Source organism: Pseudophryne corroboree, chromosome 5 (assembly GCF_028390025.1).
Source record: "Pseudophryne corroboree isolate aPseCor3 chromosome 5, aPseCor3.hap2, whole genome shotgun sequence".
NCBI lineage: Eukaryota > Metazoa > Chordata > Amphibia > Anura > Myobatrachidae > Pseudophryne > Pseudophryne corroboree.
This window is the reverse complement of record NC_086448.1, coordinates 582,722,280-582,866,458: the sequence shown is the minus strand read 5'-3', so window position 1 is coordinate 582,866,458 and position 144,179 is coordinate 582,722,280. Positions and strand designations below refer to the sequence as shown.

At 46.9% G+C, this 144,179-nt stretch overlaps 1 protein-coding gene and 1 long non-coding RNA gene across 8 annotated transcripts in view; one reads left to right on the top strand and one right to left on the bottom strand.

The window, feature by feature from the left end:
• Window positions 1-15,952, top strand: part of C5H18orf63 (chromosome 5 C18orf63 homolog) — a 506,655-nt gene extending 490,703 nt beyond the window's left edge. For all 7 annotated transcript variants that reach the window (XM_063923371.1, XM_063923370.1, XM_063923375.1 and 4 more), the window contains one exon: window positions 14,954-15,952. In XM_063923371.1, the coding sequence (XP_063779441.1) occupies window positions 14,954-15,076 (123 nt within the window). In that variant the 3' untranslated portion in view covers window positions 15,077-15,952. The remainder of the gene's footprint in view (window positions 1-14,953) is intronic.
• Window positions 15,953-60,123: 44,171 nt separating this feature from the next.
• LOC134929235 (uncharacterized) lies at window positions 60,124-123,260 on the bottom strand. Its single transcript, XR_010178403.1, has 3 exons — window positions 123,133-123,260; window positions 86,825-86,978; window positions 60,124-60,705 (listed from the first exon to the last, which is right to left on the bottom strand). It is a non-coding gene; the product is annotated as an uncharacterized LOC134929235 (long non-coding RNA).
• Window positions 123,261-144,179: the final 20,919 nt, after the last annotated feature.

Genomic DNA, 144,179 nt, shown 5'->3' with positions numbered 1-144,179 from the left:
TGTGCTGTTTGGGGAGTATTTTTTTGAAGGGCCATCCTGCGTGACACTGCAGTGCCACTCCTAGATGGGCCAGATGTTTGTGTCGGCCACTTGGGTCGCTTATCTTAGTCACACAGCTACCTCATTGCGCCTCTTTTTTTCTTTGCGTCATGTGCTGTTTGGGGACAATTTTTTGGAAGGGCCATCCTGTCTGACACTGCAGTGCCACTCCTAGATGGGCCAGGTGTTTGTGTCGGCTACTAGGGTTGCTTAGCTTAGTCACACAGCTACCTCATTGCGCCTCTTTTTTTCTTTGCGGCATGTGCTGTTTGGGGAGTATTTTTTTGAAGGGCCATCCTGCGTGACACTGCAGTGACACTCCTAGATGGGCCAGGTGTTTGTATCGGCCACTAGGGTCGCTTAGCTTAGTCACACAGCTACCTCATTGCGCCTCTTTTTTTCTTTGCGTCATGTGCTGTTTGGGGAGTATTTTTTTGAAGGGCCATCCTGCATGACACTGCAGTGCCACTCCTAGATGGGCCAGATGTTTGTGTCGGCCACTTGGGTCGCTTATCTTAGTCACACAGCTACCTCATTGCGCCTCTTTTTTTCTTTGCGTCATGTGCTGTTTGGGGAGTATTTTTTTGAAGGGCCATCCTGCGTGACACTGCAGTGCCACTCCTAGATGGGCCAGATGTTTGTGTCGGCCACTAGGGTCGCTTATCTTAGTCACACAGCTACCTCATTGCGCCTCTTTTTTTCTTTGCGTCATGTGCTGTTTGGGGAGTATTTTTTTGAAGGGCCATCCTGCATGACACTGCAGTGCCACTCCTAGATGGGCCAGGTGTTTGTGTCGGCCACTAGGGTCGCTTAGGTTAGTCACACAGCTACCTCATTGCTCCTCTTTTTTTCTTTGCGTCATGTGCTGTTTGGGGAGTATTTTTTTGAAGGGCCATCCTGCGTGACACTGCAGTGCCACTCCTAGATGGGCCAGATGTTTGTGTCGGCCACTAGGGTCGCTTATCTTAGTCACACAGCTACCTCATTGCGCCTCTTTTTTTCTTTGCGTCATGTGCTGTTTGGGGACAATTTTTTGTAAGGGCCATCCTGTCTGACACTGCAGTGCCACTCCTAGATGGGCCAGGTGTTTGTGTCGGCTACTAGGGTCGCTTAGCTTAGTCACACAGCTACCTCATTGCGCCTCTTTTTTTCTTTGCGTCATGTGCTGTTTGGGGAGTATTTTTTTGAAGGGCCATCCTGCGTGACACTGCAGTGCCACTCCTAGATGGGCCAGGTGTTTGTTTCGGCCACTAGGGTCGCTTAGCTTAGTCACACAGCTACCTCATTGCGCCTCTTTTTTTCTTTGCGTCATGTGCTGTTTGGGGAGTATTTTTTTGAAGGGCCATCCTGCGTGACACTGCAGTGCCACTCCTAGATGGGCCAGATGTTTGTGTCGGCCACTTGGGTCGCTTATCTTAGTCACACAGCTACCTCATTGCGCCTCTTTTTTTCTTTGCGTCATGTGCTGTTTGGGGAGTATTTTTTTGAAGGGCCATCCTGCGTGACACTGCAGTGCCACTCCTAGATGGGCCAGGTGTTTGTGTCGGCCACTAGGGTCGCTTAGGTTAGTCACACAGCTACCTCATTGCTCCTCTTTTTTTCTTTGCGTCATGTGCTGTTTGGGGAGTATTTTTTTGAAGGGCCATCCTGCGTGACACTGCAGTGCCACTCCTAGATGGGCCAGATGTTTGTGTCGGCCACTAGGGTCGCTTATCTTAGTCACACAGCTACCTCATTGCGCCTCTTTTTTTCTTTGCGTCATGTGCTGTTTGGGGACAATTTTTTTGAAGGACCATCCTGTCTGACACTGCAGTGCCACTCCTAGATGGGCCAGGTGTTTGTGTCGGCCACTAGGGTCGCTTAGCTTAGTCACACAGCTACCTCATTGCGCCTCTTTTTTTCTTTGCGTCATGTGCTGTTTGGGGAGTTTTTTTTTGAAGGGCCATCCTGCATGACACTGCAGTGCCACTCCTAGATGGGCCAGGTGTTTGTGTCGGCCACTAGGGTCGCTTAGCTTAGTCACACAGCTACCTCTTTGCGCCTCTTTTTTTCTTTGCGTCATGTGCTGTTTTGGGAGTATTTTTTTGAAGGGCCATCCTGCGTGACACTGCAGTGCCACTCCTAGATGGGCCAGGTGTTTGTGTCGGCCACTAGGGTCGCTTAGCTTAGTCACACAGCTACCTCATTGCGCCTCTTTTTTTCTTTGCGTCATGTGCTGTTTGGGGAGTATTTTTTTGAAGGGCCATCCTGCGTGACACTGCAGTGCCACTCCTAGATGGGCCAGATGTTTGTGTCGGCCACTTGGGTCGCTTATCTTAGTCACACAGCTACCTCATTGCGCCTCTTTTTTCTTTGCGTCATGTGCTGTTTGGGGAGTATTTTTTTGAAGGGCCATCCTGCGTGACACTGCAGTGCCACTCCTAGATGGGCCAGGTGTTTGTGTCTGCCACTAGGGTCGCTTAGCTTAGTCACACAGCTACCTCATTGCGCCTCTTTTTTTCTTTGCATCATGTGCTGTTTGGGGAGTATTTTTTTGAAGGGCCATCCTGCGTGACACTGCAGTGCCACTCCTAGATGGGCCAGATGTTTGTGTCGGCCACTTGGGTCGCTTATCTTAGTCACACAGCTACCTCATTGCGCCTCTTTTTTTCTTTGCGTCATGTGCTGTTTGGGGACAATTTTTTTGAAGGGCCATCCTGTCTGACACTGCAGTGCCACTCCTAGATGGGCCAGGTGTTTGTGTCGGCCACTAGGGTCGCTTAGCTTAGTCACACAGCTACCTCATTGCGCCTCTTTTTTTCTTTGCGGCATGTGCTGTTTGGGGAGTATTTTTTTGAAGGGCCATCCTGCGTGACACTGCAGTGCCACTCCTAGATGGGCCAGGTGTTTGTGTCGGCCACTAGGGTCGCTTAGCTTAGTCACACAGCTACCTCATTGCGCCTCTTTTTTTCTTTGCATCATGTGCTGTTTGGGGAGTATTTTTTTGAAGGGCCATCCTGCGTGACACTGCAGTGCCACTCCTAGATGGGCCAGATGTTTGTGTCGGCCACTAGGGTCGCTTATCTTAGTCACACAGCTACCTCATTGCGCCTCTTTTTTTCTTTGCGTCATGTGCTGTTTGGGGACAATTTTTTGTAAGGGCCATCCTGTCTGACACTGCAGTGCCACTCCTAGATGGGCCAGGTGTTTGTGTCGGCTACTAGGGTCGCTTAGCTTAGTCACACAGCTACCTCATTGCGCCTCTTTTTTTCTTTGCGTCATGTGCTGTTTGGGGAGTATTTTTTTGAAGGGCCATCCTGCGTGACACTGCAGTGCCACTCCTAGATGGGCCAGGTGTTTGTTTCGGCCACTAGGGTCGCTTAGCTTAGTCACACAGCTACCTCATTGCGCCTCTTTTTTTCTTTGCGTCATGTGCTGTTTGGGGAGTATTTTTTTGAAGGGCCATCCTGCGTGACACTGCAGTGCCACTCCTAGATGGGCCAGATGTTTGTGTCGGCCACTTGGGTCGCTTATCTTAGTCACACAGCTACCTCATTGCGCCTCTTTTTTTCTTTGCGTCATGTGCTGTTTGGGGAGTATTTTTTTGAAGGGCCATCCTGCGTGACACTGCAGTGCCACTCCTAGATGGGCCAGGTGTTTGTGTCGGCCACTAGGGTCGCTTAGGTTAGTCACACAGCTACCTCATTGCTCCTCTTTTTTTCTTTGCGTCATGTGCTGTTTGGGGAGTATTTTTTTGAAGGGCCATCCTGCGTGACACTGCAGTGCCACTCCTAGATGGGCCAGATGTTTGTGTCGGCCACTTGGGTCGCTTATCTTAGTCACACAGCTACCTCATTGCGCCTCTTTTTTTCTTTGCGTCATGTGCTGTTTGGGGACAATTTTTTTGAAGGACCATCCTGTCTGACACTGCAGTGCCACTCCTAGATGGGCCAGGTGTTTGTGTCGGCCACTAGGGTCGCTTAGCTTAGTCACACAGCTACCTCATTGCGCCTCTTTTTTTCTTTGCGTCATGTGCTGTTTGGGGAGTATTTTTTTGAAGGGCCATCCTGCGTGACACTTCAGTGCCACTCCTAGATGGGCCAGGTGTTTGTATCGGCCACTAGGGTCGCTTAGCTTAGTCACACAGCTACCTCATTGCGCCTCTTTTTTTCTTTGCGTCATGTGCTGTTTGGGGAGTATTTTTTTGAAGGGCCATCCTGCGTGACACTGCAGTGCCACTCCTAGATGGGCCAGATGTTTGTGTCGGCCACTAGGGTCGCTTAGCTTAGTCACACAGCTACCTCATTGCGCCTCTTTTTTTCTTTGCATCATGTGCTGTTTGGGGAGTATTTTTTTGAAGGGCCATCCTGCGTGACACTGCAGTGCCACTCCTAGATGGGCCAGATGTTTGTGTCGGCCACTTGGGTCGCTTATCTTAGTCACACAGCTACCTCATTGCGCCTCTTTTTTTCTTTGCGTCATGTGCTGTTTGGGGACAATTTTTTGGAAGGGCCATCCTGTCTGACACTGCAGTGCCACTCCTAGATGGGCCAGGTGTTTGTGTCGGCTACTAGGGTTGCTTAGCTTAGTCACACAGCTACCTCATTGCGCCTCTTTTTTTCTTTGCGGCATGTGCTGTTTGGGGAGTATTTTTTTGAAGGGCCATCCTGCGTGACACTGCAGTGACACTCCTAGATGGGCCAGGTGTTTGTATCGGCCACTAGGGTCGCTTAGCTTAGTCACACAGCTACCTCATTGCGCCTCTTTTTTTCTTTGCGTCATGTGCTGTTTGGGGAGTATTTTTTTGAAGGGCCATCCTGCATGACACTGCAGTGCCACTCCTAGATGGGCCAGATGTTTGTGTCGGCCACTTGGGTCGCTTATCTTAGTCACACAGCTACCTCATTGCGCCTCTTTTTTTCTTTGCGTCATGTCCTGTTTGGGGAGTATTTTTTTGAAGGGCCATCCTGCATGACACTGCAGTGCCACTCCTAGATGGGCCAGATGTTTGTGTCGGCCACTTGGGTCGCTTATCTTAGTCACACAGCTACCTCATTGCGCCTCTTTTTTTCTTTGCGTCATGTGCTGTTTGGGGACAATTTTTTTGAAGGGCCATCCTGTCTGACACTGCAGTGCCACTCCTAGATGGGCCAGGTGTTTGTGTCGGCCACTAGAGTCGCTTAGCTTAGTCACACAGCTACCTCATTGCGCCTCTTTTTTTCTTTGCGTCATGTGCTGTTTGGGGAGTATTTTTTTGAAGGGCCATCCTGCGTGACACTGCAGTGCCACTCCTAGATGGGCCAGGTGTTTGTATCGGCCACTAGGGTCGCTTAGCTTAGTCACACAGCTACCTCATTGCGCCTCTTTTTTTCTTTGCGTCATGTGCTGTTTGGGGAGTATTTTTTTGAAGGGCCATCCTGTCTGACACTGCAGTGCCACTCCTAGATGGGCCAGGTGTTTGTGTCGGCCACTAGGGTCGCTTAGCTTAGTCACACAGCTACCTCATTGCGCCTCTTTTTTTCTTTGCGGCATGTGCTGTTTGGGGAGTATTTTTTTGAAGGGCCATCCTGCGTGACACTGCAGTGCCACTCCTAGATGGGCCAGGTGTTTGTATCGGCCACTAGGGTCGCTTAGCTTAGTCACACAGCTACCTCATTGCGCCTCTTTTTTTCTTTGCGTCATGTGCTGTTTGGGGAGTATTTTTTTGAAGGGCCATCCTGCGTGACACTGCAGTGCCACTCCTAGATGGGCCAGATGTTTGTGTCGGCCACTTGGGTCGCTTATCTTAGTCACACAGCTACCTCATTGCGCCTCTTTTTTTCTTTGCGTCATGTGCTGTTTGGGGACAATTTTTTTGAAGGGCCATCCTGTCTGACACTGCAGTGCCACTCCTAGATGGGCCAGGTGTTTGTGTCGGCCACTAGGGTCGCTTAGCTTAGTCACACTGCTACCTCATTGCACCTCTTTTTTTCTTTGCGTCATGTGATGTTTGGGGAGTATTTTTTTGAAGGGCCATCCTGCGTGACACTGCAGTGCCACTCCTAGATGGGCCAGGTGTTTGTGTCGGCCACTAGGGTCGCTTAGCTTAGTCACACAGCTACCTCATTGCGCCTCTTTTTTCTTTGCGTCATGTGCTGTTTGGGGAGTATTTTTTTGAAGGGCCATCCTGCGTGACACTGCAGTGCCACTCCTAGATGGGCCAGGTGTTTGTATCGGCCACTTGGGTCGCTTAGCTTAGTCACACAGCTACCTCATTGCGTCTCTTTTTTTCTTTGCGTCATGTGCTGTTTGGGGAGTATTTTTTTGAAGGGCCATCCTGCGTGACACTGCAGTGCCACTCCTAGATGGGCCAGATGTTTGTGTCGTCCACTTGGGTCGCTTATCTTAGTCACACAGCTACCTCATTGCGCCTCTTTTTTTCTTTGCGTCATGTGCTGTTTGGGGACAATTTTTTTGAAGGGCCATCCTGTCTGACACTGCAGTGCCACTCCTAGATGGGCCAGGTGTTTGTGTCGGCCACTTGGGTCGCTTAGCTTAGCCATCCAGCGACCTCTGTGCAAATTTTAGGACTAAAAATAATATTTTGAGATGTGAGGTGTTCAGAATAGACTGAAAATGAGTGGAAATTATGGTAATTGAGGTTAATAATACTATGGGATCAAAATGACCCCCAAATTCTATGATTTAAGCTGTTTTTTAGGTTTTTTTGAAAAAAACACCCGAATCCAAAACACACCCGAATCCGACAAAAAAATTTCGGTGAGGTTTTGCCAAAACGCGTCCAAACCCAAAACACGGCCGCGGAACCGAACCCAAAACCAAAACACAAAACCCGAAAAATTTCCGGTGCACATCACTAGAGTTTTTCTGAGGGTATACTCCAAACGCTGTGACTCTCCCCTTTTGGTGGGCGCTGGCAACTTGTCTCTAATATGCCCAGAACCAAAGATATCAGCCTTCAAGCAGCTGGTCCCTGCTCCATCTCCACACGCCTGGTATGCAGTTTTATATTTTTGCCGGTGGATCGCTCTGGCCCCTGAACTCTGATCCCCAGGTCCCCAGTACCTCCTGTATGGTTAGAATCTCTATTTCTCTAACGTCCTAGTGGATGCTGGGGACTCCGTAAGGACCATGGGGAATAGACGGGCTCCACAGGAGACTGGGCACTCTAAGAAAGATTTAGTACTACTGGTGTGCACTGGCTCCTCCCTCTATGCCCCTCCTCCAGACCTCAGTTAGAATCTGTGCCCGGACAGAGCTGGGTGCATTTTAGTGAGCTCTCCTGAGCTTGCTAATAATAAAGTATTTTAGTTAAGTTTTTTATTTTCAGAGAGCTTCTGCTGGCAACAGACTCTCTGCTACGTGGGACTGAGGGGAGAGAAGCAAACCTACTAACTGCGGCTAGGTTGCGCTTCTTAGGCTACTGGACACCATTAGCTCCAGAGGGATCGAACACAGGAACCTAACCTTGGTCATCCGTTCCCGGAGCCGCGCCGCCGTCCCCCTCGCAGAGCCAGAAGACAGAAGCAGGCGGGTTGAAGCAAGAAGACGTCAAAATCGGCGGCAGAAGACTCTTGTCTTCATATGAGGTAGCGCACAGCACTAACCCACACACTCCGGTCACTGTAGGGTGCAGGGCGCAGGGGGGGGCGCCCTGGGCAGCAATTAATTACCTCCTGGCAAAAAAAGCAGCACATATACAGCTGGGCACTGTATTATGCATGAGCCCCCGCCATTAATTTTACACAAAATCGCGGGACAGAAGCCCGCCGCTGAGGGGGCGGGGCCTTCTTCCTCAGCACTCACCAGCGCCATTTTCTCTCCACAGCTCCGCTGAGAGGAAGCTCCCCAGGCTCTCCCCTGCAGACTCACGGTAGAAAGAGGGTAAAAAGGGAGGGGGGGCACATAAATTTAGCACATTAATCATATATACAGCAGCTACTGGGTAAACACTAAGTTACTGTGTGATTCCTGGGTCATATAGCGCTGGGGTGTGTGCTGGCATACTCTCTCTCTGTCTCTCCAAAAGGCCTTGTGGGGGTCCTGTCCTCATATAGAGCATCCCCTGTGTGTGTGGTGTGTCGGTACGCGTGTGTCGACATGTTTGACGAGGAGGGCTATGTGGAGGCAGAGCAGGTGCAGATGAATGACGTGTCTCCGCCGACGGCGCCGACACCTGATTGGATGGATATGTGGAAGGTGTTAAATGATAATGTAAACTCCTTGCATAAAAGGTTGGATAAAGCTGATGCCTTGGGACATGCCTGATCCTACAGCGCAGAGGCCGTCAGGGTCTCAGAAGCGCCCACTATCCAAAATTGTTGACACAGATATCGACACGGATTCTGACTCCAGTGTCGATGACGATGATGCAAAATTGCAGCCTAAAATGGCTAAAGCCATCCGCTACATGATTATAGTAATGAAGGATGTATTGCACATATCAGAGGTAAACCCTGTCCCTGACAAGAGGGTTTATATGTATGGGGAGAAAAAGCAAGAGGTGACTTTTCCCCTTCACATGAATTAAATGAGTTATGTGAAAAAGGGAAAGTGCTGATTTCCAAAAGGTTACTTATGGCGTACCCTTTCCCGCCAACGGACAGGATGCGCTGGGAATCCTCCCCTAGTGTAGATAAAGCTCTGACACGCTTATCTAAGAATGTGGTCCTGCCGTCACAGGATACGGCCTCCCTAAAGGATCCTGCCGATAGGAAGCAGGAAAGTATCCTGAAGTCTGTTTATACACATTCTACTGAGGCCGGCAATTGCGTCGGCCTGGATGTGTAGTGCTGTAGCAGCATGGACAGATAATCTGTCTGAGGAACTGGATACCTTAGACAAGGATACCATTTTACTGACCCTGGGGCATATAAAAGACGCTGTCCTATATATGAGGGATGCCCAGAGGGACATTTGCCTACTGGGCTCTAGAATAAATGCAATGTCAATTTCTGCCAGAAGGGTTCTGTGGACTCGGCAATGGACAGGTGATGCCGACTCCAAAAAGCACATGGAGGTTTTGCCTTACAAGGGTGAGGAATTGTTTGGGGACGGTCTCTCGGACCTAGTTTCCACAGCTACGGCTGGGAAGTCAAATTTTTTGCCATATATTCCCTCACAGCCTAAGAAAGCACCGTATTACCAAATGCAGTCCTTTCGATCACAAAGTAGCAAGAAAGTCAGAGGTGCATCCTTTCTTCCCAGACGCAGGGGTAGAGGAAATAAGCTGCACCATACAGCTAGTTCCCAGGAACAGAAGTCCTCCCCGGCTTCCACTAAATCCACCGCATGACGCTGGGGCTCCACAGGTGGAGCCAGGAGTGGTGGGGGCGCGTCTCCGAAATTTCAGCCACCAGTGGGTTTGCTCACAGGTGGATCCCTGGGCTATACAGATTGTGTCTCAGGGATACAAGCTGGAATTCGAAGTGATGCCCCCTCACCGTTACCTCAAATCGGCCCTGCCAGCTTCCCCCATGGAAAGGGAGGTAGTGTTAGCGGCAATTCACAAGTTATATCTCCAGCAGGTGGTGGTAAAGGTTCCCCTCCTTCAACAGGGAAGGGGATACTATTCCACAATGTTTGTGGTACCGAAACCGGACGGTTCGGTCAGACCCATATTGAATTTAAAGTCCCTGAACATTTATCTGAAAAGATTCAAGTTCAAAATGGAATCGCTCAGAGCGGTCACTGCAAGCCTGGAAGAGGGGGATTTTATGGTGTCTCTGGACATCAAGGATGCTTACTTGCATGTCCCCATTTATCCACCTCATCAGGAGTACCTCAGATTTGTGGTACAGGACTGTCATTACCAATTCCAGACGTTGCCGTTTGGGCTCTCCACTGCACCGAGAATATTTACCAAGGTAATGGCAGAAATGATGGTGATCCTGAGAAAGCAAGGAGTCACAGTTATCCCATACTTGGACGATCTCCTCATAAAGGCGAGGTCCAGAGAGCAGTTGCTGATCAGCGTAGCACACTCTCAGGAAGTGTTGCAGCAGCATGGCTGGATTCTGAATATCCCAAAGTCGCAGCTGATTCCTACGACACGTCTGCCCTTTCTGGGCATGATTCTGGACACAGACCAGAAGAAGGTGTTTCTCCCGGCGGAGAAGGCTCAGGAGCTCGTGACTCTAGTCAGAGACCTCTTAAAACCGAAACAGGTGTCGGTGCATCACTGCACGCGAGTCCTGGGAAAGATGGTGGCATCGTACGAAGCCATTCCCTTCGGCAGGTTCCATGCGAGGATCTTTCAGTGGGATCTGTTGGACAAGTGATCCGGATCGCATCTTCAGATGCATCGGCTGATCACCCTGTCCCCGAGGGCCAGGGTTTCTCTTCTGTGGTGGCTGCAGAGTGCTCACCTTCTCGAGGGCCGCAAGTTCGTCATACAGGACTGGGTCCTGGTGACCACGGATGCGAGCCTCCGAGGATGGGGGGCAGTCACTCAGAGAAGAAACTTCCAATGGTTGTGGTCAAGTCAGGAGGCTTGTCTGCACATAAATATCCTGGAACTAAGGGCCATATACAACGCCCTGAGTCAAGCGGAGCCTCTGCTTCGCAACCAACCGGTGCTGATTCAGTCAGACAACATCACCGCAGTGGCTCATGTAAACCGCCAGGACGGCACAAGAAGCAGAGTGGCGATGGCGGAAGCCACCAGAATTCTTCGTTGGGCGGAGAATCACGTGCAAGCACTGTCAGCAGTGTTCATTCCAGGAGTGGACAACTGGGAAGCAGACTTCCTCAGCAGGAACGACCTCCACCCGGAAGAGTGGGGACTTCATCACGAAGTCTTCACTCAGATTACAAATCGATGGGAACTGCCACAGGTGGACATGATGGCATCCCGTCTCAACAAAAAGCTACAAAGGTATTGCGCCAGGTCAAGAGACCCTCAGGCGATAGCTGTGGACGCACTAGTAACACCGTGGGTGTTCCAGTCGGTCTATGTGTTTCCTCCTCTTCCTCTCATACCCAAGGTGCTGAGAATCGTAAGAAAAAGAGGAGTGAGAACAATACTCATTGTTCCGGATTGGCCAAGAAGGACTTGGTACCCGGAACTGCAAGAAATGCTCACAGAGGACCCATGGCCTCTGCCTCTCAGACAGGACCTGTTGCAACAGGGGCCCTGTCTGTTCCAAGACTTACCGCGGCTGACGGTATGGCGGTTGAACGCAGGATCCTAGCGGAAAAAGGCATTCCGGATGAAGTTATTCCTACGCTGATAAAGGCTAGGAAGGACGTGACAGCAAAACACTATCCCCGTATATGGCGAAAATATGTTGCCTGGTGTGAGGCCAGGAAGGCCCCTACAGAGGAATTCCAGCTGGGCCGGTTCCTGCACTTCCTACTGTCTGGAGTGACTATGGGCTTGAAGTTGGGGTCCATAAAGGTCCAGATTTCGGCCCTATCCATTTTCTTTCAAAAGGAACTGGCTTCTCTTCCTGAAGTTCAGACGTTTGTTAAGGGAGTGCTGCATATTCAGCCCCCTTTTGTGCCACCAGTGGCACCTTGGGATCTCAACGTGGTGTTGGGTTTCCAGAAATACCACTGGTTTGAGCCACTTAAGACCGTGGAGCTAAAGTATCTCACGTGGAAGGTGGTCATGCTATTGGCCTTAGCTTCGGCTAGGCGTGTGTCAGAATTGGCGGCTTTGTCATGTAAAAGCCCCTATCTGGTTTACCATATGGACAGGGCAGAATTACGGACTCGCCCGCAATTTCTGCCGAAGGTGGTGTCATCTTTTCATTTGAACCAACCTATTGTGGTGCCTGCGGCTACTCGTGACTTGGAGGATTCCAAGTTGCTTGATGTAGTCAGGGCTTTGAAGATCTATGTAGCCAGGACGGCTGGAGTCAGGAAAACTGACTCGCTGTTTATCCTGTATGCATCCAACAAGCTGGGTGCTCCTGCTTCAAAGCAAACCATTGCTCGCTGGATCTGTAACACGATTCAGCAGGCTCATTCTGCGGCTGGATTGCCGCATCCAAAATCAGTGAAAGCCCATTCCACAAGGAAAGTGGGCTCTTCTTGGGCGGCTGCCCGAGGGGTCTCGGCATTACAGCTTTGCCGAGCAGCTACTTGGTCGGGTTCAAACACATTTGCTAAGTTCTACAAGTTTGATACTCTGGCTGAGGAGGACCTTGTGTTTGCCCATTCGGTGCTGCAGAGTCATCCGCACTCTCCCGCCCGTTTGGGAGCTTTGGTATAATCCCCATGGTCCTTACGGAGTCCCCAGCATCCACTAGGACGTTAGAGAAAATAAGATTTTACTCACCGGTAAATCTATTTCTCGTAGTCCGTAGTGGATGCTGGGCGCCCGTCCCAAGTGCGGACTTTCTGCAATATGTGTATATAGTTATTGCTTAAATAAAGGGTTATGTTATGTTGGCATCCATTGTTTGATGCTCTGTTGTTGTTCATACTGTTGACTGGGTAAGTTTATCACAAGTTATACGGTGTGATTGGTGTGGCTGGTATAAGTCTTACCCTGGATTCCAAAATCCTTTCCTTGTAATGTCAGCTCTTCCGGGCACAGTTTCCTTAACTGAGGTCTGGAGGAGGGGCATAGAGGGAGGAGCCAGTGCACACCAATAGTACTAAATCTTTCTTAGAGTGCCCAGTCTCCTGCGGAGCCCGTCTATTCCCCATGGTCCTTACGGAGTCCCCAGCATCCACTACGGACTACGAGAAATAGATATACCGGTGAGTAAAATCTTATTATTATTTTTTTTATCCGATTCAAAGCTAAGAAATATATTTCCAGGAACTTGAGATATCTGCAGTCTAGCAAGCTGCCCTCCCACCACAAAATTATGATTATTAAGCCCACTCCACTACCCACCCCTCCTCTATGTATTAAACGCCCACTACCACCCTGGAGGTCATGTACCATGGTCCCCTTCATTCAGCACAATGCCCACTTCTAAAGTTTAGTTTTCTCCCTCCCACCCCTTCTATAATTTGTGCAGTAAAGTAGTAATTAGCAGAAATTACTGCTCCAGGTACTACATGCTGAGCGGAAGATAGAACACCCCCTACCACCCGCAGGACATCAAAGCTGCCACTGATAGCACCCCCCATCCCTACCGCTGAAGGATGTATAGGGGCGCCAGTGCATTGCTGTGCCCAGGGGCCTACACGGTTGTTAAGAGAGCTTTGTATCTGTAGCCATACTAGGATTCTTAATGGGTGAGAATATTAATCCTCATTTGAATAGACTGTTTCGTGGTTAGGGCTTTTTTGTAAATTCATACCGGTTTGGATGGGATTTTTGAACCAGTGATATGATCTTTTTAAAGAATGGACCTATGCTTTTCAAAGTATTTTCTAAATATATATTGTGAATTTAAAACCTGTAACAATAGTCCATTCAAAGACTAAAGTATGGTAGCATGATTTGTTTTATACGCATCTTTAATTTGATTTATAGATCAGATTTTCTATTTTTAGACTCTCGCAAACTTTATTCTATGTTGACTTCTGATTACTGTGCATCAGTTTCATAGATACAATGTACTGGCATATTTCACAAATTTATGGCAACACAATAACATGCTACTATGGTAACACTCTGGAGACAACACAAGATAAGTTCAGTGGGACTATCAATGTGGGAATGGGTCAGATGAACAAAGTTCCTTTTGTAGACTTTTGAATTGACAATATGGACCTTGATTGTTGTAATTACTCTGTGATTATGTGTGTTCTATTTGATTATTAATATATAATTTATTGTAAAGGTTAGACATGAGCTTCTTTAACTGATCTGTACCAGTATAAAAACTGGGCTGTTTTAACACTCCCTCATATCTTGACAAATATTTTTTAGTGATCAAAACACGATTGTGGGAGGAGTGATTGCACAGATGAGGACCTACTTTGAGATTGGGATTAACAGCTAAGTGCTGTGACCAGGTTTACCATAATTTTTTCATCTTGGATTCCATGTGTGTTTCCCATCTACATCTGATAGGAGTCTGTTTTGGACATTTTAGGATTTTTTAGATGATGATTTATAATTTCCTTATGTTTGTAGGCTCATAATGTTGAAGACTTTACCAAGCTGTTTCACACTATTGCAGTTTCTCATCATTTAGTTTGATGTTGAAACAAGACCTATAATAGACATTATAAAAAATACACCACATTGGAGAATGCTTCCATCACATCTAAGGGATAAATTGTGTGTCCTACAAATGTTAGCACCTGTTTAGGAATTTCCCTATGCGTTTTTTGTATGCATTGGGTGATACTTCGGTTTTTCCTGCCTAGGCTGCTTTCAGTTTGCAATTAAAGATACTCTACCATTTCTCACTTCTGCTTTCAACATGTTGAGCTTTACAGTATGTGGCATAAAGATATCCATATGGAAATAGCACAGAGGCAGTTGATTGGTTCAATAATAGAGACAAAAAGGTCAGGGGAAAATATGTAGAAATGGGTGTCATCAGCATAAAGATTAGACTGGAGGGCAAATGAGTGAATTAGTTCACAAAGTGGTGTACCTTCGCCAAGAGCTGTACCTTCACCAAGAGATGTACCTTGAGAAAAGCAGAGAACCAAGAAAAAAGTTTTTTGGGATCCCAATAGATAGTGAAAGTTAAAGGTAGAATTTGTTAGAGGCATTGTAAGAGCAGTTGGATAAATAAGAAGTGAACCCTGAAAGTACGGTGTCACAAAAGCTAATTGAGTAAATGATTATGATTTCATTTTTGAAGCACTGTAGATTGCAATGTCATGAAATGGGAGTGATAAAGTAGGAGACAGTGGAAGTGGGCATAGAAATGAGTAGAATACTGTAAAGAGGTATCAGGGGTTTGAACACAAGTAAATATTAGTAAAGTACAGTAGGTTTGTTCAGCAAGTAAAAGGGCAGAGTGAATGATGAAAGATAATAGTACATTATTGTGGAATTTTGTATTTGCAGTTATTTACACTGAGAAATGCTACTCTACAGGACTGGCTCAAGCAGCATGGAATCTCTACCAAGACCAGAGACAAAAAAGAACAACTGGTGACAAAAATCATGCAATTTATACAGGAATCATAAGCAATTTTGCCAATTGTGTTTTTTTGGGGGGGTTTTGTTTGCAGGTTGGTAACTTGTGACATCATTTTAGAATATTTGATGATATTGAAAAATATTTGCCTAATTATACTGTACTGTTAAGAAAACGTTCTGATAGTTACACATTACGTTTATTGTTATACAGTATTTTTTTCTTTGTTTTTACAAAAGTAATATACAATTACATGCTTTTGAAAAAAAACATAACTTCTATTCTCCTATAAAATGTTCCAAAACATTTCTTTATGACATAACAATACAGCTATTATTAAGCATTATATACATGTTTCAAAAGGCAAAATGTGTGTGCAATAAAGAAAGAAAATTAAAAACAGAATTAACAGTTACTGTAGGTATAAACTCAAGAATCCCAGGCTAATGAGATTAGATAACAATATTTTAACAGTGACCCTGCAGCTGGAATACAACATTGAATGCCCCCCATAAGTAAACTGTATATCTCTTCATCAGTAACTAGTTTTCCACTCAACCAAGAAAAAAACGCATGACAGGCACATGCAAAAGAAGTACAGTAATATTCCCATCACTACGTAATTATTTTTATATTATATTTACGTGTGTGTGTTCTTTTATCTGTAACATTATTCATACATTTCATGGTTGTTAGACCCAGAATTGTTAGAAATTCTGGATTTGTTGCTATAGTACTATAGATAATGGTGTCACGAAAGAATACATTTATTTGGGGGTTATGTTTTTTTGTTTGCAGATGTCCATGTGTTTGTCTAGAATATTGCATTGTCAAATTTCCTGTTATTAGAATAAAAATGCATGGTGCATAACATCAGCTTTCATTTTTCCCCATTTTACTTAATGCTAATAAATATTTTAATCCAATGAATTGCACATGATTGAGTGAAAATCAATGGAGGTCTAAAAAGAAGATTATACATGGATTCAAAGGAAATAGAAAATGTGCATAGTTACAGAAACAAAAAAGTGACATATATTGGCTGCAGTTTGTTTATTTTTTTCAACAGATATTCACAGTTAGTAAATAAGAGCTGAATGTAGGGTTAAAGCACCCTTACACATGAGGTTAGGGACGGGTATATGAAAACAATAATATTCCCACCATAGCCATAACTAGACATTTTGGTACCCTATGCAAGAAAGAGCACTGGTCCCCCACCCTCAATACTTTGAATAGGGACAACGTGCACCTTTAGGGTATGCCCAAAAAGGGGCATGGTCTGACTGGGAAGTGGCATGGCCACATAATAGTACCCCTCAATTCAACTTACGCCACACATTAGTGCCCCTTGTACAGTATATATATTATGCCACACAGTAGAGCTCCTTATTCACATTACACCACACAGTAGAGCCTCTAATTGACATTTTACCACACAGTACTACCCTTTTTTATCAAATTATGCCACACAGTAGTACAACTTATTTACATTATGCCACATAGTAGTGTCCCGTATATGCATTATGCCACACAGAAGCACCCCTTATTCACATTAAGCCACACAGTAGTATCCCTTATACACATTATGCCACACAGTAGTACCAGTTATTCACATTATGCCACACTTTAGTACTCCTTATTCACATTATGCCACACAGTTGTGTTCCTTAAAAACATTATGCACAGAGTAGTACCAGTTATTCACATTTTGCCACATAGTAGTACCCCTTATTCACAAAATGTCACACAGTAGTGTCCCTTATACACATTATGTCACACAGTAGTACCAATAATTCACATTATGCCACACAGTAGTATCCCTTATTTACATTATGCCACACAGTAGTGTCCCCTATACACATTATGCCACACAGTAGTACCAGTTATTACATTATGCCACACAGTAGTACCCCTTATTCACATTATGCCACATAGTAGTGTCCCTTATACACATTATGCTACACAGTAGTACCCTTATTCATGTAATACCACAGAGTATCCACCCTCCCTCCACACTGGGAAAAATGTCATGTCCTTTCCCTGGAAAGCAGAGCTCTGGAGTGAGCTCTTGAATTGTGCTTGCTAGGTAAGACAGAGCCAGGCACACCACTAATAAAAGCATTACAGCTGGAAGCCAGTTCTGCTGCCAGGGCAACCTGCACTCTGTATGGCGACACTGGGTGCACAGCCTTAGTTATGGCTTAAGGGGGGTACACACGGAGCGATAATCTAAGCAATCTGACTAGATTGCTTAGATTTTCAGCAAGATCGCTCCGTGTGTAGCCCTACCAGCGATAGCGATGCGCAGCCCCGCGCATCGCTATCGCTGGTGCTAGATTGGCCTGCATGCAGGCCAATCTAGCGGGTCGCTCACTTCACCCGCTGGGTGAAGTTAGCGCCTTCCCCCGTCTCCACCCGCACGCTCAGCACAGATCGCGCTGTGCTGAGCGGCGGGAGAAATGTGTGCTGAGCAGTTCGCTCAGCACACATCTCTCCTGCATCGGCCCGTCTATATGGGCCTTTAGAATACACATACTATACAGGTTCTAACTGTAAAGCAATAAATTAACTTCAGAGCAGATAATATAGCTTTGTGACTATGAGATGACTCTGTCAACTATGAATTTATTGCACCTATATCTCTATCGTCCTAGTGGATGCTGGGGTTCCTGAAAGGACCATGGGGAATAGCGGCTCCGCAGGAGACAGGGCACAAAAAGTAAAGCTTTAGGATCAGGTGGTGTGCACTGGCTCCTCCCCCTATGACCCTCCTCCAAGCCTCAGTTAGATTTTTGTGCCCGGCCGAGAAGGGTGCACTCTAGGTGGCTCTCCTAAAGAGCTGCTTAGAAAAGTTTAGCTTAGGTTTTTTATTTTACAGTGAGTCCTGCTGGCAACAGGATCACTGCAACGAGGGACTTAGGGGAGAAGAAGTGAACTCACCTGCGTGCAGGATGGATTGGCTTCTTTGGCTACTGGACATTAGCTCCAGAGGGACGATCACAGGTACAGCCTGGATGGTCACCGGAGCCTCGCCGCCGGCCCCCTTGCAGATGCTGAAAAGAGAAGAAGGTCCAGAATCGGCGGCAGAAGACTCCTCAGTCTTCTTAAGGTAGCGCACAGCACTGCAGCTGTGCGCCATTGCTCTCAGCACACTTCACACGGCAGTCACTGAGGGTGCAGGGCGCTGGGAGGGGGGCGCCCTGGGAGGCAATGTAAACCTATTTTTTGGCAAAAAATACCTCACATATAGCCTCCGGGGGCTATATGGAGATATTTAACCCCTGCCAGAATCCGTTGAAGAGCGGGAGACGAGCCCGCCGAAAAAGGGGCGGGGCCTATCTCCTCAGCACACAGCGCCATTTTCCCTCACAGAAAGGCTGGAGGGAAGGCTCCCAGGCTCTCCCCTGCACTGCACTACAGAAACAGGGTTAAAAACAGAGAGGGGGGGCACTAATTTGGCGTTAGAAATATATAAAAAGATGCTATAAGGGAAAACACTTATATAAGGTTGTCCCTATATAATTATAGCGTTTTTTGGTGTGTGCTGGCAAACTCTCCCTCTGTCTCTCCAAAGGGCTAGTGGGTCCTGTCCTCTATCAGAGCATTCCCTGTGTGTGTGCTGTGTGTCGGTACGTGTGTGTCGACATGTATGAGGACGATGTTGGTGAGGAGGCGGAGCAATTGCCTGTAATGGTGATGTCACTCTCTAGGGAGTCGACACCGGAATGGATGGCTTATTTAGGGAATTACGTGATAATGTCAACACGCTGCAAGGTCGGTTGACGACATGAGACGGCCGACAAACAATTAGTACCGGTCCAGACATCTCAAAAACACCGTCAGGGGTTTTAAAACGCCCGTTTACCTTAGTCGGTCGACACAGACACAGACACGGACACTGAATCCAGTGTCGACGGTGAATAAACAAACGTATTCCTTATTAGGGCCACACGTTAAGGGCAATGAAGGAGGTGTTACATATTTCTGATACTACAAGTACCACAAAAGTGGGTATTATGTGGGATGTGAAAAAACTACCTGTAGTTTTTCCTGAATCAGATAAATTAAATGAAGTGTGTGATGATGCGTGGGTTCCCCCCGATAGAAAATTATTGGCGGTATACCCTTTCCCGCCAGAAGTTAGGGCGCGTTGGGAAACACCCCTTAGGGTGGATAAGACGCTCACACGCTTATCAAAACAAGTGGCGGTACCGTCTATAGATAGGGCCGTCCTCAAGGAGCCAGCTGACAGGAGGCTGGAAAATATCATATAAAAGTATATACACACATACTGGTGTTATACTGCGACCAGCGATCGCCTCAGCCTGGATGTGCAGAGCTGGGGTGGCTTGGTCGGATTCCCTGACTAAAAATATTGATACCCTTGACAGGGACAGTATTTTATTGACTATAGAGCATTTAAAGGATGCATTTCTATATATGCGAGATGCACAGAGGGATATTTGCACTCTGGCATCAAGAGTAAGTGCGATGTCCATATCTGCCAGAAGATGTTTATGGACACGACAGTGGTCAGGTGATGCAGATTCCAAACGGCACAAAGGTGTATTGCCGTATAAAGGAAGAGGAGTTATTTGGGGTCGGTCCATCGGACCTGGTGGCCACGGCAACTGCTGGAAAATCCACCGTTTTTACCCTAAGTCACATCTCTGCAGAAAAAGACACCGTCTTTTCAGCCTCAGTCCTTTCGTCCCTATAAGAGTCATATTTGCCCAGGGATAGAGGAAAGGGAAGAAGACTGCAGCAGGCAGCCCATTCCCAGGAACAGAAGCCTTCCACCACTTCTGCCAAGCTCTCAGCATGACGCTGGGACCGTACAGGACCCCTGGATCCTACAAGTAGTATCCCAGGGGTACAGATTGGAATGTCGAAACGTTTTCCCCTCGCAGGCTCCTGAAGTCTGCTTTACCAAGGTATCCCTCCGACAAGGAGGCAGTATGGGAAAAAATTCACAAGCTGTATTCCCAGCAGGTGATAATCAAATTACCCCTTCTACAACAAGGAAAGGGGTATTATTCCACACTATATTGTGGTACTGAAGCCAGAAGGCTAGGTGAGACCTATTCTAAATCTAAAAAAAAAAAAATTTTTGAACACTTACAAAGGTTCAAATCAAGATGGAGTCACTCAGAGCAGTGATAACGAACCAGGAAGAAGGGGACTATATAGTGTCCCGGGACATCAGGGATGCTTACCTCCATGTCCCAAATTTGCCCTTCTCACTAAGGGTACCTCAGGTTCGTGGTATAGAACTGTCACTGTCAGTTTCAGACGCTGCCGTTTGGATTGTCCACGGCACCCCGGGTCTTTACCAAGGTAATGGCCGAAATGATGATTCTTCTTCGAAGAAAAGGCGTCTTAATTACCCCTTACTTGGACGATCTCCTGATAAGGGCAAAGTCCAGGGAACAGTTGGAGGTCGGAGTAGCACTATCTCGGATACTGCTACAACAGCACGGATGGATTCTAAATATTCCAAAATCGCAGCTGATCCTGACGACACGTCTGCTGTGCCTAGGGATGATTCTGGACACAGTCCAGAAAAAGGGGTTTCTCCCGGAAGAGAAAGCCAGGGAGTTATCCGAGCTAGTCAAGAACCTCCTAAAACCAGGAAAAGTGTCAGTGCATCATTGCACAAGGGTCCTGGTAAAAATGGTGGCTTCCTACGAAGCAATTCCATTCGGCAGATTTCACGCAAGAATTTTTCAGTGGGATCTGCTGGACAAATGGTCCGGATCGCATCTTCAGATGCATCAGCGGATAACCCTATATCCAAGGACAAGGGTGTCTCTCCTGTGGTGGTTACAGAGTGCTCATCTTCTAGAGGGCCGCAGATTCGGCATTCAGGATTGGATGCTGGTGACCACGGAGGCCAGCTCGAGAGGCTGGGGAGCAGTCACACAAGGAAAAAATTTCCAGGGAGTGTGATCAAGTCTGGAGACTTTTCTCCACATAAATATACTGGAGCTAAGGGTAAATTTATAATGCTCTAAGCTTAGCAAGACCTCTGCTTCAAGATCAGCCGGTATTGATCCAGTGGGAAAAACATCACGGCAGTCGCCCACGTAAAATGACAGGGCGGCACAAGAAGCAGGAGGGCAATGGCAAAAACTGCAAGGACTTTTCGCTGGGCGGAAAATCATGTGATAGCACTGTCAGCAGTGTTTCATTCCGGGAGTGGAAACTGGGAAGCAGACTTCCTCAGCAGGCACGACCTCCACCCGGGAGAGTGGAAACTTCATCGGGAAGTTTTTCCACATGATTGTGAACCGTTGGGAAATACCAAAGGTGGACATGATGGCGTCCCGTATGAACAAAAAACGGGACAGGTATTGCGCCAGGTCAAGAGACCCTCAGGCAATAGCTGTGGACGTTCTGGTAACACCGTGGGTGTACCAGTCGGTGTATGTGTTCCCTCCTCTGCTTCTCATACCTAAGGTAGTGAGAATTATAAGACGTAGAGGAGTAAGAACTATACTCATGGCTCCGGATTGGCCAAGAAGGACTTGGTACCCGGAACTTCAAGAGATGCTCACAGAGGACTTATGGCCTCTGCCGCTAAGAAGGGACTTGCTTCAGCAAGTACCATGTCTGTTCCAAGACTTACCGCAGCTGCGTTTGACGGCATGGCGGTGGAACGCCGGATCCTAAGGGAAAAAGGCATTCCGGAAGAGGTCATTCCTACCCTGGTCAAAGCCAGGAAGGAGGTGACCGCACAACATTATCACCACATGTGGCGAAAATATGTTGCGTGGTGTGAGGCCAGGAAGGCCCCACGAAGAAATTTCAACTCGGTCGATTCCTGCATTTCCTGCAAACAGGAGTGTCTATGGGCCTCAAATTGGGGCCCATTAAGGTTCAAATTTTGGCCCTGTCGATTTTCTTCCAGAAAGAATTGGCTTCAGTTCCTGAAGTCCAGAAGTTTGTCAAGGGAGTATTGCATATACAACCCCCTTTTGTGCCTCCAGTGGCACTGTGGGATCTCAACGTAGTTCTGGGATTCCTCAAATCACATTGGTTTAAAACCAGTCAAATCTGTGGATTTGAAGCATCTCACATGAAAAGTGACGATGCTCTTGGCCCTGGCCTGGGCCAGGCGAGTGTCAAATTGGTGGGTTTTTTTCTCAAAAAAAGCCCATATCTGTTTGTCCATTCGGACAGGGCAGAGCTGCGGACTCGTCCCCAGTTCTCTCCCTAAGGTGGTGTCAGTGTTTCACCTGAACCAGCTTATTGTGGTGCCTTGCGCCTACTAGGGACTTGGAGGACTCCAAGTTGCTGGATGTTGTCAGGGCCCTGAAAGTATAGGTTCCAGGACGGCTGGAGTCAGGAAAACTGACTTGCTGTTATCCTGTATGCACCCAACAAACTGGGTGCTCTTGCTTCTAAGCAGACTATTGCTAGTTGGATGTGTAATACAATTCAGCTTGCACATTCTGTGGCAGGCCTGCCACAGCCAAAATATGTAAATGCCCATTCCACAAGGAAGGTGGGCTCATCTTGGGCGGCTGCCCGAGGGGTCTCGGCTTTACAACTTTGCCGAGCGGCTATTTAGTCAGGGGCAAACACGTTTGTAAAATCCTACAAATTTGATACCCTGGCTAAGGAGGACCTGGAGTTCTCTCATTCGGTGCTGCAGAGTCATCCGCACTCTCCCGCCCGTTTGGGAGCTTTGGTATAATCCCCATGGTCCTTTCAGGAACCCCAGCATCCACTAGGACGATAGAGAAAATAAGAATTTACTTACCGATAATTCTATTTCTCGGAGTCCGTAGTGGATGCTGGGCGCCCATCCCAAGTGCGGATTATCTGCATTACTTGTACATAGTTACAAAAATCGGGTTATTATTGTTGTGAGCCATCTTTTCAGAGGCTCCGCTGTTATCATACTGTTAACTGGGTTCAGATCACAGGTTGTACAGTGTGATTGGTGTGGCTGGTATGAGTCTTACCCGGGATTCAAAATCCTTCCTTATTGTGTACGCTCGTCCGGGCACAGTATCCTAACTGAGGCTTGGAGGAGGGTCATAGGGGGAGGAGCCAGTGCACACCACCTGATCCTAAAGCTTTACTTTTTGTGCCCTGTCTCCTGCGGAGCCGCTATTCCCCATGGTCCTTTCAGGAACCCCAGCATCCACTACGGACTCCGAGAAATAGAATTATCGGTAAGTAAATTCTTATTATTTCTATTGAGAAAAAATGTACTGTACCTTTACTTAGAATATCTAATATTTTTTGAAACCTGCAAATATGTAGTCACATGCACAAATACTTGTTTACTATTTATTTATTTATTTATTTATTTATATGTATGAATATAGTGCTCACATATGGGTGTTTCTGTGTACGAGAACACTCTCCGATGTCTCCTTATATCTGCTTGGTCCCCTTAGTAATGAAGGCTTGCAAATGTCACTTGCATGACCTCCAACCCAATGCACTACTGCCTTCTTCTCCATCCTCCAGACTGTAAGGAATTGTCCCTGAATGTTTCCTGTAAGAGACAATGCCATATATATGTACAGCAGCACACTATACACCAGTGTGTCATTGCCACTAGCTGCACTATATATTTCACTGCCACCAATGCATGTCTCTGCAGGTGCAAGACACAGTACGTCACCTGCATTAACCCACTGCTGGATGGATCTATTCATACTGTAGTATCCTGCATAGTGCTGTCCTAACTCTTACATTCTGCATTCTACCAGATTAATAAACCAATCACATGTTAAGATGTTCATCATGTGGACTGACCTCCATCACACATCGCTGATACATATCAACATTGGTTCTTCCAATCGACGTGTCCAAATGTATGAAAATGGACGTATCTTCCAATTGCGAGCCAACTGTGAATGCATCTCTATAGCAAAAAATGGTGTGCGCATGTTCTGTATGATGTGTCCAAAATCGCAAGAGGTGCATAGGTGTCACATCACAAGGGAATGGAGTGAAGTAGGCATTTTTGTGCAGTGAGTATCAAGATGAATGGAGTGGCTGCTTCTGGCATAAAGCCAAAGTATACTGTGCTGTCAGAGAGGAAGGAGCCCACACACAGGCCCTCTCCTCTTTTAAAATGGCTCTGCTGTAAACACAGGGAGAATATATCAAGAGTACTAGTAAAACTGGTGTTATGCTAATAGAAAATTTAGATTGGCTTGTAGTCCTGCCATTGTTCAAATTTTTCAAAACCCTGATTTCTCTTTTACGCCCTAGAGGATGCTGGGGTCCACATTAGTACCATGGGGTATAGTCAGGTCCCTTGGGAGCCATGGGCACTTTAAGAGTTTAATAGTGTGGGCTGGCTCCTCCCTCTATGCCCCTCCTACCAGACTCAGTTTAGAAAATGTGCCCGGTGAAACCGGTCATAGCTAGAGGAGCTCCTAGGAGTTTTTCTAGTTTTATTGTTTTTTAAGAGTGTTAGGTACAGGCAGGCTGCTGACAACAGCCTCCCTGCTTCGTGGGACTTAGGTGGGGAGTAGGAACCAACTCTAGAAGTTAATGGTTCTCTATCTCCGCTGACAGGACACTGAGCTCCTGAGGGTGCTGATTGCAAGCCCGCGAGGCGACCGCTCACTCCTGCAGCATGGCCGCCATCCCCTAACAGAGCCAGAAGAAAGAAGAGTGGTGAGGATGACCGGGATGCCGGCGAGAATGGTGGCACAAGGGTGGGAGCGCAGCTCTGACCGGCTGCGCTCTGGAGGGCACAGCAGTAATTGTTGTGCGGCGCTGTTAGGGGCGCCCTGGGCCAGCGCAAATAAACTACACTAGTCACATATGCTAACAGGGGCTAATCCCACTGTTAGCAGCCAAATCACCTCAGGCCAGTATAATCAGTGAAAGCGGGAAGACTTGCCATTACAGGGGGCAGAGTTTCTAATTAGCGGGGATCCAACACTCACCAGCACCATTTTCTCCCTGCAGATCACACAGAAGAGACGCTGACAGAGAGCGCTGCCCTCCACATAACTCCAGCATACCTCTGCGGTACCAGGGTGTTATAGACAGGGGGAGGGTGTAATTATCACTGTTTAATTTAATATGTTAAGGTTATTCAGTCAGTGCCGGAAGTTTAGTGTATTAACTGCTTACTGGGGCGCTGTGTTGCTGGCTCCATATACTCTGTGTCTCTCTGAAGGTACTCTGGGGGAAACTGTATCTGCATTTTCCTGTGTGTGTGTGTGTGTGTGTGTGTGTATAGCTCACATAACCATGTCTAGGAACTCTGTATCTTGTGCTGCAGAGTGTGTATCTTCTCCTGAAGAGTCTATTCCATGTACTCAGGACTGTAATGTATTGTCTCAGCCTTCTGAATCCGATCCCCCATGGGTGGATTCTATTAGGGAAATGATATCCCAGATTTCCTCTCGATAACTAAAAATGAGACTGAAACACAGGTTTTAAAAAAGTCTGTTGAGGTTTTGTCGTATTCAGCTCCCAATACCTCATCAAAGACCCCACTGGTATACCCTAAAAAGCGTGCTCTTGCCCAGATAATGCAAGTTGAGACGGATACCGACTCTGATACAGGGACGGTGATGGGGATATACAGGGGGCTGATGCATCCTTTGCTAAGGGGGTGCAACTCATGATTGAGGCTGTTATGGACATTTTACACATTACTGATAAGGTACCTGAGCAAGTAGAGGAGGCTTACTTTACTGACACTAAGAAATCCTCCTTTACGTTCTCTGCGTCTAAGGAACTAAACGCATTGTTTGAAAATTCCTGGGAAGACCCAGAGAAAAAATTCCAGATCCCAAAAAGGGTTCTCATTGCTTTTCCTTTCCCTGAGGAGGACAGGAAAAAGTGGGAAATCCCGCCGGTAGTAGACGCTTCTGTATCTAGGTTGTCAAAAAAGGTGGTTTTACCTGTCCCTGGGTCCACTGCTTTAAAAGAGCCGGCTGACTGTAAGATTGAGACTACACTCAAATCATTATACACAGCTACTGGTGTAGCGTTAAGACCCACTATTGCTTGTGCGTGGATTTCCAAAGCCATAGTAAAGTGGTCAGGCACATTACTAAAGGAATTGGATTCTATGGATAGAAGTGACATTGAATTGTTTTTACGTCACATACAGGATTCTGCAGGTTTCATGGTGGAGGCCATGAAGGACCTTGGCCATCTTAATGCGAGGGCTTCTTCCATGGCTGTCTCGGCATGCAGGGGACTCTGGCTGCGCCAATGGTCTGCGGATGCGGAATCCAAGAAAAGTGTGGAGAACCTGCCCTTCACAGGTCAGGCTCCATTTGGGGAAGCATTAGATGCGTGGATCTCAACGGCAAATGTGGGTAAGTCAACCTTCCTTCCCTCAGCAACACCGCCGACTAGGAAATCTTATCCTACGTCTACTATGCAGTCCTTTCGGACCGCGAAAGTTAAAAAGTCCAAACCCCCTTCCACTTTCTTTAGAGGAGGTCAAGCGAAATCCAGAAAACCTGCTCCAACAGGTTCCCAGGAACAGAAACCTGGTTCTGCTTTCTCAAAATCCTCGGCATGAAGGTGGACCTCCCAGCCTGGATATCGGGCAGGTGGGAGCAAGACTCAGAAATTTCAGTCATGATTGGGCGTCATCATGCCGAGACCCCTGGGTACAAGATATTGTTACCCAGGGGTACAGACTGGAGTTTCAAGAACTCCCACCTCACAGATTCTTCAAATCAGGCTTACCAGTTTTGCTGACAGAAAGTGCTATCCTACAGGAAGCCATTCAAAAATTGCTAAGGTCAAATGTTTTTATTCCAGTTCCACCTCACCTAACTACACCTGTTTGTAGTACCAAAACCAGATGGTTCGTTCAGGCCAATATTGAACCTAAAGTAATTGAACCCTTATTTGAGGGAATTCAAATTCAAGATGGAGTCTCTGAGAGCGGTGATCTCAGGTCTGGAGGAGGGGGAATTTTTGGTATCCCTAAATATCAAAGATGCATACCGTCACATTCCAATCTGGCCGCCTCACCAGGCTTATCTAAGATTTGCACTGCTGGACTGTCACTATCAGTTCCAAGCACTACCGTTTTGCCTCTCCACAGCACAGAGGGTGTTCACCAAGATCATGGCGGAGATGATGCTACTCCTCCGCAAGTCGGTGTGAACATAATTCCTTATCTGGATGATCTGCTGATAAAAGTGTCTTCAAGGGAGAAGCTGTTACAGAGCATTGCTCTCTCAACTCAACTACTCCTGGATCATGGATGTATTCTGAATCTTCCAAAGTCGCATTTGGAGCCGACAAGGAGAGTGTCCTTCCTGGGGATGATCATCGACACGGAAGTACAGAGGGTGTTTCTGCCATTGGAGAAAGCATTGGTGATACAAACAATGGTCCGGGATGTCCTGAAGCCAGCCCGATATCAGTTCATTAGTGCATTCGCCTTCTGGGAAAGATGGTTGCCTCCTACGAGGCTGTTCAGTATGGAAGATTTCATGCACAGTCTTTCCAACTGGATCTCCTGGACAAATGGTCGGGATCTCATCTTCACATGCACCAGAGGTTACGTCTGTCACCGAAAGCCAGAATCTCGCTCCTCTGGTGGCTGCAAACTTCTCACCTACTAGAGGGCCGCAGTTTCGGGATTCAGAATTGGATCCTTCTAACCACGGATTCAAGTCTCAGAGGTTGGGGTTCAGTCACCCAAGGGGAAAACTTCCAAGGAAGGTGGTCAAGTCTGGAATCCATCCTTTCGAAAAACATTCTGGAACTAAGGGCCGTGTACAATGGTCTTCTACAAGCGGCACATCTTCTGAAAGATCAGGCCATTCAAGTTCAGTCGGACAATGTAACAACAGTGGCCTACACAAACCAACAAGGCGGAACGAAGAGCAGAGCTGCAATGTCAGAGGTAACAAGAATCATCCTCTGGGCGGAAAAACACGCGGTGGCACTGTCAGCAATCTTTATTCCGGAAGTGGACAACTCGGAAGCGGACATCCTCAGCAGACACGATCTCCATCCAGGAGAGTGGGGCCTCCACCCAGAGGTATTCGCGGAGGTGACAAGTCTTTGGGGCGTACCTCAAATAGACATGGTGGCCTCCCGCCTCAACAAGAAGCTTCAGAGGTACTGTTCCAGGTCAAGAGACCCACAGGCAGTGGCGGTGGATGCCCTGGTAACTTCGTGGGTGTTCAAGTGAGTGTATGTGTTCCCTCCACTTCCTCTCATCCCAAGGATTCTCATGCTGATAAAAAGAACAAGACTTCAGGTGATCCTCATTGCTCTGGACTGGCCAAGAAGGCTTTGGTATGTGGATCTTCTGGAGTTACTGCTGGAATATCCAAGGCCTCTTCCTCTTCGCGAGGACCTTCTGCAACAGGGGCCGTTTGCTTATCAAGACTTACCGCGGCTACGTTTGATGGCATGGAAGTTGAATGACAGATCTTAGCTCGGAAGGGCATTCTGAACAAGGTTATTCCTACCCTGATACAGGCTAGGAAAGGAGTAATGTCTAAACATTACCATCGAATTTGGAAAAAGTACGTGTCTTGATGTGAATCCAAGAAGTTTTCTACGGTGGAGTTTCAACTAGGGCGGTTTCTCCTCTTTCTGCAAGCAGGTGTGGATGTGGGCCTGCGTTTGGGCTCCATAGAAGTCCATATTTCGGCCTTGTCCATTTTCTTCCAGGAACAACTGACTGTCCTCCCTGAGGTTCAGACTTTCTTGAAAGGGGTTCTGCACATGCAGCCTCCCTTTGTGCCTCCTACGGCACCTTGGGATCTTAATGTGGTGCTGCAGTTCCTGCAGACGGGTTGGTTCGAACCTTTACAGGAGGTTGAAGTCAAATTTCTCACTTGGAAGGCGGTCACACTTTTGGCATTGGCATCTGCTAGACGTGTGTCGGAATTGGGGGCATTGTCCTGCAAGAGCCCCTACTTGATTTTTCACGAAGATAGAGCTGAGCTCAGAACGCGTCAGCAATTTCTCCAAAGCTTGTGTCGGCTTTTCATATCAACCAACCTAATGTAGTGCCAGTGGCTACTGACTCCTCAATTACTTCAAAATCCTTGGATGTTGTAAGGGCTTTGAAGATTTATGTGAAGAGAACTTCTCGTCACAGAAAGTCGGATGCTCTGTTTGTCCTTTATGATCCCAACAAGATTGGGTGTCCTGCTTCTAAGCAGACGATTTCTCGCTGGATCAGGTTTACTATCCAGCATGCTTATTCTACGGCAGGCTTCCTGTGTCCAAAATCTGTTAAGGCCCACTCTACTCGTAAAGTGGGTTCTTCCTGGGCGGCTGCCCGGGGTGTCTCGGCTTTACAACTTTGCCGAGCGGCTACTTGGTCATGGTCGAACACGTTTGCTAAGTTCTACAAGTTCGATACTTTGGCCTCTGAGGACCTAAAGTTTGGTCAACCGGTTCTGCTGGAGCCTCCGCGCTCTCCCTCCCGTACTGGGAGCTTTGGTACATCCCCATGGTACTAATGTGAACCCCAGCATCCTCTAGGATGTAAGAGAAAATAGGATTTTAATTACCTACCGGTAAATCCTTTTCTCATAGTCCGTAGAGGATGCTGGGCGCCCGCCCATCGCTTTGTTTTCCTGCAATTGTTACTTAGTTAAGTACTGCATTGTTACTTCGTTAAGTACTGCATTGTTACTTCGTTAAGTACTGTTGTTCAGCCATTGCTGACTTGTTTCAAGCTAGTTAGCTTGGTTTTCTGTTGTTATGTGTGATCTGGTGTGAATCTCACCACTATCTGTGTATTTCCTTCTCTCGAAGTATGTCCGTCTCCTTGGGCACAGTTTCTGCCTACCAGCCCTGCCTGAAAATAACAAACATAGAAAATAAACGCAGAAAACTCTTCAGTAGCTTCATTCAGCGTGACCATCTACTCCGGGCACATTTTCTAAACTGAGTTTGGTAGGAGGGGCATAGAGGGAGGAGCCAGCCCACACTATTAAACTCTTAAAGTGCCCATGGCTCCCAAGGAACCCATCTATACCCCATGGTACTAATGTGGACCCCAGCATCCTCTACGGACTAAGAGAAAAGAATTTACCGGTAGGTAATTAAAATACTATTTTTCCTCTTGGTGAAGACAGAATATCATTTTTGCCTTAGAAAGAGAGAGATATTCTGTATTTAAATGATATTACTATGGACACAAGTTTTTCTCAGTTCTCCCAGATTCAAGCTGATACTGCTCTTCGATCTGGAACTGTTACCAATTTTTACAACTTAGACATTTTCATTCTACAGCGAAACACCTACTAACTAATCAGGGCTGTATTATGCATTGGGGGCCCCCAGGGTACTTAAGACAGGTGGGCCTTCCCCCTATTAACAGCAACTACCCTATTGCTGTGCCCACTGCGAGGCTAGGTACAGGTTCAGGGGCGTGGCCTAATCGCGGGAGCAGAGTCGGCCCTAGGCATAGGCAAACTAGGCAATTGCCTAGGGCATTTAGCATGTCTAAGGGCACATGCAGCTTCTGCTGATTAAAGTGATATGCAGCATGCCTATATTCTGTGTGTAGCATTTCGAATGCAGATACAGCCACAGTCGCACACAGTATATAGGCATGCAGCATATCATTTTAATCAGCAGAAGCTGCTCGTGTATCCTAGCCAATTGCAATGCAAATAAGATGCATTTTCATAAAAAAATAGGCACCTGCCATTAGCAGAGTTGCCAGTTGACTCACCCCAGGCATCTCCTGCTGCATGGCGCACTAGGGCAAGATTTATGAGACACATCTGTATCGAAGCAGAGGCAGAGGTTACAGTGTTAGTGGCCATGTGAGTGCTGTGTTTGTGTGAGTGGGTTGGTTGTGTAATAGTGTTCAGCATATGTGTAAGGAGCTATAAGTGTGTCATGTATAAATGCATTAATAATTAGAGATGTGCACCAGAAATTTTTCGGGTTTTGTGTTTTGGTTTTGGATTCGGTTCCGCAGCCGTGTTTTGGATTCGGACGCGTTTTGGCAAAACCTCCCTGAAAATTTTTTGTTGGATTCGGGTGTGTTTTGGATTCGGGTGTTTTTTTACAAAAAACCCTCAAAAACAGCTTAAATCATAGAATTTGGGGGTCATTTTGATCCCATAGTATTATTAACCTCAATAACCATAATTTCCACTCATTTTCAGTCTATTCTGAACACCTCACACCTCACAATATTATTTTTAGTCCTAAAATTTGCACCGAGGTCGCTGGATGGCTAAGCTAAGCGACACATGTGGCCGACACAAACACCTGGCCCATCTAGGAGTGGCACTGCAGTGTCAGGCAGGATGGCACTTCAAAAAAATTGTCCCCAAACAGCACATGATGCAAAGAAAAAAAGAGGCGCACCAAGGTCGCTGTGTGACTAAGCTAAGCGACACAAGTGGCCGATACAAACACCTGGCCCATCTAGGAGTGGCACTGCAGTGTCAGGCAGGATGGCACTTCAAAAAAATTGTCCCCAAACAGCACATGATGCAAAGAAAAAAAGAGGCGCACCAAGGTCGCTGTGTGACTAAGCTAAGCGACACAAGTGGCCGATACAAACACCTGGCCCATCTAGGAGTGGCACTGCAGTGTCAGACAGGATGGCACTTCAAAAAAATTGTCCCCAAACAGCACATGATGCAAAGAAAAAAAGAGGTGCACCAAGGTCGCTGTGTGACTAAGCTAAGCGACACAAGTGGCCGACACAAACACCTGGCCCATCTAGGAGTGGCACTGCAGTGTCAGGCCGGATGGCACTTCAAAAAATTGTCCCCAAACAGCACATGATGCAAAGAAAAAAGAGGTGCACCAAGGTCGCTGTGTGACTAAGCTAAGTGACACAAGTGGCCGACACAAACACCTGGCCCATCTAGGAGTGGCACTGCAGTGTCAGGCAGGATGGCACTTCAAAAATAATTGTCCCCAAACAGCACATGATGCAAAGAAAAAAAGAGGCGCACCAAGGTCGCTGTGTGACTAAGCTAAGCGACACAAGTGGCCGTCACAAACACCTGGCCCATCTAGGAGTGGCACTGCAGTGTCAGGCAGGATGGCCCTTCAAAAAAATTGTCCCCAAACAGCACATGATGCAAAGAAAAAAAGAGGTGCACCAAGGTCGCTGTGTGACTAAGCTAAGCGACACAAGTGGCCGACACAAACACCTGGCCCATCTAGGAGTGGCACTGCAGTGTCAGGCAGGATGGCACTTCAAAAAAATTGTCCCCAAACAGCACATGATGCAAAAAAAAATGAAAGAAAAAAGAGGTGCAAGATGGAATTGTTCTTGGGCCCTCCCACCCACCCTTATATTGTATAAACAGGACATGCACACTTTAACGAACCCATAATTTCAGTGACAGGGTCTGCCACATGACTGTGACTGAAATGACTGGTTGGTTTGGGCCCCCACCAAAAAAGAAGCAATCAATCTCTCCTTGCACAAACTGGCTCTACAGAGGCAAGTTGTCCACCTCATCATCATCCTCCGATTCCTCCCCCCTTTCCATGTGTACATCCCCCTCCTCACAGATTATTAATTCGTCCCCACTGGAATCCACCATCTCAGGTCCCTGTGCACTTGTTGGAGGCAATTGCTGGTGAATGTCTCCACGGAGGAATTGATTATAATTCATTTTGATGAACATCATCTTCTCCACATTTTCTGGAAGTAACCTCATACGCCGATTGCTGACAAGGTGAGCGGCTGCACTAAACACTCTTTCGGAGTACACACTGGAGGGTGGGCAACTTAGGTAAAATACATCCAGTTTGTGCAAGGGCCTCCAAATTGCCTCTTTTTCCTGCCAGTATACGTACGGACTGTCTGACGTGCCTACTTGGATGCTGTCACTCATATAATCCTCCACCATTCTTTCAATGGTGACAGAATCATATGCAGTGACAGTAGACGACATGTCAGTAATCGTTGCCAGGTCCTTCAGTCCGGACCAGATGTCAGCACTCGCTCCAGACTGCCCTGCATCACCGCCAGCGGGTGGGCTCGGAATTCTTAGCCTTTTCCTCGCACCCCCAGTTGCGGGAGAATGTGAAGGAGGAGCTGTTGACGGGTCACGTTCCGCTTGACTTGACAATTTTCTCACCAGCAGGTCTTTGAACCTCTGCAGACTTGTGTCTGCCGGAAAGAGAGATACAACGTAGGTTTTAAATCTAGGATCGAGCACGGTGGCCAAAATGTAGTGCTCTGATTTCAACAGATTGACCACCCGTGAATCCTGGTTAAGCGAATTAAGGGCTCCAACCACAATTCCCACATGCCTAGCGGAATCGCTCTGTTTTAGCTCCTCCTTCAATGTCTCCAGCTTCTTCTGCAAAGGCCTGATGAGGGGAATGACCTGACTCAGGCTGGCAGTGTCTGAACTGACTTCACGTGTGGCAAGTTCAAAGGGTTGCAGAACCTTGCACAACGTTGAAATCATTCTCCACTGCGCTTGAGTCAGGTGCATTCCCCCTCCTTTGCCTATATCGTGGGCAGATGTATAGGCTTGAATAGCCTTTTGCTGCTCCTCCATCCTCTGAAGCATATAGAGGGTTGAATTCCACCTCGTTACCACCTCTTGCTTCAGATGATGGCAGGGCAGGTTCAGGAGTGTGTGCTGGTGCTCCAGTCTTCGGCACGCGGTGGCTGAATGCCGAAAGTGGCCCGCAATTCTTCGGGCCACCGACAGCATCTCTTGCACGCCCCTGTCGTTTTTTAAATAATTCTGCACCACCAAATTCAATGTATGTGCAAAACATGGGACGTGCTGGAATTTGCCCAGATGTAATGCACGCACAATATTGGTGGCGTTGTCCGATGTCACAAATCCCCAGGAGAGTCCAATTGGGGTAAGCCATTCTGCGATGATGTTCCTCAGTTTCCATAAGAGGTTGTCAGCTGTGTGCCTCTTATGGAAAGCGGTGATACAAAGCGTAGCCTGCCTAGGAACGAGTTGGCGTTTGCGAGATGCTGCTACTGGTGCCGCCGCTGCTGTTCTTGCGGCGGGAGTCCATACATCTACCCAGTGGGCTGTCACAGTCATATAGTCCTGACCCTGCCCTGCTCCACTTGTCCACATGTCCGTGGTTAAGTGGACATTGGGTACAACTGCATTTTTTAGGACACTGGTGACTCTTTTTCTGAGGTCTGTGTACATTTTCGGTATCGCCTGCCTAGGGAAATGGAACCTAGATGGTATTTGGTACCGGGGACACAGTACCTCAATCAAGTCTCTAGTTGCCTCTGAATTAACGGTGGATATCGGAACCATGTTTCTCACCACCCAGGCTGACAAGACCTGAGTTATCCGCTTTGCAGCAGGATGACTGCTGTGATATTTCATCTTCCTCACAAAGGACTGTTGGACAGTCAATTGCTTACTGGAAGTAGTACAAGTGGTCTTCCGACTTCCCCTCTGGGATGCCGATTGACTCCCAGCAGCAACAACAGCAGCGCCAGCAGCAGTAGGCGTTACACTCAAGGATGCATCGGAGGAATCCCAGGCAGGAGAGGACTCGTCAGACTTGCCAGTGACATGGCCTGCAGGACTATTGGCTTTCCTGGGTAAGGAGGAAATTGACACTGAGGGAGTTGGTGGTGTGGTTTGCAGGAGCTTGGTTACAAGAGGAAGGGATTTAGTGGTCAGTGGACTGCTTCCGCTGTCATCCAAAGTTTTTGAACTTGTCACTGACTTCTGATGAATGCGGACCAGGTGACGTATAAGGGAGGATGTTCCTAGGTGGTTAACGTCCTTACCCCTACTTATTACAGCTTGACAAAGGCAACACACGGCTTGACACCTGTTGTCCGCATTTGTGTTGAAATAATTCCACACCGAAGAGGTGATTTTTTTTGTATTTTGACCAGGCATGTCAATGGCCATATTCGTCCCACGGACAACAGGGTTCTCCCCGGGTGCCTGACTTAAACAAACCACCTCACCATCAGAATCCTCCTGGTCAATTTCCTCCCCAGCGCCAGCAACACCCATATCCTCATCCTGGTGTACTTCAACAGTGACATCTTCAATTTAACTATCAGGAACTGGACTGCGGGTGCTCCTTCCAGCACTTGCAGGGGGCGTGCAAATGGTGGAAGGCGCAAGCTCTTCCCGTCCAGTGTTGGGAAGGTCAGGCATCGCAACCGACACAATTGGACTCTCCTTGGGGATTTGTGATTTAGAAGAACGCACAGTTCTTTGCTGTGCTTTTGCCAGCTTAAGTCTTTTCATTTTTCTAGCGAGAGGATGAGTGCTTCCATCCTCATGTGAATCTGAACCACTAGCCATGAACATAGGCCAGGGCCTCAGCCGTTCCTTGCCACTCCGTGTCGTAAATGGCATATTGGCAAGTTTACGCTTCTCATCAGACGCTTTCAATTTTGATTTTTGGGTCATTTTACTGAACTTTTGTTTTTTGGATTTTACATGCTCTCTACGATGACATTGGGCATCGGCCTTGGCAGACGACGTTGATGGCATTTCATCGTCTCGGCCATGACTAGTGGCAGCAGCTTCAGCACAAGGTGGAAGTGGATCTTGATCTTTCCCTATTTTAACCTCCACATTTTTGTTCTCCATTTTTTGATGTGAGGAATTATATGCCAGTATCAATAGCAATGGCCTACTACTATATATACTGCGCACAACTGAAATGCACCACAGGTATGGATGGATAGTATACTTGACGACACAGAGGTATGTAGAGCAGTGGCCTTCCGTACCGTACTGCTATATATACTGGTGGTCACTGTCAGCAAAACTCTGCAATGTACTCCTCCTATATAATATACTACCGGTCCCCAGTGTCCACAATAAAGCAGTGTGAGCACAGATATATGCAGCACACTGAGCACAAATATGGAGTGTTTTTCAGGCAGACAACGTATACTGGAGGTCACTGTTAGCAAAACTCTGCACTGTACTCCTCCTATATAATACAGCTGCTCCCCAGCCCCACAATTAAGCAGTGTGAGCACAGATATATGCAGCACACTGAGCACAGATATGGAGTGTTTTTCAGGCAGACAACGTATACTGGTGGTCACTGGTCAGCAAAACTCTGCACTGTACTCCTCCTATATAATATACTGGTGGTCCCCAGTGCCCACAATAAAGCAGTGTGAGCACAGATATATGCAGCACACTGAGCACAAATATGGAGTGTTTTTCAGGCAGACAACGTATACTGGAGGTCACTGTTAGCAAAACTCTGCACTGTACTCCTCCTATATAATACAGCTGCTCCCCAGTCCCAACAATTAAGCAGTGTGAGCACAGATATATGCAGCACACTGAGCACAGATATGGAGTGTTTTTCTGGCAGACAACGTATACTGGTGGTCACTGGTCAGCAAAACTCTGCACTGTACTCCTCCTATATAATATACTGGTGGTCCCCAGTGCCCACAATAAAGCAGTGTGAGCACAGATATATGCAGCACACTGAGCACAGATATGGAATGTTTTTCAGGCAGACAACGTATACTGGTGGTCACTGTCAGCAAAACTCTGCACTGTACTCCTCCTATATAATACAGCTGCTCCCCAGTCCCCACAATTAAGCAGTGTGAGCACAGATATATGCAGCACACTGAGCACAGATATGGAGTGTTTATCAGGCAGACAACGTATACTGGTGGTCACTGGTGAGCAAAACTCTGCACTGTACTCCTCCTATATAATATACTGGTGGTCCCCAGTGCCACAATAAAGCAGTGTGAGCACAGATATATGCAGCACACTGAGCACAGATATGGAGTGTTTTTCAGGCAGACAACGTATACTGGTGGTCACTGTCAGCAAAACTCTGCACTGTACTCCTCCTATATAATACAGCTGCTCCCCAGTCCCCACAATTAAGCAGTGTGAGCACAGATATATGCAGCACACTGAGCACAGATATGGAGTGTTTTTCAGGCAGACAACGTATACTGGTGGTCACTGTCAGCAAAACTCTGCACTGTACTCCTCCTATATAATACAGCTGCTCCCCAGTCCCCACAATTAAGCAATAAGCACAAATATTATTAATAAACGGAGAGGACGCCAGCCACGTCCTCTCCCTAACATTTCCAATGCACGAGTGAAAATGGCGGCGACGCGCGGCTGCTTATATAGAATCCGAATCTCGCGAGAATCCGACAGCGGGATGATGACGTTCGGGCGCGCTCGGGTTAACCGAGCCATACGGGAGAATCCGAGTATGCCTCGGACCCGTGTAAAATGGGTGAAGTTCGGGGGGGTTCGGTTTCCGAGGAACCGAACCCGCTCATCACTATTAATAATGTGTGCTATATGTGTAAGGGTCTTTATGTTTATAAGGGCATTAATAATGTTAGGCATATGTGTAAGAGACATTATGTGTATAAGGGCATGAATAAAGTTTGGCATAATGTGTAAGGTGCATTATGTTTATAAGGACATTAATAATGTGTGTCATGTATATACTGTGTGGTATTTTGTGTATAAATGTATTGCTAATGTGTGGCATTATGTGTATAAGGTGCTCTACTGTGTGGCATAACGTATAGAAAGGGCACTACTTTGTGGTCTAATGTGAATAAAGAGCAATATGTGTAGTGTAATGTGAATAAGGAGCAATTCAGTGTGATGTAATGTGAATAAGGGGCACAACTGTGAGGAGTAACGTATATAAGGTAAAGTGGTACTACGGTGTGATATAACGTAAATAAGGTACACTATCACATGGTAAATTGTGTGAATAAAGTTGTACTACTGTGTGGCATAATTTGAATTAGGGGCACTTTTGTGTGCCCATGCCCCTTGCCAGCAAAAACACGCCCCTTTTTGGGCTGTGCGCCGAATGTGCGTACTTTTCCTGTTTAAAATATAGGGGGTGGGAACACCAAAATAAGGACTGCTATGGGTGAGGGGTGATGGTGCTGGGAAAGGGTTGCAGGGTCAGAGGTGGAACTAGCGATGGTGCTAGGGGGCACCAGCCAAAATCTTGCCTAGGGCATCATTTTGATTAGGGCCGGCTCTGTGCGGGAGGCATGGCCACATCCCTTATGCAATTGCCAGTTTTTTTCCTCTCTTACGCCCTAGAGGATACTGGGGTCCATTTAGTACCATGGTGTATAGACAAGTCCACTAGGAGCCATGGGCACTTTAAGAATTTTACCTCATGAAGGGTTAATGGTCCCATTCGCCGCTGACAGGACACTGAGCTTCTGAGGGAACTATTCGCAAGCCCCACCACAGCGAGCGTACATTCCCACAGCACGCCACCACCCCTAACAGAGCCAGAAGAATGAAGAGTGTTGAGTACTGAGTCGGCGTCCTGGCTAGCGTGACACTGGCCATTATGGCGGCATGAGGGTATGGAGATGCACGGCTTCTACATGGGGCAGAATGCATCTCCAGACACAGTACACAACTGTGTCCCCGTACACTGTACACAGTACCCATACTGGCACAACAGCCTTAAAACGGTTCTCTCCATTTTAAGCACCAGATTCCGCAGCCAGTATAAAAAAAGCGGGACGACTGCACGCCATTGAAGGGGCGAAACTTCACCAGCACCATTTTTTCTCTGCAGTTGACACAGACGCTGACAGGACAGGGACGCGCAGCTCCTCCAGTGTGACTCCAGATCAATGGCGTCACTAGGGTTGGTGTCACCCGGTGTGGTAACTCATGGTGTCACCCCCTATGGACCTCCTCCTGCTTCACACCACACGTAATACTTAGTAGAGATTTTTCGGGTTTTGTTTGTTCCTACAGTATTTTTAACCTCAATAACATTTATTTCCACTAATTTCCAGTCTATCTTGAACACCTCACAGCTCACAATATTATTTTCTCTGATGTTCTAGTGGATGCTGGGGACTCCGTAAGGACCATGGGGAATAGACGGGCTCCGCAGGAGACTGGGCACTCTATAGAAAGATTTAGGACTATCTGGTGTGCACTGGCTCCTCCCCCTATGACCCTCCTCCAAGCCTCAGTTAGATTTCTGTGCCCGGCTGAGCTGGATGCACACTAGGGGCTCTCCTGAGCTCCTAGAAGAAAGTATAGTTTAGGTTTTTTATTTTCAGTGAGACCTGCTGGCAACAGGCTCACTGCAACGAGAGACTAAGGGGAGAAGAAGCTAACCTACCTAAGTGGTGGTAGCTTGGGCTTCTTAGGCTACTGGACACCATTAGCTCCAGAGGGATCGAACACAGGACCCGACCTCGTCGTCCGTTCCCGGAGCCGCGCCGCCGTCCCCCTTACAGAGCCAGAAACAAGAAGGTGGTCCGGAAAATCGGCGGCTGAAGACTTCTGTCTTCTCCAAGGTAGCGCACAGCACTGCAGCTGTGCGCCATTGCTACTCATGCACACCACACACTGCGGTCGCTGATGGGTGCAGGGCGCTGGGGGGGGGGGCGCCCTGAGCAGCAATAGTAACACCTTGGCTGGCAAAACTAACACCATATATAGCCCCAGAGGCTATATAGGTGTATATTAACCCCTGCCAGAAACGATAAAATAGCGGGAGAAAGCCCGCCGAAAAAGGGGTGGAGCCAACTCCCTCAGCACACTGGCGCCATTATTCCCTCACAGCTCCGCTGGAAGGAAGCTCCCTGACTCTCCCCTGCAGTCCTGCACTACAGAAAGGGTAAAAAAGAGAGGGGGGGGGGGCACAATTTAGGCGCAGTATATATATATTATAGGCAGCTATAGGGGAAAACACTCTGTATAGTGATATCCCTGTGTTATATAGCGCCCTGGTGTGTGCTGGCATACTCTCCCTCTGTCTCCCCAAAGGGCTTTGTGGGGTCCTGTCCTCTGTAAGAGCATTCCCTGTGTGTCTGCTGTGTGTCGGTACTGCTGTGTCGACATGTATGATGAGGATAATGATGTGGAGGCGGAGCAAATGCCTGTGAATGTGATGTCACCCCCTGCGGGGTCGACACCAGTGTGGATGGACTTATGGAAGGAATTACGTGACAGTGTCAGCTCCTTACATAAAAGGTTTGACGACATAGGACAGCCGGCTACTCAGCTTGTGCCTGTCCAAGCGTCTCAAATGTCATCAGGGGTTATAAAACGCCCGCTACCTCAGATGACAGATACAGATGTCGACACGGATACCGACTCCAGTGTCGACGATGATGAGACGAGTGTACCCTCCAATAGATCCACCCGTTATATGATTGAGGCTATGAAAAATGTATTACACATTTCTGATGATACCCCAGGTACCACAAAAAAGGGTATTATGTTTGGTGAGAAAAAACTACCAGTAGTTTTTCCTGCATCTGACGAACTAAATGAGGTGTGTGAGGAAGCGTGGACTTCCCCAGATAAGAAATTGATCATTTCTAAACGGTTAATGGCTGCGTACCCTTTCCCGCCAGAGGATAGGTCACGCTGGGAAACACCCCCTAGGGTAGATAAAGCGCTGACACGCTTATCAAAGAAGGTGGCACTACCGTCTCCGGATACGGCCGCCCTAAAAGAACCTGCTGATAGAAAGCAGGAAAGTACCCTAAAAGCTATATACACACACACTGGCATTATATTGAGACCCGCTATTGCATCAGCTTGGATGTGCAGTGCTGCTGCTGCGTGGTCAGACTCCCTGTCGGAAAACATTGATACCATGGATAGGGACAATATTTTGCTAACGATTGACCATATAAAAGACGCGGTCTTATACATGCGTGATGCACAGAGGGATATTTGCCGGCTGGCATCAAAAATAAGCGCTATGTCCATTGCCGCCAGACGGGGGTTATGGACTAGGCAATGGTCAGGTGATGCCGACTCCAAGCGGCACATGGAAGTTTTACCCTAGAAAGGGGTGGAACTTTTTGGGGAAGGTCTTTCAGACCTCGTTTCCACAGCTACTGCTGGGAAATCGACTTTTTTGCCACAGGCTACCCCACAGCAAAAGAAAGCACCGTATTTATCAGGTACAGTCCTTTCGGCCCCAGAAAAATAAGCGGGCTAGAGGCTCATCCTTTCTGCCGAGGGGCAGAGGAAGGGGGAAAAAGCTGCAGCACACAGCTAGTTCCCAGGAGCAGAAGTCCTCCCCTGCGTCCGGTAAGTCCACAGCATGACGCTGGGGCTGCTCAGGCGGAATCGGGAACGGTGGGGGCACGTCTCAGGTTTTTCAGCACACAGTGGGCTCTCTCACAAGTGAATCCCTGGGTCCTGCAAGTAGTATCTCAGGGGTACAGGCTGGAATTCGAGACGTCTCCCCCCCGCCGTTTCCTAAAATCTGACTTGCCGGCAACTCCCTCTGCCAGGGAGGCAGTGTTGGTGGCTATTCAAAAACTGTATTCACAGAAAGTGATTGTCAAGGTACCCCTCCTTCAGCAAGGAAAGGGTTACTACTCCACAATGTTTGTGGTACCGAAACCGGACGGTTCGGTGAGACCCATCTTAAATTTAAAAGCCTTGAACACTTATATCAAAAGGTTCAAGTTCAAGATGGAATCGCTCAGGGCGGTTATTGCGAGCCTGGAGGAGGGGGATTACATGGTATCCCTGGACATCAAGGATGCGTACCTGCATGTTCCCATTTACCCTCTGCACCAGGAGTACCTCAGATTTGTGGTACAGGACTGTCACTATCAGTTCCAGACGCTGCCATTTGGGTTATCCACGGCACCGAGGGTCTTTACCAAGGTAATGGCCGAAATGATGATACTCCTTCGCAAGAAGGGAGTTTTAATTATCCCGTACTTGGACGATCTCCTGATAAAGGCGAGGTCCAAAGAACAGTTGATAGTGGGGGTGGCACTTTCTCAGGAAGTGCTACAACAGCACGGCTGGATTCTAAACATTCCAAAGTCACAGCTGGTCCCGACGACACGTCTTCTGTTCCTGGAAATGATTCTGGACACAGACCAGAAAAGAGTGTTTCTTCCACTGGAAAAAGCCGAGGAATTGTCATCTCTGGTCAGAGACATCCTAAAACCAAGAAAAGTGTCGGTACATCAATGCACACGAGTCCTGGGAAAAATGGTAGCTTCGTACGAAGCAATTCCATTCGGAAGGTTCCACGCAAGGACGTTCCAGTGGGACCTGTTGGACAAATGGTCCGGGTCCCATCTCCAGATGCAACAGCGGATAACCCTATCGGCCAGAACCAGGGTGTTGCTGCTGTGGTGGCTGCAGAGGGCTCATCTACTAGAGGGCCGCAGATTCGGAATACAGGACTGGGTCCTGGTGACCACGGATGCCAGCCTTCGGGGCTGGGGGGCAGTCACAAAGGGAAGAAATTTCCAAGGACTGTGATCAAATCAGGAGATTTCTCTTCACATAAATATCCTGGAGCTAAGGGCCATTTACAATGCCCTAAGCCAGGCAAGACCCCTGCTTCAAAACCAGCCGGTACTGATCCAGTCAGACAACATCACGGCGGTCGCCCATGTAAACAGACAGGGCGGCACGAGAAGCAGGATGGCGATGGCAGAAGCCACAAGGATTCTCAGATGGGCAGAGAATCATGTGTTAGCACTGACGGCAGTGTTCATTCCGGGAGTGGACAACTGGGAAGCAGACTTCCTCAGCAGGCACGACCTCCACCCGGGAGAATGGGGACTTCATCCAGAAGTCTTCCAAATGCTGGTCAACCGGTGGGAAAAACCACAGGTAGACATGATGGCGTCCCGCCTAAACAAGAAGTTGAAAAGATATTGCGCCCGGTCAAGAGACCCTCAGGCGATAGCGGTGGACGCTCTAGTGACACCATGGGTGTACCAGTCGGATTATGTGTTTCCTCCTCTACCTCTCATACCCAAGGTACTGAGAATAATAAGAAGGCGAGGAGTGAAAACCATACTCGTGGTTCCGGATTGGCCAAGAAGAGCTTGGTACCCGGAACTTCAAGAGATGCTTACAGAGGACCCTTGGCCTCTGCCGCTCAGACAAGACCTGCTGCAGCAGGGACCCTGTCTGTTCCAAGACTTACCGCGGCTGCGTTTGACGGCATGGCGGTTGAACACCGGATCCTGAAGGAAAAGGGTATTCCGGAGGAAGTCATCCCTACCCTGATCAAAGCCAGGAAGGATGTCACCGCAAGACATTATCACCGCATTTGGCGAAAATATGTTGCTTGGTGTGAGGCCATGAAGGCCCCGACGGAGGAATTTCAACTGGGTCGATTCCTGCACTTCCTGCAAGCAGGGGTGACGTTGGGCCTCAAATTGGGGTCCATAAAGGTCCAGATTTCGGCTCTGTCGATTTTCTTCCAGAAAGAACTGGCTTCACTGCCTGAAGTTCAGACTTTTGTCAAAGGAGTACTGCATATTCAGCCTCTTTTTGTGCCCCCAGTGGCACCTTGGGATCTAAATGTGGTTTTGGCATTCCTGAAATCACATTGGTTCGAACCACTTAAGACTGTGGATTTAAAATATCTCACGTGGAAAGTGGTCATGCTGTTGGCCTTGGAGTCGGCCAGGCGGGTTTCAGAATTGGCGGCTTTGTCTTGTAAAAACCCTTATCTGATTTTCCATATGGATAGGGCAGAATTGAGGACTCGTCCTCAGTTTCTCCCAAAAGTGGTCTCAGCTTTTCACTTGAACCAACCTATTGTGGTGCCTGCGGCTACTAGGGACTTGGAGGATTCCAAGTTGCTGGACGTAGTCAGGGCCCTAAAAATTTATATTTCCAGGACGGCTGGAGTCAGAAAGACTGACTCGCTGTTTATCCTGTATGCACCCACCAAGCTGGGTGCTCCTGCTTCTAAGCAGTCTATTGCGCACTGGATTTGTAGCACTATTCAGCTGGCGCATTCTGCGGTAGGCTTACCGCAGCCTAAATCTGTAAAAGCCCATTCCACACGGAAGGTGGGCTCATCTTGGGCCGCTGCCCGAGGGGTCTCGGCTTTACAACTTTGCCGAGCAGCTACTTGGTCGGGGGCAAACACGTTTGCAAAATTCTACAAATTTGATACCCTGGCTGAGGAGGACCTGGAATTCTCTCATTCGATGCTGCAGAGTCATCCGCACTCTCCCGCCCGTTTGGGAGCTTTGGTATAATCCCCATGGTCCTTACGGAGTCCCCAGCATCCACTAGGACGTCAGAGAAAATAAGAATTTACTCACCGGTAATTCTATTTCTCGTAGTCCGTAGTGGATGCTGGGCGCCCATCCCAAGTGCGGATTGTCTGCAATACCTGTACATAGTTATTGTTACAAATATCGGGTTTTGTTGTGAGCCATCTCTTCAGAGGCTCCATTTGTTATCATACTGTTAACCGGGGTTCCTATCACGTGTTACATGGTGTGATTGGTGTGGCTGGTATGAGTCTTACCCGGGATTCAAAAATCTTTCCTTATTGTGTCAGCTCTTCCGGGCACAGTTCCTAACTGAGGCTTGGAGGAGGGTCATAGGGGGAGGAGCCAGTGCACACCAGATAGTCCTAAATCTTTCTATAGAGTGCCCAGTCTCCTGCGGAGCCCGTCTATTCCCCATGGTCCTTACGGAGTCCCCAGCATCCACTACGGACTACGAGAAATAGAATTACCGGTGAGTAAATTCTTATTTTAATCTAGTTTAGGCCAAAAGGTTGCACTGGGGTAGCTGGATGACTAAGCATAGCGACAGAAGTGGATGGCACAAACACCTGGCACATCTAGGAGTGGCACTGCAGTGTCAGACAGGATGGCAGTTTTGGAAACTATGCCCAAAAAATGCCCCAAAGAGCACATAACGCAAAGAAATAAGGTGCAAGATGGAACTGTCCTCCCACCCACCCTCCCTTATGTTGTATATATTAAACAGGACATGCACAGTTTAACAAACCAATCATTTCAGTGACAGGAACAGTCACCCGTGGCTAAAATGATTGGTTTGTTTTGGGCCCCACAAAACAATTTTTTTAGAAGGAGTTCCTCTGTGAAGAATTACTCTGAGGATGTTGATGATGAGGGGTTAATTGCATTATAATCTTGTTCAATAAATTTCATGTCTTCGCCACAGATGGCGTAACATGGTGGAAGTGCCTAGATGGCTAATGTTCCTACTGCTACTAAATTTGGCTTCACAAATGGAGAAGATGCTTTCATAAACATTGTCAAGATTGGAGTAAAAATAATCCCACACCCAAGAGGTGGCTTTTTTGGTGTTATGCCCGGGCATCGTAATGGCTTTCTTTTTTATCACGGTCAACAACTGCAGCTACTGGTGGTTGACTTACACAAACAACATCATCATCAACATCCTCACTGTCATATAGAACACACATATCCCCCTCATCCTGTCGCACTTCTACACACGAATCCTCAATTTGTATTATGTCCTCATCAGATTCATCACCATCTTTACTTGTACTGCTCCCCACATGTTCAGATGGTTCAGAAATAGTGGAAGGAGGAGAAGGAGGCTTCTCTATGTGGACAGTCTGAGAAATGTCAGCTGACGTGGACATCCATAAATGTTCTTCAAGAATGTCTGATGATTCTGATACGGAATGTGCAGTTTGTCTCCTGCCCTGCAGCTAACTTTCCTTTTGATTTTTTTTCTTTACCATTCTAAAATTAAATGATTTTACATACCCTGGCCTAAGCCCTCTATGCCCCTGGGCATCTGCCTTAGTAGATGATGTTGACAGACTTGCATTGTCAATGTAATGACTAGTAGCATCAGTTTCAACACTAGTAGTAACCTCCATTTCTATCAACATAAAGTGGGGTTGACCTTCACTGAAAGCGTCGCACAAATTAGTCAGAAATAAATATAATGAATAATTACACACTGCAGTTAACTTCACCGACAGAGTCACACAAATGAGTCAGAAATGTATATAATAATAATTACACACTAGAATAGAACCAATTCACATTGCAAGGCACAGTAGTGTCCGTTATTCACATTACACCACACAGTATTACCCCTTACACACATAACACCACAGTAAAGGTCCTCATACACATTACACCACAGTACAGCTCTGTCACAGGGAATGGAGGCTCTTATAGAGATGTTCTGCATATTGTTTGGCGCGGCGGTCTTCGGCCGTGCCCTGACTGAGCAGCGGTCACGGCCGGCGCGCCTCTCTCCTTCCCTGTCCCCCGCACGGCGCCTAGCAATGCTAGGACGCCATGCGCATGATAGCCGCCGGGTCCCTGGCAACGCAGGACGCCGTGCGTGCAGGGCCGCCGGGTGCATAGCAATGGGGACGCCACAGGTGGACTGCGTTCCCCGTTGCTAAGAATAGTTAATTAGGTTGCTCATGCAGCAGGGCAGCTGCACGGCAACTAGTAATTAGGGTCTGGGGGCTGGTCCTGCTGGCCCTCCTGTTATTGGCCAGCAGGGCCTTTTTATGTGAGCCAGCACACTGCAGCCCCGCCGGTGATAGCTTCTTGTATGCTGTTCCTGCCTTGCAGAACTCTGTTCCTGTCAGCCGTGTTTGGTGGATCTTGCTCCCTGCCCTTTGGTACTTTGGAGGTCCGAAGCCGGTCCTGGGAATCCTTCTAGTCCTTGCAAACCTGTTTGTCATCTGGGGTTCTCGCCCGGTTTCGTGAGTAGCGGCTGATGCCGCGTGTTGCGGCCTATGCCGCTTAGTATTTACTTTACTGTGAATTGGTGCATTTGCGGAGGTTTCCGCTTTCACTGTCCTCCCCGGAACTCGGCGGTGCCGTGTAGGGGAGTGGACAGTGGTTTCTTTGTAGTTCTTTTCCTTTGGCGGCGTGCCGCACATAAGTTTAGTTTTTAGGTAGTTTATAGCCCCTAGCATGGTTGTTTCAGTTAGAGGTCCCCTTGTTATTACCCTGTCTCAGTACACGCCTTGTCTCTCTTAAGACCAGAGGGGGCATCGGAGTTGGGCAGACCTAATCCGCCCTTCAAATGCGGCTGCCATGGGCCCAAGAAACCATAGTCGTTCAGGCGTGAATTGATAACACGGGTAAGACAGCAGAGGTAGGGTGCTAGGGGCTATTTCCTTCCCATTTCCCAATCCCAGCATTCCGTCTTGGTGCTCAGGACTCACTACATAAGATCTCCCCTGTCCTGAGCATCAGGATCGTAACATTATCACCGGCCACAAAAAAAAAAAAGGGGGTTTAATTTTTTCTGTTGTATTGGTGGGCCTAGAAATTCGGCCTCATGAATCCGGCAGGTTTAGGGCCAAACCCCAGTCAGCTTTTGGTTAACCAAATACAGGAATTAACTCAGATGGTTAAGGACCTTACTCTTCGGGTGAGATCGCAGGAAGATCTTTTGCGAGCCTCCCCGAGTATGGTTCCAGAACCAAAGATGCATTTGCCTGACCGTTTTTCGGGTAACCGAAAGGATTTTTTTAATTTTAAGGAAGCTTGTAAGCTTTATTTTCGTTTAAGGCCCCGTTCCTCTGGTACTGAGTTTCAGCGGGTCGGGATTGTGATGTCTCTACTTCAGGGTGATCCACAGACCTGGGCGTTTGGGCTAAGAGCGGATGATGCTGCTTTGTTATCAGTAGATGCCTTTTTTAAATCCTTAGGCCTCTTATATGACGACCCAGATAGAGAAGCATCAGCTGAGAGTCACCTGCGTACTCTTAAGCAAGACAAAAATCCAGCAGAGGTGTATTGTACCGAATTTCGCCGTTGGTCGAACGACTGTGGCTGGAATGACCCGGCCCTGCGCAGTCAGTTTCGCCTCGGTCTGTCGGAAGTGATTAAAGACAGTCTCCTTCAGTACCCCGCTCCTGAGACTCTAGACAAACTCATGGAGCTCACTATTAAAATTGATCGTCGTCTCCGAGATCGGAGGGCTGAAAGAGGAACAACTTTTAGGCCTAATCCATGTGTATATACTTTTCCTGAGGACGTCGAGGAGCCCATGCAAATGGGTCTCTCCCGCCTGTCCCCAGAGGAAAGAACCAGAAGGTTAAGTTCTGGTCTTTGTTTGTATTGTGGTGGTAAGGGACATATCGCACGTAACTGCCCGAACAAGTCGGGAAACGCTCTGACCAAGTGAATTGTGAGGGGGTTCACTTGGGTCTGCAGTTAATCTCCTCTAATAATTCTCTATTAGTTTTGGTAAAGATTTCCTTTGGCAGCCTCAGTTCGTTGGTGTCGGCCTTCGTCGACAGTGGAGCTGCAGGACATTTTATGGATTTAGCTTGGGCTAAGGCTTTAGGCGTTCCACTGATACCCTTAGATAGACGTATCACCATGCACGGCTTGGATGGGGGTCCGCTTTCCAATGGGTTATTACTCACCACACACCTCCAGTATTGCTGACAGTGGGGGCCCTACATTCAGAAGAAATAGAATTTTACCTTACACATTGTCCGGCAGTTCCAGTAGTTTTGGGTCACCCCTGGCTTGCCTTTCATAATCCCACCATAGATTGGCGGTCTGGGGAGATTTCCCAATGGGGTCCTTTTTGTGTTAAGGAGTGTATTTCCCGTCCTGTCCGGGTTGCGGCAGTTACCCCAGAACTTATTCCTCTGGAATATCAGGATTTTGCTGATGTGTTCTCCAAGGGTAATGCGGACGTTCTGCCTCCCCATCGGTCCTATGACTGCGTTATAGATTTAGTTCCCGGGGCCACTTTACCTAAGGGGAGATTATATGCCCTCTCCGGGCCAGAAACCACGGCTATGGATAATTATATCCAGGAAAGCCTGAAAAAAGGCTTCATTAGGCCTTCGAAATCTCCTTTGAGTGCAGGATTCTTTTTTGTTGAGAAAAAAGATGGGTCGCTCAGACCATGTATTGATTTTCGGGCTCTGAATAAAATTTCTGTTAAAAACACCTACCCTTTGCCTTTGATTTCAGTACTTTTTGATCAGTTATGCTCTGCCGTTATCTTCTCAAAAATCGATCTTAGAGGAGCTTACAATCTCATCCGAATAAGATCTGGGGATGAGTGGAAGACAGTTTTCAGCACACAGTCGGGTCATTATGAATACCTGGTGATGCCCTTTGGGCTGTCAAATGCTCCTGCGATATTTCAAGACCTCATCAATGATGTTCTTCGTGACTTTCTTGGAAAGTTCGTTGTCGTTTATTTAGACGACATTTTGATTTATTCTGAGTCTATGGAACAACATATTACCCATGTGCGTCTGGTTCTTCAAAAACTACGGGAGAATCATTTATACGCAAAACTAGAGAAATGTGATTTTCACATCACGGAAGTGTCCTTCTTGGGGTATATTATTTCTCCCCAGGGATTTTTCATGGAACCGAAAAACTCCAGGCCATCCTTAATTGGGCGCAACCCACAAATTTAAAAGCAATTCAGCGCTTTTTAGGGTTTGCTAACTATTATAGGCGGTTCATTCATACCTTTTCTGATTTGGTCGCTCCTATAGTAGCATTGACTAAAAAAGGAGCGGACCCTTCCAATTGGTCGCCTGCAGCCGAGTCTGCCTTTCGGGCCTTAAAGCAGGCCTTTGTCTCGGCTCCTGTTCTCAGGCACCCTAACCCGGAGCTCCCCTTTATAGTCGAGGTAGATGCCTCAGAGGTTGGAGCGGGGGCTATCCTATCTCAGGAAGATCCGGAGTCTCAGGAATTACACCCTTGTGCCTTCATGTCCAGGAAATTCTCCTCCGCAGAATCCAACTATGACGTTGGTAATCGAGAATTGCTGGCAGTTAAATGGGCTTTCGAGGAGCGGAGGCATTGGCTGGAGGGAGCTAGGCATACTATTACAGTGTTTACTGACCATAAGAACCTGCAGTATATTGAGTCAGCTAAACGGCTTAATGCTCGGCAGGCACGTTGGGCTTTGTTTTTTACTCGTTTCAGGTTTATTATCACCTTCAGGCCCGGTTCCAAAAATACTAAAGCTGATGCCCTGTCACGTTGTTTTCTTCCGGTTCACAATAACCATCCTGCTACTACCCCCATAGTTCCATCATCTGTCATCCGGGCAGGCCTCACACAGGATTTATTTACTCAGTTAGTCCAGCTTCAACAGCAGGCTCCTAAACCGACTGCTGCTGATCGTCTCTTTTCATGACAACAAAGTCTCTGGTCATCCAGGTATCACTAAGACCTTGGAGTTAGTCTCTCGCTCGGTGTGGTGGCCTAGTCTTTCTAAAGATGTAAGGGAATTTGTCCATTCCTGTCAGGTTTGTGCACGGCATAAGGTTCCTCGTTTATTGCCGATCCGGCAACTCGTACCTTTAGCCGTTCCTCTCAGGCCATGGTCACATTTATCCATGGATTTCGTGGTGGACCTTCCTCTTTCAGCCGGATTTCGAGTCATTTGGGTGGTAGTAGATCGTTTTAGTAAGATGGCTCATTTCATTGCTCTTCCTCGATTACCCTCTGCTCAAGGGTTGGCAGTCTTGTTTCTCCGTCATGTGTTCAGGCTCCATGGGTTGCCCAGGGATATTGTCTCTGATCGGGGTCCGCAATTCATTGCTCGTTTCTGGAAACGTTTTTCTGCCTTTATTAAATATGAAACTCTCTTTAACATCTGGGTACCATCCACAATCTAACGGACAAACCGAACGAGTTAACCAGTCATTAAAACAGTATTTACGGTTGTATTCGGCCAAACTCCAGAATGATTGGTCTGAATTTCTTCCGTTAGCCGAATTTGCTTATAATAACTCTTGTCATTCTTCCACCAAGGAGTCCCCATTCTTTTCAGTCTTTGGCTTTCATCCTAGAGCCAACTCTTTTTTTCCTCATTCTCCAGTCTCCTCGTTGACCTTAACCTCCCATCTCAGAACAATTTGGAGAAAGGGGCACCTTGCCTTGAGAAAAGCTGCCTTCCGAGAAAAGAAATTTTCTGATAGGCTCCGACGTCCTTGCACTTTTAAGGTGGGAGATAAGGTATGGTTGTCAACTCGCAACATCAAGCTCCGACAACCTTCGGCTAGATTGGGACCCAAATTTATTGGACCATTCCTTATCATTAAGAGGGTCAACCCAGTTGCTTTTCGGCTACGCTTGCCGAGATCTCTCAAAATTGGCAATACTTTTCACTGTTCTCTTTTGAAACAGTATTTTTCTTCCAGGAGATTTCCTCAGAGGACTTCCCAGGGTAGATCTCCGGTGGATGTTCAGGGGCAACAAGAGTTCTTGGTGGAGAAAGTTTTAGATTCCAAGCTTTCTCGGGGTCGGCTCTATTTTTTGGTCCACTGGAAAGGTTATGGCCCTGAAGAAAGATCTTGGGTGTTGGATAAAGATTTACATGCTCCCAAGCTGAAGAGGATTTTCTTTCAGGAGTTTCCTCAGAAACCTGGCTCTAGGGGTTCTTTAACCCCTCCTCAAGGGGGGGGGGGTACTGTTAGGCGCGGCGGTCTCCGGCCGTGCCCTGACTGAGCAGCGGTCACGGCCGCCGCGCCTCTCTCCTTCCCTGTCCCCCGCACGGCGCCTAGCAACGCCAGGACGCCGTGCGCACGATAGCCGCCGGGTCCCTGGCAACGCCGGACTCCGTGCGTGCAGGGCCGCCGGGTGCATAGCAACGGGGACGCCACAGGTGGACTGCGTTCCCCGTTGCTAAGAATAGTTAATTAGGTTGCTCGTGCAGCAGGGCAGCCGCACGGCAACTAGTAATTAGGGTCTGGGGGCTGGTCCTGCTGGCCCTCCTGTTATTGGGCAGCAGGGCCTTTTTATGTGAGCCAGTTTACTGCAGCACCGCTGGTGATAGCTTCTTGTATGCTGTTCCTGCCTTGCAGAACTCTGTTCCTGTCAACCGTGTTTGGTGGATCTTGCTCCCTGCCCTTTGGTACTTTGGAGGTCCGAAGCCTGTCCTGGGAATCCTTCTAGTCCTTGCGAACCTGTTTGTCATCTAGGGTTCTCGCCCGGTTTCGTGAGTAGCGGCTGCTGCCGCGTGTTGCGGCCTATGCCGCTTAGTATTTACTTTACTGTGAATTGGTGCATTTGCGGAGGTTTCCGCTTTCACTGTCCTCCCCGGAACTCGGCGGTGCCGTGTAGGGGAGTGGACAGTGGTTTCTTTGTAGTTCTTTTCCTTTGGCGGCGTGCCGCACATATGTTTAGTTTTTAGGTAGTTTATAGCCCCTAGCGTGGTTGTTTCAGTTAGAGGTCCCCTTGTTATTACCCTGTCTTAGTTCACGCCTTGTCTCTCTTTAAGACCTGAGGGGGCATCGGAGTTGGGCAGACCTAATCCGCTCTTCAAACGCGGCTGCCATGGGCCCAAGAAACCATCGTCGTTCAGGCATGAATTGATAACACGGGTAAGACAACGGAGGTAGGGTGCTAGGGGCTATTTCCTTCCCATTTCCCAATCCCAGCATTCCGTCTTGGTGCTCAGGACTCACTACATAAGATCTCCCCTGTCCTGAGCATCAGGATCGTAACACCTATTTAATTTTCCATGAGGACAGAGCTGAACTCAGAACTCGTCAGCAATTTCTTCCTAAAGTGGTGTCTGCAATTGACTTCAACCAACCTATTGTGGTTCCAGTTGTCACCGACACCTCTGCTACTTCAAAGTCTTTGGATGTTGTGAGGGCTTTGAAGGTGTATGTGAACAGAACAGCTCGTCACAGAAAGACGGACTCGCTGTTTGTTCTTTATGATACCAACAAGATTGGGTGTCCTGCTTCAAAGCAGACAATTGCACGCTGAATCAGACTTACCATCCTGCATGCTTATTCCACGGCAAGTTTGCTGTGTTCAAAATTTGTACAGGCCCACTCTACTAGGTCGGTGGGTTCTTCCTGGGCTACTGCCCGCGGTGTCTCAACCTTACAGCTCTGCCAAGCAGCTACTTGGTCAGGTTCGAACACGTTTGCTAAGTTCTACAAGTTCAATACTTTGGCCTCTGAGGACCTTCAGTTTGGTCAATCAGTTCTGCAGGAACCTCAGCACTTCCCCACCAGGTTTGGGAGCTTTGATACATCCCGATGGTACTAAATGGACCCCAGCATCCTGTAGGACGTAAGAGAAAATAGGATTTTAATTACCTACCGTTAAATCCTTTTCTCATAGTCCGTAGAGGATACTGGGCGCCCACCCAGTGCTTCATTCTTCCTGCACTGTTACTTGGTTAAGTAATGTTGGTTTAGCAATAGCTGTTCCTGTTTCAAGTTTGGTTTGCTTGGCTTTCCTCTTGCTGTGTGTGCTGGTTCGGAATCTCACCACTATCCGTATCTATCCTTCTTTCGAAGTATGTCCGTCTCCTCGGGCACAGTTTCCTATACTGAGTCTGGTAGGAGGGGCATATAGGGAGGAGCCAGCCCACACTATCAAAGTGCCCATGGCTCCTAGTGGACCCGTCTATACCCCATGGTACCAAGTGGACCCCAGTATCCTCTACGGACTACAAGAAAAGGATTTACCGGTAGGTAATTAAAATCTAATTTTTCAGATTCAGAGGGTGCTATTGTGACCCTGCTCTGGAGCACAAACACTTGCCTTGAACTTGGAATAAACTCAGTCCTGATTCAGCCCTCCGTTCCAGTCTTAGCTGGTACAACATGGTGCAGCTGACTGCACCTTTCTTAATCACTGGCTAGCTTGTGACACAGGTAATGGAGGCTGAACAGTACACTTGTCTGTGGCTGGCTGTCAGTTTCACTCAGACCCAGGGAACAGAATTTCAAGCAGGCTGTGCTGGCTGCATTGGCTCCTCACTTTCCCCTCCAAAATGGCCACAGCGTCCATGCCTATTACCAGGCCTGGCGGTGTCTGGATCTCTGGCCGCGGCATCTCAACATCCGCTCTCCGGTAACACCCGCTGCTCTCTCTAACAGCGCTGCTCTCATCGCTCAGCGTCCTGCGGCTCACTCAATCATACAGCTCCCGCTCTGCTCCGCGTTCCTCCGTCTGTCTGCACACACCATGCTCTCCACCTCCTTCTTCATCCCAGCACTCTTCGCTTCTCCCAGCAACCATCTAGCCAATCAGCTCCCTCTCCTCAGGCCACATGACCAGACCAAGGGCTGCAGTTTATTCCTCCTGCACCAGCAGTTTTTCTGCTGCTTCAGAGCTTCAGTCTCTTAAAGGGGCACACATACATAGTTCTCGGGTGCCACATATACAGTATCTAAGAAATGCATGGGTTTAACACATAACTACATAACTAGGGATATGTGAGAATATTACGGTTAAAAACATACCCTGAGTAACTGTACTCAGTGAGCAAATATGTGCACCAGTGGCATTGGCAAGTTAATCCCTCCTTTTCTCACAACATTGTTATGTTAATGATGCACATTTTAATGGGGATGTTTAAATATACATTCTTCTTTTGTTATCATTTGTTTTTGTTATAAGCACAACATGTGCTTATAATTATTATTATGATTACTTTTATATTTTTGTAAACTTCGACTCTGGTCATGCCAGCACGACTAGTGCAGCTCATGCGTCTGAGTATGGCCTCCAGTGTGAGCGATTCAGCACCTCTGTATGCATCCACGTTCAGCAACATGTCCATGCCACTCTATTGTCACTCCAATATCACAGCCATACTATGTTACATCTGTGTCTGATTAACCAACCCCCTGTAACCGCCAAGGAGCACCCAACACATTTCTAATACACTTCTGAAGGTAACCACCATATCCATATACACTAGCAGTGCACAATGGAAAGAGGGGACAACAAAGACTCTGTGTTGTCATCATGTACATACAATAGATCCATCCTGGATACACCCAACATTCACTTTCCATTGTGACGTCAATGGACTCATGAGGCCACAGCCATTCTCAGGGAGAATGAAGAGAGCAGACACTGTGACCTGGCAGTGACCCCACAACTCTAATACACTGCCTGATACATCTCATCTATGGACCCAGCCTGTCTGCAGGGGATTCAGTCGAAACAGAAAGCCCCCGCGCCCCTCCAAGGCAGAGCAGGGAGAGCCCCGGATTTCCATCTCTCCCTGTGGGACAATGGTGTGGGTTCACCCACCTCCCCCTTACACACACATACAGTACAGAAAGGGATGAGCAGGAAATCAGTGGCCCACCTATGAGCCTGTGGATGACAGAGCAAACATAATCTATAGCACATCATACTTTACCAATCTGTTTAGCACTTTTCTTATTACAAAAAGAGATAAAACAGTATCCTCCTTTGTAACGTTATAGCAGGTTTTTGCTTTTACAAGTTGGAAAGACTGGTTCTTTTAAAAAATATGCTTTTGCTGATTAGAATTTATCCAAACCTAAAAGTACGTTTATAATAAGATATAAGATTATTTATTTATAAGATTATTTATTATAAGATGCTGTCATATAAGCTTGCAATGCTTACTTGTAAAACATAGTAATATCAGCAGCATTAAAGTAGGCTTATGAATATAGTTTGCCAGTTTTCTACTTCCTCTTCAAAGCAGCAGAAGGCCAGAAAAGATGGTGAATAAAGTCTATTTTTAGAGGGGAAAAAACCCCCATAGTGAATGTGTTTCAGTTTTCTAGTTTCTGTTCCATTAGACTGACTGGTAAACTGCATGTTTAAATTTCAAAGTTAATTACAACTGGAGCCTTTTAATCTAGTTGTAGTTCATTCACGTATGTTTTGAATTACAGGTGACTGAAGGCCAAATGCTAGAGTCATCTCTCATTACCCCTTAAAACAAGCTTGGAAGTTAAATCACATGCATTTCAATGATCTTGTTCAGAAATAAAAAAAATGAGAAGTAACTTTTGTATACAACTGATAAGTTATCTGAAACAAAACACATTTTTTTACTAAAAACAGAACAGTGCATTGCCGTGTCCAATACTAAGGGCTGGAGTAAGGGCCCAACGATGCTGCTTTGGCTTCCCAGGCCTACTGCTATGGTCTCAAAAAGCAGACCAGAGACTTTATCTGTGCATGTACAGTCCAGCAGTATGGGGGCCTCTCCTGAACATGTGTGGTCCATCAGAGTGCAGGCCCTCTCACATACCTCCCAACCATCCTGACTTATTCTGCATAATTCCAATTATATCTTTCCGAAAAATACAGATCGCAGGCATGACCATGTCCACTATAAAACTGCCATGGCTCTGTCTCAATTCTGAATTCCCTGATGCTTGTGGGTATGTGAGCAGTCCAGTAGGGGACTCTCCCAAGCATGCATGGGCAGATTAAGAGATGAGAGGGTCCGCGTGAAGGCTCCGCGATGGGCCCCCTCCTCTATGACAGTGGCCGTAGTGCTGTAAGCACTTGCGCCTTGTTCCTGGGAACATCTCTATTGTGAATGCGCATACCACCAGGAAAATATCACTCCTGCTTACTGCTACTACATGCGATAGAAAGATATATTACAATATAATGGGCGGGATGTAATGCCACCAGAGTTTGGCCGACTTGCGGTATTCTGGCCGAACATGGATTTTTTTTAAAGGGGCAGTCACTTACAAGGCATGGATTTGCCTTGTAAGTGATTGCCCCTTTAAAAAAAAAATCTGAATTTTGTTCGGAATCCTACACGTCGTACAAACTTGGGTGGCATTACATCCTTCCCCTTATATACAACTATCTGAAAGGATAGAATAAGTATTGTGATATGTGATCTAAGAAAACACCACATTGATTGGTAATATTATAACATTATATAACTGATGCATATGTCCATTCATTAATATTGACAACTAATGGTAATAATAAGATGACCTTGATAACTAAATTCATACTTGTTATTCCTTCATCAGTGTCCTCAAAAGTGAAATGATTCATGATACATTTGATGCTATTTTATAACCTTGGCTGCTGTGTTAATTTTGTTGACAAAAATTTTGTCTAAAAGTATTCTACTACAGTTTATTTTAGAACTAAAATTAGAGTAAAATTAAAACTGAGATCCACTGACTAAGGGAGGTATCCAATTTGCACCAATCTGTTTTTGTTTTTGTCCTATCATGATTAATGACTGATGGTCACTGTCACAGTATCCTATTACCAGGGGTTAAAGTGAGCTGGCACGGAGCGGAAGTGCGTTCCGTCAGTTCTACTTGGAGACGAAACGCAGTTCCACCTCCTCCGGCTCACCTAAACCGATGTGTGGCCGGCGCTGCAGGGAGATGCCGGGCACCCGCTGAGATTGCGTTACCAGCGGGTGCCCGACGACAGCCGGAGGCAGGAGCTAAGTACTGAGCTCCGGCTTCCGGCGCTGTCAATGTGCGCTATGGGAGAGACGGCATGACGTCTCTTTCATAGTGCAGAGGAGCGGGCGCCCAGAGGACTGCAGCGGCCGGATATGGAGCGGGGCTTGGTGAGTATGGTGTATTATTATTTTTTTCTGTTGTATAGCGGCATCTACTGGGGGCAAACTACTGGGGGCCATTACTACAGAGGGGCACCTACTGGGGGCAAACTACTGGGGGGCATTACTATAGAGGGGCACCTACTGGGGGCAAACTACTGGGGGGCATTGCTACAGAGGGGCACCTACTGGGGGCAAACTACTGGGGGGCATTGCTACAGAGGGACATCTACTGGGGCCAAACTACTGGAAGGCATCTACTGGGAACAAACTACTGGGGGGCATTACTACAGAGGGGCACCTACTGGGGGCAAACTACTGGGGGACATTACTACAAAGGGGCACCTAATGGGGGCAAACTACTGGGAGGCATCTACTGGGGGACATTACTACTGGGGGGCATCTACTGGGGGCAAACTGTTGGGGGACATTAATACTGGTTGGCATCTACTTGGGGCAAACTACTGGAAGACATTACTACTGGGGTGCATCTACTGGGGCAAACTACTGGGGGGAATTATTACTGGGGGCAAGCTACAAGGGGGAAAGCTACAAGGGGCAAACTACAAGGGGGCAAGCTACTGTGGACAAACTACAAGGGGGCAAACAATAGGAGGGCATTACTACTGGGGCATAACTACAGGGGCATTACTACTGGGGGTGTAACTACAGGGGAAATACTACTTGAGGGCATTACTACTTGGAGGCATTACTACTGGGGGCATTACTACTTGGAGGCATTACTACTGGGGGCTAAACTACAAGGGGGCATAACTACAGGGGCTAAACTACTGGGGGCATAACTACAGGGGCTAAACTACTGGGGGCATAACTACAAGGGCTAAACTACAAGGGGGCAAAGTACAGGGGGGCATTACTACTGGTGGCTAAACTACAAGGGGCAAACTACTGGGGCTAAACTACTGGAGGCATTACCACTGGGAGGCTAAACTAAAGGGGGGGTAAATTACTGGGGTCATAACTGTAGGGGCATTACCACTGGGGGCATAACTACTGGGGCTAAATGACAGGGGGCATTACTACGGGCAACATTACTACTGGGGGCAATACTACACAGGGGCATTACTAATGGGGGCACTACTAATGAAGGCATTGTGAAGGGGGCACTTCTTAAGGGGCATCACTCCTGGAGACATAAGGGGCACTAGTACTGGGGGCATTGCATAAGGGGCACCACTACTAAGGGCTCTATATAAGGGGCACTACCACTGTGGGCACTATCTGGTAGAGGGTCTCTGTTTTCTGTCAGTGGTCACAGTGATCCTCTCTTCAACATCGTTCTTCAAGTCATCTCCTCATTCAGTGTTCTTTAGCATTGTTCACAAATCACGTTATCTCTTCATTCAGTGTATTTAAGCATCGTTTACAAATCACAAGTCACTTATCCATTCCGTATTCTTCGGCACTGTCTACAAGTCATGAACATTTTGTTCTTCAGAACTCACTCGGACTAAGCTGCTCCCTCAGTCAATTGTCAGTCGTCAGATCCTCAACTCAAGCTGAGCGTGACAGAGGAATGCTATTTTTATTAATACAGCAGTTGACATCAGTTTTGTGTGTTAATTACAAAGTGCCAATAAGGGATTTTTATTAATTCTTCTGCTCAAACCTCAGAGGCCCTTATTCCACACGTCTCCTCCTATGGACATGACACCTACAGACAACAATGGGAAAGAGAGCAAGATGAGGAAGAGTAAAAATAGGCAGCTCTTTCCTTTATATTTACCTTTATTAAACAGTCCCCTTAATTCCCAAACAGGTACATATATGATAACTAACACCTCTTGATGTTATTGTATTGTTCCTTAGTGTCTATGAGTTGCTTTTCTATGTATGCCAATTAAATAATTCACACAAATGCTGATTTTATACTTTTTGCAGGAATGCATTGTCCTTGGCAGTCAGCATTTAAATGAAGTTATTTATTTATTGCTTCACTTACTGATGACTACTTAATAAAGAATGATGGACTGCCAAGAACTTTTAGCTCAAAGGGAAATACTGTATGCTACTGCATATATAATGCTTGCTCCTGAAATGTCTGCGCCTTGTTACTACTCTATGTCCCATATTTATTGCTAGAGAGAGTTGTACTAATATACAGTAGTTCTTTCAGTATGTGAAATTGTATTTTATGGCTCAGTGCAAACAAAACAGATAATGTGGATTATATAAGAAGCACTCCTTTCCATCTCAGGGAAATGTATATCTCCTCCATCATATATTGTATTTTATCCTGTTCTCTACAGGCAAATGCTCAAAGCAACTCATTACTCTACCATCTTCTTGTGTTAAAACATATACACCCCTGGAGATGTGATTCATCAATATACACATTTAAACCACTAATTATATCTTTACTAAGAATCAAATCAAATGTCATGAGTTATGTAAATTTGATGGGGAAGGCCATAACTATCAGTTAATTGCACAGAAAATTAAATTTTACATTAATTTTAGATCCACTGTTACATAATGTTGATAAGGAAGACCTGTCAAATCCATAATGCTAGAAATATGGGCTAATGCACTATAATATTGTGGTTTCAAATTAAAATCTTATTACCGCAGTAATAAAATAATAAATTATTATTGCTTCAAAGTAAAATAATAATTTGATATTTGGTTGCTTAATAATTAAATTAAAAAACTTCCCTCATTGGCCCTGATTCAGAGATGTACACTAATGCATTCGCAGTTGTGATCTCATACGCATCAAATGTGTGAAAATATGCTAATGCTGTAGCCGCCTTGGAATGTACTGAGCCCACCGGTCCCAGCACTTGCCTACACACACACAGTGGTGGTCGAAGATCCATCCATATCCACCATCTGAGTTACATTATGGTCTTGTAGTATGGACATGGGACCTGAGACGCTTGCGCCCTGTTTTCTGCATATAGTATCACAGTTGTAGGCTGAAAAACACCCTGAAAACCATTGCAAAGAATTATGTATTGTCACAAACCAATGGACTGCAGCTCCTGTTTACTCAGATAATGTGGATTGTATAAGAAGTCAGTTACTGGTTTCTGACTTACTGTATTACTGAATTATTGGATTCTGGTCAGTTAATAGACTCTTTTCCTCTCTGCTAGAGTCCAGAAGAAGCAGAGTTCAGCAGCTCCTACTGAAGTTACTGTAGTTCTAGTGTCTTCAATCAGTCTCCTGGCAACCTGTCAGATGTGCAGACCAGAAATCATCATGCTTGTTTGTTGCAGTTCAGTTCAGAGCTTTGCTTGTTTCTGGACTTGTGTTCATTGGCTGTTCAGCCTTTTTATGGATTTTCCTCTTACACTCCTTTGTGGATTGTAATCAGTATGATTTTGCCAGTCTTGTTTACTTGGATACCTGGTCTGTTCTGCTCAGTGGAACTAATTTATCTGTGCTATTTGAGAGATCTGCCAGTATGTGTCCACAATGTTATCAATCTGGACGATTCAGAAGACCTGCCCTTTGTCTGTATACAGTTCAATTACCTGTGCTATTGCCTTGCCAGTATGTCTCCACAGTGAAACTAATCTGCAGGGGCAAATGCAGGATTTCTAGAGGGGGTTTTCCAAATGCAATCCACAATCTCTTACTCTGCAGAACAATGGATCAAATGCGGAAGCCTGGTGGAGCAGTAGAAGAACCTATTAAAGACAATGAACATAGTAGATGGAATACAGTATTAATAATTAATACTATAGATGGTCTAAAGCAGCAGTTATAAAACTGTGGTTCCTGACTCCAAAGTGGGCCATGACTATCTATGCATGGGGTCTCAACTTCATGTTGCTGACCATCAGGCTGATGACTTCTCTGTTCTCTAAACCAGTTATCCAATGAGTCTTAAAAATCTGAATTGTCTGGTACTTCATACTCCTTGCATCACTGGCTTAGAGATCCAGTGATCTCTTAGAGCTCCGCATCCACCCCAATGCTCTGTATCTCCTGCCCCACCCAACAGCCGCTGCTGCCATCACCAGCAGGCTGCACTCCTGGATCTCTCATCAACATGCAGATATCCATAGGGGGCATGAGTTTTTCATTGTTTTTTGGTGTGTATGTCGACATAGGTTGACATGGACACCATATAAGTGCACCACGTCCCCTCGCATGGCTTGCTCCGCTCACAATGCTTCGGTTACAGTGTCTCACTGCGTTTGGCACAATATTATATTCACCTCCAGGTCCAGTGGGATGATAAAGTATGAACAAGTCGGTTTCAATAAAAAAAATCATGAAAAACTCCTGTCAACTTTTTGACCTGTCGACATTTTACATGTCAGTATTTTGACCTTGTCACTATTTTAAATGTTGGTATTTTGACCATGTCAGTATTTTGACCTTGTTGGAATTTTGACCATTGGTCAATGGTTGTCTGGATTTTGACCATCAGGATTTTTATTGTAGGTAAATTGACCACATCCCCCCGTAATCCTCTGCCTCTCTCTAGTCATCCCCTGCCAACCCCTTTTTAACCTCTGCAATCCCTTATTACCCTCTACCTTTCCCCTATCCCCCACTGCCATCCTCGTCACCCACTGCCTCTCCCTGTCATCCTCTGCATCTCCCCGCAGCCACTGCCTCAACCTCTTTCCCACTGCTACCCTCTGCATCTACCTGCCACCCACTGCCATCCCCCTATCACCCTCTGCCAGCCTCATCACCCACTGCTTCACAATGCCAACTTTTGCATCTCCATCATCCTATGCCTCCCTCTCCCTAGTCACCCACTGCCTCTCCTAAGTCACCTTCTGCCTCCCTCTGCCATCACCCTGTCACACTCTACCACCCCTTGTCACTATCTGCCTCTATTTAGTCACCCTCTGCCACCCTGTCTCTCTACCATCTCCCTGTCACCTTCTGCCACTCCGTCACAGTTAGCCTTCCCAGTCATTGTCTGCCACCGACTGTCAATGCATCTCCCAGGTCACCCTGTTTCTCCCTGCCACCCTCTGCATCTCCCTGCCACCCATTGCCTCATCCTCTATTACACTACCACTCTCTGCCTCACCATTACCCTCTGCTACCCACTGCCTCTACATGTCACCAACTGCCTCCTCCCTGTAACCCGCTAACTCCCCTGTTACCGATTTCCTCCCGCTTTGACCCACTGTTTCCCTGTCATACCCAAAATCATCAAAGCAGGTATGAACTTAATATTTGTGTGAATATATTTTCTCTTACGTCCTAGAGGACACTGCGATCCATTTAGTACCATGGGGTATAGACGGGACCACTAGGAGCCATGGGCACTTTAAGAATTTGATAGTGTGGGCTGGCTCCTCCCTCTATGCCCCTCCTACCAGACTCAGTTTAGAAAATGTGCCCAGAGGAGCCGGTCACGCTGAAGGAAGCTCCTGAAGAGTTTTCTGCATTTATTTTATATGTTTGTTATTTTCAGGCAGGGCTGGATGGCACCAGCCTGCCTTCTTCGTGGGACTAGGGGGGGGTGGGGGGGGCAACGTCTTGAAGGGTTAATGGTCCTGTTCCCTGCTGACAGGACACTGAGCTCCTGAGGGACCTATTCGCAAGCCCATCATGGCGAGCGTACAGTCCCGCAGCATGCCGCCACCCTAATAGAGCCAGAAGAATGAAGAGCGGTGAGTACTGAGCCGGCGTCCCGGCTAGTGGAGCACCGGCCATTATAGTGGCATGATGGTATGGAGGTGCGTGGCTTCTAAACTGGGTGGAATGCGTCTCCGGACACAGTACACAACTGCGTCCCAGTACACTGTACACAGTACCCATACTGGCACAACAGCCTTAAAACAGTTCTGTCCATTTTAAGCTCATCAGTTCCATTTTCCCTCTGCAGCGGACACAGATGCTGACAGGACAGGGACACGCATCTCCTCCAGTGTAACTCCAGATTACCTCAGCTGTACCAGGGGGTCATAGCAGGGGGGGAGAGATTATTAGTGTACTAAGTCCCCTACCAGGGTACTTGGTCTGCGACCTGGCTAAGCATGGCATTAGCGATAAGGGCGCGGTGGGGGCTGGCTCCAAACATCTCTGTGTCTCCCTGAAGGGCTCTTTGTGGGTTAATTGTGCTTAACCTTTCCTCTGTGTGTGCTATCACATTACATTATGTCAGGCAAAGAGTGTGTGTCTTGTACCGTAGAGTGTTCCTCTTCACCAGGGTACACACTACTCGGTACTCAGGGTTCACAGGCTGAACCGGAATGGGTTAATTCTCTTAAGGGAATGATCTCAACTCTTTCTTCAAAATTGTCCCGCAATGAGAAAGATATGCAATACTTAAAACAGTCTGTGGATGAGTTTATGAACAGAGACTCAATCCCCAAGACAGCGTCTCAATCCCCCCCTGTTTGTCCGCAAAAGCGATCTTTGGCCCATATCCTGCAGGTCAGACTTGGAGGAGTGAGAGGTGGAGGAGGGGAGGGGGGGAGGGGATTCAGCTCTGTCACAGGGAATAGAGGCTCTTATGGAGGCTATCTGAGTTGTTCTACATATTCCTGATAAGGTGTCAGAGGAGTGTGAGGAATCTTATTTTAATGTAAAAAAAGAAGTCCTCAGTCACTTTTCCTGTGTCAAAGGAATTGAATACCCTGTTTGAAGAAAAATAGGTTAATCCTGATAAAGATTTCAGATCCCTAAAACGTTGCTCTCATCTTTTCCTTTTCCTTTTCCTCTGGAGGATAGGAAAAAATGGGAAATTCCACCGATAGTGGACGCATCAGTCTCTAGGCTGTCACGTAAAATTGTATGGCCAGTTTCTGGTGCAACCTCCCTGAAAGATACGGCTGATCGTAAAATTGAGACTACACTCAAATCATTATACACAGCTGCTGGTGCTGGTGCATGTGCGTGGATCACTAAAGCCATTGCAAAATGGTCAGGTGACCTAATTGAGGGGTTAGATTCCTTATCTATGGGGGATGTTGTCTTACTCCTGCAGCATATACAGGACTCTGCGAACTTTATGGTGGAAGCCATAAAGGAAATAGGCGTGCTTAACGCATGCACCACCGCTATGGCAGTGTCGCCACGCAGAGGCTTGTGGCTACACCAGTGGACTACTGACGCAGATTCCAGGAAAGTCGTGGAAGGCCTACCATTCACAGGAGAGGCCTTGTTCGGAGATGATTTAGACAAATGGATCTACACAGCTACTGTGGGTAAGTCTATGTATCTTCCTTCCGCAGTCCCCCTCCCAACCAAAAAGACTTATTCAGCTTCTAAGTTACAATCCTTTCAGACGGCCAAGTTCAATGGCAAATCAAGAGGTTCTTCTACGTCCTTCAGCAGCGCAAGATGTAAACCACACAAACCAGCAACAGCAGGTGCTCAAGAACAGAGCTCAGGCTCTGCTTCCTCAAAGACTTCAGCATGATGGTGGACCGCAATGCCTGGAAGGCTGTCAGGTGGGAGCTCGCCTACAATTCTTCAGTCAAATCTGGTCAGATTCGTGCCAGGATCCCTGGGTCATAAATTTTATTTCCCAGGGCTACAGACTGGAGTTCCAAGAGCTCCCACCTCACAGATTCTTCAAATCAGGCTTGCCAGTTTCAAAAGAGGCAAGTATAACTTTACAACATGCCATCCAGAAACTGGTACAGACTCACATCATTGTTCCAGTTCCACCTCATCAGCTAAACAAAGGGTACTATTCCAACTTGCTTGTAGTACCAAAACCGGACGTTTCAGTAAGACCAATTTTGTACCTCAAGTCGTTGAACCCGTACTTACGAGTGTTCAAATTCAAGATGGAGTCTCTGCGAGCGGTGATCTCAGGTCTGGAGGAGGGGGAATTCTTAGTGTCTTTGGATATCAAGGATGCGTACCTTCACAATCCGATCTGGCCGCCTCATCAGGCTTACCTACGGTTTGCACTGCAGGACTGTCACTACCAGTTCCAGGCCCTGCCATTTGGTCTCTCCATGGCACCAAGGGTGTTCACCAAGGTGATGGCAGAGATGATGTTTCTACTCCGCAAACAGGGAGTGAACATAATTCCATACCTGGACAATCTTCTGATAAAAGCACCGTCCAGGGAAAGGTTGCTGGACAGCATTGCTCTCTCAACCAAACTTCTGCAGGATCATGGGTGGATTCTGAACCTTCTGAAATCTCACCTAGAGCCAACACGGAGGCTCCCATTCCCAGAAATGAAACTGTATACGGAGTCGCAGAAGGTGTTCCTTCCATTGGAAAAGGCATTAGTGATCCAGTCGATAGTTCGGGATGTCCTGAAGCCAACCCAGATATCGGTGCATCTATACATTTGCCTTCTGGGGAAAATGGCACTTCAATACGGAAGGTTTCATGCAAGACCCTTTCAGCTCGATCTGTTGGACAAATTGTCCGGATCGCATCTTCACATGCACCAAAGGCTCCGTCTGTCGCCAAAAGCCAGAATCTCCCTTCTGTGGTGGCTACAGACTTCTCACCTCATCGAGAGTCGGAGGTTCAAAATTCTGAATTGGATTCTGTTAACCAAGCAAATGAAAAGAAGATTACTCTGTGCTTTAAACATTTAGTATAATTGAATGTGTGATCTGTCACAAAGAAACTAATTGACTCAGTGGGACTTAATATAAAAATAAAATATTTTATCAAAAATTTTAAACACCACATACATGGCATACGAAAAAGAAACAATTATCATTTGTTAGGTAGTTTTCAAGCATAGAATATTAGTATGCAAATGATTAAAAAACATGCAATAAACCTGAATATTTTAGAACTCTCTCAGATGGTTCATATAACTGTGGCACTGGCGTCCCAGTGTATGGTTAAATTTGTTGTCCCGCAAGATACATAATGGTGATCCGTCATCACTAACTGTTATGAGTATAGAACAGTATACCAGTACCAAGAGAGGAGGGGACAGATTCCGAAAACTATGTTCTAGAAGAATCCTCATGGATCTTTAGGCTGGACACTCTCTACCCAAAAGGCTTAAATTAAGCTTTGGACTAATAGGCTTGGGGTGTATCCCCATACCTAATATTATTAGATTTAGTTCTATATACATAAGCTTTGTTCTAACTGTTGATAAAGTGTTTGTGTTCATAGAGGCTGTCCTATGTTTTAATACTTAGAATATTATGGGTGTAGTCTTTTTTTTTCTGTCCATACTTGTTCAACTTTAAAACCATCAGTATCTTTTATGTCCTTCTGTAATAAAGAGATCAAAGATAAGTGGAGAAGAATTTTAGCATATAACATACTATTTATATTTCTTTATCTTTTTATTCTTATTTTTGACAGCATTTAAAGATATTCTTTGCCCTCATTACATAGAAGATTACTGTGGAGGCTAACATAAGTGGCGTTTCCTATTGCCATATTGCACTATTTTTAATAAGATTAAAACAAAGTTACCTTTATATATCTCAGTTTGTATACAATTGACTCAGTGTGCCTTAAGATTAATAACATAGTTTGCTTTTAACATTAGTATGATTTTATATGTATTTTTTTAAATGGTTCATCTAATGATACAAAGTTTCTAACTGAATATTGGATAAACCTGACCTGATTTAACTCATTACTTGGGTATAAATTTCAGAGTCAGTAGAGGGTAGAGATTCGTCTTGAGGAAGTTTCCGGTTGCTAGAAGATGAAACGCGTTGATGCCCACTTCTTCTCACCCGTACTCTCCATTTGGTTACTACCGCTCAATTGCTCACAGTTACCTATAGCTCCTGCCTAACGCTGGAAGAACTCTACGCTGCCTGCCGGCTGAACCCTGCCTAACCTCCGCTGTGAGGTCTCAATCACATGCTGCAGAGTGATCGCTGGTAGATCCGCTGAGTGCAAGCGGTCAGCGTCTACCATCAATCACGGAGACGTGCAGTGTCTCCTGGCGGGGCTGACAGTATATGGAGTGACACAGGCTGCAGCATTACAGCGCAGAATTTACACAGGCTACAGTATTACAACGCAGAATTTACACTACGTGTGATCTATTAATAAAGGGACCCTGACTGCAATTTAACTCAGGAACCAGCACGTGAGTAATCTTAATAAACTGCATGCCTTCATTAACACACTAACGTTACTGTGAACTTTTCCTTGCGGAACAACAAATTTAACCATACACTGGGACACCAGTGCCACAGTTATATGAACCATCTGAGAGAGTTCTAAAATATTCAGGTTTATTGCATGTTTTTTAATCATTTGCATACTAATATTCAATGCTTGAAAACTACCTAACAAATGATAATTGTTTCTTTTTTGTATGCCATGTATGTGATGTTTAAAAATTTTTATAAAATATTTTATTTTTATATTAAGTCCTACTGAGTCAATTAGTTTCTTTGTAACAGATCGCACATTCAATTATACTAAGTGTTTAGAGCGCAGAGTAATCTTCTTTTCATTTGTTCTCTACCATTATTGCAGCCCAGCAGCCATTAACACAGTTTGATACTAAGAACTTTTAAAGTGTCGGTTCCCAACAGTCTGAGACGCAGGTCTCAAACTGTTTATTATTACCCACAGACGCAAGCCTCAGAGGATGGGGAGCAGTCCCTAACGGGGTGCAGTTTCAAGGAAGATGGTCCAGTCAGGAAGTCATCCTTCCAATCAACATTCTGGAACTCAGGGCCATATACAACGCCCTTCTGCAGGCCTCACATCTTCTTAAAGATCAGGCCATTCAGGTCCAGTCAGACAATATGACAGCAGTAACGTACATAAACCGACAGGGTGGAACGAAAAGCAGAGCAGCAATGTCAGAGGTGTCAAGAATGCTCCTCTGGGCAGAGAGAAATGCTGTGTCAGTCAGCGGTCTTCATTCCGGGAGTAGACAACTGAAAAGCAGACTTCCTCAGCAGACACGAACGCACCCGCGGGAGTGGAGCCTTTACCCAGAAGTGTTCAGCTGTGTGACAAGTTGATGGGGATAGCCACAGATCGACATGATGGCCTCTCATCTCAACAGGAAGCTCAGGCAGTTTTGTTCCAGGTCGAGAGACCCACAGGTAGTGGCGGTAGACGCCCTGACGACTCCATAGTTCTATCAGATGGTGTACATGTTTCCTCCACTTCCTATGATCCCAAGAATTCTAAAGAGAATAAAAAGGGAAAAGGTTTAAGCAATTCTGATTGCTCCAGACTGGCCAAGAAGGGCCTGGTACACAGACTTTCTGGAGATGCTCCTCGAAGATCTGTGGCCTCTTCCTCTGCACAAGGATCTTCTGCAACAGGGCCCGTTCGTCTATCAGGACTTACCGTGGCTACGTTTGATGGCATGGTAGTTGAACGGCTGATTCTAGCCAGGGGAGGGATCCCTAACAAGGTTATCCCGACTATGATCCAAGCTTGGAAGGGGGTAACGTCTAAGCATTACCATCGTATTTGGAAGAAATACATCTCTTGGTGTGAAAGCAGACATTTTTCTGCTGTGGAATTCCATCTAGGACATTTCCTGGTTTTCTACAAGAAGGAGTGGATGTGGGCCTACGTCTGGGCTCCATAAAAGTCCAGATTTCGGCCTTGTCCATTTTCTTTTAGAAACAATTGGCTTCTCTCCCTGAGGTCCAGACGTTCTTGAAAGGTGTTCTGCACATCCAACCTCCCTTTGTACCTCCCACGGCACCTTAGGATCTCAATGTGGTGCTGCATTTCCTCCAATCGGACTGGTTCGAGCCGTTACAGGAGGTGGATGTAAAATATATTACGTGGAAGACCGTCACACTGTTGGCCATGGCTTCAGCAAGACATGTTTCAGAGCTTGGGGCTTTGTCTCACAAAACTCCCTATTTAATATTCCATGAGGACAGAGCTGAACTCAGAACTCGTCAGCAATTTCTTCCTAAGGTGGTTCCGGTTGTCACTGACACCTCTGCTACTTCAAAGTCTTTGGATGTCATGAGGGATTTGAAAGTGTATGTGAAAAGAACAGCTTGTTACAGAAAGACTGACTCACTGTTTGTTCTTTATGATCCAAATAAGATTGGGTGTCCAGCTTCAAAGCAGACAATTGCACGCTGAATCAGACTTACTATCCAGCATGCTTATTCCACGGTAAGTTTGCCATGTCCAAAATCTGTACAGGCCCACTCTACTAGGTCAGTGGGTTCTTCCTGGGTGGCTGCCCAGGGTGTCTCGGCTTTACAGCTCTGCCGAGCAGCTACTCAGTCAGGTTCGAACACGTTTACAAAGTTCTACAAGTTCGATACCTTCAGTTTGGTCAATCAGTTCTGTAGGAATCTCAGCACTCTCCAACCCGGTTTGGGAGCTTTGGTAGATCCCCATTGTTCTAAATGGACCCCAGTATCCTCTAGGACGTAAGAGAAAATAGGATTTTAATTACCTACTGGTAAATTCTTTTCTCGTAGTCCAGGCATGTCCAAACTGCGGCCCTCCTGCTGTTGTGAAACTACATATCCCAGCATGCCCTGACACAGTTTTGCTGTCAGAGAATGCTAAAGCTGTGTCAGGGCATGCTGGGATGTGTAGTTTCTCAACACCTGGCGGGCCACAGTTTGGACATGCCTGTCATAGTCCGTAGAGGATACTGGGCGCCCGTCCAGTGCTTCGTTCTTCCTGCACTGTTACTTGGTTAAGTAATGTTGGTTCAGCCGTTACTGTTCCTGTTTCAAGTTTGGTTAGCTTGGCTTTCTTCCTGTGTGTGCTGGTTCGGAATCTCACCACTATTCTTATCTATCCTCTCAAAGTATGACCGTCTCCTCGGGCATGGTTTCCTAGACTGAGTCTGGTAGGAGGGGCATAGAGGGAGGAGCCAGCCCGCACTATCAAATTCTTAAAGTGCCCATGGCTCCTAATGGAACCATCTATACCCCATGGTACTAAGTGGACCCCAGTATCCTCTACTGACTACGAAAAAAGGATTTACCGGTAGGTAATTAAAATCTTATTTTTAAAATCACGTGCAGGGCAGGGACTCTGATAGGAGCTCATCCCTGCGATTGTGTAAGAGATGAACTGACATTAGCAGTCACTTCACTTTTGTTTTGTGCTTTCGCAATGTTATTGTACATGTGCTGTCTGCTGACCGCTCATTGGTGGTCATTCCGAGTTGTTCGCTCGCTAGCTGCTTTTAGCAGCATTGCAAACGCTAGGCCGCCGCCCTCTGGGAGTGTATCTTAGCTTAGCAGAATAGCGAACGAAAGATTAGCAGAACTGCTACTAAATATTTTCTTGCAGTTTCTGAGTAGCTCCAGACCTACTCCTAGATTGCGATCAGCTCAGTCCATTTAGTTCCTGGTTTGACGTCACGCCTGCGTTTTTTAGCACACTCCCGGAAAACGCTCAGTTACCACCCAGAAACGCCCCTTTCCTGTTAATCACTCACCGATCAGCAGTGCGACTGAAAAGCGCCGCACGAACAACAGCAAAACTGCTAAGTTTTTAGTTAAATAGCAACAGTTAAATAGCAACAAATCGCAGCATAGCGAAAACCGGCAACGAGCGAACAACTCGGAATGACCACCATTGTGTGGTGGCCATTTTGCAGGAACTTGCTGGGGTCCTGTAATAATTTTTATTGTCTGATGGGGTCCCAGAGCAAAACAGTTGGAGAACCCCTGTTCTATAGTATAGGCTGTATCAAAGGGTTGGGTATGTGTGACTGATCACAATACCGACGCTGGGATCCTGCCTGCGAGATGGCTGGCGGTGGGGGGGGGGGGTGAGCGCAATGAAGCTCCTTGCAGGCTCGCAGCGGGCTCAGTGGATTACTTTGTCACAGGTTCTATTCCCACTATATGGGTGTCGTGACATTCCGACCGGCGGTATTTTGAGCAGGCAGGATGTAGTGGTCAGTTGCCGGTCACATAACTGCATTCCGTATCAAAATTATTTAACTGATATGAATAACATTAGTGGTCAGGAAAAGGTTAAAATCAGGTAAAATCCAGCACACCTCAGCTCAGTGAGCCAGATGCAGTCTGTGAGACCCTACTGGCTACATTGTGACTGGCAGTAACTTCCTATTAGAAGTCCTTCCTGACAGTCACCTACAGGACAGGCAGTCCCATTGGGATGTGTTTCCACCATCCAGGACTGCCAGAGTGGACTGTGATTAGCAGAGAGCTGGCTTCCTGTAGGAAGCTATTCCCTGCCTCGTCAGCCCTAACTGGGTTCTATGGGCTGCAGCCGATGCAGTCCATAGAAGCCATGGTTTTGCAAATGCGCAGTAGGTCACCACTACTGCGAATGCACTGGTCCCAGCACATTGTATGGGTGCCGGAACCCAGCCAGCGGCAGGTGCAGACAACGGGGACAAAGCAGCAGGGACCTGGCAACATGGCCAGTGGCAGCCCCCCTCCACCATTGGAGGGCACAGCAACAGGGGGCAAAACTACAGGGGCACATCTACTTAGGGCACAGCAACAGGGGCACAACTACTGAGGGCACATCAACAGAGGGCAAAACTTCAGGGATACAACTACTGAGGGGCACAGCAACAGGGGGCAAAACTACAGGGGCACAATTACTGAGGGCACAGCAACAGGGGCACAACTACTGAGGGCATAGCAACAGGGGGCAAAACTACAGAGGGCAAAACTACTGAGGGCACAGCAACAGAGGGCAAAACTACAGGGGCACAATTACTGAGGGCACAGCAACAGGGGGCAAAACTACAGGGGCACAATTACTGAGGGTACATAACTGTGACCATGCCCCTTCCCTATGAAGCCTACGGCACGCACGAACGAACCCTTTTTTGCCTGTTTGGAGGGGGAAAGGGGCACCAAAGGAAACTTTCACCCTGGGTGCCACAAAGTCTAGAACTGGCCCTGTTGGGTATAATATCTCGGCCCCCCGGAAGCCGGTGATCAGAATACCGATGCCGGCATCCTGATGTTGAAGATCCCGACAGGGGTGAGATATGCTTTCTAACTCACCCCACTACCCTAAGCTACTCTTACTGCAGCCTAACCCTAACCACCCGCATTGGTGCCTAACCCTAACCTCCCTGGTTAGTGCCTAAACCTAACCCCACCACACCCCGCAACCTAACCCTCGCCCCTAGTGCCTAAACCTAACACCCTCCATTTGGCTGCAGCCTGACCCTAACCTCCCTACCCCCACAGCCTAACTCTAATACTACCCTGGTGGTGGCTAAAGCTAAACCCACCCCCGCAGCCTAACCCTAACCTCTCAGATATACAGTACTTACCTCCAGGATTCCGACATTGAGATCTCGTTGTTTTCTCGATGGCAGTGTCAGTGTTCTAATGGGTGTCGGAATTCTGGCGTCAGTATTTTGGCAGCCGGAATACTGACAGCCGGATAATGAACATAACCCATGTGTGCTGCTGCTGCTGCTGCTGCATACAGTATATTACATTCCTGTGCTGGTAGCTACAGTATTTTTCTGCATGTGATCAGTGAGTGCACAGTCAGCTAGGGAATGGGTGCAGTCAGCAGTACACAACAGTGCCCCTTGCAACCCCTCCCCATTGGCCTGCTGATTCCCAGTCCCAGGCTCCTACTAATAGCCAGGCTGGGTGAGGGGGCAGCATTGGGAAAGTTATAAAGTACAGCCCTCCAGTCCTGTTCTGACTACTGTGGCTCCACTCCCATCCCAGCAGATGTAGACGTGGCCAATTCACTGACAGATCCGGAGATGAGGAATCATATCAGCACCTACCCTTCATCCTTGTCAATGACCGGAATGTCTCCACCAACATGGTCTACTGCTTCACCCGGCTCCCAGTGTGCGGAAGGTGGGGGGGGGGGATTTGCTGCTACTGTTGCCCCAGCTATGTGGTCTCCTTGCCTGCTGTGCAGTGGCGAGTGGAAGCTTACTGCTTGCAGGCTCTACTGAGCAGTGATGCTGCTGTTGTGTTACCGGACAACAAGCTCTGCCCCCGACACTGTGTGCGCATTACAGATTTCACATGGGGCTGGGGGATTTTTGGAGATTGGATGGGCTTTCCGCCGGAGCCTGTGGGATGGAAGCCTGGAGTGTCTGCAATAGGCAGCAGCGGCAGGTGCGCTACCACTCACTGCAGAAGAGGCCAGCTCCTATGTGCCCCCCCTCCAATGGCTAATGCACAGTGGACAATGGGGGTAATTCAGACCTGATAGCTTCAGTGCGTTTTCACGCAGTGGGCGGTCAGGTCTGTAATGAGCATATATTGGTGCATAGCGACGGGATGGTGCGAAAAAACCGATCGCACGGGTGATCGCAAGGTGATTGACAGGAAGAGACCGTTTGTGGGTGGCAACTGACCGTTTTGTAGGATTGTCCGGGAAAATGCAGGAGGGACCAGGTGTTTGGAGGGAGGGTGTCTGATGTCAGCTCTGGCCCTGATCATTGCAGCAGCAGAGTAAGGGGGTCATTCCAAGTTGATCGCTCACTGCCAATTTCTGCAGCAGGTGAAAAAGCGGCACGTATGCGCATGCGTATGAGCCGCAATGCGCATGCGCGTCGTATGGGTACAAAGCCCGTTGTGGTTGTGCACAGCTTGTAGCGAAGTTTTCAGTCGCACTGAGGCCGCAATAAGATTGACAGGAAGGGGGCGTTTCTGGGTGTCAACTGACCGTTTTCAGGGAGTGTTTGCAAAAACGCAGGTTTGTCTGAAAAACGCAGGCTTGGCTGGGCGGGTGTATGACATCAAATCCGGACACGAATAGGCTGAAGTGATCGCAAGCGCTGAGTAGGTGCAAGAGCTACTCAGAAACTGCACAAACTGTTTTTGTAGAGCTTGGCTGCACATGCGTTCGCACTTCTGCTAAGCTAAAATACACTCCCCAGTGGGCAGCGGCATAGCATTTGCACGGCTGCTAAAACTAGCTAGTGATCTATCAACTCGGAATGACCCCCCAAGTCCTGGGCTGAGCAGACACTGCACAAACTCATATTTGTGCAGTTCTCTAACAAATGCGATCGCATACCTGCACACAGCAAATACCCTCCCCCTGGAGGCGGCGACTACCTGATCGCAGGGATGCAAAAAATGCACCCTAGCTATCAGGTCTGAATTACCCCCAATATCTCCATTGCCTCCGGGAATTATGCCACTGTAGCTGTTTCCATTCTATAATTTAAATAAAATTTGTAGTAATTGGAAAGTAGACAAGATTAACATATAAAACATAAGTTTAACCTTAGCAGAATGTGACAGCAGCAGGATTATTTTGTAAAGTATCTTAAGAAAAAACAAATAGTTGAGCTGCAGTCTTGTGGTGTCACCCATCCACCTGCCCCTCAACACCCCCCACCCTTCCCCCTCGCTTACATACCCATCACTAGTGCGCCTACCCAGGAACAAACTGTGGCATCAAACCTATGAAAGGACTTGCTGTGGAGCCCCCAGAAACTTTATCTGGCCCCTGACCTGAGGTAGCATCATTAGGGAAAATGTCTTACAGCTGAATACAGTACATAATATAAATTAAATAGTTTAGTAACATGGTAAGGCTGGAGTTAAAAAAAAACATTTATGCATTAATGGAAGCCAGTCTGCAAGTGTTGTAAACAAGTAATAAAAGTAGAAAATACAATTGGCATGCAGCGTTAGCTAGTAAATGGGTGAAAGTTTGGCATAACTGTCCGTTCGGAATGTTTAATGAGTGTTGTCTGAGCTTTAATGAGTAAAGGGTCCATCCAACTCATTAGTATGCAAAACCTGCAACCTCTATGCTGGTGCCATTGTCAGCAACTTGGCAACAGCTGTAGAAAAATAAATAAATAAACTGAATCATGCTCTGGTATCTTTTAAAGTTTAAAGTGTACAGTAATCTATAAATAAATGTATCTATATGGTAATTGAATGCCCAATGCTTTAATTATACTCAAACTAAGAAAAAATCATTTTGGACCTTAATGCTGACAAAGGATATTCACGTTGCTTCTCTGTTTTTTGTTTAAGAAGAAAAGCAATTTAGTAACAGGAGGATATAATACAATATCTGTCTCATACTCTTAAGGGGCATACACACGTAGAGATGTGTGCTTAAATTCTAAGCAATCTGACTAGGGCCCTCATTCTGAGTTGATCGCACCAAGCAACTTTTTGCTGCTGGTGCGATCAACTAATCTCCACCTATGGGGGAGTGTATTTTAGCATAGCAAGGCTGCGATCGCTTGTGCAGCCCTGCTTAGCTAAAAAAGTTTCACTCAAAACTAGAGTAGCCCTAGACCTACTTACCCTGTGCGATGGATCCAGCGATGATGGACCCGACTTTGACGTCTCTCCTCCGTTCTCTGTTTGACTGGACACGCCTGCGTTTTGCTTACCACTCCCCAAAAACGGCAGCAAACGGTAGGTTGACGCCCGGAACGCCCTCTTGCTGTCCATCTTCTTTGAGGTCGCCGCTGCGACCGCTTTCTTCTCTGTAAGCGTTGTATGCGCATTCCAGACCCGTTCGCACCGCAGCGAAGAACCGCTGCATACGAATGGGGTGGAATGACCCCCTAGATTGCTTAGAAAAGAAGCATACATCGCTCAGTGTGTATGCCCCATAGCGATAGCGATGAACGGTGCTGCGCTATTGCTGACTCTAGATTGGCCTGCATGCAGGCACAATCTAGTCAAATCGCTCACTTCACCGCTGGGTGAAGTGTGCGTCCCAGCCTCACTCCCCCTCGCTCCGCACACATCGCGATGTGTGCTGAATGGGGGGAGAGATGTGTGCTGAGCGGTCTGTTATAGATCACTCAGCACACATCTCCCCGTGTGTACCCCCCTTTAAGCTAGGTACACACTGTTGTTGTTTTTTATTGGGACAATAATCAAGGAAATTATTCGCCTAGAGGAAGGCCCCAATATATGTGCAACACACTTTATTTTTTTGACCAAGGGGAAAAATACCGTTTACCCACACACTACCTGATCTTTGCATGTAATAAAAACAAATAAGAAAGGAGTAGCACTAATCAGTGTCAATATAAAATGCACAGTCCGAATGATTTAAGTGTCAAATTGACTACAAAAGCATGCTCTGTTAATGCAGCTGTTTAATATATCAGGTACAGTAGCAGCCTAATATAGGCCCTCATTCCGAGTTGTTCGCTCGCTAGCCGCTTTTCGCAGCAGTACACACGCTAAGCCGCCGCCCTCTGGGAGTGTATCTTAGCTTAGCAGAATTGCGAACGAAGTATTCGCAATATTGCGAAAAGATTTTTCTGTGCAGTTTCTGAGTAGCTCGAGACTTACTCTTCCAGTGCGATCAGTTCAGTGCTTGTCGTTCATGGTTTGACGTCACAAACACACCCAGCGTTCGCCCAGACACTCCCCCGTTTCTTCAGCCACTCCCGCTTTCTCCCCAGAAACGGCAGCGTTTTTTCACACACTCCCATAAAGCGGTCAGTTTCCGCCCAGAAACACCCACTTCCTGTCAATCACACTCCGAACACCAGAACGAAGAAAAAACCTCGTAATGCTGTGAGTAAAATACCAAACTTCTTAGCAAATTTACTTGGCGCAGTCGCAGTGCGAACATTGCGCATGCGCAATTAGCGGAAAATCGCTGCGATGTGAAGAAAATTACAGAGCGAACAACTCGGAATGAGGGCCATAGATACCACAGATGCAGAAATTCAAGAACTATGTGTTGCAAATATAAGTTAAATGTAGAAATACAATTTCATGAGAACAGTGTGAGATTCTATTCCATTTTATTAGTTGCATAAAAATGTTGACACTTGTAACTACTAGTAAAATCACATTTATATATAGTATAGTACATAAACATATATAACCTGAGCTGAGAAGTTCACGATCTAAGTGAGTCCATACAGTATGGATATCATGAGATAAGCGTTCAGTTTATTATTTCTATGTTTGGGGGTGTGACCAGTCTTCAGAGGGTGCATGGCCTGCTGCCACAAAGGTTTGGCTGATCATTAGATAGTAAATAATATAGTAAAGTATAGTAAATACTGCTAGTGCATGGATGATAATATACCAGATTAATAATGGCAATGCACTGTAGAAAATACACCATAGTCCTGTGCATTATGAGGTGTAAATGCCAAATTGTATCCTTACAAATATTTAAAATGCCCGCTCTAATATATATTGTAGACGCCTGCACATCTTATTACCATTTGCCATGAATGTGCGCTGTACATCGCAAAACACTGCATCCCATAAGAGAAAACAATACACCCACACATTATCTGCGTTCCAAAGCTCATTGATGTATATATTTGTTATTAAAAGGATATGGATTCAATACTGTATATTACAATGTACAGTATACCTATAGTTACATGGTTACAACTCACACAGTAAGCAGTTAAAACATACAGTTACAGTTACAGGCCAGTTACGGTTACAGTTACAGGCCAGCATACAATACCATTATCCTTAAGTTATATAAATTTGTCTCTCCATATCACTCTCTCTTTCTCTGTAAAATCATGCAGGCACTCCATCATCGTCTGGGACCCATCAGCAACTGACTCCTGTGTAATCAGCAATGTGTTATCTAGTTTTGGGGGAGGGGACTTTCTCATTCATGATGAGTCACTAGTCCATTCGTGTGCTGAACAGGTTCAGCCTTGGGGATGTCCAAAGGGGCTGGCCTGAGTTTCCTGTCCATTGTCCTAATAAGAGTGATTTTTAGCTTTCATACATTTAATCATAACTATTTGTTGCAATGTCCTACAACTTAATAACAACTATCAAATGAATCTACACATTAATCTGCTTGCTTTAATACCAAATATGACAGGTGTATCTGGTTTTGTTCAAATAATACACATACATGACATTACTTCATTATATAATTTTAAATCATCATGATGTCTGGCGCTTGATATTATTATAATTATGTACTGCATGAAATAAGTGTCGAATCCATCTCTGTGGCATGTCCGTGTAAATGCGTATGTTACCATATATTGCTGTGCTCGCTGCGCGTATTTGCAAGTATAGCGACTTATATGTGTGTAGTTTGTATGTTCTTTTTATGTAATATTTTTGACTTTGACAGTCCACCCTTTGGCAGTAAACAATAACTGCCATCAATTATTAACATAAGAAAAAAAATATTTCATACAATAATTGATGACCTAGACACGAGTATGTATTCATTTCGCAAATCAGACACTTGACAATATTTGGGGAAGACAGGGAGGAGGACGAGACATCCTCTATATGCCCTCGGCGGTCACGGGAACACTGGTTGGGTGTGGGACAACATTAAACCTATAGAGTATGCTGGGACAGTGCTTTGGCCTATAATGTCTGATTTGCGACGAACATTTCACACATACATGTACCTACGTCTTTGTACACTGATGTTTGGATTCAATTGAGGTTCTGCTGGGTAGATGAAGAAGACACAAACAAATCGTGAAATTGACATAAAATTTTCATGATCTACATATTCCTATCATTTTCTGAACATTGTTTCCATGTCTGGAACGTATGCTAGGTCTGTTTAATCATTGAACAAGGGTTATAAGTAGTGTCCTTCCTAAATAACATAAACCTTCAGAGTTTGGGGAGAGCCACTCATTAACCTTTCTTCCACATATATTAATGAGCTCTTTATCTGCAATGTGTGAATAGCCATTGTCTGATTGTTCCTGATTACCTCTGAACTCCATAACTACTAGACCTTTGATTTTTCTCTGATTTTAACAAACTGATCGGCTAATCCTGGGATCCTATAAGGAAATCACTCCTTCCTCCAGAACCAGTTCCAGTCCCACACTCGAATGTTTGTCAGCGGCAAAGAGAGAAAAGAGAAATAGAACAAAACAACTCTTGTTCATAACAAATCAATTACAATGACTGGTCTTTCTGCAATCCTTTAGTACACTCAGGTAGTGTTCAACAGTGCCGCCTCTCAGTCTTCACGGAACAGAGTCTCTGGTGATACTTTTGCGATCTCACTCCATTTACGAGCTCCTTCCGGACTACCGACTTTCCTGCAATGGGAATCATGGACCCAAATCTCTCTCTCGGCTACTTTCACTGGGATAGTGCTGTCAACAAAACTTGGTATGGTCCTTCCCACCTGTCTATTAGGCAACCTGAGCGTAAGAAAAATCACACAGTCTCTTGGTTCACAATCAAGACAGTTAGTATTTGGCATACCAGCAATCAACAGTTTCAAGTTCTTTTGTCAAGTTCTCAAATGCTGGCTCATCTCAATAAGGTACTGTACTGTCACCTCATTGGTGTATTTCTGATCATTGTGCGGATCAATCATGACATGAGGTTGTCTTCCAAAAACAACCAAAAAGACACAAATACCAGAACAAAAACAAATTTTGAAGAGGGTGATTCGTTGAGTGAAGATCTGGGATTAGTTCCGATGCTACATAATACTAGTGGCAGTATCTATGATCACAATAGTACAATTTCAAGCTTTGCTCCTATTTCTAGGGGCACCATTATCTACACACAAATTTCTGCGCAATTTTTCTTTGCGGTAAATACAGCAGCATCCGTGGCGGCAGGAAATGCCTCTACCCAGTTTGAGAAAAAATCAGTGCACACCAATACATAACAATAATTCCTAAAGGGTGTCAACTGTACGAAGTCGATTTGTATTTCCTGAAAAGATCCGTCTGCAGGAGGGATATGGGATGACTCTGTTGGTATTGCTTTACCAATATTCTTCCTCAAGCAAGCAAGACAGGTCATTGCTCTCTTACCTGCATGAGAATAGAATCCTGGCGCACACCAGTAGGCTCTCATCAGCCTGCACATACCCTCTTTGCCTAGATGAGTCAGACCGAGTGCCACCTCAGCTAGACTTGGAAGGTATGCTCTGGGGGCTACTGGCTTACCGTGTCCACCTGTCCACAGTCCTGAGGACACCTGGCCATACCCCTTTGTCCTCCAGACTGCCACTTCCTGTAGGGAACACAAATGTTTAATTTACTATCGTGTGTTTGCAATGTAGAGTACCATGAGCATAACTAAAAAAAAAAACATCTCTAGAGGAGAGAAAGAAGAAGATGAAAAAGAAAAATGTCAGGTTTGCCATTCACCAACAGGCATATCAGTGTCTATACAAAATTTCCCTTCACCAGTATTCCCATTCTCCCCCCTTTGTGCATGACAAGGCACACTGCAGTAATACTGGTGTTATCGTGCTGTTGAGATATACTGGGTTTGAGCAGAACTCTGAAAGACCTAGGCATGTGGAGTTTGAACTGTAATTGGGTCCATGTATTGTACCACCCTGTGTGAACGCAAAAGATGAAGAGGAAACTGTAGAGAAACAGAATAGAGGTTGGTGACAGATGAGTTTGTAGAGGTGAAGATTTTATAAAAATTTGACAACTGGATTGGACACTACGGGGAAGTAATTCTCTACTTGGTCTACTCCCCTTAAAAAATTCTGTGTTTATCGTATCACTATTGGGACTATCCCAGCCATCAATCCAGTGTCCTGTCCATCCTAAGTTCATAGGGAACCCGATATCTGTGAGATAATTTCCTCTACCTGTGATGGACAGTAAAATGCGACATTAGCCTTCATGGGTGTCTAACATACTTTGTACTTCCTGAGCGGGAGCACAGTATATGTATATAATATCTAACAAAATTAAGTTAATCAGGGGCCATTTCTGCTAGGAAAAAGAAGCAAACATTTAGAGGCCCCATCTTAACCCCATCAAGTTTTGTCAAAGGGTAATGTTGCATTTATTTTGTTCTTCCCATTAGCCGAATCTGTGTTTTCTATATGGCTTGTGATTCATTACTATATGTCCCTTGGTCCCATCTATGTGTTTAATAATGTGGCTTGTGTTTTCTGTCTAGGGGATCTATATTGACTATGTGTCCTACTACTCCTACAATCTCTGGCAAAATGCCCTTCCTTCCTACAAGTGTAACATATTATTGACCATTAGGGATCTGGGGTTTGGACTGATGGGTCTTTCCTGTATGTGCCTGTATACTTACTGTCCTCAACCTCTCCACCTGTTGTTCTCTGCGCCTAGCAATATTCTTGGGATGTTCAATAGCACACTTTCTAAGATTAGCTACTGTGACCCCTTTACAATTTCGCAAAGAAGTCTGCACCCTGACACTCAATGCCTTATTGAGCCCGTCCATTGGCACAGAGACAGCCACCTCCCATTTGCCGAATTAGTGTTTACCAGTGATCTTATCCAGATGGAGAGTTTTCTATTACTGCAAGAGACAAAAAAAAAAAAGTTTAACAAGCTTCTAGGTCATGCGAAGTATTCATTCAATCCTTCTCATCCCGTATTAAGGGTCTGTACATGGTCCAACAAACATTTCCGAGCTCATCTTGACTAGGGGTATTACTAGGAATGAATACTTCTTATATGGTAACTGAAAGAAATACCCGAATGTTACCTTGTCTCTGTCCGCTTTCCTACTGGCAAATACTAATGTGCGGACAGGTTTTTCTCCATTTCTGATGTTACTTTCTTGATTTTTTTTTTGTTTTATTTTTGGGTTTTACTATATATGTACACAAATGATACCATACTTACCTGTTCCACTGGTCTCAGCCACTTCCCCCGCAGGCTACTGCTCTTCTTTTACCGGTTGGATACTCCTCTGGGTGCATGAGAAATAGCTGAAAACAATCAAGTCACCTTCTCCTCCTAAATAAAACGTCAACATTCTTTAGTACATATATAGGTTACAGTCATATTTTTCATATTTTTATTATTTGCTATAGTTTGTATGCTGGCCGTAACTGCTTCCACATCTACATAAGGCGGTGTACTTGCATTCTCTTTTTTTCTTCCTACTTGTTTATTGTTGCTACAAGTTCAGACAGTTCTTATATTTCCATTCTTGTCTTATATGACTTTGGTTAGACATACCACCTGCAATACCTTAGGATCAAACTCACCAACCCCTCTTGCTGCCACAGGTTTAAACACTTTGTATGTCTGACCCTTTGTTTTCTGGATTTTATCAGACATATTTTACTGCTTACATTCTGCAGTACCTCTGGTTCAAAGCTGCCCACCTTAGGGAATGGTACCCTATCTTTGTCAGTCATACGTACCCATTCGTCACAATAAACTTCAGCGTGTGGACCATATTTCCCACACATAATAAACCTCGCTGACCCTTTGGGCCGCGGCTCTACAGCCTGAACCCTGGCTAACCGTCCCTTAGTTGAACAACTGGCTCCCATAATTGTGGGCCTTTTCCCACAAACACCAAAATACTCAATATAAGGTGACGGTGAAAGTTCTCCGAGCGCTTTCACCCACTCTCGCCCACGTTGGCAAGTACTACCATACATTGTCGATAACGAAGGCGATGTACCCAACCTAGGGCCCCTAATTGACCTATATTTACTGGAAGTTTTTAGGAATAACTTACCCTTTCCAGTAAAGTATCTGTCGTTGGAGATTTTCCTGAGAGAGACCAGCAAAAACTCCCTATGCACTTTTTATACACAAATCACGCTTGCGTATGCTGTATACAGTGCTAATGATACCGCAATTTTACGCAAAAGCTCGTAAAAGGGGTATCAAGTTGCGCTATATATCGCACCCACAAACGCGCGGTCCAATCGCACAGCATATAGGTACTTGTTACCTATCCACCGTACGACCACTGGAATCGAATCACAAGCTGCGAAACCTCAGCCGGAGCGTATCAAAAAGCTATATGGGTCACAATTCACAATTCCCTACCATGCTCCTGTGTAAGTCTCCTCATGATTTATGTATTTCAAATCCTATACTAACGTGAGTCAGCCGCCTCACGCCACCAAGCCTCCACTCACTTATTGTACCGAACGACGGGATCCCGAATTCTGGGGTTCGAATCCACTCACTCCTACGTTCGCTCACTCAAATACATTTTTTTTTCTGTACAGAAAATTTTAATTCATTCAGATTGGCAGCTTTACCCCCAGAGGCAATACAGTTTAAACAAAAGTTTTATACTAATCTGCTTTAGAAACCAGGTAGTTTTGTGCTATTGTAGCCTGGCTACTGTCCCACCTTTGAACTAAATGACACTATTGTGTAATTTGTACTTAGCGCCCGCACTCTTATGCACTTTGTGTAAACACACGCGAGCGTGCGTGTCTCTTACGCTGTGTGCGCAGTCCTGTACTTTGTCTGAGACACGTGTACAAAACCCTGCGTTCGCAATAAAACAAATCACACAGCTCTATAAATGTGAACAATACTAATTACTATTGCCCACTAGACACAACTTGTTCTGTATAAACTTTTATGCAGACCTGCGTTTGTGTCTTTACACTTACTTCCTTAAAATACTGTTATTTCAAATTTACCTATATAGCAACAAATGTATCCGATTTCACACAGATCTATAATGAATGCAATAATCTATAATTTAAATGATATGATTCAGATTGGATAGCTATCTTGCAGAACATACAAAGATATAAATAAACACATAATTATAATAATATTATATATATGTACCATTCACTGGTCTCCTATGAGACACCTAACCTCTTATTTACATATCAAAGCTATAGCTCTTGCCTGCCTGTAAAAGTGGTTGAACCAGTTAATTAGCATTTCAATGCCTATCTTATAGCAAACAGAGAGTTAACTAAATCCTGGGAAAGAAGAAGAAAGAAAAATATTTTTTTTCTTTTCTTTTTTTGTGTGCAATTTCTTACACCAAGCCAATCATTTATCTCACCATTTACTCTCACTAGGCCCAATTGAAACTATTTGTAATTGACTATGGCATGGGTTTAATAAATGCATTGGTAACTCATAAATGGTGCTTGATGTGACCAAGGAAACTGATTGTTCTGAGCACACTGAAAATCAGCTATTTAGAAAATGACCTTCCTAAAATGGCCACTGCTCCTCCCCCTTCCACATCCATGAGGTTTACACAAAATGGTGGACAGGCCATGTGGTTAGTCCAAAATGGAGGACAGACCATGCGGCTTCCTTTGTCATAAAGAAATCACACATTACACAAGCACCAGAAGTTATTTTAGGCCTACGTTAAAAAAAAATATATATATCAAGGCTATGCAGCAACTTTTAAATGTACTTTTAAATCTACTTAACAGATAAACAATCCAATCTGAATCAAACACAATATGACTTATTTGAACTTTGTTTTGCAACAATAAAAATACATTTTAGCATTTTAAATATTATGAGAAACGCTTTGTCCCTTGAAATTTCATATCATTGGCTTACTGATATCACAACAATACACATGGATATGATTTTCTCAGCTTTACAATGCGTCCACTATAAGCTGATCGACCATAGCATCGCATTTATAATGTACAGTGCATCATTAAGACCATGATATCCCGTAAGAGCCCTCATCTGTAAATGCCAAATTGTTTCCTTACAAATATTTAAAATGTCCGCTCTAATATATATTGTAGACGCCTGCACATCTTATTACCATTTGCCATGAATGTGCGCTGTACATCGCAAAACACTGCATCCCATAAGAGAAAACAATACACCCACACATTATCTGAGTTCCAAATCTCATTGATGTATATATTTGTTATTAAAAGGATATGGATTCAATATATTACAATGTACAGTATACCTATAGTTACATGGTTACAACTCACACAGTAAGCAGTTAAAACATACAGTTACAGTTACAGGCCAGTTACAGTTACAGGCCAGCATACAATACCATTATCCTTAAGTTATATAAATTTGTCTCTCCATATCACTCTCTCTCTGTAAAATCATGCAGGCACTCCATCATTATCTGGTACCGATCAGCAACTGACTCCTGTGTGATCAGCAATGTGTTATCTAGTTTTTGGGGAGGGGACTTTCTCATTCATGATGAGTCACTAGTCTATTCGTGTGCTGAACAGGTTCAGCCTTGGGGACATCCAAAGGGGCTGGCCTGAGTTTCCTGTCCATTGTCCTAATAAGAGTGATTTTTAGCTTTCATACATTTAATCATAACTATTTGTTGCAATGTCCTACAACTTAATAACAACTATCAAATGAATCTACACATTAATCTGCTTGCTTTAATACCAAATATGACAGGTGTATCTGGTTTCGTTCAAATAATACACATACATGACATTACTTCATTATATAATTTTAAATCATCATGATGTCTGGCGCTTGATATTATTATAATTATGTACTGCATGAAATGTGTCGAATCCATCTCTGTGGCATGTCCGTGTAAATGCGTGTGTTACCATCTATTGCTGTGCTCGCTGCGCGTATTTGCAAGTATAGTGACTTATGTGTGTAGTTTGTATGTTCTTTTTATGTAATATTTTTGACTTTGACAGAGGTAACATACGTATGATGTATAATACAAGTGCACAGTATGGAAACTTATCCCTAGAAGAGGAGTTGGGGCCCCAGGCAACGGGGCCTACTGGGGGGTTTCCCCTGTACCCCTGTGGGCCAGTCAAACCCTGGATAAAGGTGACTGTCTGTACTTACCTATATAGGGCTCTGAGATAGTAGGGGTGTTGACTTTTGATATTGCAGGGGCTTTCCATTCATATTATTCCAGGCTTTATATATATACCTTCTCAAGCATTGACTTCCCTACCATATGAAGCAATGACTTCCCTACCTTATCAAGCATTGACTTTACTACCTTATGAAGCATTGATTTCACTGCCTTATCAAGCATTGACTTCCATACCTTATCAAGCATCAACTTCCCTACCTTATCAAGCAATGACTTCCCTACCTTATCAAGCATTGACTTACCTACCTTATCAAGCATTGACTTCCCTACCTTATCAAGCATTGACTTCCCTACCTTATCAAACATTGACTTTTATACCTTCCCTACCTTGCACTTGTCCTGGACAGGCCTTTTTCTCTGGTTGAACTGGAGGAGGTGATTACGACCTCCCTGTGTTAGAGGAGTCCTGGTCCAGATGAGTTTTTATGAATTCCTACTTCCAAACATTTCATGAGTCTTTTATGACTCTGATTATCTGAACTTTTAATGTAAACTCGGACAAGGATCACTTCTCTGCTCCAACTTTGGAAGCCCATATCACCATTATCCCTAAAGAGGGGAAGCATCCTTTACCCTAGCTATAGGCCTATTTCCCTGCTCAATATGGACTTGAAACTCTATGCAAAACTTATTGCAACAGATTAAAGCTGCTTCTACCAACTTTTGTCCATACAGACCAAGTGGGTTTTGTACTGTTTCGTGAGGCCCAGGACAACACTACCAAATCTGATCATCTAGTGGCCCATAAAAATTTACAAAATGAGGACATAGCGTGAATTGCTATAAAAACTACATGGATGTTTCGTTTGCACCCCCCTTCCCCCGACAAAGTCTATCGTGATGAAACCGGTCGGGCTGTTGGAGCAGAGCATTGGATGTACGGATCTGGTTCCTGTTGTTCGAGTGCGGCACAGGTGGGTGATGATTACCGATGTTCCCCTCTCAGGACACTGCTATGTGTGCTCTGGAGGCACTTTTACGGGTGTTTGAGATTGGAGCCGGTGAAAATGTACCTTGATGTATGTAAGCGTATATCTTTTTATTAGTGAAGATTTTATATGATACTCACGGATGCGCCCTCCTTTTCTTCTTTCTTTTCACATGTTCTGAGCCGGGGATGGTTCTAAGGAATTGGCGGCATATTACATCTATCAAAGACTCTATATTTATTTTATTGAACTGAGTGAGAGTACACTTGACTGCACAGTTTGTTTATATATATACATATACTGGTATGCCCGGCTCTCCCAATACAAAAGTTAATGCACCGGGTGCCCCCACAATCATATACATACAGAGTTAGGTGGTGCAGCACTCCTGGTGGCCTGGAGAAGAAATCTCAACTTGCAGCACAGGTTAACAATGTTTCAATTACTTTAATCCGTCATTTTCATCATGTATAACAAAACAAGTATCTTACCTTAAATACATTGACACAGTGATCAAACGCCTCCAGAGCGCGGATCACCCGTCCGTTTACGGTAATCGCATTTCCGGTGATGTCACCATTAGTCCGTCAACCCGGAAGTGTCCCCCAACCATCACCAAAACAAGACTTCATGCATTAAAGGCCGCTGAAAACACAATACAATAACAGATATTAGTTACATAAACATCACTAAAAACTAGTGGCGGGCAACAATACTACACCTCATTTTCTAATATTTATATAGGAAGGGGTAGCAACTGTCGAAGTCGGAAAATATTGCAATGCACACACCACATGCAAACACCACAAAGATGGCATCCATGCATGTACTCAGTCTGCCATGCGTGCGCATACTCGCAAATTGCGTACAATCGCCTCCCACGGGAGTGCGCGTACGGGCGCGGTATGAGCAATTACAGAAAGATTCTTACTTGCAATGGAAATGATCTACAGACACATGCCACAGTGCCCAGCCTGTGTCGAGTCACTATTCACACACACACTAATCTAACCAAACATGCACATCCTTCCAACACAATGTCTTGTTCACTCCAATGTTTGAACAGACCCCCTGGTCTGTGAAGAAAGACAAACACAAACCGAACAAGTCATCGTTTGGTAGGGGCCAGAACAATGGGAGACAAATATTCCAATAGATACACATAAGCCTGCGTTTTCAAATTATTAACTACAGGCAGCCTGCAGTCTAGAAAACCTTTGAAAGATAGATATGATAGCAGGGAAACACATATATATATATATATATATATATATATATATTTGTGTGTATCTTAAGAATGGTTGCTCATTTCATGTGTAGGATCATGTTGCCTGGAGATAACATAACAAAGTAACCTAATGAACATGGAAATATCTGTCACGCATTACATATTTCCCAAACTTAGTACACACATTACACATAGTCTCCCCTTTCCCCTCATGCAACTTTTACTTACTGTATTTACAAGGCACAACAAGGGAATTATACAACTTTACAGTATGCGAGGGGACAGTAACTGATCAGAGCATCATGCATGGTATCTACGTGTTCGGATATTTATGAGTAATAATCCGGTGTTGGTTTGGAGAAGATCGCATGTCGTTGCGAATAGTTATTCGCAAAGGCATATTAAAGGTATATTTGTGTTTATTATGTACTTGGTATGCGGTGGGAATCCAGAGCTGACCAGCTGTACACACCCCTGGATCAAGGCATCGCCCATCTCTTCAAACCGACCAATGACCTCTCCTGTACTGTAAACGACCATCCCTCCAACCAATCAGTGGAGAGCATACAACCCCATTGTATTGTATTTTGGACAAGGGCATATAAACCTTGCACCTGGGCTGGTCACTCTCTCTCTTGCTCTAAGGTCATCTTGCCAGATTGACTAGAGGACCGGATCCGGGTTGCGCAGGCGAACAAACGTACGTATCATTGGGTGTGACTCTCTCTCTGTGATTGAATTGTATTGTGTTGTACCATTTATATTTTAACTTATTGTAATCCCCTTTTACAAATATATTATTACTTGTTGCTGCTTTGGACCACAACATACAATCAAATACTGGTGTCACATTCAGTTTCTGTTGAGCGTTTGTATAGTGTAATTGCCACACCTAGAGCTGCCTCGTGCTCTCAGCGTGTCGGTCTGTGTGTATGCACTGAGTGTAAGCTGCACGGCTATTCCGGCGTGTGTACGCAAAGTGCGTGCACAGTACGGGACTGTGTACGCTAACTGGGGACAGAGTACGTAGGTAAAGGATTTATTACAGCGGCCGCAGCGGCTTCAGTTACAGTGTACAATAGGGGTTAGTGGCTGCTTTCCAAGAAGTCTATCGAACTTCTCAGTTGAGGGCATCGTCCGGCTCGTCTCATACCCGGCTTTTGCACAACATTGCAGGCGCTTGCCAGCAGCAAAGGGTGGATTAGCATTATTATATTGTGTTGAGCTATCTTGTGCTGCTGAACCGCGCCTGTACTGCATTGGTTAGGGATGCTGGCATGAACCGCAAGGACAAAGGAAAAAAAAGTCATTTAAAAGTTTTTTCTTTTTTTCTTTTGCACATGTAACCTTGCGTAAAGGCGCACACAGCGTACCCATACTTTGCATCCATCCTACATATTGTTGCCATAGGTTATAACGGTCATTTATAAGTTTGTGTGAAACCAGATACATCTGTGTTGCTATATACATTTGAAGTAAATGTGTTAATGATATAGTTGTAAGAACACAAAACGCAGCTCTGGCCTAGTCTTTTAGGTTAAACAGAGCAATTGTGGGGTGTGTTCGTGAGCGACAATAGTTTATATCGCTCACATTTATACTGTGTGATTTGTTTTAGTGCGGGCGCACTTTTGTACACGTGGCCCGGACAAAGTACGTGAGCGCGCACAAGCGTGAAAAGGCACGTGCGGTTGCGTAATTACGCAAGTTGCGTAAGATCGCTAACGCCAAGGACAAACCACACAATAGTTCAATTTAAAGCGGAGTAGTAGATGTTTATCTACAAATAGCACATAACTATCCGGTTTCAAACGCAGATTAGAATAACATTGATAAAGTGTGTTACCTCTGGGGAAAGCTATCAGTTAACAGGAAAGGATATTTTTCTGATCAGAAAACTATAGAGTGTTAGTGTGGGCTGAAAAAGGTGTGAATGTATTGAACCCCGCTTGGTGAACTTGGTGAACTCGGTGAAACTCGGTGAACTTGGTGAGCACGGTCTAGGTGAACACGTGCAACGGAGTGTGATAAAGCTTTGTGAAGTTGTTGATTTAAAGGTTTTTTTTCTTGGTATTACACTCCGGCTGTTTTGGAGCACAGTGTGAAGATTCCAGTGATCCTACAACTTATAGATAGCAAGTGTCTATAAGCGGTACGATTGGACCGCACGGTTGTGTGAGCGATACGTGGCACAACGTGATACGAAGTTTTGCATATTTGTGCGTAAATCTCGTCATCGTACGCGTTGTGTAAAGCACATGCAAGCGTGATTTGTGTAAAAATTGTCTTTTAGGCAGATATTCACTGGGTACGGTAAGTTACTCCTAAAGGCCTAGGGGATATAGGCCGAAGTAGGGCCTGCATTGGCTACGCGTGTCTGCTAAATAGGGCGGATCCGTGGTACTCGGAGCAGAAGAAGTTAGTGGAAGAACTTTTTTTTTTTTAAATTCTTTATTTATACGTGGTTAAGCATAGTAAGAAAACATTATATGAAGACATGGGACAGTTGTCCATCAGAACCAGCGTCCAGCATAAAGCACAAATTTTCAAATAGAGAACAAAGTTAGTCAATGAAGAAAGAACAATAACCTTCAAATGTAGAATTCCGGGGGGTCGAGGGGAGGAGGGAAAGGGGGGACAGGGGGGGGGGGAGAGAACCACTGTATAATCTGTGCACAGTATATATCCTGGAAATAGTAAGATCAGAAGAAAGAGGAAGAGGGGGGTCAAGGAGGAGACGAGAGCAGACAAGGAAAAGGGAAGGAAGAGGAGAAAGAGAGAGAGAAGAAAAGAGAAGGAGAAAGGCCGGAAGGAGGAATAGTAGGCAGTGCCCATGGGTCTGCGGAGGAAGCTAGGAGCAAGAGGAGGGGGATGGCAATCTACGTTCAGCAGCGAGCCAGGGGGCCCAGACCTGCTCAAAAATGTGACCCCGGTCGTGGAGATAGTATGTAATCTTTTCCATTGAGGCAATGTGCCAAATTTTAGTTTTAAGGGACGGGAGGGAGGGTGGGGAGGGGCTCTTCCAATTAAGAGCTATCAGCGACTTTGCCGCCGTTAGGATATGTGTAGCCAGCTTTTGGGAAAATTTATTGAGCAACGGGGGAGGGTAACATAGCAAAAAGATCCAAGGATCTTTCAGCACAGGAGATTCCAAAAGCGAATTGAGGAGGGAGTGGACTAGGTTCCAGAAGGAAGCAATGGCCGGGCAGGTCCACCATATGTGGAGCATAGTGCCTCTAGCCCCGCAGTTCCTCCAGCAAGTAGGGGAGGAAGACGGAAAGAATTTGTTAAGTCGGTCGGGGGTGTAGTACCAACGGTAGTAAACTTTGTAGGCCGTTTCCTTAAAAGCAGTGGCAATAGAGCATTTAGCAATCCCCAGTCTCATGTCTTCCCAATCATCACTTTCTGGTGGGGGCCCAAGATCACGTTCCCATGCGAGCTCATGGGGCCGGGAGGGGGGAAGGGAGGAATCTAGTAAAAGAGAGTAGAGTTGGGAGATTAGGCCTTTGGAGAGATGGGAGCTGATGCATAAGCTTTCAAAGGGGGTGAGGGCACGAAGTAAGGCGGTGGAGGGGAGAGAGCCTAGGAAGTGGCGTATTTGTAGGAATTGGAAGGGATTAAGTGGGTGTGAGGGGGTCTTTTGTTGGAGGTCAGGCAGGGACAGCCATTGGCCCCGATTGGCAAAGTTGGTCGGGAATTTGAAGCCCAGCGTTATCCATAAACGGAACCTCACAGTTGAGAGTCCAGGAGGAAACATAGGGTTCTGCCAGATAGGGGTCAAGGGCGAGGGGGTAGTGGTGAGACCCTTCTTCAGGGAGAGGGAGTCCCAAGTTTTAAGGTTAAATTTAATAGTGGGGAGAAGTTTAGAGGTTGGCGGTCGGGAGTTGGAGGGCAGACCCCACAAGGGGTCAGGTCCGGGAGACCAATGAAGGCTGCCTCAATATCCAGCCAAGATACAGATCCCGGAGGAGCATAAGAGGTGACAATATGGGATAGGTGAGAGGCGAGGTAGTAAAGTTTGACGTCAGGAAGGCCTCTACCTCCCGCGGAGGTTGGCCTTTTCAGGGTATTGGCGGCGATGCGGGGGGGTCTGTGATTCCAAATAAAACGCACAAGGGCTCGTTGGATAGTGCGAAGAAAGGAGGCCGGGACCGCTACTGGGAGGGTCTGGAAAAGATAAAGCCATTTGGGGACTATGGTCATTTTAACCGCTATGATCCTGCCCAGCCACGAAATAAAAAGACTGTTCCAGGAGGTCAGGTCAGCGAGTGAGTTGGTGAGGAGGGGTGGAAAGTTTTCCTGGAAGAGGGAATCATAACGGGAAGTCAGGTATATCCCCAGATATTTAATCTTTGTGGGCTGCCATTTAAAATTAAAGTTAGCGCGAAGGGACTCAGCCTCTCGATGAGGGATATGAAGCAGCATAGCCTCGGATTTGGAGTAGTTCATCTTATACCCTGATATAAGGCTATAAGAATGCAGGACTGAGAATAAGTTTGGGAGTGAGATAAGGGGTTGGGTCAGAGAAAGTAGGATGTCGTCAGCGAAGAGGGAGATTTTAGGGTCGGTGCGGCCTATTTGTATTCCGTGTATATCTGGATGTGCTCTAATTTGAGAAGCAAGGGGCTCAATAATTAGGGCAAATATTAGCGGCGAGAGGGGGCAACCCTGACGTGTACCATTTGAGATGCTAAGTGGGGCGGATGGGACACCATTGATTAAGACTGTGGCAGAGGGGGAGGAGTATAGTGCCAGGACGCCAGTGAGAAAGCCACCGGACAAGCCATAGGCCTCCAGGGCGGCTCTCAGAAAACTCCAGGAGATCCGGTCAAATGCTTTTTCAGCATCCAAGGAGAGCATGATAGTGGGGGATCTCCTGGAGTTCGAGATATGTATAAGATCAATAGCACGCCTGGTGTTATCTCTCGCCTGACGGCCCGGGATAAACCCCACCTGGTCGTAATGAACAAGGGAAGGGAGGTATGGGTTAAGACGGTTGGCCAGGATCTTAGCAAAGACTTTCAAGTCCAAGTTCAAGAGAGATATAGGGCAGTAGCTAGCGCAGTTAAGGGTGTCCTTGCCTTCTTTGGGGATCACCACAATTCAACATCTCAGGGGGAAAAGGGTCGCCATGGACAATCCTATTGAACAGGGACTGAAGGTGGGGGGAGAGAAGAGCAGAAATTTTTTTGTAGTAAAGAGCTGTGAACCCATCCGGGCCCGGGGATTTGCCAACTTTTTGCATGAGTATAGTCTGAGCAATTTCTTCCACTGAGATCTCACTGTTAAGATGGTCCATGGCGTCCTGGGGTAATCTAGGCAAGTTAGAAGCAGAAAGAAAGTAGGAGACTAGATCGGAGTGGGGCAGAGGGGAGGAACCAGGTAGGGGGGTGGGAGGTTGTACAGGTCAGCGTAGTAGGATTGGAAGGCCGCTCTAACGGTAGTGGGGTCTTGGACAAGTTGATTGAGAGAGTTTCTGATAGAGACAATACTAGTTTTGGCTCTCGCGAACGGAGTCGTGCCACTAGGATCTTGTCCGCCTTGTCTCCCTTCTCATAAAAGGATTGGCGAAGCCACTTAAGACGTTTGGCCACCCGTGCAGTGAGAAGCAGATCAAGTTCCGCCTTAACAGTACGAAGTTCGGACAAGACAGCCTGGTCGGAGGACACCTTATGCTGGGTCTCAAGTGAGTGGAGTTTAATAGAGAGTTTGTTAAACTGAGAGAGGGATTGTTTTTTAGCTTTTGAAGCTAGGCTGATAACGTGTCCACGAAGAACTGCCTTGTGTGCCAACCAGAGAGTGGACCTAGAGATATCAGGGGTATCATTCAAGGTAAAATAGTCGGAGATCGTGTCCCAAAGATGGGAACGTATCTCAAGGTTGTGGAGGAGGGAGTCGTTAAGGCGCCATGTCATGGGGCAAGGACGTGAAACCAGACCTGAGAGATCGCAGGTGATAGGGGCATGATCGGACCAGATCAGCGGATGAATATGGGCATCGTGGAGATTTAAGGCGAGATCGTGGCTGAGCAGGACCATATCAATGCGGGAGTAGGAATTATGAGGGGCAAAGTAAAAGGTATAGTCACGGGCATAGGAGTCTTTTATCCTCCAGGAGTCGTAGAGAAGTTGGGAACGCATGAGACGGAGGAGGGATCTGGAGCGGAGGGAGTCCGACGAGGAAGCAGTAAGGGGAGAGGGAGAGCGGTCTATCTGTGGTTTCAAAACGGAGTTAAAGTCCCCAGCAAGTATGAGGTCGCCTTGCCGGACTCGAGTAAGGAGGTTATCTAGCTTTGTAAAGAATCGTTCCTGTCGTTGGTTAGGGGCATAAACGTTGGCTAGGGTACAGAGGTTGTTATTAAGTTTCCCCACCAGGACAAGAAACCGGCCATCTTTGTCGGGATATGAGTCTAGAAGCTCAAAGGTGGGGTGGCGGGCAAATAAAATCGCAACCCCCCGTTTTATGGAGTTTAAGGGAGGCAAAGAGCTTACCTCTCTTTTGGGGGCTATTCAAGCCCTTCACATTAATAGATAGTACCCGGAGACCCATGGGCAAGCAACGATGAGGTAGGCAGATTAGAAAGAGCGGAGAGCACTGAAAGTAGAGGGAGGAGAGAGAAAGATAGAGAAGAAGGATATAAAGTGAGAGAGAGTGTGGTCAGAAGGGAGGGGGGAAGGAAAGTAAACCGGGAGGGGAGGGAGGGTGGTTGGTCATCCAGCAGTAGAGGTACCTGAGGGAGAAAGCTGGAGAGAAGACAGGAACAGAAGACAGATGGAGCGCCAGCTCCGGAAGGGAAGGGAGAGGGGGGGAGGTAGATGGAAAACTAAAAGTCAGGTTTCAGCATGTTAACATATCAGCAGCGTAACATTTGAACAGGGGGTAACAACAGAACAGTCGTGAGGTAACTAAGGGGCCGGGAGATCAGGATACGGGGAGCCTAAAGTGGAACAGCTCCCCGGGTAGGGGAGTGCGACCAGGAAAGGTCAACCCAATTAAGTAGAGAAGACATTGAACTAGAGAGCTGAAAGTCCATCAGGGAACCGGAGGTGGAGCCTGGGAGGCCGAAGAGGCCGGGACCGTAAACCACTCAGATCGAGGGGGCTGAAGCGGGTCCCGCTGTGTCCGTGGCGGCAGGCGTTGAGTATGGATATCTTGTTCGGCGGTGGGGATGCCCAGCTTGGAGAGCAGCGTTTGAGCCTCGGATAGATCCCTGGCCATGAGGAGCTTCCCTTGGTGCCAAACCAGGATACGAAAAGGGAAACCCCAGCGGTATTTAACATTATGATGGGAGAGCAGGGAAGTAACGGGTTTGAAGTCTCTGCGTTTGGCCAGAGTGAGCGGAGATAAGTCTTGGAAAATCTGAAGAGGGGTATTCTGGAAAGTCACAGACCCCAGCCGTCGGGCCTCCCTCATGACAGCCTCCTTCGCACTGAAGTAGTGCAGTCGGAGAATGACATCCCTGGGCTGGGAGGAGTCCTGGGAGCGAGGTCGCAGGGCTCGATGCGCTCGATCCAGGAGGAGATGTTCCTCAGGGGTGTCAGGCGACAGGTGTGCAAAGAGGCGCTTGAGGTAGAGGTCAAGATGGGCCGCCTCGACCTCCTCAGGGACACCCCGGATCCTCAGGTTGTTTCTCCTCACCCTATTGTCCTGGTCCTCATGCTCCTCCCGCAAGTGGGCAACATTTTGGCGGAGTTGATGGAAGTCGGTCCCGACCGTTTGTTGGAATGACACCACCTCTTCCACTCGTCGTTCAAGTTGATCGGTTCTGGAGCCGATATCGGCAATATCGGATTTCAGGGAGTGTAGAGCCTGGACTGAGGTCTTAATATCCCGCATCTCCTTAAGGAGGGAGAGAAAGTCCTTGCGGGGGAGGGGTGTGAGATCGTCGTCCTCGGCCTCCGAGTCGGAGGGACCCTGGGGGGGTCCGGGAGCATCAGGCCTGTTCTTGGCCGAGGTGTTTTTTTTGGTAAGGAATGGTGTGAGGTCGTGAACATATGAAGAAGGGGGTGGACAGCAGGGTGGGAAGTAGAGGTGGCGCTCCAGCAGTGAGGCTCAGGACCAGGGAAGGTAAGGTGAGGGCCTTAAGGAGGCATCATGGTGTGGTCAGCCGAGCACGGCAGATGAGTTTGGTCCAGGGGGTCCCAGGAGAGCTGGGGGCCCGCTTGGCCCCGGAGAGGAGTCAGACAGACAGAGGTCGCAGGAGGCGGAGCTCCGTGAAGGACCGCCTCCGTTCAGGGACCACGGAGATGAGCTATAAGGATGGCGGGACCGCAGGCAGCAGGAGAAGGCGGTCAGGTCACAAGGGGCCTGGGGGGGGAGAGTTCCTCACTGCACCGCCAACGATCCTCAGCAATGACAGTGCGGCTCCCTTCTCCCTCCGTTTCAAGCTCCCCGAGAGAAGCCCGCAGGAGCAGAGGCAAGATGGCCGCAGGTCCGTGTGAGGTGGAGGGGACGCAGGCGTGAGTTCAGTCCTCCGGGCGGCAGGGGTAAGGCAGCTGTCTGCGGCTCGTGCAAGGCCCCCCATGGGTGGAGCACCAAGGAGGAGGCAGGGTGAGTCCACTCGCTGGCAGTACGAGGTGTCCGGGGGTCTGGCGGGCCGGCGCCAAAATCAAGGCCCCGGCTTCAGGCAACCACGTCTCTCCCTCTGAAATTCAACCCCCTGCTGTATATTAATAATGCAGGTTGGTTTTCCAAAGGGCCCCACATCCGGAGCCCAGAGCAGGCAGGGGGGGCTCGGGCCCAATGATCTTGATAGGGCAGAAGGGCAGGGCACAGTCCGGGGTCTGCAGGAGGAGTCAGCCGGGTCCCCGGAGCTCCGCGCCAGCCACGTGCTGTTTCCGGGATCGGCCAGTCACTCAAGGCCGCGGCTTCGCCCAAGAGTGTAGGCCGCAGCCGTCGGGACGCAGAAAACGGGACCCCAGGCTCAGTGAGAGGCGCAGGCAGCGGTAGCAGGGTCCCCAGCAGGCAGATGGGAGAGCAGCCCCTCCGGGAAAGCAGGTATGGGGCAATTAGGACAGGTAGAAACGGGAGCTGGGCAAAGGCCGGTCTGCTCCGTTAGCCAGTCAGGCCACGCCCCCCAAGTGGAAGAACTTTGAGGACTTCCACCGTTAGACTGCTGTGTTTGGAGCATTTTAGGATGTTTTCCCATGTTAAAAGGGTCCACAATGGGAGCCAAGTGCACAACACAGGGACGTTCCTCAGTCAGGGTTCAGACAGCAGAATTGAGACCCAGGGGGTCAGCTCGGTTGGTAATGTGGGGGAAATATGATTCCCACACTAAGACCTTTTGTGATGAATGGACACGAATGACTGTGGGGGATAAAGCATCATTTCCTGGGATAGGTAGTTTTGATCCAGAGGTACTACAAAATGTAAGGATTAGAATATGCCTGCTCAAATCCAGAAAGCAAAGGGTAAGGCATACAGATTGTTTAAACTTGTGGCAACAAGTGGGGGATGTACAAAGGGAGCTTGCTCACACAGCAAGTTCCAAACCAGGCAGAAGCATGAATGCGACAGCACCACCACCACCATATGTTGATGGAGAGAAGAGTGTCACCACCAATGATACAAAGGTAGAGGTCAGGGAAATGCGCAGCGAATGTATTAAAACTAACGCTTGTACCTTGTACCCTGTTTTACCTTCTCCCCAAGATTACAGCAACGGAGAGGATGAGCCTAGCATGATCTCAGCCCTTGCCCTGGCTGCCACCATATACGACACAAGGGTGGGCATTGCCCAACCACCAAGGTCAGTGGCCGCATCAGCCAGTGAGGGGGCAGATGAGATTGTGGCGACTGGTAAGTACAGTACCGTCCATTATGCAGAAACAGTGACTCCCCGTATTGTAGAGACAAACAAGAAAGATGTGGTTGAGTTGCATCCAGTTAGGGTGATTGCAGTCCCTAACGGGAGAACTGACACTCAGGGGGTGACCCCAATCAGGAACATTGCAATGTACTGTCCCTGGTCCCGTATGGAGCGGAGGTCAATTATGGCAGAATTCCCTGACCCCAGAAAGGATTTAGTCGGATGCCAAAAATATATAAGAGATTTAGGACTTTCCCAAGAACCCACAAACAAAGATTGGCGGACGGTGTTGCGAGCGAGTCTCCCCTCTAACATTGATATCCCAAAATTTATTACAGATCAATATACAACTAGGTTTGTATTTCCCAGCCGTAGTTAGATGGAATAAGATTTTTTCCATAAGACAGAAAGAGAATGAACTGGCATCCGAATATTTCCACAGAGCTTTGATGGAAATGGCTAAATTCACTGGGATTGAGGATATTAGAGACAATGGGGGTAATTCCAAGTTGATCGCAGCAGGAAATTTTTTAGCAGTTGGGCAAAACCATGTGCACTGCAGGGGGGGCAGATATAACATGTGCAGAGAGACAGATTTGGGTGTGGTGAGTTCAATCTGCAATCTAAATTGCAGTGTAAAAATAAAGCAGCCAGTATTTACCCTGCACAGAAACAAAATAACCCACCCAAATCTAACTCTTTCTGCACATGTTATATCTGCCTCTCCTGCAGTGCACATGGGCCCTCATTCCGAGTTGATCGGTCGCAAGGCGAATTTAGCAGAGTTACACACGCTAAGCCTACGCCTACTGGGAGTGTATCTTAGCTTCTTAAAATTGCGACCGATGTAATCGCAATATTGCGATTACAAACTACTTTGCAGTTTCTGAGTAACTTCAACCTTACTCTGCCTGTGCGATCAGTTCAGTGCTTGTCGTTCCTGGTTTGACGTCACAAACACACCCAGCGTTCGCTCAGACACTCCCCCGTTTCTCCAGCCACTCCTGCGTTTTTTCCGGAAACGGTAGCGTTTTCAACCACACGCCCATAAAACGCCGTGTTTCCGCCCAGTAACACCCATTTCCTGTCAATCACATTACGAACGCCGGAGCGATGAAAAAGCCGTGAGTAAAAATACTATCTTCATTGTTAAATTACTTGGCGCAGTCGCAGTGCGAATATTGCGCATGCGTACTAAGCGGATTTTCATTGCGATGCGATGAAAAATACAGAGCGAACGACTCGGAATGAGGGCCATGGTTTTGCCCAACTGCTAAAAAAAATTCCTGCTGCGATCAATTTGGAATTACCCCCAATGTCAACCACAGGGAAGTAGCTGTCTCTGTATTAATGGAGGGATTGAAGTAGGCACTGAAAACCAGGGTGCAAACTTCTCTGCCAAACTGGAGGGGTATTACGGTGACTGCACGTAGGGAATCAGCACTGGAGCACGACTGTAATATCCAGAAAACCAGGGAGGCACAGGGGGAGCGGTTGATGGTGATGAGCATCCAAGCACTGGAAGGAGCACCAACTCGACCAAAACCCCAGGCCCCTGACACATGGAAAAAGGCAAGAGTTTGTTATCTGTGTAAAAGGGAAGGGCATTATGCCAGCAATTGTAACAGCACACAAAAATTCAGACCCCCTAGACAAGAATACGAGCAAAGTAATTATACACATAGAGGAGATCAGGGATCATACAGGAGAGAGTACGAGCCGCATAGAGGGGAAACAAGGAGGTACCCACCACAGGAGGACTGGCGAGCCCCCAAAAACTTACCGTTATCCCCCTCACATATTATAGCCGCCAACGCCCAAAGGGTGGGTCCACGGCCCCAATAGAGGTTAGGCCACACCTGTAGTCTGCAGCATGTGAAGCTGATCGCTGGCACTGGGAATGAACCTGAGGTCTTGGTCAAAGTAGCAGGAACACTACAACCATTTCTTGTAGATACAGGGGCGGCCAGATCTGTACTCAAAGCTCCAACCAATTTACTGACCACGGGCAAAACAATTTCGGCAATGGGAGTAACAGGAACAGTGCAACAATACCCTTTGAGTAGACCTGCAGAGACTACGATAGGGCCCTTGTAGACCAAGCATTCCTTTTTGCTAGCTGCATCGGCTCCGACTAACCTGCTTGGAAGAGATTTATTGTGTAAAATGCGGTGTGTCATATATTGTACTCCTGAGGTTGTCTTCTTAGATATACCTGAGAATCACGTTCAAGAAGTGCAAGATATATTAGACACCCCTCAAAGGCTAATGTCGCATTCTGCTGTTATAGACAAGTGTCCATCAAAGGTAGAGGAAATGATCTCACGAATACCGGGTTCCCTTTGGACCACAGATGGACAAGACACTGGATTGATGGCGAATGTAGCCCCAGTAGTAGTACAAGTAAAAGATGGTAGGATAGCTCCAAAAATCCCTCAGTATCCACTGAAGCCAGAGGTGGAATTAGGAGTGTACCCCGTCATGGAGCGCTTGCTACAACAGGGCATTCTAGTCAGGACGTCCAGCACTGCCAATAGTCCCATCTTCCCTGTGAAAAAGAGTGGGGGGAGGGGTTACCGGCTAGTGCAGGATTTAAGAGGGGTGAACAAAATAGCTCAGAGTCAATTCCCCGTAGTGCCCAATCCAGCTGTCATCTTGATGCAGATCCCCGCAACCTCTTCATACTTCACTGTCGTTGATCTCTGTTCTGCCTTCTTTTCTGTCCCTCTCCACCCCGACAGTCAGTATCTTTTCGCCTTCTCTTACAGGGGAGTACAGTACACCTGGACTCCTCTTCCCCAAGGCTTCATTGACAGCCCAAGTATCTTCTCCCAAGCACTGCATGACTGTTTGCAATCCTTTCAACCTGAAAATGGCTCAGTGCTAATACAGTATGTTGATGACTTATTGTTGTGCTCTGACTCATTTGAAACGTCCTTGGCAGATACGAAGCAGCTGCTGCTTCACCTCTCCCAGACAGGACACAAGGTTTCAAAGGATAAATTACAGTTGTGCAGTAAAAGGGTGAGGTATTTGGGGCATTGCTTGACACAAGGACAAAGACACCTCACTGCTGATTAGAGATGAGCGGGTTCGGTTCCTCTGAATCCGAACCCGCCCGAACTTCAGGTTTTTTACACGGCAAATTCCAGCACGTCCCATGTTTTGCACATACCTTGAATTTGGTGGTGCAGAATTTTTTAAAAAACGACAGGGGCGTGCAAGAGATGCTGTCGGTGGCCAGAAGAATTGCGGGACACTTTCGGCGTACAGGCACCACGTACAGAAGACTGGAGCACCACCAAAAACTACTGAACCTGCCCTGCCATCATCTGAAGCAAGAAGTGGTAACGAGGTGGAATTCAACCCTCTATATGCTTCAGAGGTTGGAGGAGCAGCAAAAGGCCATTCAAGCCTATACAATTGAGCACGATATAGGAGGTGGAATGCACCTGTCTCAAGCGCAGTGGAGAATGATTTCAACGTTGTGCAAGGTTCTGATGCCCTTTGAACTTGCCACACGTGAAGTCAGTTCAGACACTGCCAGCCTGAGTCAGGTCATTCCCCTCATCAGGCTTTTGCAGAAGAAGCTGGAGACATTGAAGGAGGAGCTAACACGGAGCGATTCCGCTAGGCATGTGGGACTTGTGGATGGAGCCCTTAATTCGCTTAACAAGGATTCACGGGTGGTCAATCTGTTGAAATCAGAGCACTACATTTTGGCCACCGTGCTCGATCCTAGATTTAAAGCCTACCTTGGATCTCTCTTTCCGGCAGACACAAGTCTGCTGGGGTTGAAAGACCTGCTGGTGAGAAAATTGTCAAGTCAAGCGGAACGCGACCTGTCAACATCTCCTCCTTCACATTCTCCCGCAACTGGGGGTGCGAGGAAAAGGCTCAGAATTCCGAGCCCACCCGCTGGCGGTGATGCAGGGCAGTCTGGAGCGACTGCTGATGCTGACATCTGGTCCGGACTGAAGGACCTGACAACGATTACGGACATGTCGTCTACTGTCACTGCATATGATTCTCTCACCATTGAAAGAATGGTGGAGGATTATATGAGTGACCGCATCCAAGTAGGCGCGTCACACAGTCCGTACTTATACTGGCAGGAAAAAGAGGCAATTTGGAGGCCCTTGCACAAACTGGCTTTATTCTACCTAAGTTGCCCTCCCACAAGTGTGTACTCCGAAAGAGTGTTTAGTGCCGCCGCTCACCTTGTCAGCAATCGGTGTACGAGGTTACATCCAGAAAATGTGGAGAAGATGATGTTCATTAAAATGAATTATAATCAATTCCTCCGTGGAGACATTGACCAGCAGCAATTGCCTCCACAAAGTACACAGGGAGCTGAGATGGTGGATTCCAGTGGGGACGAATTGATAATCTGTGAGGAGGGGGATGTACACGGTGATATATCGGAGGATGATGATGAGGTGGACATCTTGCCTCTGTAGAGCCAGTTTGTGCAAGGAGAGATTAATTGCTTCTTTTTTGGTGGGGGTCCAAACCAACCCGTCATTTCAGTCACAGTCGTGTGGCAGACCCTGTCACTGAAATGATGGGTTGGTTAAAGTGTGCATGTCCTGTTTATACAACATAAGGGTGGGTGGGAGGGCCCAAGGACAATTCCATCATGCACCTCTTTTTTCTTTAATTTTTCTTTGCGTCATGTGCTGTTTGGGGAGGGTTTTTTGGAAGGGACATCCTGCGTGACACTGCAGTGCCACTCCTAGATGGGCCCGGTGTTTGTGTCGGCCACTAGGGTCGCTTATCTTACTCACACAGCTACCTCATTGCGCCTCTTTTTTTCTTTGCGTCATGTGCTGTTTGGGTAGGGTTTTTTGGAAGGGACATCCTGCGTGACACTGCAGTGTCACTCCTAGATGGGCCCGGTGTTTGTGTCGGCCACTAGGGTCGCTTATCTTACTCACACAGTTACCTCATTGCGCCTCTTTTTTTCTTTGCGTCATGTGCTGTTTGGGGAGGGTTTTTTGGAAGGGACATCCTGCGTGACACTGCAGTGACACTCCTAGATGGGCCCGGTGTTTGTGTCGGCCACTAGGGTCGCTTATCTTACTCACACAGCTACCTCATTGCGCCTCTTTTTTTCTTTGCGTCATGTGCTGTTTGGGGAGGGTTTTTTGGAAGGGACATCCTGCGTGACACTGCAGTGCCACTCCTAGATGGGCCCGGTGTTTGTGACGGCCACTAGGGTCGCTTATCTTACTCACACAGCTACCTCATTGCGCCTCTTTTTTTCTTTGCGTCATGTGCTGTTTGGGGAGGGTTTTTTGGAAGGGACATCCTGCGTGACACTGCAGTGACACTCCTAGATGGGCCCGGTGTTTGTGTCGGCCACTAGGGTCGCTTATCTTACTCACACAGCTACCTCATTGCGCCTCTTTTTTTTCTTGCGTCATGTGCTGTTTGGGGAGGGTTTTTTGGAAGGGACATCCTGCGTGACACTGCAGTGACACTCCTAGATGGGCCAGGTGTTTGTGTCGGCCACTAGGGTCGCTTAGCTTAGTCATCCAGCGACCCAGGTGCAAATTTTAGGACTAAAAATAATATTGTGAGGTGTGAGGTATTCAGAATAGACTGAAAATGAGTGTAAATTATGGTTTTTGAGGTTAATAATACTTTGGGATCAAAATGACCCCCAAATTCTATGATTTAAGCTGTTTTTTAGTGTTTTTTGAAAAAAACACCCGAATCCAAAACACACCCGAATCCGACAAAAAAAATTCGGTGAGGTTTTGCCAAAACGCGGTCGAACCCAAAACACGGCCGCGGAACCAAAACCAAAACACAAAACCCGAAAAATTTCCGGCGCTCATCTCTACTGCTGATAGGATAGAAGCGATTCGCAACATGACTCTGCCACAAACCCAGCAACAGATCCGCACTTTCCTAGGAATGTGTGGGTACTGCCGAAACTGGATCCCAGGGTTCTCCATACTGGCTTTACCTTTGCAAGAGATGGTCTCTTCAAACAAACCAGATCGAATTTCGCACACAGATGAGTCCAAACTGGCATTTGAGAGACTCAAACAGTGCCTATCACAGGCACCTGCATTAGGTATGCCAGATTATGGGAAACCCTTTGAATTGTACGGTACAGAGAGTGCTGGGTGTGCGGCAGGTGTTTTAACACAGAAACATGGTGATGCCAGCAGACCAGTAGCATACTACAGTGCACAGTTGGACACTGTAGCACGGTCTCTCCCCACATGCTTGCAAAGTGTTGCAGCGATAGCTTTGCTAGTGAGTAAGAGTGAAGACGTAGTGTTAGGACACAACCTGACCGTCCATACACCTCATGCAGTATCAGCCTTACTGAACTCTGCCCAAACCAGACATGTCTCATCTGCGCGGTTTACAAAGTGGGAATTATCACTAATTGCCCCTGTAAACATCACCATTAAGAGATGCAGCACACTAAATCCTGCAACTTATCTGGCAAGTGTGCCTGGACAGACACAAAGAGTGGAGGATGAGAATGATGGTGAAGGAGGATTTAGTGCAGACACTGACACGCATGACTGTATGGAATACCTCAACCAAACTTTCACTGCAAGACCTGACATCAGTGACAACCCCTTAGATGACGTAGATTTCACTTTAGTTGCCACATACAGACGGACTCGGGAGACCTGTGCACTGGGTACACAGTTGTAGACGACAGAAGTATCATAGAAGCTGAGCCCCTGGGCCCACCTCACTCAGCACAAGTTGCTGAGCTTGTCGCCCAAACCAGAGCGTGTGAACTGGCCAAGGGTAAGTCAGTTAATATATACAAAGATTCTAGGTACGCCTTTGGAGTGGTGCATGATTTCGGGGCCCTATAGCGCCTCAGAAATTTCATGACAGCAGCTGGCACACCCGTGGCGCATGCGACCCACATCAAAAGATTGCTATCAGCAATACAAGACCCCGACAAAGTGGCTGTTATCAAGTGCAAAGCCCACACTTACAGTCAAGTCCCAGTGTCACTTGGTAACAGCCGGGCAGACGAAGCTGCCAAGGCAGCAGCAAGTTCAGCCACACTAACCAACATCACACCACTGATGTCATTTAACACAATAAGCACACAACAACTCATTGAAATGCAAGATTTGTGTTCCCTGCAGTAGAAGTCCGTCTGGAAGGCGAAGGGATATGGAAGAGAGTCTTCGGGCCTCTGGACAGATGGGCACGGTAAGCCAGTGGCCCCCAAGGCATATCATCCAGCCCTAGCGGAAGCAGCTCACGGCCTGACCCTCTTGGGCAAGGAAGGTATGTGCAAACTGGTCAGGGCATACTGGAGTGCACCAGGGTTCTCAGCTCATGCAGGTAGGAGGGCAATGGCTTGTATCACCTGCATGAGAAAGAATGTTGGGAAGACAATACCGACGGAACCATCCCATATCCCTCCTACGGACGGACCCTTCCAGGTAATACAAATAGACTTCATACAGTTACCACCCTGTAGGAATCTGAAATATGTTCTAGTGTGTACAGATGTCTTTTCAAATTGGGAAGAAGCATTCCCCGCTGCCACAAATACTGCTACGTTCAATGCAAAGAAAATTGTGCAGGAATTTGTGTGTAGATATGATATCCCTAGAATAATTGAAAGTGATAGGGGTACCAATTTTACAGGTGAATTCTTTCAGGTCATGTGCAAACTGATGGGTATTAATAGCAAGCTACATACTCCATACCGGCCACAGGCGAGTGCAATGGTGGAGAGAATGAATAGCACTATTAAGAACAAGCTTAGCAAAGTGATGGTTGAAACTGGATTGTTGTGGCCAGAGGCATTGCCACTAGTGTTGTACAGCATCAGAACCACTCCCAGGTCACCACTTAACCTATCACCCTTTGAAGTTCTTTTTGGGCGACAACCTCACGTAATGATTGACCCCCAGGATGATTTGAAATATAATAATAAAGTGACTGTGCAATATTTGGTTAGGATGAGCCAGCAGCTCAGAAAACAACAAAGAAATCTAAAGCTGGTGATTCCTGACCTACCAAACAGTAATTGTCATGACATTGAACCTGGGGAATTTGTGATGATTCGAAATTTTCTACGCTCAGGTTGCCTCATTGACAGGTGGGAAGGACCGTACCAAGTTTTATTGACCAGTACAACGGCACTAAAGGTCGGCGAAAGAGAGAGTTGGGTCCACTCGTCCCATTGCAAGAAAGTTACAGACCCGGAGACAGCTCGTGATAAGGAGAAAGGTGAAGAGAACCTTGTATCTCTGGAGCAGCTATTCCGGGAGAACTAAAAAGGCAAGACTGTTGAGCGGCACCCGAGCGTAGGGAGCGGAAAGAGCAAAGATGGTTGGTGCAGCCAGAGACGGTTAACAAAGATCAAGGAAGGTTGCCGCACCAGTTTTTCTTTTTTCACCTCCCCACTACTTTCTCTTTGTTTTTCCCCCTCATCTTCCCATTTTTGTCCCTAACGAAATGGATCCATCCCAAGAGACTGTATTCCGGCTTTTTCTGGTGGTTTTGTTTTTGTGCAGGACAATTTGTTTTTGTGAGGGCCCCCGAGACGTTGAGCAAGGATCTGGAGTCAGTTCTGATGGAGAGTACGGGTTGGTAGAACCCCAGGATCAGCGTATCACTTTCGCCAAGGCTAGCATCAGAAAAAGGAAATCCACAAACCGGAACCCAACTCATCAATCACCAAAAATGTCATTTTATTGTTGTATGTACCATTACATGTCTTCTGTTCATCTCTGTAGGGCTAGGTTAGTGAAACACACATAGTCATTAGATAATAGGGACACATAATTGCTCACACATATGGATCCCCACGATGTATCATCAGATAAATGTGCTCCCCATTTATCATATAGCTCGGTGGAGTTTGTTGGACCATGTACAGACCCTTAATACGGGATGAGAAGGAATATAATGAATACTTCGCAAAGCCTAGAAGCTAGTGATGCACGATGATACATCCCCCTCAGGCAGTTACTCATACATACATGTTTTTCCTATCACACTAGGCCATCCTTTTCTCCCTCTTCCAAGGTACATACTCGCCCATTGTAATGTACATCATGTAAATATTTTTTTCTGTTATTAATATTAGTGGCAGTTATTGTTGACTGCCAAAGGGTGGACTGTCGAAGTCGGAAAATATTGCAATACACACACCACATGCATACACCACAAAGATTGCATCCATGCATGTACTCAGTCTGCCGTGCGTGCGCATACTCGCAAATTGCGTACAATCGTCTCCCACGGGAGTGCGCGTACGGGCGCGGTATGAGCAATTACAGAAAGATTCTTACTTGCAATGGAAATGATCTACAGACACATGCCACAGTGCCCAGCCTGTGTCGAGTCACTGTTCACACACACACTAATCTAACCAAACATGCACATCCTTCCAACACAATGTTTGAACAGACCCCCTGGTCTGTGAAGAAAGACAAACACAAACCGAACAAGTCATCATTTGGTAGGGGCCAGAACAATGGGAGACAAATATCCCAATAGATACACATAAGCCTGCGTTTTCAAATTATTAACTACAGGCAGCCTGCAGTCTAGAAAACCTTTGAAAGATAGATATGATAGCAGGGAAACACTTATAAATATATATATATATATATATATATATATTTGTGTGTATCTTGAGAATGGTTGGTCATTTCATGTGTAGGATCATGTTGCCTGGAGATAACATAACAAAGTAACCTAATGAACATGGAAATATCTGTCACACATTACATATTTCCCAAACTTAGTACACACACATAGTCTCCCCTTTCCCCTCATGCAACCTTGCACCTGGGCCGGTCACTCTCACTCTTGCTCTAAGGTCATCTTGCCAGATAGACTAGAGGACCGGATCCGGGTTGTGCAGGCGAACAAACGTACGTATCATTGGGTGTGACTCTCTCTCTGTGATTGAATTGTATTGTGTTGTACCATTTATATTTTAACTTATTGTAATCCCCTTTTACAAATATATTATTACTTGTTGCTGCTTTGGACCACAACATACAATCAAATACTGGTGTCGTATTCAGTTTCTGTTGAGCGTTTGTATAGTGTAATTGCCACACCTAGAGCTGCCTCGTCCTCTCAGCGTGTCGGTCTGTGTGTATGCACTGAGTGTAAGCTGCACAGCTATTCCGGCGTGTGTACGCAAAGTGCGTGCACAGTACGGGACTGTGTACGCTAACTGGGGACAGAGTACGTAGGTAAAGGATTTATTTCAGCGGCTTCAGTTACAGTGTGCAATAGGGGTTAGTGGCTGCTTTCCAAGAAGTCTATCGAACTTCTCACAACTTAAAGCCATAGCTAAAATACATAGAATACCAGTATACCAATCACATTTCCACATGCTCTGAAATACATTAGCAGGTACAAGTAGAAACTGGGTAATATTCACAGGGCATATATAAATTTATTGACCAGATGAAACATAAAGTAAACTAATTCAAAGAACTCTATTAAGGCCTAATTGGTCATTAAGTCCCCTAGGACAGTGGTTCTCAACCGCTGTCCTCAAGTACCCAAAACAGTTCATGTTTTCCAGGTCTCCTCACAGGACTGCAAGTGAAATAATTTGCTCCACCTGTGGGTCTTTTGAAATGTGTTAGTGAGTAATGAATACACCTGTGCACCAGCTAGGTGACCAGGAAAACATGAACTGTTTGGGGTACTTGAGGACAACGGTTGAGAACCACTGCTCTAGGATAGAGAGTCCCCAAGCGGTGTATCCACCGTGTTTTGAGTTGTAACAACTTAGCACGCTTATCTCCACCCCGTATACTCACTGGGGCCTGGTCAATCATACAATAGCGTAGAGAGACCAGTGAATGGCAGGCCTGTTGGAAATGCCTTGCCACCGGTTGCTCACTAGTGCCTTTACTGATGGCCAGTTTGATTGCTGATCTGTGGGCTGCCATATGTTCCTTGAAAAATCCGCTCCATTTATCCAATGTATGACAGCCCACAGGGGCATATCAACTGATATACCACAAACTTACCCCTTCCTATATAAATATTAGAAGATGAGGTGTAGTATTGTTGCCCGCCACTAGTTTTTAGTAATGTTTATGTAACTAATACCTGTATTGTGTTTTCAGCGGCCTTTAATGCATGCAGTATTGTTTTGTTACTATGGTGACGGTTGGGGGACACTTCCGGGTTGACGAACCAATGGTGACGTCACCAGAAATGCGCTTACCGGAAACCGACGGGTGATCTGCACTCCGGAGCCGTTTGAGCACTGGGTGAATGTATTTAAGGTAAGATACTTGTTTTGTTATACATGATGAAAATGACGGATTAAAGTCATTGAAACATTGTTAACCTGTGCTGCAAGTTGAGATTTCTTCTCCAAGCCGCCAGGAGTGCCACACCTCAGGACATATATATACAAATGTCATATTAAAACTTTATTTATTTACATTTGACTGATGTGTACCATTGAAATGTATGTATATATGTAACCTCAGTGCGTTATCAATAAGAGGTCTCTTTGTAAGTGTAATAGTAAGTATACTGTATAGCTTGATAGTTGTACCTCTTACTCGAAGCTGTCTGGACCTTCGCAGAGAGGTGAGTATGCTTAAGGCACACCCCAGACAAGAGTAAGTTTACTTTTTAAATGAACACTTCACTTTATTCATGATCATCACTAGGGTTCTAAGAAGCCCTTGGGAATATTACATCACACTAAAATCAATTAACTCAGAAATGCAGCAATATATTTCAACAGGTAATTACACGACAAAGAAAAAAATGACTTTATTTCTCAGCAATTGAGGATCTCCGTAGTTCTCCGTCCTGAAGGGTTAAAACATTTCTTCAATTATATGCAACAAAATTACTAATACCAGCAGACTCAGTTCAATATAATTACTTGTAGCAACTTAACTGAAACAATCGTAGGTAACAAAGACTCTGAAAAGGAATACAATTGTTTTTATTTTAGTCCCTAAAGCAAGTAAGATTACCTTTCCCCTTAGAGTCTACGCTGCACAGTTTCTAATATGTTACGTTCCTGATGCTCAGAACTAGAGAGATGTTGCATAGTGAGTCCAGAGCACCAGGACGTGACGCTGAAATAAGGGGTGGTACGGGAATAGCCCCTAGCACCCTACCTCCATTGTTTTACCCGTGTGATAAGTTCACGCCTGAGTGACTATGGTTTCTTGGGCCCACGGCAGCCGCGTTTGAAGGGCGGATTAGGTCTGCCCAACTCCGATGCCCCCAGGTCTTAGAGTGAGACAAGGCGTGAGCCGAGAAAGGATAATAACAAGGGGACCTCTAACTAAAGCAAACAGAAAGCTAGGGGCTACTAACTACCCTAAAACTAAATATATGTGCGGCACGCCGCCAAAGTAAAAGAACAACAAAAGACACCACGGTCCACACCCCCACACGGCACTGCCGTGTACCGGGGAGGACAGTGAAAAGCGGAAACCTCCGCAAAAACCACCAATACAAAATTAACACAAGGACTGAACGGCCTAGGCCGCAACCCGCGGCAGAAACCGCTACTCACGGAACCGGGAGAGAACCCCAACAAGCGAGAACCCCTAGATGACTGCAACAGGTTCACTTGGACAGGAAGGATTCCCAGGACCGGCTTCAGAACTCCAGGACTCAGGAGCGCAGGTAGCAGGATCGACCAGATACAGTTGACCAGGAACAGACGTTGCAAGGCAGGAACAGCATACAGGAAGCTATCACCGGCGAGGCTGTAGTGTGCTGGCTCCCATAAAAAGGCCCAGCTGGCCAATGACAGGAGGGCCAGCAAGACCAGCCCCCCAGACCCTAATTACTATTTGCCGTGCAGCTGCCCTGCTGCACGAGCAACTAATCAATCTTTATCTGGCAACGGGGAACGCGGTCCGCCAATGGCGTCCCCGTTGCTATGGACCCAGCGGCTGTGGACGCCCGGCATCCTAGCGTTGCCAGGGACCCGGCGGCTACAGTACACACGGCGTCCTGGTGTTGCTAGGCGCCGGGCGGGCAGGGAGGGAGGTGCGGCGGCCGTGAGCGTCGCTCGGAAGCAGACCGAACGGTGCCGCGGACCGCGGCACCTAACATAATGGCCATGTTGTTGGTGCACATGAAGTCTCTGTTAATTGAAAGCCTCAACAAGATGATACACAGTCAGTGGAATCTCTTTGATATCCTGTGAAGTGAATGCTGAGTAAATACTCTGTGTAATTCCTTTGTTAAATGCCCTATTTTAAATTCAGTAGCTCCCAATGCTACTCTAGGCTGAAGGAATCCAAATATATTGAAGTATCTGAAAGCTGGAGTATATTCTGTCTCAATCTATGTGTATCTGACTTTTGTATCTTGCAATAGTCTTGCTAGGCTGTACTGCACTCAATGCCCTTTAGAGAGGTTGAAGAAACTGATGGTGATTGTCTCTATATGCTTTCATTTGCTGCAGCTTGCAGAGAGGCTTGCTATATTGAACTCAAGATAACATAATAGCAGAGCAGATGACTTATAGTAGGGGTGGGCAATGTGCGGCCCGCGGGCCACATCATCCTGCCCGGCCCCGCTGTCCCACACCAGTGTGCAATGACAAGCGGCCCGACTGGCTGAGCCGCTTGTCATTGCGCTACCTAGCTCTTAGAAGCGGCGCCGCAGAGGAAATCCCGGTCACGTCACTGGGTCTGCTGACCGGGATTTCCACTGTGACGTCAGGCGCTGGGCGGCACGGGGGGGGGCACGGCAGGAGCGGGCAGCAGGCAGCAGCAGCAGCGACTCCATGCGGCACAGCGGGAGGCGGGGATCAGGCAGCGGGCAGCGGATCTGCCACTGTTAAAAAAGGTAAAGGGAACATCATCTATGCTTAACTTTAAAAGCTGCTATATAGGTTCAGGGGAGGGGAGGGACTGCTACATGGGTTTAGGGGAGGATAGAGACTGCTATATGGGTCCAGCGGGGAGGGGGGTAGAGGCTGCTATATGGGTCCAGGGGAGGATGGGGGGGGGGGAGCTAGTAACTGTGCCCAGGGAGAGACAGGAGCTGTGAATACCAGCATTACACAGGATGCTGTTTGTTTTCAGCACTGTTTTTTGTTTTGGTTTTTTTATTACTGGATTACTTTTTTTAGACATTTTGTATTTTGCCCGTAAAAAACTATGGTGTATGTTTTTATAGTTTATATATATATATATATATACACACATACATACACACACATACACACACACACACACACACACACGCACACTATGTTTTTATTGTTATATACATAACTATGGGCCTAATTCAGACCTGATCGCTAGCAGGCGATTTTTGCACCTACAGTGGGATGCGGTATTCACTGTGCAGGGGTGTGATCGCATCTGCAGAGAGCTGCACAAACAAAAGTTTGTGCAGTCTCTGCACAGCCCAGGACTTACTCTTCCAGTGCAATGATCGAGACCGGAGCGGACGTCAGAAACCCTCCCTCCAAACGCCAGGTCCCTCCGGCATTCCTCTAAAACGGTCAATTGCCACCCACAAACGTCCTCTTCCTCTCAATCACCTTGCGATCGCCCGTGAGATCGCTTTGTTTGTACCATCCCGTCGCTGCGGACCGACGCGCCTACACATTCCGGTGCATGTGCAGTTCAGACCCGATTTACAAGATATTTTGTGTGTGGCCCTTGACTATTCACTGGAAGTGTTAAGCGGCCCCCCAGCTGAAATAATTGCCAACCCCTGACATAGCATTATCACTCGCTATGTCGGCACTACGACGGAGGTAAGTCTATCTCTGAATGAAATCGGGACACAATCTTTTGCTGACTAGCGTTCACTTTATACTGTATATATGTAGTAACACTGTCTCTTTAACTGCTGCCAGCCAATTTAGTTAGGCAAATTCCTCACATATCATTAGAAGGTAGAATGTATGCAAAATAGTGAAGTGCTGTGAAGTATCCCCTTCAGCATGAGGCCGCTTCTAACACTATCTATGTGGGACCACCACGACCTTATATGGGGTGACTGGAGCCTCCTACTGCTCTCCCCTATGGTGTCACTCACGGCTCCAGTGTTTACACTGCTCCATTCGGGTTGGTTGCGCCGATCTCAGCCGCCTCCTGTAGGTGTCCCCAGGGAAGAGTTTTCTTCCACTGTGCTGAGGCTGCCTCCACTTCTGTTCCCCCACGTCAGCTCCACGGACCGCCTCCTTCAACTGCCTCGCAGCAGCCGGAATCACACTGCACAGCCTGGGGAATACTGGAGACGGAGACAGGTAAGTAACCTGGTTCCTCCTCACTCCTATCACCGGCAGCGGCTCTCCCTCTCACAGCTAGTCCCACCGCTTCAGCTACGCAGCCCCGCTGTCCACTCCCTTCATGCGCCGGCTTTTTCCTGTGTTTATACTAGGGGCCCAGAGCTCCCCTAAAGTCTTGCTAATGGACAAGTCCTGGAGCCACGAGCCCATATAACTCCTGGGCTGTTAACTGTTCTGCCTGTCTCATTTACCCTCCGTGAGGGTGATATAGATTCTATACAAGTCTTTTGCCCTCTGTGAGGGTAACATAAATTATTATTTTTTCAATAATGATTTTTTTTATTAATTTCCAAATATAGAAAAGAAAAACCAGATAAAAAAAATGTACACGAACATAGGCCATATAATGAGTACAACTTTGAGCCAATACTATAGGTCCATTCATATATAACAACTCTGAGTCTAGAAGCTCAGTTCACTAACCGTGTACACATATTCTCTTAACTATCAATCATATATATAACCTTAAGAGTAGCAGAGTAGAAAGTGCAGTAGAGAGGGGAATATATAACAAGACAGCGACACATGAGGGTAAAAAAAAATAAAGACAAAGGGAGGAGGATATGCGTGTCAGGGGAGCACCTCTCTCAAGTATTGTAACATAGAGATAAATAGCTAGTTAGTTAGAGGGGGCATCTGCATTAATGGGTAGTGTCAGGTTGTGGAGAATGCAGAATTGCTGTGTCAATGGGATCACTAAAAATTACGGAGTGACCCTGTCTCTCCCGGAATTCACTCCATTTAAACCATCTCATGTAAATAGAAGAAGGGGATGAAGAATACACACATCCCGCTGTTTCAAACAGAAAATGCTTATGGGTATTATTAATAACCATCTGAATGTGAGGTATGGACTGTGATTTCCACAGTTGGCCTATCGCTGCCTTAGCTGATATTAAGACATGTCCTACGATATACCTGTCGCAGCTGAGAAGAGTGTGAGAAGGGTAGTGAAACAGGGCAAACAGCGGATCCAGTGGCACTGTTGTTCCCACTATTTCCCCCAAAAGAGAGAATACTTCCATCCACAGAGGCCCCAAGACTGGGCAGTTCCAAAAAATATGTAGAATGGAGCCCTCGCCACCACATTTTCTCCAGCATAGCTGGGAATTCGAGGGCCAGATCTGGTGAAGCCGCTGCGGAGTGAAGTACGCCCTATTGCATAATTTATAGAACATTTCTGAGTGCTGGAGACATTTAGAGATTTTAAAGCACTGTGATGAAATTGTATCCCACTCTTCTTCTCGAAGTACAATAGAGAGATCTCTCTCCCACTTCAACTGCGCAGGTAATTTGCCTTTTTTATTCAAAAGAACAATATACTGGTACCACCTGGATATCCCACCGCTATGGCCCGGGGATGACAATCTAGAGAGCATACTAGCAGGAAAAGGGAGGGGATTTCTGGACCCGTTAACATGTGATTGGAGCCAATGGCGTAGCTGTAAATACTTGAAAAAGTCATGCTTTGAAATCCCAAACTGAGACTGAAGCTGTGAGAACGGGATCAAGCTATTATTCAAAAAAAGATCTTTCAGTCTCACAACTCCAGCGTCAATCCAGGCGTCTAATATAAGATCAGGGATAATACAAGCAACCATTCTGATAGAGAGGTCCGCTGCGGGTAATATTATATTTGGGTCAGACTCAACCACTGAGTGCCATAGCTTCAGAGTACTTCTAATCGCGTCCCCAGGACCTACCCATTTCGGGACACTATGTATAGGTAATAGAAATAGATCAGTAATATTAATCTGTCCTAAGAAGACTTTTTCAATAACTACCCATGGTTTGGGGGAATGAGCGACAAACCAATCTCGGGCCTGGCTGAGAAGGCAAGCGGAGTGGTAGGCATCTAAGTTGGGGTAGGCAACCCCACCAAAGCCCTTGGGCAATGACAGAACCTGCCTAGAGATCCGCGGTTTCGCTCCCTTCCAGATAAAGTTTGATAAGGTTTTATTAGCTTTAACACTAAGAGCTTTAGGGAAATGGCGGGGGATGGCCCGAAACAGATAGAGGAGTTTCGGTAGCAGTACCATCTTTGTTGCAGAGACACGCCCCAGCCAGGAGATTTCATGTAAAGACCACTCTTTAAACAATTTGTCGAAGGCGCTAAATAAAAGGTGTGTAGTTACAATCATAAAGGTCTTTATCGAGCGATAGATGTATACCTAAATATTTAATGGATCTCGTATGCCAAGCATATCTGTATCTATCCTTAAGTAAGGCCAGGATATGTGGCGGGATATGAAGCGGTAGAGCTTCCGTTTTGGAAGTATTCAATTTATAGAATGACAGTCTGGAGTACTTATCTAATATGGCATGGAGTCCGATAAGGGAGGATTCGGGGTTTGTCAAACATAATAGAATATCATCTGCGAAGAGGTTGATTTTATGACTCAGTCCCCCTATCTCGGGTCCCGAGATTTCCGTGTCAGACCTAATGGTCTAAGCCAGGGGTTCAATAGCCAGAGCGAAGATCAGGGGAGACAAAGGGCACCCCTGTCTTGTGCCGTTTAGAATTTCGAAACCCCTGGACAGACACCCATTGACATACACCTTGGCGGAGGGGGCAGAATATAATGCAAAGATGGAATCTAGAAACCTACCCTGGAATCCAAACTTACCCAAAACTGATCTTAGATATCCCCAGTGTAACCTATCAAACGCCTTCTCTGCGTCTAACGATAGGACGAGGAGGGGCGCTCTATTAGCATTACAATGCTCAATGACATTATAAACTCTCCGAGTGTTGTCCGGGGCCTGCCTGCCCGGGACGAAGCCAACCTGATCAGCAGCTATAAGGGATGGCAATAAGGGGCAAAGACGGTTAGCGATTATCTTAGCAAAAAGCTTTACGTCTGTATTCAACAAAGCTATCGGTCGGTAATTTTGAACGGAGGTGGGGGATTTACCCGGCTTAGGGATAGCTACTATCCGCGCTTCAAGCATCTCTTTCGGGAACCTCCCAACCTCCGACGCCTCGTTAAAAACAGCCAACAACACTGGAGCCAAGTCTACTTTATAGGTTTTGTAAAAATTAGATGAAAAACCGTCTGGGCCCGGGGCTTTATCTCGTGGAAGACCGTCAATAGCTGCCTCAAGTTCAGACAGAGTCCATGGAGAGCCGAGGGACAGGCAGGTCTCGGAATTCAGTGTCGGCAGGGATAGGTTTAAAAATGACTGGATTTCAGCCTCGATAGGTTGGGGGGTATCAGGGTCTGACTGTAAGCTGTAGAGTCGGGAGTAATACTCCGCGAAAGTATCTGCTATTCTATATGGATCAGAGACTCTTGAACCCGTGGGAGAATAAACAAAGTGGATTCTGGCCTTAGCTCGCCTACCTCTCAGTTTCCGCGCCAAGAAACGCCCTGCCTTATTTCCAAATACATAGAATCTCTGATTCAATCGAGCGAGGTTGCGTTGTACTTCCCGAAGAGAAAAGGTGTTCACCCTTTCCCTTGCGGTCAGCAACAGCTTAAAGGCAGTTCTATTATGGGGGTCAGCCTTGTGTGCTATTTCTAATTTTGCAACTTCTCTCTCGGCTTCAATACGTTCAGCATTTTGAGAGCGTTTCAGCCCTGAAGCTGCCTGAATGGCAGCCCCCCGCATTACAGCCTTACAAGAGCACCAATTATTGAAGACTGAAGTATCTTCGGGTTTGTTAGTTTCTAAATATACCTTTAAGGTTTGTTGAATGGCAAGTGAAGCCTCTTGATGGCCAAGCAAGAAATTTCCTAGTCTCCAAGGGCCCGGAGATACTTTACGGGCCCCGAGCTTCCACACGACCTTCAGCGGAGAGTGGTCCGACCATGTCATCGGTAGTATGTTAATTTTCATAATGACTGGCAGTGACATTCTGTCAGTCAGTACGAGATCAATTCTAGAGTATGAGGAGTGGACATGTGAATAAAAGGAGTAATCTCTAACCGTAGGGTGTTTAGTTCTCCACGCATCGTAGAGTTCGTACTCTCCTAACAATTGGCGAAGTCCGAGGGTATTAATAGGGGAAGGTCTGGGCTTAGCTACGGGACTTCTGGTGGGGAGAGATCTATCAACAGCGGGGTCTACAACTAAATTGAAGTCCCCCAACAGCATGACTGCACCTTTAGCGTGCTTCTGAATCAGGGAGAATAGATTCCTGCAAAAGGAAAGCTGACCAGAGTTGGGTGCATAGCAGGAAGCCAAGGTGACAACCGTATCCTCAAGCTTTCCGATTAATACTAAATACCGTCCTTCGGGGTCTACAATTTGGGATTCTAGAGTGAATTGGCAGTCGCTAGAGATTAGTATAGCCACTCCGGCCTTTTTTACGGGGCCATTGGCCATGTAGCAGGTAGGGAAGTGATTATCAAAGAATCTAGGGGGGTCTAATTTCCTAAAATGGGTTTCCTGGATAGCAACCACATTTGCCTTCATTTTATAGAAGGAAGATAAGGCCAGTCTACGCTTTTGTGGGGAATTTAATCCCTTAACGTTCAATGATACTAAGTTAACCATAATAAACTAACCCGGAGACGAAGCATCAGCTGAAACCAAGAAATGCGATCAAAGGTACAATTCCCTGCACACATTTGAAATAGGGAAAAAAAGGCATGGGGGGGACGAGACACAAAAGGAGACACACTGAGAAGGACAAAGAGAGAAGAGAGAAAAACATAGTATACAAAACAAGAAAAGTCGACTCCGTGCAGAGACGAAGCCATAGTAAGGCGCCAAAACATACAGCGCCTCACCAAACAAAATTTGGGAGGTTAGTGGCCAACCTCCCCGCAATCAAGTAATCAAACATATGTAAACTTTATATTCAGTTGCACATGGCATATAAACGGGATGTCGTTAAGAATGGAATGATAATCTATTAGCAATGAGTCACAGGATCCCGGGACTGGCAAAGAGCTATACTGTAGGTACAGCAACAAAAGGACTCAGAGAGGAGCATACAGACCAGTCCAGGGGCCTGCGAAACCACAACAACCGTTAACTAGGAAAAACAAAAAAAAAGAAATAACCCCGCCATACCGTAGCCTAAAGGGTGTTAAACATGTAGTAACCAGGTCATTAACTTGTGATAAACCCTGGAATTAGTACAATCACATGAAAACAGTGCTAGTCCTGTAAATAACCATTCATGGCGGGGAAATATACCGCAGTGGGGAGGGCCTACTTCCCAACCTTCGACCAGTCCTGCTGAAGTCGGTGGTCAGGAGAGCCGGACCCCTGGTCTCCAGCTATATTCCATTTGTGAAGAAGTCTCATACCGTCCTCAGCCGAAGACACCACAATAGTTGAACCTTCTCTAGAGATCAATAGACGCGTGGGGAAACCCCATCTATACACGATTCCCGCCTTCCTAAGGGCCACGGTGACAGGGAACGTCTCCTGGTGAGGGTGTAGTGTGAAAGGTCTCCAAAAAGTTGAAGCGGGCTCAAAGCTTTCGCTGTGTCTGAGGAAGGTCTAGCCGCTTTAAGCAGGGATTCCTTAATATGAAAGAAATGGACTCTCATTAAAACATCTCTCGACGCCCCTTCAGGAGCACTGCGGGCCTCCGGGACCCTATGGATACAGTCCAATATCAAGTCCGCAGATGTAGCGGAGGGAAGCAGCTTCTTGAATATTTCGATTGTATAGTCTTGTAGGCTGCTATTAGATACGGATTCCGGTACCCCTCTGAGCTTGAGATTATTTCTGCGTGAGCGGTCCTCCAAGTCTGCTACTTTGTCCCGCAGAGCCGCCACCTCCCCCTCAAGGGTATCATGGGAATCGATAAGAGTATTGTGAGAGCCTACCACTTCGCCCATCTTTGTTTCCAAGTGTCCGGTCCTTTCGCCCAAATCTTCAACAGAGCGCTGGCAAGATTGTAACATAGTGCGAAATTCAGACGCCACCTCATCTTTAAACTGGTGTAACAACTGCTTCATGGCGCCCACCGTTAAGGCTTCGCTGTCTTCCAGGTGAGGAGAGGGGGCGGAATTCTGGGATGTAGATAGAGCCATCATGGGCGAGGAAGTTATAGGCGGGGGATCCGATCCGGTGGCTGAAGACCCAGGCCCCTGAGACTTATTTTGATAGGGGGAAGGCTTGAAGAAGGTAACTTGAGAGATTGATTTGGAGGCTTTATTCTTTTTTGGAGCCATCCTGTATCACTTCGAGGGAATGAGAGAACCCCAGTAGAAAGGAGAATTCTGTCTAAGGTCGAGGAGGGCAGATATCCTCTTACACCATGTGCGTGATTACATCAGCTAAAACGATTGCGGGGAGTTACGGTGAGGATTCATTGAAGAGGTGTCTACATCCTATATATGCCGTAGCGTGCCCCTTTTCCGTAGCTGTACGAGATGTAATATAAAAAGTAAAGAACAGCAGCTGCGGGGTTAAGATTCTGGGTTGTTTCCCTGTTGATAGGGAGTTCAATTCTTCACAACTCCAGCAGGGGCAGCATAGAGCAGAAAAGATGTGCCTGTTCTGCCACCTCCAAGATGGCCGCCGTCAGTTATAAGTGCTGTGTCTTCACTCGGGTTTATTCGGCACTGCCCCCAGGGGTTTATATGTGTGCAGGGCCCCCCGTCCAGTCAGCATCGACTGCCAGTCTCCCCCGTTATTTTACGCGGCCAGCTGACCTTTTACAGTAGTGCAGCGCCTGATTTTCTGCAGACGCCACACCCAATATGGCCGCCGCCACCGGAGCTCCGTGGATCTGGTCGGCTGCTGTGATTTCAGGGGCGCTTGGGCCCTTCTCGGCCGCTCGTTCAGGCCCCTCCAGGCAGGGGGCACACAGCAGGACAGCGGGGTGAGTCGTGGGGCGGCGTTTAAGCGGCCAGGGAACGTCCGATCACGGGCGGGGGGAAGTTACTAATTGAGGCCCCGGCTTCACCTCACAGGGAAGGCCGCAACCTGCAAGCACTGGACAGGCCCGTGCTCCGGCTCCGCAGCTCGCTCCCTGGGTGCCCTGAGTACTAGGGGCAGCTGTGGGATGATATAGGGGAGGTATAGGTGGGGTGAAGGTAAATTTAAGGGGTTATAAGGGCTTGGTCCGGCAGGAGCTCTCTAGGGACACTTCCTCTCAGTCAGGCCTCAAACCACGCCCCTTGGTAACATAAATTTTAATTTTTACATTACCATATATTTTAATAGTTCATTTAGAATTTCATAAATTTTCCAAATTAACTTGCTATAACAAACAGGGTATTACATATACATCTTGGTGGCCAGTGACTGAGGGAACATTGGGGGTCATTCCGAGTTGTTCGCTCGTTATTTTTTTGTCGCAACGGAGCGATTAGTCGCTAATGCGCATGCGCAATGTCCGTAGTGCGACTGCGCCAAGTAAATTTGCTATGCAGTTAGGTATTTTACTCACGGCATTACGAGGTTTTTTCTTCGTTCTGGTGATCGTAATGTGATTGACAGGAAGTGGGTGTTTCTGGGCGGAAACTGTCCGTTTTATGGGTGTGTGCGAAAAAACGCTACTGTTTCTGGGAAAAACGCGGGAGTGGCTGGAGAAACGGAGGAGTGTCTGGGCGAACGCTGGGTGTGTTTGTGACATCAAACCAGGAACGAAACTGACTGAACTGATCGCAGATGCCGAGTAAGTGTGGAGCTACTCAGAAACTGCTAAGAAGTGTCTATTCGCAATTCTGCTAATCTTTCGTTCGCAATTTTGATAAGCTAAGATTCACTCCCAGTAGGCGGCGGCTTAGCGTGTGCAAAGCTGCTAAAAGCAGCTTGCGAGCGAACAACTCGGAATGACCCCCATTGTAGTAACCAGGGGCGGAACTGCCGGAGACAATGGAGTCCTTTGCCGCCGGGCTCCCAGTCCTGAGGGGCACTTCCTCCATTGACCCCCGGCCGTTGTTCAGTGCCCTTCCTTCCTGCTGAGATAGAGAAACCGCTGACTCGGTGCTCTGCTATGTGCTCTCCGTTATGGTTGTGAACGTTTGACATACAGGAACTGATCTTCCACAAGGCTGTGTAATCGACTGCCTTTGGCCCACCTAACACCTGCTACTAGCAAAGTAATTTAATCTTTTTTATTCTTTTATATTTTAAAACTAGCACTGGCTAGGCGGGTGGGTCGCATAGACAGCGGCAGCGGAGCAGGTGCAGTGCAGTGCTATGTGTAGCACTAGCATAAGCTGCTATATGCATCTATTACATCGTGACATAGCCAGCAGGGGATGTCCCTGTTGCAGGCAGGCAAACCCAGTGAGGACTGGAGAAGGGGTGGCCTCCGGTCTGTAGTGCTTCCATTCATGTAATTGAGGCACCAGCAGCCATTATACATAGTGACCCAGCTCTGCTGGCTCTCCCCTTGGTTACTGATTGTGCCCGCCGATGCTACAGTGCATGATGCAGAGGCATTGCTTCTAAACACTGCACACAGTCAGTGACAGTGCACAGAGGCTGCTCTCTTCCTTCTCTACCCCGAGTCCCCGCCCCCTCCATCTCACCTCCGGAGACCAGAGCTCTGCAGAGCACAGAGAGACACCTTACAGAAGTAACTGGAGAAGAAAATGGGGAGTAAGTGTATAATACTATCACATGTGGGTGGGGGGTAAGGTGTATATTACTGTCACTTGTGCTAAGGGGTGGTGTAAGTGTATATTACACTGTCACTTGTGGGTGGGGAGGGGGTAAGGTGTATATTACTGCATACTTACCGACTTTTTGGCTGCTCTCTCCGGGAGAGAGCAGCCAGGTCGGTTCGGCAGGGGGGCGGGCTACGATGTGAGTGAAGAGGGGGGCGGATCGGAGGCGTGGCGTAGGTGGGCCGGGGGCATGTCGGAGGTGGACCGGGGGCGTGACTACAGGATTGTCCCGTGTAAGCCCCGCCCCCCGCTGTGTAATGCCGCTATTACCGGCATTATACAGCAGGTGGCGTGGCTATGATGACGCGATTCAACAAGAATCGCGTCATCGCCTGCCCGGACCGCCCACTTTACTCGCTAAGTGGGCGGCCGGGCAGGGGGGGACCCCTGTAATCGGGAGACTTGCCTGCTCTTCCGGGGGGCCGGGAGGGTCACCCGATTTTCGGGAGCCTCCCGGCCATTCCGGGAGAGTAGGCAAGTCTGATTACTGTCACTTGTGCTAAGGGGTGGTGTAAGTGTATATTACTATGTCACTTGTGGGTGGGGAGGGGGGTAAGTGTATGTTACTGTCACTTGTGCTAAGGGGTGGTGTAAGTGTATATTACACTGTCACTTATGAGTGGGGAGGGGGGTAAGTAAGTGTATGTTACTGTCACTTGTGCTAAGGGGTGGTGTAAGTGTATATTACTCTGTCACTTGTAGGTGGGGAGGGGGTAAGTGCATATTATTGTCATTTGTTGATGGGAAGGGGGGATGTAAGTGTATAATGTAATTTGTGGGTGAGGAGGATGGATGTTGGTGCATGTAATTGTCGTTTCTGAACAGGGGGATTTAAGTGTACAGTATATTATTGTTTATGGGGGAATGTAAGTGTATACTATTGTTTGTGAGAGGGGTGAATACATTGGACTTATCAAGCTGGGTGGGGGGTTTATAGTAATAATCCTACCTCTATGTCTGTTTTTACCCAGTTTTGTTCTATTACTGTTGTTCTAATTGTAAAGCGCAACGGAATATGCTGCGCTATATAAGAAACTGTTAATAAAATAATCCCAAATACATTCACTTAATTGGTGGGATGTAGTAATGGAAAAATACGGCCAAAAACCCCAAAACACTGGGGCATTATGTGGAAGCTGTGATACAACTGGGGCGTTATGTGTAAGCAGCGCCACTACTGGGGGTGTTTTAAATGGGGGTACTATTGTGTGGCCACGTCCCTTCCTTGTGAGACCACATCCTTTTATTGACAAGCGCTGTCCCTTTGTAAAGTATGGGAGGGCGCAAATCTATAGTTTTCAGGGGGGCGCCAAACACCCTAGCACCAGCCCTGGGCCCTGCCCTCTGGCAATCACCTCATCTCGCTGAGTGATAGGCTCCTCCCACTGGCAATCACCCTACTGCCACTGGGTGATTGACAGCTAAGAATGACAGGAGTTACTACCAGAGGCGTAAGTTCATATCAGATGCCCGGAGGCGAAATACAGGGTGGTAGTAGCACCGCTTCCACATAACGACCCCAGTAGTAGCACCGCTTACACATAACGCCTCCAGTAGTAGCGCAGCTTACACGTAATGCCCCAGTAGTAGCGCCGCTTACACGTAACGCCCCGAGTAGTAGCGCAGCTTACACGTAACACCACAGTAGTAGCGCAGCTTACAAATAACGCCCCCAGTAGTAGCGCAGCTTACAAATAATGCCCCCAGTAGTAGCGCAGCTTACATGAAATGCCCCAGTAGTAGCGCAGCTTACAAATAACGCCCACAGAAGTGCAGTTTATTAACATTTTGCCCCCTCACACATACATACATAAATACACACACATACATACATACATACATACATACATACGTACACACACACACTTACTCTCCCTTCACTTACTTACTTATCAGTCTGGCTGGCAGGATCTGGAGCAGCATGTCCTCTGTGGTACTGCAGTCTTCTGGTCCCATGTAGCCCAGTCCCCTTTTTAGCCATGTAGCCCCACCTCCTTTTCACCTGTGTAGCTCCGCCCCTTCATCTGATCAGTTAGTCATTGTTACAGGAGGGGAGAGGAGGCTTTAATCTGCTGGTGCCGCTGCCTGTCATACAGTAACAGGCACAGCAGCTGGCAGCAGCAGCAGGTGAGCGGGTAGCGCTGGGCCTGGCGGGGCCTATCGCCCAGACTGAGATGAGGTGATTTCCAGTGGGCAGAGCCTTACCTCACTGCAGAGTATAAAAGAGCTGTCAGTTAGTGACAACCAGTCTGGTGATCCTTTCCTCTAGTGCTTGCCTCCCCTGTGACCTGTCTGCTATAGCTGTAAACATCTGAGCTGGAAACATGCAGCCAGGCACAGGGGGATGTAAAGCCAGAGGCAGAGCAGATAAGCATGGCCGGAGCTACAGCTACCAGCCTGCAGCCCCCTGTGCTTACCTCCTGCTCATAGTGCTGCTACAGTAGAGCTGTAAACAGGCAACGGCAGTGAGCAGTGGGAGAGTGGTGCCAGGATGAGTTTTGGTGCTGGCTGCCTGAGTGGAGGTTACAGCTTGGCAGCTGCAGCAGAGAGTGTCCCACTGCTGAATAAGTCAGCTTCAGTGACAGGAGTGAGATAGAGCATCCACTGGCCACCAATAGGAGAGTGCAGGGCTGAGTCAGGGGAGGGGCTACAGATAGCAGCAGCTAGCAGAGTGAGCAGCTGAGAGAAATGAGGGACTGAACAGCTGAAGGTTGAGATTAAAGCAAGCACACTGCACCCCTCACTTGTAACCAGAGTCTAAGGATACGGCTGGCACTACTTAACACCACAAGCAAGGTCAGCCATTCTGCTCACACATACAGAGGCTTAATACAAAACTCCATAAGTGGAAGAAATTCATTCTATAGCTGCTGACAACAGACTTAACTCTTTTCAAGCCAACTCCATTTATTGGCCACATGAAGCTTTACTTGATAATGGTTGCCTAACTAAGCTACAAGTTCTCCAATATAGTTCTATAACTGTTAAGGAAATCAGAGAGAGTGAGAGACCCAGTGCATTCCCTGTGGAAACTGTAAAAATTCAGACAGCTGTACCTACAGTAGGAAGGCTACCAAGGAGTGGGAAAGAGGACACTTTGGGGGAATTCAATTGTTTGAAAAGTTGGTTGGGTATCTGTTTTTTCCTGTCTAGTAGATAGAAAAAAACAGACACCCAACTGACTTCAAACAATTGGATACTGCCCCTTATGTTTAGTCCAATATTGTTAGTCAGCATTCACTAGGAATAAATTAATGCTATATACTGGTGGAAACTTTCATTCATGGTTAACAATTATTTGGAACTAGCTACATATATCTTACCTCTATTGATAGCACCTGTGGATATTTTTTTGTTTCAACGGACTGGAGTCCTAGTACTGACCACTTTATTCTTCAGAGGACACATATGAGCTCATACCGTAAATGTGATACTGTGTACATATTTACAGGGAAAGTGTTTTTCATCCATGTTGGGGGGTATTAACAAGTTTGTCAACTACTGACCCTCCCTGGGATTCATAGGTACCTAAAGTTACTACTGGACTTTGTCCTATTTATCATTCACTGTACATCTAGCTTATATGTAGGGTGCAGCTGAGTCCTTGGATTGGCCATAGTGATGGGGGTAGTTTCAAATAACTAATAGTTGTTAAATACATTTTGTGTTGCATTGTCACTAATATATGCAAATGTGACACCAGTTTTAAAGAATGACTGCGAGAAATAAACTAACAGTACCTTCTGCTGGTTCATCCGGGAGTGAGATGTAAGTGGTATCAGGGGTGTTATTAAAGACATCAATTAATGCAGATGTACTACATGCACATATATGCCTAAAAAAACTATTGCCCTCACAAACAATACCAAGGTCTAATGATACTTACCGGTTGAAATCTTTCATGAATTGTGAGCCTATATTCATTGTATATCTGCTGACTTGTGGATGTGGCCTCCACTATGTGGGAGGACCACAAGACCAATTAATGTGCGGTTTACAGAACACCACAGGAATAGTCTAAATAACTACACAAAACATAGTGTATCTAGAAATTTTAATCAGGCACATTCAGGGGATCCGAAAAGTCTTTTGATTGTTTGTATAGAACATATTGCACCTACACCTAGAGGAGGCAATAGGCTCAATAAATTATGCTATAGAGAAGTATACTGGGTGCTCAAATTCAACTCCCTACATGCAGATGGATTGAATGAAAGCATTGAATTGAACACTATACCTTGGCAAACAGATGCCTTTTCCTCGTTTTCCTCCCCCCATATCAAGCCAAATAAGCTTCCGATATCCACTCTGAAGAATCCGTAGTTAGAGTTTCCCTAGTAGGTAATGATGGAAGTGCCTGAACTACATACATACATCGATATACTGTGTGTGTATATATATATATATAAGTGCAAATAGGACCGGCACTCCCCCCATTTATAACAACTTACTCAGGTGCCATCTGGAAAAATGGAAATACCTCTGGATTTGTCACACAAGCAGCGGCAGTCTGAGATTCAATGCAGGCACATAAGTGGTACAACCGTGTAATTTATTCCATCCTGTAAGCCAACGTTTCAGGGCTAACCTACCCCTTTGTCAAGGTGAAAACAATGGATACAAAAACAAACATACGTTTATACAGTGCAAAAGACCCGCCAGCGGGAAGAGGCACAGAGACCGGGGGCGGGAGATCCCTCCATCCCGGCTCATGTGTGAGCGTGATACGTGAACGGCCTGTGGCCACTTATATTATCATTGTTATTTTTATTGGATGTACTGGATCTGTCTCCCATTCTTTGATTGAAATATATTATGAAATAATATCGACTTTATAATGATGATTATGAAAACTTCTTCCTTTCCCCTACAGTATATAATGGATATTTATCTATATAAATGTATTCCCTGGATTGGTAAAATCACAGTATGCAATCACTAATTAATATAATATGTCTATACAAATGTATTTAGTTTTCACGTTTATGCTGTCCCTATTAATGTGCATGTTGTTCTACTCTGCACAGCTTGTGATTGAATAGACCTATAATAAGGAATGATATATTTCCCCTCTCATAGGTTCCTCTGATTAAAGTACACAATTCATGCACCTTCTTGAACAATAGATTTGAAAATGTATAAATGTGTATCTATATGGTTACTGAAATTGTTATGCACATATGTATAAAGTAATCATTTTTTGAAACATGTGGTTACTATAACAACTGCTTGTATTTCCGATCATGTAGGATGCACTAATCTAATTCATACTGCAGGTAAGTCCAATCTATACATATGATTGGCTCTGGGGCGCTGCGCTGCACATTACTGTGGAACACAGCGCTAAAATATAAATACAGGATGCGCTGACCTCCGTTGGAGGTGTGGAATGCAGCGCTTCTGTGTACACTGGGGGTAATTCTGAGTTGATCGCAGCAGGAACTTTGTTAGCAGTTGGGGAAAACCATGTGCACTGCAGGGGGGGCAGATATAACATGTGCAGAGCGAGTTAGATTTGGGTGGGGTGTGTTCAATCTGCAATCTAAATTGCAGTGTAAAAATAAAGCAGCCAGTATTTACCCTGCACAGAAACAAAATAACCCACCCAAATCTAACTCTTTCTGCACATGTTATATCTGCCTCCCCTGCAGTGCACATGGTTTCGCCCAACTGCTAACAAAGTTCCTGCTGCGATCAACTCAGAATTACCCCCACTGTCCACTACAGAGTGCGGCTCTCTGCGCTGATGTGGAACGCAGCGCTGCGTTCTGGGATCACCAAACTGTTGACTTCAATAATATGACTTCAATAATATTATCAAATAGCACACTGATTGGCTCATCCGAGTCACGTGACCGGGATAAGTCTCACTGATTGGCCCATACAAGTTACATGACCGGGACAAATCACATGATAGGAATACAATCAAATGAAATGTCTTATTTGTTATTATGTGACTTATTTATATTTTGTTTTTATTATAAAGTAGGTTTATTTTGGATGTGACACAGTAACAATGCCTTCTATATATGAAAAATGTTTTGAGGACTTTTTTTTTTGATGATTAGATGTGCATAGCAGATGCTGGGGATTAAGCCACAGTTAAAAGGGTATATAAACAGAGTCCAGTGACACTGAAAAACTTGCTCCTGAGGAAACTGGCAGCTATTTTACCACCGAAACGCATGGAGCCTGCTTGTATGGAATCCAAGCCAATCATCTCAATATCATTCTTTCTGGTATAATCTGGACTCATTTGCAACCACTCCATCTCCACCAGTCAAAGCATATTCTTGGGCCCGGATCTCTCTCCCTGCTACAAATTGGATCTCTGCATTCATGAGATACCTATAGGACTGCATCTCTGGATCGGGTAATACCATTGCTTTAGAAGGATTTTTAACATATGTGGAATGAGCCCAGCCAGTTATGTGATTAAGCACCTTATTGAGGAGAACATTTGTGGCTTCTACTTTCCAACAAGCTCAATCTGTATTTCTGCAGCGGGGTACACTGGTATTCCACCGGGAATAACATCGGGGGGTAGAGCTGGATCGTGATCCCAGGCACCAACAGGCTAAAGCTTTGACTGTTTCCAGGATGCAATGCACCGCCTCCTATATATCCCCGCCTCCAGGCACTGGAGCTCAGCTAACAGGGAGGGCTGCGTTAGGCAGCCCTGAAAAGAGCTTTTCTGACAAGTAAGAAGACTTCAAGGGCCGCAGCATAGGTACTTTGTGCTATACTGTATGTCATACTGACATGACATGCTGCAGCTCCCTCACCTCCCCCAGCAGCACTGTATACTCCTGTGCCCTGGTTGCCGGGTACTTACAGCGGAGGCGCTCCGGTCTCATCAGGCACACATACCGCCGCTGCACTCCTGGATCGCGTGGCTGCACGATAGGGAGGAGGTAAGAGGGTCCCCCAGGCGGGACCCGCCGAAATCGCGATCCGGTCGCGGTCTCCGGTGATGGACCGCGCCGCTGGCGTGGAAACTGTGGACCTGCAGGGACCCCATTATATCCACCAGAGCAAGGAGCACAGGTCGAATTTACTAAAATCCGTTTAGGACAGGCTCCATAGTACCCGATGGTGAAGTCCAGCAGAGGGGATAAGGCGCTCACCTGTAGCCCCTCCCCCAGGCGCCATCTACAGCAGATGTTCCCGCCCTGGAGCTGCATCTCTCTCTCTCCCTCACTCCCTGTCAGTGTTTGGGCGCCATTACACAGAGCTGCGCTGATTCTGGGACTGCTGGGCACTGTCTCCTCTGTAAAGCCGCCTGCCTCATCAGCACTGTGCATTTACAGGACACTTAAGTATTCTACATGTCGTTTAGACAGTGTTAGTTAAGAACAAATGCATAAGTATAGGGATATTTAGTACAATTATCCTGTGATATACATCCAGTTTTTACTGTGCATTTTTATATCTGTATACATACATAGCTTTACTTAGTATTGCTGGTCCAGTGCAGTTTTATTGTTGTTTGTAATAATTTCTGCATTGTACATGTGACTTTGTGTGCCAATAGCTGCTGTGTTATTCCTATTCCGTGTATATCACACATATTGCTATCCCTATATTCTGTACCCTGACGGGGGCTAAGTACGTATATATATAGTGTTTCACAGGATATACTGTTTGGTATTTTTTTCTGTGTATTTCAGTCACCATATACAGTACCGCTGTCACGATCCAGGTAATTCCTTATCAGTATTTACCTTCCAAATGTCTCCTGAGACTGTCCCAGTGTTCCAAGCCTGGATTCCATCTGCACTGTCTGTGTGCAGCACGCTGCATCTCATTGTTTCTAATCTCTTTACTGTGATTCTGGCAGCATCAGGGTTAAGTTTCACATGCAAGTTACAAACAGTCTTTCCCTCCAAGTTCAAACATGGGCGCAGCCATGTTTGTTTTCATCACATGTTACTTTTCAGCCTATCAGCTGTACTCTGCTCTCGGCCTGATTACCCAGCAGCTGCACTCTGGACTCTGCTTAATCAGCCAGCCAATCCCTGTTTCCCAGCTGGTATAAATATCTTGTTCCTGGGCTGGAAAGAGTTGTCAGTGCTTCAATTGTCTTCAGTGATTCCAGTGTGCAGTTCTTCCATGGACTTTCTCTGCTGTACAGCCTGACTCTGCAGTGTCTACATTGCTCCCTGTGACTGGCAGTTACCTGAGACCGGCTTCCAGCTTCTAGCTTCCAGCGGTGCTCTGCCCTGCCAGTAACCATCGGTGTTCCGCCATCGATCCCCAGTAACCATCTGTGTTCCGCCATCGATCCCAAGTCTCCATCGGTGCTCCGCCATCGATCCCAAGTCTCCATCGGTGCTCCGCCATCGTTCCCAAGTCTCCATCGGTGCTCCGCCATCGTTCCCAAGTCTCCATCGGTGCTCCGCCATCGTTCCCAAGTCTCCATCGGTGCTCCGCCATCGATCCCAGGTCTCCATCGGTGCTCCGCCATCGATCCCAAGTCTCCATTGGTGCTCCGCCATCGATCCCAAGTCTCCATCGGTGCTCCGCCATCGATCCCAAGTCTCCATCGGTGTTCCGTCATCGATCCCAAGTATTTCTCTGAACTGTGATTCCTGTTACCTGTACCAAGTCATCCGTATTCCTCTGAACTGTGTTTAATAAACCTTTGAACTTTCCTTCGTTGTCTTGGTCACGCCTTCGGGCATTTGTTCTAAAGGTTCCCTGCTTGTCTAAGAACCCTGTACTGCCTCCCAGGTACACATATACCTCAGCCCCTACAACTGAGGCTCCCCCTGGTCAGCACCAGCCCTCAGTTGTGACAGTAAGCACTGACCTAATGGATCTGTCCGGAGACCAGGTCCAAGCGACCAGGCCGATGCAAGAACTTGCAGCCTGCCTTGAACGTCAGGAGACTGCACAGGGCCATGTGATTCGCTGTCTCCAGGATCTCTCCTCTCGGCTGGATGGAATACAAGTAACCCTCCGTGGTTCAGGGGCGTCCAGTGTGCCGACTGCAGTACCTTTGGTGGTATCCCCACCCACCATTCCTGTTTCTGCTCTTTGTCTCCATTTACCGACACCTGCCAAGTTTGATGGTTCCCCAAAAGCCTGTCGGGGTTTCCTAAATCAGTGTGAGATATATTTTGAGTTACAGCCTGGCAGTTTCCCAACTGACCGCACCAAGGTTGCTTACATCATCTCCCTCCTCAGTGGCTCCGCCCTCGATTGGGCATCACCTCTATGGGAGAAGTCTGATGTCCTGCTCTCTTCATACACAGATTTCGTGGCAACCTTCAGGCGCATGTTTGATGAACCAGGTCGTGTGACCTCTGCCTCCTCTGATATCCTCCGGCTACGTCAGGGGACACAAACAGTCGGTAAATATCTGGTACTGTACCAGATCCTAGTGTCCGAACTTTCCTCAGCCCTAGAAGGGGCGTCTGTGTCTACAGCCCTAGAAGGGGCGTCTGTGTCTACAGCCCTAGAAGGGGCGTCTGTGTCTACAGCCCTAGAAGGGGCGTCTGTGTCTACAGCCCAAGAAGGGGCGTCTGTGTCTACAGCCCAAGAAGGGGCGTCTGTGTCTACAGCCCAAGTTGGGGCGTTCGTTTCTGCAACCCCAGGAGGGGTATCCAATGTTCAAGCTCTAGTAGGGGCATATGAGTCTTCTCAAAAAGGAGTTTCTGATCTGTCAGCCCCAGGAGGGGTGCTGGAGAAAACAACCCTGAGAGAGGTGTCTGATTCGTCAACCCCAGGAGGGGTCACCAAAGTTTCAGCCCCAAGGGAAGTATCCAGAGCCAAGTTCCCAGATGGAAATTTTTGTGCTACAGATGCAGTTATGAACTCCTGTTTGCCGTCTTCAGAGAGCACCACCCTGTTGGCATCCAGCATGGACCATGTCCAGGATGGTCTAACTGAACACTCAGATACCACTCATTCCGGTTCTAACCGGATTCAGACTCCTTCAGTTCCAGCTGATTCGAATGTCAATCCAAAGACTCCTCCGGTCCCAGCCAGTTCAAGCTTTTCTGGACCCAATCCGGTTCCATCCGTAGGTCCAAAGACTACTTCAGTTCCAGCTGATTCAACGGTCTCCAAACTCAATCCTGTCCTATCCGTCGGCCCAAAGTCTCCGCCGGTCTCAGCCGGTTCAAGTTTGTCTGGACTCAATCTGGTCTCGTCCATAGGTCCAGTACAGTCTCATCTGGTTCCAGCCAGTTCAAGTTCATCAGGATTCAATCTAGATCCTTCCGTTTGTTCAGGTAAAGAATTTATAAGAAGTGTCCTGGGGCCACTCCTAAAGGAGGGGGTGCTGTCACGATCCAGGTAATTCCTTATCAGTATTTACCTTCCAAATGTCTCCTGAGACTGTCCCAGTGTTCCAAGCCTGGATTCCATCTGCACTGTCTGTGTGCAGCACGCTGCATCTCATTGTTTCTAATCTCTTTACTGTGATTCTGGCAGCATCAGGGTTAAGTTTCACATGCAAGTTACAAACAGTCTTTCCCTCCAAGTTCAAACATGGGCGCAGCCATGTTTGTTTTCATCACATGTTACTTTTCAGCCTATCAGCTGTACTCTGCTCTCGGCCTGATTACCCAGCAGCTGCACTCTGGACTCTGCTTAATCAGCCAGCCAATCCCTGTTTCCCAGCTGGTATAAATATCTTGTTCCTGGGCTGGAAAGAGTTGTCAGTGCTTCAATTGTCTTCAGTGATTCCAGTGTGCAGTTCTTCCATGGACTTTCTCTGCTGTACAGCCTGACTCTGCAGTGTCTACATTGCTCCCTGTGACTTGCAGTTACCTGAGACCGGCTTCCAGCTTCTAGCTTCCAGCGGTGCTCTGCCCTACCAGTAACCATCGGTGTTCCGCCATCGATCCCCAGTAACCATCGGTGCTCCGCCATCGATCCCAAGTCTCCATCGGTGCTCCACCATCGATCCCAAGTCTCCATCGGTGCTCCGCCATCGATCCCAAGTCTCCATCGGTGCTCCGCCATCGATCCCAAGTCTCCATCGGTGCTCCGCCATCGATCCCAAGTCTCCATCGGTGCTCCGCCATCGATCCCAAGTATTTCTCTGAACTGTGATTCCTGTTACCTGTACCAAGTCATCCGTATTCCTCTGAACTGTGTTTAATAAACCTTTGAACTTTCCTTCGTTGTCTTGGTCACGCCTTCGGGCATTTGTTCTAAAGGTTCCCTGCTTGTCTAAGAACCCTGTACTGCCTCCCAGGTACACATATACCTCAGCCCCTACAACTGAGGCTCCCCCTGGTCAGCACCAGCCCTCAGTTGTGACAACCACTTAAAGCCTCTGTTTGTGATCTGCATTGCAATCACACTCCACAGGTTGTTTTGTCAGGTACTGTGTCTGGCTATATTGTACTGTTACGACCAAGAGCTACATTCTCCAATAATGTCTGAGTCACGGGGCGGGAGATCTGTGGCTGATACTGCGTCATGCAGTGCTGACACTGCGGATTTATCTGAGGAAAATATTCCAGCTGAGGGTCCAGTTATTGGGGGTTCTGTACCCCTCGGTCAGCCTGCAGCACCGGTGGCACATCAAGACCCACCTTGGGCTGCTTTTTCTAATTTACTGACTGCGCTAGTAACAAGACTTGCGCCCCCTGTGGGACCCCCTGTGCCTGTACAATCACATATTGTTCCTGTTGTAAATCAACCATGGGTGGATTCTCTGTCGACTCAGTTACAGCAGTTAAATCAGTCCTTGGTTAAACAAAAGCCTGACCCTCACCCCCCTAGGACCAAAGGGTCATCTAAGCGGGCCATTTCTTCCTCACAATCCACGCATGTTTCGGATACTTCATCCGATGAATATATACTGACCCATCAGACACTGATGCAGATGCTTCTGATGGGGAATCTACAACACAGGTGGATGTTCCTGACCTCTTGGAGGCTATCAAACTGATTCTTCAGATAGATGATGTAACTGAACCTCCATATACATCTAAGAAACCTGATAAATTCAAACGTCGGAAGGTTACTAAATTAGTTTTGCCACATTCTGACCATTTAGTTGACATATATCAGGAATCTTGGGAGTCTCCAGGAAAGATATTCTCCCTGTCTAAAATGTGGCACGTCTGGTGGTGTCTACTACTCTGCCTGTCACTACCGTCACCTCTCTGAAGGAACCGACGGATAAGCGTGTGGAGGGTTGCTTGAAGTCTATTTACACTCTTGTGGGTGCTGTGCATAGACCTACTAAAGCAGCTTCTTGGGCTGCAAAAGCTATTAAAGCCTGGGTTCAAGAATTTAAAGCGGAGCTACCTCCTAATTTTTCTGATAATGCCAGACAGTGTCTTTCATATATAACCACAGCCTCCCATTACATTCAGGAGGCGGCCTCTGATGCCGGTGTGCTGGCAGCCAAAGCATCTACTACGTCCATTCTGGCTCGCCGGATTCTGTGGTTGCAGTCCTGGTCTGTGGATCTGGACTCTAAAAAGACCTGGAGGTGATCCCTTTTAAGGGAAACATCCTTTTTGGGGAAGATCTGAACAAGACTGTTGCTGACTTAGCGTCTGCTAAAACTGCATGTCTGCCGAGTACTAATCCTTCGGCTCCGAAGGCTAAAAGTACCACCTTTCGTTCCTTTCGACCTCCAAGCAAAAGCAAAGGGTCAGGCGTATCTGAAACAGGCTTGCACTTCCAAAACCTCTAAGCCCAAACCTAAACGTTCCTTGGCTGCCCACCAGCCTGCTTCCAAACCAGACAAGCCTGCTGTATGACGGGGCGGGCCTCCCCCTGGAGGACCCCAGGGTGGGAGGCCGACTTCTGCAGTTTGCCCAGGTATGGATACTAGAGATGAGCGGGTTCGGTTTCTCTGAATCCGAACCCGCCAGAACTTCATGTTTTTTTTCACGGGTCCGAGCGACTCGGATCTTCCCGCCTTGCTCGGTTAACCCGAGCGCGCCCGAACGTCATCATGACGCTGTCGGATTCTCGCGAGGCTCGGATTCTATCGCGAGACTCGGATTCTATATAAGGAGCCGCGCGTCGCCGCCATTTTCACACGTGCATTGAGATTGATAGGGAGAGGACGTGGCTGGCGTCCTCTCCATTTAGATTATAAGAGACTGAGAGAGATTTACTGGAGCTGACTAGGAGGAGTACTGTTACTGTAGAAGTGTAGAGACTGAGTGGAGAGAGTTTACTAGTGAGGACAGTGCAGTTTACTTTATAATCCGTTCTCTGCCTGAAAAAAGCGATACACAGCACACAGTGACTCAGTCACATACCATATCTGTGTGCACTGCTCAGGCTCAGGCCAGTGTGCTGCATCATCTATTATCTATATATAATATTATATATATCTGTCTGACTGCTCAGCTCACACAGCTTATAATTGTGGGGGAGACTGGGGAGCACTACTGCAGTGCCAGTTATAGGTTATAGCAGGAGCCAGGAGTACATAATATATTATATAGTGAGTGACCACCAGACACACAGTGCAGTTTATTTAATATATCCGTTCTCTGCCTGAAAAAAGCGATACACACAGTGACTCAGTCAGTCACATACCATATCTGTGTGCACTGCTCAGGCTCAGGCCAGTGTGCTGCATCATCTATATATATTATATATCTGTCTGACTGCTCAGCTCACACAGCTTATAATTGTGGGGGAGACTGGGGAGCACTACTGCAGTGCCAGTTATAGGTTATAGCAGGAGCCAGGAGTACATAATATTATATTAAAATTAAACAGTGCACACTTTTGCTGCAGGAGTGCCACTGCCAGTGTGACTAGTGACCAGTGACCTGACCACCAGTATATATAATATTAGTAGTATACTATCTCTTTATCAACCAGTCTATATTAGCAGCAGACACAGTACAGTGCGGTAGTTCACGGCTGTGGCTACCTCTGTGTCGGCACTCGGCAGCCCGTCCATAATTGTATATACCACCTAACCGTGGTTTTTTTTTCTTTCTTTATACATACATACTAGTTACGGGTATACTATCTCTTTATCAACCAGTCTATATTAGCAGCAGACACAGTACAGTGCGGTAGTTCACGGCTGTGGCTACCTCTGTGTCGGCACTCGGCAGCCCGTCCATAATTGTATATACCACCTAACCGTGGTTTTTTTTTCTTTCTTTATACATACATACTAGTTACGAGTATACTATCTCTTTATCAACCAGTCTATATATTAGCAGCAGACACAGTACAGTGCGGTAGTTCACGGCTGTGGCTACCTCTGTGTCGGCACTCGGCAGCCCGTCCATAATTGTATATACCACCTAACCGTGGTTTTTTTTTCTTTCTTTATACATACATACTAGTTACGAGTATACTATCTCTTTATCAACCAGTCTATATTAGCAGCAGACACAGTACAGTGCGGTAGTTCACGGCTGTGGCTACCTCTGTGTCGGCACTCGGCAGCCCGTCCATAATTGTATATACCACCTAACCGTGGTTTTTTTTTCTTTCTTTATACATACATACTAGTTACGAGTATACTATCTCTTTATCAACCAGTCTATATATTAGCAGCAGACACAGTACAGTGCGGTAGTTCACGGCTGTGGCTACCTCTGTGTCGGCACTCGGCAGCCCGTCCATAATTGTATATACCACCTAACCGTGTTTTTTTTTCTTTCTTTATACATACATACTAGTTACGAGTATACTATCTCTTTATCAACCAGTCTATATTAGCAGCAGACACAGTACAGTGCGGTAGTTCACGGCTGTGGCTACCTCTGTGTCTGCACTCGGCAGCCCGTCCATAATTGTATATACCACCTAACCGTGGTTTTTTTTTCTTTCTTTATACATACATACTAGTTACGAGTATACTATCTCTTTATCAACCAGTCTATATATTAGCAGCAGACACAGTACAGTGCGGTAGTTCACGGCTGTGGCTACCTCTGTGTCGGCACTCGGCAGCCCGTCCATAATTGTATATACCACCTAACCGTGGTTTTTTTTTCTTTCTTTATACATACATACTAGTTACGAGTATACTATCTCTTTATCAACCAGTCTATATATTAGCAGCAGACACAGTACAGTGCGGTAGTTCACGGCTGTGGCTACCTCTGTGTCGGCACTCGGCAGCCCGTCCATAATTGTATACTAGTATCCAATCCATCCATCTCCATTGTTTACCTGAGGTGCCTTTTAGTTGTGCCTATTAAAATATGGAGAACAAAAATGTTGAGGTTCCAAAATTAGGGAAAGATCAAGATCCACTTCCACCTCGTGCTGAAGCTGCTGCCACTAGTCATGGCCGAGACGATGAAATGCCAGCAACGTCGTCTGCCAAGGCCGATGCCCAATGTCATAGTACAGAGCATGTCAAATCCAAAACACCAAATATCAGTAAAAAAAGGACTCCAAAACCTAAAATAAAATTGTCGGAGGAGAAGCGTAAACTTGCCAATATGCCATTTACCACACGGAGTGGCAAGGAACGGCTGAGGCCCTGGCCTATGTTCATGGCTAGTGGTTCAGCTTCACATGAGGATGGAAGCACTCAGCCTCTCGCTAGAAAAATGAAAAGACTCAAGCTGGCAAAAGCAGCACAGCAAAGAACTGTGCATTCTTCGAAATCCCAAATCCACAAGGAGAGTCCAATTGTGTCGGTTGCGATGCCTGACCTTCCCAACACTGGACGTGAAGAGCATGCGCCTTCCACCATTTGCACGCCCCCTGCAAGTGCTGGAAGGAGCACCCGCAGTCCAGTTCCTGATAGTCAGATTGAAGATGTCAGTGTTGAAGTACACCAGGATGAGGAGGATATGGGTGTTGCTGGCGCTGGGGAGGAAATTGACCAGGAGGATTCTGATGGTGAGGTGGTTTGTTTAAGTCAGGCACCCGGGGAGACACCTGTTGTCCGTGGGAGGAATATGGCCGTTGACATGCCAGGTGAAAATACCAAAAAAATCAGCTCTTCGGTGTGGAGGTATTTCACCAGAAATGCGGACAACAGGTGTCAAGCCGTGTGTTCCCTTTGTCAAGCTGTAATAAGTAGGGGTAAGGACGTTAACCACCTCGGAACATCCTCCCTTATACGTCACCTGCAGCGCATTCATAATAAGTCAGTGACAAGTTCAAAAACTTTGGGTGACAGCGGAAGCAGTCCACTGACCAGTAAATCCCTTCCTCTTGTAACCAAGCTCACGCAAACCACCCCACCAACTCCCTCAGTGTCAATTTCCTCCTTCCCCAGGAATGCCAATAGTCCTGCAGGCCATGTCACTGGCAATTCTGACGAGTCCTCTCCTGCCTGGGATTCCTCCGATGCATCCTTGCGTGTAACGCCTACTGCTGCTGGCGCTGCTGTTGTTGCCGCTGGGAGTCGATGGTCATCCCAGAGGGGAAGTCGTAAGCCCACTTGTACTACTTCCAGTAAGCAATTGACTGTTCAACAGTCCTTTGCGAGGAAGATGAAATATCACAGCAGTCATCCTACTGCAAAGCGGATAACTGAGTCCTTGACAACTATGTTGGTGTTAGACGTGCGTCCGGTATCCGCCGTTAGTTCACAGGGAACTAGACAATTTATTGAGGCAGTGTGCCCCCGTTACCAAATACCATCTAGGTTCCACTTCTCTAGGCAGGCGATACCGAGAATGTACACGGACGTCAGAAAAAGACTCACCAGTGTCCTAAAAAATGCAGTTGTACCCAATGTCCACTTAACCACGGACATGTGGACAAGTGGAGCAGGGCAGGGTCAGGACTATATGACTGTGACAGCCCACTGGGTAGATGTATGGACTCCCGCCGCAAGAACAGCAGCGGCGGCACCAGTAGCAGCATCTCGCAAACGCCAACTCTTTCCTAGGCAGGCTACGCTTTGTATCACCGGTTTCCAGAATACGCACACAGCTGAAAACCTCTTACGGCAACTGAGGAAGATCATCGCGGAATGGCTTACCCCAATTGGACTCTCCTGTGGATTTGTGGCATCGGACAACGCCAGCAATATTGTGTGTGCATTAAATATGGGCAAATTCCAGCACGTCCCATGTTTTGCACATACCTTGAATTTGGTGGTGCAGAATTTTTTTAAAAACGACAGGGGCGTGCAAGAGATGCTGTCGGTGGCCAGAAAAATTGCGGGACACTTTCGGCGTACAGGCACCACGTACAGAAGACTGGAGCACCACCAAAAACTACTGAACCTGCCCTGCCATCATCTGAAGCAAGAAGTGGTAACGAGGTGGAATTCAACCCTCTATATGCTTCAGAGGTTGGAGGAGCAGCAAAAGGCCATTCAAGCCTATACAATTGAGCACGATATAGGAGGTGGAATGCACCTGTCTCAAGCGCAGTGGAGAATGATTTCAACGTTGTGCAAGGTTCTGATGCCCTTTGAACTTGCCACACGTGAAGTCAGTTCAGACACTGCCAGCCTGAGTCAGGTCATTCCCCTCATCAGGCTTTTGCAGAAGAAGCTGGAGGCATTGAAGAAGGAGCTAAAAGGGAGCGATTCCGCTAGGCATGTGGGACTTGTGGATGCAGCCCTTAATTCGCTTAACAAGGATTCACGGGTGGTCAATCTGTTGAAATCAGAGCACTACATTTTGGCCACCGTGCTCGATCCTAGATTTAAAGCCTACCTTGGATCTCTCTTTCCGGCAGACACAAGTCTGCTGGGGTGCAAAGACCTGCTGGTGACAAAATTGTCAAGTCAAGCGGAACGCGACCTGTCAACATCTCCTCCTTCACATTCTCCCGCAACTGGGGGTGCGAGGAAAAGGCTCAGAATTCCGAGCCCACCCGCTGGCGGTGATGCAGGGCAGTCTGGAGCGACTGCTGATGCTGACATCTGGTCCGGACTGAAGGACCTGACAACGATTACGGACATGTCGTCTACTGTCACTGCATATGATTCTCTCAACATTGATAGAATGGTGGAGGATTATATGAGTGACCGCATCCAAGTAGGCACGTCACACAGTCCGTACTTATACTGGCAGGAAAAAGAGGCAATTTGGAGGCCCTTGCACAAACTGGCTTTATTCTACCTAAGTTGCCCTCCCACAAGTGTGTACTCCGAAAGAGTGTTTAGTGCCGCCGCTCACCTTGTCAGCAATCGGCGTACGAGGTTACATCCAGAAAATGTGGAGAAGATGATGTTCATTAAAATGAATTATAATCAATTCCTCCGCGGAGACATTGACCAGCAGCAATTGCCTCCACAAAGTACACAGGGAGCTGAGATGGTGGATTCCAGTGGGGACGAATTGATAATCTGTGAGGAGGGGGATGTACACGGTGATATATCGGAGGGTGAAGATGAGGTGGACATCTTGCCTCTGTAGAGCCAGTTTGTGCAAGGAGAGATTAATTGCTTCTTTTTTGGGGGGGGTCCAAACCAACCCGTCATATCAGTCACAGTCGTGTGGCAGACCCTGTCACTGAAATGATGGGTTGGTTAAAGTGTGCATGTCCTGTTTTGTTTATACAACATAAGGGTGGGTGGGAGGGCCCAAGGACAATTCCATCTTGCACCTCTTTTTTCTTTTCTTTTTCTTTGCATCATGTGCTGATTGGGGAGGGTTTTTTGGAAGGGACATCCTGCGTGACACTGCAGTGCCACTCCTAGATGGGCCCGGTGTTTGTGTCGGCCACTAGGGTCGCTAATCTTACTCACACAGTCAGCTACCTCATTGCGCCTCTTTTTTTCTTTGCGTCATGTGCTGTTTGGGGAGGGTTTTTTGGAAGGGACATCCTGCGTGACACTGCAGTGCCACTCCTAGATGGGCCCGGTGTTTGTGTCGGCCACTAGGGTCGCTAATCTTACTCACACAGCTACCTCATTGCGCCTCTTTTTTTCTTTGCGTCATGTGCTGTTTGGGGAGGGTTTTTTGGAAGGGACATCCTGCGTGACACTGCAGTGCCACTCCTAGATGGGCCCGGTGTTTGTGTCGGCCACTAGGGTCGCTAATCTTACTCACACAGCTACCTCATTGCGCCTCTTTTTTTCTTTGCGTCATGTGCTGTTTGGGGAGGGTTTTTTGGAAGGGACATCCTGCGTGACACTGCAGTGCCACTCCTAGATGGGCCCGGTGTTTGTGTCGGCCACTAGGGTCGCTTATCTTACTCACACAGCGACCTCGGTGCAAATTTTAGGACTAAAAATAATATTGTGAGGTGTGAGGTATTCAGAATAGACTGAAAATGAGTGTAAATTATGGTTTTTGAGGTTAATAATACTTTGGGATCAAAATGACCCCCAAATTCTATGATTTAAGCTGTTTTTTAGTGTTTTTTGAAAAAAACACCCGAATCCAAAACACACCCGAATCCGACAAAAAAAATTCGGTGAGGTTTTGCCAAAACGCGTTCGAACCCAAAACACGGCCGCGGAACCGAACCCAAAACCAAAACACAAAACCCGAAAAATTTCAGGCGCTCATCTCTAAATACGGACCACTTCAGATGCCTGGGTGAGGGAAGTCGTCACTCATGGTTACACCATCTCTTTCAAGAAACGTCCCCCTCGCCAGTTTTGCTTGACAAATATCTCTTCGGATCCGTTGAAAGCAATAACTCTACAATTGGTGGTACTATCCCTCCTTTACATAGGAGTGATAGTGCCAGTGCCTCTGGCTCAAAGAGGCAGGGGGTATTATTCAACGCTGTTCCTAGTTCCAACACCGAATGGATCCTCAGGGCACATTCTCAACCTCAAGTCTTTGAACAAATTTGTGAAGGTATCCAAATTCCGTATGGAAACTTTTCGCTGTATTGTTCTGGCCTTGGAGCCCAAGGTCTATATGGTCCACCTGGACATACAGGATGCTTACCTACATATACCTATTGCCATGTCGCATCAGCAATATCTGCGGTTTGCTATTGGCAACCTACATTATCAATTCCAGGCCTTGCCTTTTGGACTGACCATGGCTCCGTGAATCTTCACCAAGGTCATGGCGGTCATGATGGCCCTTCTCCACCATCAGGGTATCAGGATCCTGCTGTATCTGGGTGACTTGTTGATCTTGGCGAACTCCCCAGAGGTTCTTCTCCGTCATCTGGAACTGATGGTCCAATTCCTGCAAGCCCACGGGTGGCTCATCAACTGGAAGAAATCCTCGCTGGTTCCTGCTCAGAGCATGGTACACCTGGGGGCATTACTGGACACACACAACCAACGGTTGTTCTTGTCTCCGGAGAAGGTCCTGAAACTTCAGGACAGGATACGATGCTTCCTCTCTCACCCTCGTGTGTCGATACACTCGGCGATGCAAGTAGTAGGCCTCATGGTGTCGGCTTTCAACATGGTAGAGTACGCTCAATTTAATTCTTGCCCTCTGCAGCGGTTAATCCTTTCCAAGTGGGACAGCCTGCCTCACCGGATCTGGTCTCACATAATTTCCTTGACTCCGGAAGTTCGTATGTCTCTAAGCTGGTGGCTCAAGGACAAACAATTGAGCAGGGGCCGTCACTTATGGATCTCCAACTGGGTCCTCCTAATGATGGATGCCAGTCTGCGGGGTTGGGGCACGGGGTTGGAGAAACTCTCTTCAGGGTCGGTGGACCAGAGAGGAATCTCTCCTTTCGATAAACATTCTGGAGTTGCGGGCAGTGTTCAATGCTCTGAAACTGGCCCTGCCTCTGGTACAGAACAGGCCTGTTCAAGTACAGTCGGGCATCACCACCATGGTGGCATACATAAATCATCAAGGCGGCACTCGAAGCCACATGGCAATGATGGAAGTGTCAAAGATTCTTCTATGGGCGAAACATCATCTGCCAGCAATATCGGCAGTGTTCATTCCGGGGGCCCTCAACTGGGAAGCGGACTTCCTCAGTCATCATGATGAACACGCCGTAGAGTGGAGCCTTCATCTGGAAGTCTTTCAACTCCTAGTGGACAAGTGGGGCCTACCAGATGTAGACCTGATGGCGTCTTGACACAATCACAAGGTTCCGGTCTTCGGAGCAAGGACAAGGGATCCTCAAGCAGCGTTCGTGGACGCCCTGGCTATTCCATGGAACTTTCGGCTGCCATACGTGTTCCCTCCAGTGTCCCTCCTGCCCAGGGTAATAAGGAATTACAAGCTAGAAGGAGGATAACTACTTCTACTCGCTCCAGCGTGGCCCAGACGGCATTGGTTCTCAGACCTGCTGGGTCTCTCGATAGACCCTCCTCTTCTACTTCCGCAATGCCCAGACCTCCTCGTTCAGGGCCCTTGTGTCTACCAGGATCTAGCCCGATTGGCTTTGACGGCGTGGCTCTTGAAGCTTCAGCTCTGAGTGCCAAGGAATTTTCTGAGGAGGTCATTCAAACTATGTTGAAAGCCTGCAAACCGGCTTCGGCTCGGATAATTTATTATACGGTCTGGAATTCTTACTTCACCTGGTGTGCGGCTAAGAATTATGATGCGTACAAGTTCAGTAATGCCAAACTTTTGGCTTTTATGCAACAGGGCCTGGACTTAGGCCTTTGTCTGGCCTCCCTCAAGGTTCATATTTCAGCCTTGTTGGTATGGTTTCAGAGAAAAATTGCGACTCTGCCTGACGTTCATACTTTCACTCAGGGCGTTTTACGGATTCAACCTCCCTATGTCCCTCCTGTGGCTCCTTGGGATATGTCGGTTGTTCTGGATGCCCTACAAGAGTCTCCGTTTGAACCTCTTGAGTCTGTGGACCTTAAATGGCTTATATTTAAGGTCTTATTTTTGCTGGCTATTGCCTCTGCTAGAAGGGTTTCAGACTTGGGTGCCTTATCCTGTCATTCACCCTTTCTGATTTTTCACTGTGACCGTGCGGTTCTTAGAACTCGATCTGGTTATCTGCCTAAGGTGGTGTCGTCTTCCACCTTAACCAAGAGATTGTGGTTCCGGCCTTTATCTCTCTTGGTTTGTCCTCCAAAAATCGGTCTTTGGATGTGGTACGGGCTCTCCGTATATATGTGAAGAGTACTGCTTCTCTTAGGAGATCTGATTCTCTCTTTGTCCTTTTTGGTTTTCTCTCAAACGTGACTGGCCTGCAAATAAGCAGACCTTGGCCAGATGGATTAGAATAGTGATTGCACAAGCTTATGTACAGGCTGGACTTCCAGCTCCTGCTACTATCAAGGCCCATTCTACTCGGTCTGTTGGACCTTCTTGGGCGGCCCGCCGTGACGTGTCCTAGAACAATTGTGCAAGGTGGCTATGTGGTCCTCAGTGAACACATTCATCAGGTTCTATGCCTGATACTTCTGCCTTCCAGGATGTTTCCTTTGGACAACGGGCTCTAGTGCCCACTACAGTGCCCCCTCCCATGAGGAACTGCTTTAGGACATCCCCAATGTTATTCCCTGTGGAATACCAGTGTACCCCGCTGCAGAAATGGAGATTTATGGTAAGACTTACCATTGTTGAATCTCTTTCTGCGAGGTACACTGGATTCCACAGGGCGCCCACCCTGATGCACTTAGCTTCTTTGGATTTGTATGGCATTAGCCACTGGTACCTTCTGCTGTCGTGAGAATGTGGTTGTCTGTGGCTACTAACTACTGTCTTCTCTTTTACCTGCTACTGCATTGGACTGGTTAACAAAACTGAGCTCCAGTCCTGGAAGTGGAGATATAGAGGAGGTGGTGCAGTAAATCCTAGGAACAGTCAAAGCTTTAGCCTGTTGGTGCCTCGGATAACGATCCAACTCTACATCCCGATTTTATTCCCTGTGGAATCCAGTGTACATCGCAGAAAGAGATTTAACAATGGTAAGTCTTACCATAAATCTCCTTTTTTTTTATTGTGATTTGTGGTAATCATCCCCGTTTTTTTCTTTTTATGAATCCTTAATAAATTTTTATTTTTATTGTGAAACGTCCTTTTTAATTATTGGAATAACTGCCGGCTCCAGTATCCTATTGCTTCCTTTACTGTAATTAATGTATTTGGGTTTCCCCAAGTAGGCCCGAATGGTGTAAGGGGTAGGTACACAAACATACTTGGGTGGAGGC